Source organism: Helicoverpa zea, chromosome 5 (genome assembly GCF_022581195.2).
Source record: "Helicoverpa zea isolate HzStark_Cry1AcR chromosome 5, ilHelZeax1.1, whole genome shotgun sequence".
Classification (NCBI taxonomy): Eukaryota; Metazoa; Arthropoda; class Insecta; order Lepidoptera; family Noctuidae; genus Helicoverpa; species Helicoverpa zea.
The window spans coordinates 4,003,727-4,147,905 of NC_061456.1; the positions used below are offsets into that span (position 1 = coordinate 4,003,727).

The following is a 144,179-nucleotide window of genomic DNA, read 5'->3' on the forward strand; positions in this document are numbered from 1 at the left end:
AGGGCTCGAATAGATATTAAAGAAGCCTTTTCTATGTGTATGGAAATGTCTTTTTCACTTTTCTACACGACATACGACGCGTAGTTAAAACGAGTATGAAACGTAGGTCGTTGTAATTATTCACTTCTGTGTATTGACCACCAGTGCACTGGCATCAAGTAGCTGATTACGTTAGATAAAATATATTTACCTACTATAAAAGTTGTTATTTCACTCTCTCCGTACATAAATAATAAGTATGTAGCTAGATTATTACAGTACTACAGATATATTTTATTGTACTAAGTAATGGCAATCGGCCCACAACAGTGAATAATACGTGAAATTAAGTGGTAATCCATTAGGGATCGGTAATCCTATGAAACGCGATTATGTTCATGAATAAATTATTATGTATCTAAATACGATTTTCCTTATCTTGTGTAGGTAGCAGGTGTAGGTATTAAAACGCTGTGAAATGTCTTGGGCTTGTAATAAACGGATTTGATTCTGATTAATTGTCGACTATGAGCAATTAATAGAGAAATTATTAATATCTAATTGATTACATAAATACCGTCTGTAACTTTTCCATTTTCTAATAATATTATCTTCTAATGATGATCGGCATTTTCTCCATAATCCATGTACTTCTGAGTAATACTTTTTTGATATATGGTCAATTATCAGGCAGGTATAACAACCGCCATAGTTAATTTCGGTAGCCTTTGATCATTATAATGATTCAACTGTTGTTTCAATTTTATCTGGATCTAATAATAATTGTATTATGATATAATATTAATCATCGAAAGATTACCATCGATTGTTGTAAATTCATGTCAGATAGTAAAGAAAGATTACAATATTCTCATAAATTCCATTTGTATAGTCAACTGTTTTCGGTTTTTGTTTACAGCTAAGTATTGTTCGGAAAATATATTACTATATACTCCCAAGATATATGTGGAACAGGAAAAGCGATGCAGTTGCTTCATGAATATAAGTACATAAGTGTGAACAATCATAATAAACAAAAGCAATTAGCTCAACTATCAGCTCATTTATTTATTGTTTGATTCAGGTGTCATTATTGATATTAGATTAATCTGTGAGAGGGTAATCGCTTCTATCACAGAATGAAGACTGTAATTTATGTTTATTACAGTATCATGCTGAAATAACACTTTTGGTTTTGAGCCCATGTCATAAAGTTAAAAACGAGCTATATAAATAAGATAACAATTTTATTTTTACATTATAGATATTTAATAAAACGAGCGAAATAATTTTTAAGATCTATTTTAATTGCATAAAAAATAATGACTATAAAGTGCTTCAATAAAGCATAATATTGATAGATAAATATTACCTATTTCTGACATGATGATGCACTTATTCTAACACTAAGTTGTATTTTGTCACGCAATTCCTTGCCTCGAAATCTCCACAGCTTTCTAGTATTTGCGTTTCCTAGTACCCAAAATACCACAGAAATTGCGCAATGGTACATAGAGATTATATTACTAAATGTTAATGCATGACTTATCACAGCCTGTTTAAGTGTAATTTTGAAAAAAGCTATCTTACACATATCGAAAACCATCTGTTGAAAACAAAATGTGAAAATTAACGTAAGCATGACTACAACTATTTTAGTATTATTTTCAGGATTCATATTATTTTTAAGAACAGATCTAAGTGCTTTAATTAATAATACTGCGTTTGAAATCAGTATCGGCCACTTGACTAAAAATATATAAATTAAGAGATACGTAATGCTTGTGTCGTAGCCTGCGTAAAATAGTATATTTAGTAAGGAGGCAACGACAGCAGGTCCCAACCACGCACACAGAGAAACTTTCCAAATGTTGTCATTTTCCGTGGTAAACACTTTGACTAAGCCAAAGTATATCTGTCGACTGAACACAAACATCCAGGCGATGAGCACCAACTCCGAATAAATTATGATAAGAATTTCCACGAAGAGTAAGCGTTCAGAAATTAGACACATATGGAACGCATTAATGTCGCGAAAGAATCTCACGGACGTGTACAAAAATCTGGCCAGCATGAACTGTATGAGCTGTTGATTTTTGTAATTTCGTCTCCATTCTCCAAACAGCACTGCCGTCAATATGAGCAGGGTCAAAGCAGCTGCAGACAATGCTATGCCGATCGCGCACCATGTCAAAGTGAAAATAGTCCAGAACGACGTCTCATTCTTCGCAGAGTGTATTACACTTCCTTGTTCTAACTCTAAGAAACTCAACTTAAATAGAAAATTTGTACTGTTCAATTCATTAATTTCTTTTATTGGGCATGAGCTGTAATTGTCCATATTTAGGATTATTTAGTCACTTCAGCACATCACACTCCAATTTATCTGGCGATAAAACACTATCGCCTGTTTGCGGGTTTTGATAATTATGTTCATATTGCACGATTCACAAGTATTTTTAACTGCATTTTGGTACACTTTTTGTTTTTGTTAATTGCAAATTATCAAGTACTGATCAAGGTTTTTATCGAACAACTAAAATATTGTTTTTATAAACACTTAGCGATCAAACGCGTCCACTGTTTGACAATCATTTATGGATTATGTACAAGCTCTTACATGATAACACTTTTTTATCTACCATGGATTAGATTGGATATTTTTGTATCAAACAGAGTACTTATAGATACGTAATTAACATATCAATATGTGAACCTGAGGGATCATAATATTTACAAGTCAATTATCACGTGTCATTCACAGATGTTTCATAGAATTGCTGATCGACTGAACTTTTCAAGTACATGTTAGGGTTGACATGGACTAAAAAGGTCTGTTGAAATAAAAGGTTTTATTTTTGGGTAAATAAAAAGACATTATAAGAAACACAGAGGATATATTTTCAGATATAATGCCACGACAGGTCAAAAATAAAACTCACGTACGTGAGGAATAAGAAACGATAAATATATAAAACTCTATACAAATAGTTAACAAGGTGACAGTGTTTAACGATTAGTTTTTCAACTTATTGCAATCAAACTGAACTTTACACCTGAGGACAAAATTATACGACTTCGATGAATAAACACACTCTAGCTTTAGACTTATAACCGCATTGTTTACGAATACGGATTCCACAAATATCGTGAAACACTGCCTCTTTTATTTTGTCCTCAAGTGTAAACAGCTATCGAATTTCCCTTCAAAATACTTTTAGCTTGTTTGTGACAGATTGATTTAAGAAGCGTAAAGTGCCGAGCTTTGTTTGTTCGAATATATTCATTGAATTGTATTCAGAAGAGGATTCAGTTGCCTATTCGACTACAAGTAAGTGCATCTACTTATGAAATATTATTGCATTGTCTAATTTATACAGACAAGTAACGTCTATTACCAACATTTAAAATTTTAGAAATTCTACACAATAAAATTTACCCTACTTATAGCATTACTCGCTGCATCAATCAAATTTTAATTAAATAGCTATGATCGATATTTGTTTAAAGTAATTTATTACTACTACCTAAAACTGATTGAAATTACAAAAGTCATTATGTACTTAATATTACGAATTGAAACGCTGAAGAAAACAATAGTTGTGAAAATGCGAACAAGTTAAAACAGTCGTTTGGATAAAAGTTTACGATAGGTGCAAAAGCTTCCTTGGTACAAACGTTTTTTTTTACTTTTTGGAATTTATTATTTATTGTATACAAAGTTGTCAATGAAAAACCTTTCTCTCCTCGTTAGCTCTTACTTGCAATATGGTTAACGTGTCATAAATATTTCATTAGTTTAATTTCATGATGTTGCAAACAAAAATATTTAAAAAGTTATTCATAAACCACTTCAATAGATAGATTGTATCTAACAGACGATAATATTACACTAATTATTCATAAGGATAACTCTTTGTAGTTTGAAAACTATGTGTACTTATATAGAAGTCTTTATTAGGGATCACAGTTGGAAAACACTAGTTCGATACACAAATCGGGGAAATTACAGTCTAGATCTAACTAAACTACTAATCTATTATTTCATTAACAACTATTTTCACTTAACATTATTACTTATTAATATTAACAACAAAATAATTGATTAAAATATCAGTTTGAAACATTATCAGTTTAAACACTGAGATATTTAACAGAATAGGTATTCAACAATAATATTTAAAATTACTAGAATATGCGAAAGATTTAGGAAAAAAGGAAAAATAAAGCTTTAGAAAACATGAAGGACTACATTTTAACATTTATTAAAATTAAAGTATTGTACTGATTAAGGTAACACAACTTTGGTAAAATAATTATAACTAAACAATAAATATTTTTGCATTTTAGAATATCTTAAATAACAGCGAATTCGTACTTAACACCAAAAGAGGTGTTTACTAATAGACGCTAAATATTTTAAAGCTCATAAAAATCAGTGATACGTAAAAATCTTCTAATAGCATTAAACTGAAGCTCCGAAGGTAATATAGTTACTACTTATTTATTACTCTTAAGTTGTACCTAAGTAAGTACTTAACACGTGCTGAAATATTAGCGTGAATCAAAGTTACAGTCAAACTACCGAGGACCAGTTTCCAATAATATCGATCAATATTGTTATTTTTATTCAAATAACGTAGATATTGATATATTTTTGTGTAAATTCTTTTAAAAGAGGACGAGTATTGTGTTGTTCTGCAATATAAAGTGTTTACTAAAATATTATTTTTATTAAGAAACTGGCCCCGAAAGGAAGCTAATAGTAATAAGTCTAGAAGATCACAATGCGTACACGTAAATTATTTTATAGCTTCCTACAACAGTATTATCAGCAATTTTAACTTTATTTTTTAAATATTGACTTATTTCGTAATTTTTGTTATAAACCTAAAGTCTAATTTTCATTAAACTTAGTTCGTATTTTCATTAATTTTGTTAACACTTAAAAATGACCTAAAGTGTCCTTGATAATAATATTATTACTCTATTTGCGACTACTGAAATTATGTAACAAACTAATAGAAAAATAAGATCTTGTGATGAATCGCGAATTAAAAAGATAGGGACAGAAAAGGAAAACTATTATTTCCACTAAAACTTATTATAATAATGAATAAACAATCTACAAATTAAGACGAAACGAGACCAGCTCATAATGCAGAATTTTTAATAAATAAGTTAAAATTAATTAATTGATATTGTTTAAAACTAAGCATCCTTACTCGACCATGTGTTCTGTGAAAGGAAAAACAATTTATTTATATGGGTACATATGTAAGCACGTCTAAAATTCTATTGTTGATTGTAATATAACTTCTAACACGAAAACCTTCGAACAAATGGAAAGATCGATCAATATCGTATTTTAGATAAGGCATTAATGGAAATTACAAAGTTTACTCGAACTTTCTCTGCCTCATTATATCTTTGATGTTACGGAATGGAAGATACGCATTGTTGTTAGAATTGTTCTGCAGGAAGAACCGATAAAAAGGAATATGTTGAATCTTTATTTTATACCCATAACATGAAATTTTAGAATATTTTCTTTAATGTAAAACCTCCCATTTATTATTAGGAAGTTTGTTTCATACAATTTTATTTCATTCAGAAATTTTAGGCCATGGTCATAATATTTTGATAAAGTAAACGAAAAGGAGTAGACCTTATATTGAAACAAAGATAAAGGCGAAAGATAACAAAGTTACAAGTTACCTTGTTCCTCAACGGGCGTGTGCTCTTCGTCCGAAGAATCGAATCGACTCTCGATTAACGAGCTCTGTTTCTGCAGTGACTGGAACCAAAGATGCAATTATCGATACTAATAATGAATGTTCTATGTTTTTAAATTCGCGTCTTTTTTGCTTTGTGAATTATGCAAGACATTAAAAAATAATGATCGTCTATATGAAAGATGATACATCTGTTGCAGAGTCGTATTTTTATGCTGGTAAAAATTTTATTTAAAATATCTGAAATGTTCTTTAAATTGCAATTATTACGGTAAAGATGGAGAAAAAACATCAATAGCTAGTCTGTATGTTACTTAAATTACTTACATGTAACTTATACTTTGTAATAACAATGTTAGCCGTACCTTATTGGAGCGTCGCCTCGGCGGCGATATCTTGTTCCATAAAGCTTCAAGCTGATCGAAGTGCTGAGATTGCGCTATTGCCGCCTCTTCAGGTCCTAAGCTCACCTGCAGTTGACGTTTTATGTCAATTTTAAAATTTATCCAAGATATGAAAATGTTACTGACAGCAGAGATAGTTTGGATGTAGGTATTACCTGTGAACCTAAGTCTTTGTTCTTTGCTTCTTGTATTTTCGAGATCTCTTCCATGGATGCGGAAACAGAAAACCTAAGAAGTAAACACAAATAAATGTCAGTCAATTTTATCTTTCTTGAAGTTAATTATCCCGTTGTGTTAGCTTGCTTACCTTCTCTTTAAACGTTCATCGACTTGAGCCATCATGGCTGCCGAAGTAAGATGCCCATATTTCTTCTGCCACGTATAGGTATCCAAAGAAACTTCTTTCTTGAGTAATCTTCTCATCGGCCGCTTCGGAGCCAACGGACGCAACTCTGGACAAATAAATATCGCTTGTTGTGTTGTTTTTCTTATTCGCGTCTGATATTGAATTACTGTTTCCTTTTTCTATTAAGTAATGAATGTAGCTTGTATAGTGTAGGTAAGTTATTGAAAGGTCAAAAGGTTCCATTACAGTTATTAAACGTAAATCTTGTTGAAAGTTGTATGATGATGTCGTCTAAATAGAACAGTACATTAACTTTCTATAACTTAATGAGTTGAGTGAATGTATTGGACTTACTTGACTTACCATCAACATCTTTAGTAGGTGCAGCATATGTTGGTATCTTAACATACGTGGCTGGTGTATTGTGCAGGCAAATCATCGGAAGGCAACCTGGTGATAACCACATAGTGAGTCGGTATATAAAAATATCACATTGAAATAAATCCTCATATCTCTCTTTATCAGCCATTAACATACCTTCTCTCTTATCATAATAATTTATTAGTCTCGAATTCATTGATAAGTATTAATATAACATTGCTAGAACAAAGAGTGTCACCTCGATCCAGCAGATGAACAGCGATTCGTGCGCAATCGCTAGTGATCTGGAACCCGAGTAGCGGCACGTGCAACGCTAAGGACGTCAACGCTAGACCCCTTTTAGTTTCCCAGATAATAAGTGTTTTATCTTCCGCACCTGGTTTGTTGAAGAAAACAGATTTTGTAAAATACTGACTTCGCAATAATCAGATGGAATTTAGACTCGAATTAATTTGGACGAAGAGATAATGCTGGCGCTTAATACGATAAGTAGTCTGCGTAAACAAAATTTAATTATGTTGAGTTGATAAGCGATTCTATAAAAATTGAGGTCTGAATTCGATACTTTTTACTACATTGAAAAGATATCTATTGAAGGAAAACAGTTGTATAAAAGTTCCAAGTATCCAAAAAAAATAAATTGTAATTTTTATCTTCAAATATTTATACTTACTAGACACAGCGATAGTTCCATCTCCAGTGACTTTGACGCAGGTAACTTTTCCCAGATGTCCAGATAGCAAATGAAGGTCGGAGCCAGTATTGATGTCCCACACTATGAGATTACAGTCCCAAGACCCTGATACTATCTGAGTCTTATTTGTTATAGACACCGCTACGCAGGTGACTATGTCTGAGTGACCGACCAGTACCTGCAGGATAATATATTTTCCTTTTAAAATTCGTTTTACAATTTTCTAGTTCTTTCTTCAAAAGGTCATGTCAATATCGAGATTGTTGTTGTAAGTCCATAATGCGATTATGCTAAAACTTTAAAAGGAGTCTTGACCCTTGAGTTTTTTGTTGTTTTTTTCTGAAGGGTTGACTGATGGCTTACTTTAATAAAAAAAACACTCTTTGCTTGAAATTACATTACATTATACAAATATTATAACATCCTTTATTTAGTCAAGAGAGGACAATTTTAGCAAGGTTTACTATACCAGTGAAGTCGTGACAAATGACAAAAAACCTACACTTACCTGAGACAATTTCCCTCCATCTAACTTCCAGACCTTGAGCGACATATCCATAGAGCCGGTGACAACGTGTTGCGAGTCAGCTGTCAAAGCGAAACATGTGATCCTTTCTGCATGTGATACGTTGCGTTTTTCTTCCCCACTATCACCTCCGGCTAGTGTCCAAATACGAACTGAGTTATCACCGTCTGATAGTACCTGTATGTATTAATTAAGTTGATGAGAATTTAAAACAAATTCATGGGATCAGTTTTCTTTCAAAAAACATTTAATTACAAGACTGATACTGATGCTAGGTACGGGTTTAATGTATCCTGTGACTATATCAATGACTTCTAGTTTGGCCCAAATTCCAACAAGTCACGAGCACACTCCAAGTTTGTGAATCCTGAAATCTATTAGACTTTAGGCTAACATAGTGCACATCTAAGTTGGTAGAGTTGACGTTGTCGGAAACTTCTCTACTATCGTAAAGCTTTATCATTGCATGACTTATCAATTCTTTGTTTCTATTACAACGTAACTGTATTGATGATCAAGTGGGTGATAATGTTAAAGGTTTGCCTGATCTATTCAAGGTATACACACTGATTAAACAAAAAGGGATCCACCGGCTCTACTTATTGTATGATACAGCTAAAATAGGAACATCTTGTGACAAAGGTAATGAGCAGGACTGTGGACGGCTGTAGTGGAAGGAGACGACCAAAGAAACTATGGATAAATTGACTGAAAGTCGACATGGCAAGAACGCATGCTAACGTGAAATAACGGCAGACAGAACAGTATGGAAGGAGCAAACATGTTGCGGAGACCCCAATTAAAATTGATGAGGATGATGATGATTTATGTAGTTAGTACTCACAGCAAACTTCATATTAAGCGTGACGTCAAGGCTGGCAGTAGGCGCGGCAGTGGAGTGCAGCACGATCCCTGAGTCCACCAGCCACACGTGCACTGTACGCGCGCGGTCGCCCGACATCGCGCGACGACCGTCCGACATCATCAGTAGTGTTTGTAGGGCGGCTGAGTGACCCTGTTTGTGCGAATGTGAGCTTGTTTGTTTGATATAATTTGATACTAAATTAATAAATAAGAGACAGGAGTGAGACTTTACATGTGACATACGTCCTATGAGGGCATTATGTGCGTAAACAAAATTGTGGCATAAAGTAAGATATCTTAAAAGGTATACGTTAAACTTGTGATAAGAGATAGAATGTTTGTTAATAAGACAAGTTCCTTAATTATATGTTCTAAACAGATTTTAAAACTTTCACGCGAACGACCTCCATACGTACTCGAGGAACTTTGAAGTCTTGAATATGACGTCAAGGTACAGTAAGTGGTATTACTACCTACAGCTGTGGTACTGTACATAAAAATTAGGCAAATAGTGATCCACGTACCTTGTATGTTAACGAAGGTGAGTTATCAGCCAGTTGCCAGACCACAATAGTTCTGTCCTCAGATCCACTTAATACCAACAAATTGTTAGGAGAGAATGTAACACAAGTGACATGTCCTAGATGTCCGTTCAGCGTTGTTTGAAGACGATGGGTAGAGAGATGCCACACTCGTACTAAGCCGCGGGCACAACCGCTGGCGGCCAATTGGCCGTCACGGGAGATTTCTAGACAGCTGATTGGGATCAGTTCACTTTGTTCCGCCTGTTGGAAAAGTTTTAAGTTTTTAAGAGAGTATGAAAGTAATTATTTTGGAATCGAAGCAAATCGAATTTGAAATAGGTATGAACTTTAACTTTAATAAAAAATGAAAAAAAAATTGTTTAACGTAACTAACAGTGTGCTTACATTTACGGTGAGCCACAAACTAAGCGCAGCTTGTTTCTTGTGGCTCACAGTTTAAAAGTGAGAGTAAAATATTGATCAAAATAAATCAGGGTATGGATATTTCAAAGTTACCTGTAACATTGTGACATTCGTCATAGATTTTGTTTGGCGTCGCTTCGTCTGCTTAGTTGGTCGGAAATTGGTCAAGTTATCCTCTGTGTGGAATGAATAAATCGTAACTCTGTTGCCGCCTGAAAATAATGCAAGGTTAGCAAAGACATTTCGTTAAAATGTTACTACATTTGACAGGATCTACTACATCATTAATTAGAGGAACTTCTTTCTTACCTGCAGCTAACAAGAAATGATCTTTATCCGCCACAGCAAGGGCAGCCAGATCATGAGCTACTGCTAATGTTCTCAAAAGCGTTGCGCTGTGTAGACTATACAAGTAGATGCGTTGGTCAGCACATCCTACAGCCGCACGAGACGAGTCGTGAGCCACGCAGAAGCATTTCACCTAAAGGTGAACCAGAAAATATAATAAACCAATTATATTTCAATAATTTTTCAATGTACTATTTTACTTTAAGAGTCTGCGCATGTAGCTATGCGTTGGTCCGTTGTAGGCCTAATGGTTGACTGATAGTTTATTTGGGAGGTAATTGTGAATTCAATCAAACTTCTAGTAAAACCCTAGCTCACTAAACTATTCTTAACTTGAAATAGTCTGCACTTTAAGAACCTTTTTCAAGACAGCAGAACCTACTTTCCTGGAGAATTAATTAAAGAATCAATTAGTACCTGTCCGAGTCTAAGTTTTCGATTCAATTTCCTATTAATTGAAAGTTCGTTGATATCGAGAAGTGAGCATCGAAAATAATTTAACTTTGTCCTTTATTCATCTTATTGTTCAGACTAATATAAGACTGGTTCATAAATTATAGCAATTATTGTGTAAGTTACTGAACTAAATCATGTTTACCAATATTTAAGTACATGAAGAATTGGTTAGAATGATTCTTACGCATAATATTTATCAACATAATTCAAATATTACAGCAGTTGTTTTCTGATTAATGAAAGCGGTAACTATCTTGTCAGGAACATTAATTACAACAGTATTGTGTGGCTAGAGAATCAATGTTGTCATCACAGATATTGATAATCAATCACTTTGATAGGCTGCACGATACTGTTCAGTGAGCAAATAATTATAATAAATATTGGTCTTACAACTCTACAAAAGAAGTTAAATGTGAACGTAAAAGGCGTGCGTTGTTGCTGTTTAACGTTTTTGTAGTTCGACTATTTTGTGACATACATTAGACACTAGCTGGCTATTGAACTATTTCGCGCACTACCCGGGTAAAAGAGGTCTTCCTTAATAAATAGGCTATCAAATACAAAAACATTTTCTCTAATCGGACCTCTAGCTCCTGACACTCTCTAATAAACAAACAAACTCTTCAGCTTTGTTAAATTGGAATAAAAATATAACAAAAGTTTATATAGGTACGAAAAATAAAATGTTCCCGAACCCACAATATCGATGGTACCGTAATAGCATCGCTTAGCGTGGCGTATCCACCAAATGTAATAAGAAACGGGTCCAAGAGCACTTAAAAGAAATCGGTGGTAATCTATTTTCTCTAACGAATAAAGAGCTTAACCAATTTAGTGATCCCCAATTACGTAGGTTGAATGTGCTATATGTCAAGCTTGTATTGGACTGAATATTTTGGGGACAACAATTTGGTCACGGGTTTCGGTTTCGGAAGTTTGAATTTATCGGGAATTAGTCGTAGGAATCTCAAGTTGGTCGGGGTGGCTGTTGACAAGCAATGGAATGTTTTGTTCTTTGAAAGGGTTTATTGTATAAAGTTGCTGGACTGCTGGAAAGGTTTTTATTTCAGTGTCAATTTTATAATGGTACCTAGTAGTAATATAACTCAATATGTGCTCTATGTACTGTACATGTGAGTTTTTATTGACACTACATACACATTCCGAATAATGTATAAGTTATATGTATAAGTATCTTTTTACTTAAACAATAGTAGAAGCCAATGCCCTTAAATATAAATCTTGCCATAAATAGCGGCTTACGATGATAAATTTAAATTGTTTGCCGCAGAAAAAATACCTTCCTTTTATAATAACTACAAGTTAATTCCCTTAACAAAATGTTTTCTCATCGAGGCAACTTTTAAACTTTGTCTATTTAATTTTAACAAAATCCTCGTACCGTGGCGTGAGATTAACGTTGTTCCCAGATAATAGGAAGGTATTGCTGAACAAAGTTTTAAGATAAAGTTATGTTGGGACGCAACAGGGGTCCTCTTTGAATAAAGTTTTTCTTTCACTCCGGCCGTATAAAATGAAGTAGATAAAAGAAAAGTGATAGTGATTCTACTAAGAGGAAATTGAATTTATGGTATAAATCGGATTAATTTGCAGGGATTGCGCGAAGCAGAGAGCCTGGACTGACCTAGTCGCGAGGTTGTAATAATTGCTTCATCTTTTATCCTTCACTTCGCCATATTAGATTATGAACTGTACAAACGCCAGTCCTGTTGGCTGGGATGCTATTCTCTATTATAATACCTACGGGATCTACAGCGGATTGTACAACAAAAGCTTCCTTGTCTTTAACTTAAACAATGGGTCCGTTGTTTCCATTTAAAGTTAATTAGACTGGCATTTGTTTTATTTTTGTAAAATAGCTACAACTTTTTGTCGTGATTAATTTAATTACAATTTATTAAATGTTGCGATTCAAAAAAATAATGAATACGAGCCTACTCTACGCAAAGAATGTCTATTGTTTAAAAATAGAAGCACGGATATTATGAAAAATATTTTGGAGGACGAATCGAAAAATAACGAAGATAAAGTTTTCAATTCACATTTCGTACTTTCCTTGTAACGTGACACTGTAACAAAATTGTTACCTGTCACTTCCACCCTACTATACACTGAAACATTCTCTCAAAGCTTACCTTAGCCTTGTGTCTCTTCAGTACATGCAGATGTGTCCCCGTAATGAAAGTTCGGACATGCAGTTCATTTTCTCCTTGCAATGTTATAAGGAACACATTGTCGTCTGTCACTTCCATAGTATTTATTGGCACGCCAGCGTTCACGGTACTGAGTAAAGTGAAGTTGTCTACATTCCACGTGCAAACTGTCCCGTCTTGGGAACATGTGACAAGGATCTCGCCATCTTGGATTACTTTGACAGCTGTCACTGGGCCGCGGTGGTGGTCTAGTTTTGTTACCTAGGGTGAAATATGCTTTTTTATTTTTGACTTATTAATAATTATGCAAAACAAGAAAGAAAAAAATTAAAGAAATAGCAAAACCTCATAAGAGGCTTTTGTCTTAGAGAAAGTTATTAATTAGGTCCTCAAGAAGCAATTTGAAGACAAAATTATTTTACTTTTATTTTTTATTTCATAAAATTTTATTTCAATAATTTTGTTTTTCATAAAAGTAATACTTTGCCTTCAAAAATAGTTTCCAGTCTAGTGAGTAAAATATAGTGAAATTAAAATATATAAATGTGACATTAATAATATACTATTAAACATACCAGTGCCCCATCTACGAGTGATGTGACAATAACCGCCGAGTCCTCCCCCCCGCTGATCACTAACGACCGGTTCACGATGGCTGCCACGCACAGCACCGGCGCTATGTGTTCTCTGACAAACAATATGTTATTGTTACTGTAGGGATATTGGTAGCTAGATGTTGTTGCTATAGGAACGGGTAGTAACAAGAAGGTAGGCATAGTCTTATGAGACCTGTGAGCGTTTTGTTGCATAAAAGGCCAATAAGGCATAAGAATCTTCTGATATAAAATTATACCGTCAAATATAAGTCTCAACATCTGAAAATCTTGAAAGTACCTAATAATAACTTGTACAAAATCATCCTACTTTTCATTTAAGCAAACTAGACATTGCCGTTTAAGTTCCGTTCTATGGCGAAAGGTATTGACAGAGAGATGACAACCTCGATGACGACCTCGATGGCGCAATGGTCATCATGCCGGACCGCCGAACCTGAGGTCCCGGGTTCGATTCCCGGTTCGGCCGACATTTGTGTGATGAGCATGCTTGTTGGCCGTGGTCTGGGTGTTATGATATGTATTTATAAATATGTATATATGTAGCTATATGTAGTTTATCAGTTGTGTTAGCACCCATAACACAAGTTAATAAATAACTTACCATGGGGTTAACCGACCGTGTGTGAAAAAGGTGTCCCGACATTATTATTATTATATTATGACAATCATTAGGATTGATTTTTGCAAATATAGATAATACATAAGAAAAACTGAACTTTTACACAAGACTCAAATGACGCGTGTAACTTTATTGTGCAATATTTATAATGACTACAGCACCTTCAAATGGAACTTCTTATTTGATTCTTTGTTGTAAGGGATAATGGACTGGAATTAATGTCGTAAGTACAATAGAACACGACATCAATTAGGTAATTGATTACAATGAACCGAATTGATATTGTATTTTGTTAACGTTACACCCAAATACCTAGAAATTACTTGGGTCACTAGTTCTAGCTGTGTTGTTTGTTTGAAATCTTTTCCTTTACAAACCTAGACCAAACAAATGATATCATTTGTGATATGAACACGACAAAGAAGGGTTAATGTTCTAATCAAAAATCAAAATCAAAATCAAAAGTCATTTATTCAAACTTGGCTGCAAAACAGCACTTTTCGAACGTCAAAAAAAAAAATTACAAAAGACAGCCCCCAAAACGCCCACCCTTCACCACTTCCTATGTGTTTTTGCTGGGAAGAAGAAGTGGCGCAACAAACTCCCCAGCAACACATGTCTGTCTGTTCGGTTAGAAGAACCTTAAACATTGTTTGATATGTACATTTGTATACAATTTAATTTGTATATTACAAAAGAGGACAATACAGTAAAAATAATGTATACACCACATGCTAGCTAGCACTCACCCTACATACCTTAACTAACTCAAGCATTGAATATGTTTGATGAACAGAAAATTATAGCCTCCAAATATTTACACTTAATAGAATATCAGGGAGTGCCCACCTACATGTGCTATTCTTTTGTAAACTAGTAAATTAGACCGCTCAGCCAGAACATATGTAAAATAAAAAGAGTTTACAAATAAAAACAAAAAAACTAATAGATAGTCAGTAAGACGACCTGGCACCACAAGCAGCACCCGTTCACGAGCATAACGCGAGGATCAGCCATCGCCCCCCTCGCACATTTTTGAGGGAGGGAGGCAACCCGACCGCCGACGCTACCGCAAGCAGTGCCGTCTAAGGGAGCATGACGTACTCACTGCTACACAACTCAATATCAAGATTAAATTATCAGTTCCCGCTAAGTAGTATTATTTACTAAAATCCAAAACAGAAAATTAATACAAAGAATGTATCTTGTCAATAATGTAAAAACATTAAAAAATAATAATTAAATAATAAATCAAAATAAAATAAATGTCATTGAGTCAAGAGATTGAATGGGAGAAATTTAAATTATCTAAATAATATAGCTAATATAGCTGTCTTGCGTTCATCATGGCGACCAACTATTTTTATCATTCAAATAATCATTGATGGTGTAATATGCCTTTTTTATAAGAACAGCCTTAATTTGTTCTTTGAATTTATTAAACGGCAGTTCTTGTAAGGTCAAAGGAAGCTTATTATAAAAACGAATACCTAAACCCAGAAATGTGTCATGCACTTTATGAAGCCGGTGATAGGGTACACACAGTTTATGCTTATTTCTAGTATTAATGCTATGGACTTCACTTTTTTTGGTATATAAATGTAGGTTCTGTCTAATATACATAATGTTGGCAAAGATGAACTGTGATGCTACAGTGAGAATACCAATTTCTTTAAACAACTCTCTGAGGGAAGTTCTGGTACCTAATTTGTATATAGCACGAATAGCACGTTTTTGTATAATAAATATATTCTCTATATCAGCGGCTTTGCCCCACAACAAAATACCGTAGGACATGACGCAGTGAAAATAGCTGAAATACACTAATCGCGCAGTGTCGACGTCAGTGAACTGTCTAACTTTTCTGACGGCATAGGCAGCAGAACTAAGCCTTCCCGCGAGGCTAGAAATATGTGAACCCCACTGAAGTTTTGTATCAACTGTTATACCCAAAAACACGGTAGATGCAACGGTTTGAAGAACCTCGTTGTTTAGGATAACATTAGGACCTAGGTTTTTTACATTAGGCAAAGTGAACTTAATGCATTTTGTTTTTTTAGCATTTAGTACTAAATTGTTTGTTGTAAACCAGTGCGTAACTGTTAAGAGTGCACTGTTTACGTCGTCAAATTGCTCTCTATTTCTGTCAACTTTGAAGATAAGAGATGTGTCATCTGCAAATAATACAACATCGCAGATTTTTTTGAGGTGGTAAGGTAAATCATTAATGTACACTAAGAATAAGAATGGACCTAATATTGAGCCTTGTGGCACACCTAGCTGAACTGGAAGGCCCGATGATTTAGCACCATTTACATCTACACATTGCAATCTATGTTGGAGATAAGATTCTATTACGTTTAGAGCTCCGTTTTGGACTCCGTAACAGCGTAATTTGCGTAAAAGTGTATCGTGATGGACGCAATCAAAAGCTTTGGAAAGGTCACAGAAGGCCCCAATAGCATTTGGAGAATTTTCCCATGCATTATAAATGTGTTTTAAAAGGGCAACACCAGCATCTGAGGTTGAACGACCTTTTGTAAAGCCATATTGTTCTGTATGAAGGAGGCTATTTACATTGAAATATCGTAGCAGCTGCTTGAGTATCAACTTTTCAAAAATTTTACTAAACGCAGGTAAGATGGAAATAGGTCTGAAATTAGTAATGTCCGTCTTGTTTCCTGATTTAAATAGAGGTATGACTTTACTGTGTTTCATGAGGTCAGGAAAAACACCAGTGTCAATGCACTTGTTGAATGTAATCGCAAGGTAGGGAGCAATAACGTCAATTATATTACCTAACAGCTTGATCGAAATATCCCAAAAATCACCCGTATTTTTTAGTTTAAGAGTTTTAAAAACATTTAGTACATCAATTGGAGTAACGTGTTCAAAACTAAACAAAGAATTACATTGAGGCACACTAGCACGCATAAGCTGTTCAGCGTCTGTCGAGGATGAGTTTAAGGAGCGAGTCGTGGTTACAGGTATATCCGCAAAGAACTCATTAAAAGCTTTAGCTACATCAGCCGCATTACTAACAAGTTTGTCATCTAATTTAATTTCCAACTTATTTCTATTGTTCACTGACTTGCCAGTTTCATTATTTATGATTCTCCAGGTTGTTTTAATTTTATTTGAGGAGTTTTTAATTGATTCACTTAAAAACTTTGATTTTGCAAAGTTACAGACCTTTTTAAATAATAATAATCAATGTTACTCACATTTTTCCAAGATGATTTCTTCAAAATCTTTTACTTGTTTTTGTCTAAAGGCCTACTTATATAAGAAACAATAGGAAAGTACTATCTTTAATATGTATATAAATAATTCAGATAGGTACTACTTACAGTATTTTAGTCTTGACTGCCAATGTGTGGAGATCCCATACAATAACGCTGGTGTCTTCTGACCCAGTCAGAAGGTATTGCGATTCTCTTGTCACACACATGCATAGAATCCTTCCTGAATGACCTGATGACAAAAATAATACCTCTTGATAAAAAGACGAAAACATAGGATAGGATCAAAACAAACGAAGGTTCAAATAATTTCGCTTATTTCAGAAAAATACATAGCGAAAGTTTTTTGAGCGCAACTCGTACCCATAAAATAAGTTACGAAATTTTTCACACATTTGCTCTTGTTACTCCAATGGTTAGAACAGTCATCATGTACACAAGTGCGGTTCGTAAAGTTACACACTAATGCTTGTACATCCAAAAGCGCAAAGTAAGGGCTGTTTTGGGGCAAATCTGCAAATAAATTATGACGGCAACTCTCCGGGTTGGGTGTGGATATTTCCCAATATAGATTAGATCTATACTGTACGGTAACCATTTCCAATGTATAACCCGAAAGCTAGAGCCAGCAGGAAATGGTTGTTTATACTGCAGGGAACTTGATGATTTTGCATTTCGGTGAGTATGAGCAGTGAAATTGACAGGGCAATCGATGGGGTTGGATTTTGTTTTGATCAATTAATAGAACGGTGAAACTAAGGAGGAGGTTCTGCATTTTTTGAATATTGTTTTCTTTAAAAGACGGAATATTATCAATATGAAAGCATAAATAATCAAAATGATCTACACGTACACGTATCCAATTCTCATTATTATTATGTGTAAACCACCATTCCATCCGAACAAATATTTTATTTACTTTGGCTTTAAGTTTAAACCATTTATGTGAAATAATTACCGCATTAGCCATTTCAATTCACAACTTTTGCTAAACAAACCACAAAACCATTCATTAGAATCATTCGATTATAAATTCGGAAGTTCCGATTAATGCACAACAATTTCATCGATATGCAGGGATACACTCGGTTGGTCAAACAATGATATTATGTAAATAACTAGCAATCTCGATGATTGCAAATGTAACATGATGTTGATTTTGTTAGTCATGCGTGAAAGGTTGAACTGCGGATGACTGGGTAATTGAATGTTCACATTGATAGAATGATTAATAGCCTATTTGTTCAATGGTGTCCTTTCGTATCTCGAACAGCACACTAAATAGCCAGTCTTATCGGAAACCGACAGTGTTGGTACACTCGCATTTCATTTATAAGAGCGGAATAATATATAGTACATACCTACAGCCTTCTATATATAAAATGTATAAAAATATCCAGAGACGTTACTGAGGTCACGTTTTACAGAAATAGCTCTAAAAGTAGGCACCTTCAGGTAGATAACAATCACCCGCATCTATTAGGACTCCAAGCGGACCTTAACCTAGTTTGTCTTCAAAAAGCGATAAATATATCTCTCACAGTGTGAACGAACTTTCGCAAAATTTTCTGCGAAGAAAATGATTCTTATATCCATCATATATGAGGTAGAAATTGGTTTTGCAAGGAGGAAATCCAATATTTTAGATTGATCTTGGACATCGTCTGAGCGTGGAAATAGATGGAAGTAGATTATTGCAATAAAATTGGTGCGCTCCTACCTCGCGTGTTACTACTGGGGCGGGTTCTTGCAACTTTTAACACGAAGACTCTTAAATGTGTGGGATTTGAGTTGCATTACTTGGAAGACTTGAAATTAGGTCAATTTTATGACTTTGCATAATTACGTTTGTAGTTTTCTTTGGTAACTTCAATAAAAGTGGAGAATACTTCGACACAAACATGTTCTGATTTATTGAAACATCAATGTGTTTTTCGTATAATTGGGAAAAAAATATCTAGAATAGATACCGGCAATTATTCGCTCTCGAACCATTTGCAGCAAAATAACATTTAGCAGCAATAGCCTGAACGTAACATCGTTTTATGGTAAGTAAAATAGTATGTTTACAACATAACAAACGAATTTGTTAGTGTTCGAGTTAGCTCACGATGCCCAGGAGTAAGCGAAACGTATTGTGAAACATTACATTGTGCAAGTCCTCAATAGAGTTTGTTCCTTGTTTGTTCACAACAATCCTGAATTTTAATGTCGTCGTCCAAGTTTCCTACGAGAGTCCTGAAGTTTTTTTTTCGACTTACAAAATATTTAGAACAGGTAGGCACTGAGATTTAAATTACTTTTAAAAATAACTAATTAAAAGAGAACAATTTGGCAGCCTGTCAAAAGGTCAAGAAAGAATTTCTGGTAGTGATGGTACTGATGTTAGAACAGGGTAGGTTTTAATGTTGTATAGACAAACTCAGCATTTTCAAAAAGAAAAACAAAACAAATTAAAACGAGGAACACTTGATTTATTATTTGAGTTAATTTCAAGTTGAGCGCTGACCGGTTTAATTGCTCCAAAGTTTTTAATTAAACGCTATCACAAGTGGAACTGTGGAGTAAAGTATTGCTGTTTATCTTTAAGAGTGATGTGGTGTTTACTGCTGTCGTTTTATTTTGAAGACAATTCTCAGTCTTTCTCTGAATTTGGGCATTTTTACTCAACTGTGAATATGGTTAAAAGAAAGACTGCAGTCAAACTGTATGCAGGTTTTTCTTTGTCATTATAATTTTATCAGCATAAAAAAGTAAAATAAATATAAATACAATATATTAATCAAGTTTTTTATATATCGCATAGCTGGAAAGGAAATATGCCATTTGAAATGTATCATACTATTATATCTTACCTTTAAACGTATGCACTCTGGAATTAGACATGACATGCCACAGCTGAGGGTCTCCCGCTGAAGGTGCGAGCACTAGATGTTGTCCCGAAGGTGCCAGTTGCAGGAGTCGCGCTCCAGCACCAGGAGTTGATCCCCCTACTGAGAGCACGCGAACTGTTGATGCTATTGGTGGTTGTAACCTACGACGAAAAGTAGAGAGGTGATTTTTTTTGACTTAGAATATAAAAAAGGTCCTGACTATGAAATGCTTATGGTCTTACTACAAAAACTTAAACATGTGTCGAACACTTGTCTAAAAAAAGTGTGGCTGCAAAATGAACCTAATTCAACGTCATAATCTGTCATTTTTTTAAGCAAGTGTTAAACTGAGGTATAGAAGTTTTTTGGTACGATGGTTAAAGTCCAAAACCTTTATTGAATTATAGAGCTTTCACACTAGCAGATATTGTCGCGCGTATACGCTCGGTTTTGCTACGCCGTTGTCCGGTAGTAGGAGTCATCTTTCCAACAAGAGTTAGTTGTCAATTATTTGCTGTCGTATGAGAACGATAACCCCGCATTGTCACGAGGAAAAACTCCGAGGAAAATCAGCTAGTTTAGCGGAAAGCTCTCTTGAATTATTGTTTTTTTTTTACACAAAAACTCACTGTTCCAGAAAAGTTTTCACCAGAACACTTCGGCATCAAACAAGCAAGTTTTCCGACCATGTCGTGACATGTCATTCTATTTACATAAGCCACTCAAAAAGGGCATTTGATAACAGTAAAGTGCGAAATAGTGTTCCTTTTCAATAACAAGACATGAAATAAAGATAAACATACTGAAGTAACAATGCAAAGGGAAAGAAAAACACAATATTATATGAAAAGAAAGAAAACAAAGGCAATGTTTTTCTCTTAACCATCCCAATTATTTTCCCTGGATTTTTCATTAAGAATAATCGTCTACTCTTGTCCCCGGGAACATAAATTACGAAAAACTTAATGGGGAAGATAGGGAGCGCGATTATCAAGTTAATGAACAATAACTTCTGGGACATTCATGAGGATTTTACAACATTTTTAAAGGTATAAAACAATTTGTATTTAAAGTAACACGTGACGGAGAACTTAACAAATGAATTTTAACGTGTTTTCTTTCTATTAAATGCCACTTCAGCTAAGCCGTTACTGCTTACTTCAATGAGGAACTGAAAAACATATGTAGTATTTCAAGTTATGTTGCTGGAAATAAATTTACCAAAATAAAATAGTTCGCTAGTTTATCATTCTAGTAACTGTCCAAAGATCCGTAAAAACCTCTTTCGGAAGGTTGACATATACAGATTGAGCAGAAAGGTTTCTACGTGTGTACTTTTCTCGGACATTTTGGTGAAGGAATAACCATTTTTTGTATGGACAATGAAATAAATGTACCTGCGTTGGTATGTATCAAACAAAGCACTCTATCGTCATTTTATTTTATATTAGGTGAATATTAGTTTCTGCAATGTGCGACAGCTTTTTACATACCTAAATGAAAAGTCGCACATTTTCTATCTCCCTACTAAAACATACTTACAAAGTGAACCCAACGCTAACAGCTATAAAGCCAATTGTTTAGTTGTACGTTTTCGTGCGCTCAGGTGTTTCCTAGACTCCAATTCCAGTGAGTGGTAACTATGTAATTGCAGTACACTAGTATCACCCGTAACGACCAGTTTTCGAACACTATAAGCCAAATTGATCACTTCTAACGTTCGCTTCGTCTAATTAATGACTATTCTCGAATGTTCTGGAACACTGGATTTCCTCCAAGTACTGTTTGTAAATGATCGGAATTTATATCAGTTCTCGTATCTGTAATGTCTAAAGATCTGACATCGTGTGTACGAATGGAGCAATTAATATGGAAGTTTGGTTTACTTGAGCCGTAATGTAGGGAAACTTTGGCTTTATAGAGTTATCTGTATCGTAAATACTATTGCTTTGGTACTGTAGATATTGATTGGTTCTGTTCGAGGTTTGTTTATTGGGAACTTTGTGTAAGTGGGACATTGTTAGTATTAGTCATACATACGTTGAACTTATTTAAAAAGAGATACTGATTTCAGAACCCGAGTATTTTATGTAGAGGGGTTTTTGGGGTTACTTTATGTTGACCGTTACGTAGATTTTTTTCTAACAATTTCGTAAACATGGTGGTTTACACCCCAAAAACTTGTTTGTTGTTTGTAATAAATATTGTAACAAACCATTTACATCCGTTTTAGTATTTAACGACCAATAAAGGTTATTTATGATATTAGTTGGCGTTTTGATTGGATGATAAGTAAGCGTTTACATTTGTTCGACGGGGCACGCGATGTTCAAGGAATCGAACTTGTCTGATATTGTTCGGGAAGTTTCATGACAAAGTTTGTAATAGAACTAGTCAAGCGATGCACTAACTTCAGTTGGAAACTAGTAATTTTACTTTGTTCACTTATTCGATAACAAAAAATGAGAAGAAAATATAAAAATAAATGTAAAGTAATTGGATGTCCTTATCATCGTTGTGATGCAATATACATAATTGGTGCAATTTAAGTACAAGTAATTTTGCGTAAATAAATCTTCAGTCATTAAAATGAAAGAGAAATCTCGGCTGGACAGAAACCGGTCACAAATTACAAATAAATGTTGCCAAAATAAATATAAAAGTGCGTCATTTCGGATGGTATATTTTGTGTTCCAGAGGCATTTATAATGGATATTCCGAATCAAATGGGGTTTCCTCAATCTCCGGATTCAGAGATAGCTGACCCAAATCCAATTGCTTATCTTATCGGAGATCAATCCAATATAAAATTTGTTTGGTTTACTTTAAATTATTCATGATCTATTCGATTCGTACAATTGAACAATGATTTGATGGCTATGAGTTCTGAATAATATATTATGTGTAGTTCGAAAGGATGTTAAGAATTTCGGAATGAGCATGAAGATTATGAATAAACAGCTAATTTCGACTATGATTTGAAGGTAATAAGTGTTGTACATTATAGAAAACCTCGTTTACATATTCTAGCATCCTTAGAAACTACCTTACACTTTGCCGTAACCTCCCGTTCATATCATCATATTCATATATTATCACATCTGCTGCATCTGTCGAAATAATACCGCAAATACGGAGGGAGCATCTTCAATATACTAATTATATATGAACAATGTCTTACCATCCATTGAGGGGTACAAGTAGTGGCTTGTCGTAGCCGTCACACCACGCCATGGCGGCGGTCACTAGAGTAGCCAGCACCCCGCGACGCGCCACCGCTGGCCGGAGCCATGCTATTATCTAGGGTAAAATAGTTCTAAATAAATATATTGCAAAGGGGTATTTGGGCTTTATAGCAATGGATATGGGAATTGGATATAATGAAACTAGAACATTGTAAAACTTTCTGTGAATAAGTAGTACCTACCAATATTTTAGGGTGTTACTAAACCTATCTATTAATAGACCATTCCTCGGTTACAGCTAATTTTAAAACACAAGATGGTAGAATTGATTGGTATAGTCACCCCTTCTATCATAACTCAGTAAATTACAAATTCTTCATTTTACAAAATCCATTCCTGAACCAAATTCTAACTACCAATACTTTCAACATTTACTTCAAAGTTAGAGTCAATTACTTGACTAGTAAATCCAGGCACTATACTCGATTGTAAGTCAATGAAGGCTTCACTTGGGAAAGTTTAGCTCACTAGTTCAGCGGAGAATAAACCGCATCGACCAACTGCCTTCCGCACTTTACTATCTGCAGTTCACGTCAAATAACTTTACATACTACGAGTTTGTATAAAGTGTAAATTAACTAGGATTGAGCATTTATTTACATACCTACTATAGTTCGGCCATTCAGAGAATGCGTTCCTGACACGTCGCGATTGAACTGACGACGTAACTACATTCATTGATTATTGATATAATAATGTTGTTTTAATGCTCCTCAATTGTTAAAACGGTAAACAACCAGCAAAAATATTTTTATCGTAACTGCAACGCCATTGCAAAGTTACGTCGTCAGTTCAATCGCGACGTGTCAGGAACGCATTCTCTGAATGGCCGAACTATACTTATTCGAGAAGATTCGTTCTTGCTCACATAACAAAGTAAGGGTTATTTTTGCCATAATGACAAAAACACGATGTGTTTTGGTACATCATTAATGATTATGCTCCACCTAAAAGCAGGTGTTGTGTTCAAGACATAGATAAGATTGATCAGTTAGTCTAGTTTGAAAAAGTAAAAAACCTGAAGATAAAGAAATACTCCTTAGATAACAAAAAAGCCACGGAGCAACCCCATAACCATTCTTGAAAAACAAATGCTCCATTACGACCGGACCCCTAACCCTTAACTTAGAACATTTTTTATACTCACCCGCAATAAAGTGGGTACACTCGAAGCCTCATGTCTTTATAGCTATCTATTGAATTTGTGACTGTACGTAAACCAATTTCCAAAGTTACTGGGGAACAAAGGCTTATGGAAACTCGTTAAAGGGCTTTGTGGCCCTGCTGACATCGAGGGCACATTATTGATTGATACTTGATCCGCGATCAGATTCTATCTAACGTCCCTCCATATATTTCGGCGAGATGTTTTTTATAGCTTTTTTGAACGATTTGTATTACGTGATGAGGTTAAAATATTAGGTACTTTAGACGTAATGTATGTATTTTCAATTTGGGTGAGTGTAAAAATAATGAGTTTGAGAAAATTCGAATTCAAAAATATTTCACTTCTTTCATTTTCAACGCAAAGGTTTTTTGTCTTCAAAATTATACCTAGTATAAAGTTCATATATAAATCAAATTACCTGAGCACCCAACTGCATAGGATCCCTGGTGAGTATATCGCTGGACTTCCTTACGGCTCCGTAGACTAGCTCCACGTCACGGTCCAAGATGTAACATCGCACGTGCTCCAAGATGCAGCGGAGGTACGATATCGTTACTGTTTGTACCTGTACCACAAATATTATAGGTAGAAACAGATGAAAACGAAATGTAGTGGAGAAAATTATAAAACAACTAATAGAATTTCGCTATTCAAACATTTCAGTTTCCTGGGAAATTCAATTATATTGGCTGTTTAGAAATTTCTCCGCTCCGATTAGCTGTTCCTGTAAATATGAGCATTATTGCAAGTGACTTTCAAATTCTGTTGTAAAAAATATATGAAATAGCAAAACAAGAATTCCACTAACGATCTAAATACGTTTCTGAACCAAATATTAATCAGTTGATTTAATTGGAAGTTTCTTTCAAACTTAATAAAAATCTAATTAAATATCAACAAGAACATAAACCCAGGTACTAACACAAACAAGAAACACCGTGGTTGTTTCCCGATCGTTAAAACTTGGTCATTTAATAGGGGAATTAACATTTATTAGGTGTACAGTGTTACGTAAACTTTGGAGTTCACTCGCTTCCATTAAGTTGAAACTTTGAAAACTATCAGTTGCCTACCTTTAGTGGTAAGTAGTTCGTACTTTTGAAATATATTTAGAGGTATGTTGGACTAAGCGGTTTGTAATTGTTTGGTATCTAGTTCAATCAGTGGGATTGTAATGATATGAATAGTTTATGTAATGATTAGAATAAAGTATTTGAGGAGCCTTCATTGTTTTGGTCAAGTTATGTAAATACAATTTCCCGGCTCATTTATACAAAATTAATTATAATTAGTACAAAGGACTCGCGATACCAGATTTTGGCATAATTTTAACCAAAGTAACAATATTTTTACGCAATTAAGTAAAATTTTGACTTAATAAAGAAACAAAGCAAAAACGCGAAATCTAAAAGAGTTACTAAAGGAGAGGAAATTAAATATATAAAAAATAATTGTGTAGAAGAATTTTAAGGGCGTCGACAATTTTTTTGTCTAAGAATAGTAGATTTACGGCTGGGAATGGTAATAGAATTACGGTATAATGTTAAGGTACTTTGTCCATTAAAGGCGTGCCTAGCTTTAGGCGACATCAAAGGAGATACGAACCCTGGGCGATGTGAAAGAAAATGAAAAATATTTTCAAAATTGTTGCTTTTTATTCTTTTCAAAAGATTATTTTCGACCATCTTTGCTTTGGGTTTTTTGATAACCTGATAGTGTTTTATTGAAAACAGAATTTGGTTTTGATTTTACTGTTATAATTTCCTTATTTGTTTTAAGCTATCCTTCACTTCTATGGAATAGTCCTCATATACTCCTTTTGTTTATTACACGTCTAAACATTTTAATCATAATGCCCGTAGCCCAGTAACGGTTGCATGATTTTATTTAGTTAAATAGTCGACTTTTACAAGGTAATTTAATTTTAATCACGAGTACTGCTGATCACATAATATTTCTACTCATGATGATACTATTCAGATAATATGTGAAAAAAATAAGTGACTTACCGAAGCAAGTAAAAAGTCGAAGTTACAAACAGTGAGGTCCTTCAGCTTTGAGAAGTCTCCAGCCAACAGCAGATGGAGCCAGGACTCCTCAACGTGTCGCTGCGTGAACGCCGCAGCCGTCCTACTGGCGGAGTGGAAGGGGGTCGAGTCCAGGAGAGCATCGTCGTCATTGTCCACGCAACCTATGAGCACACGAACTGTGATGTGGTTTAGATGGGTACTTTTTTTTCTCTAAATATATCGGGTGTGTCGTTCATAATCACATTAAATGAAATGCGTTAATATACTGGTTAATATATGTCGATTAACACAAAGATAAAAGAAAAATACGTAAAAATAAAAAAATGATTTTTTCAAACAAAGTAAATGGAATAAAAATGTGCAAACATTAGAACACCATATAAAAGTCAGTCATTACAAACAACTGAAATTCTCCCTTGAAAACTGACAGCTGTCAACTGATCAAAACATACGATACTCCTAACTTTATCTCTGCTTTACACATGATGTTGTAAATTATAAAAAACGAAAAATGACTCCTGTGGTCAAACCACTGAATGGATTAGGTTATTTTTTTTACAATTCGCCATAGAATATCATAAAGTATATGCGATATGATTTAATGTGATTGTGAACGACACACCCGATATAAATTGGTATATTATCTAGGTATTATAATCTAAAACAATTCGCAGCACCCATCAATTTGAATGTAGCCTTAAACGTAAATAGGGATCATATTGGACTCAAAAATACTCATCTCATTCTATATTTAGGTTCGAGAACAAATTATGAAATTATGCATCATTGACCTATAAGTAAGTACAATGTGGGTACTAATAGGTTGAACATGCAGGTATTTTTAGTATCTCTTTACCGGTATGGAGTGTTATCGAGGTCAATGACCGTCACGCCACAGGTACATAAAAAGTCTGACGTAAAGTAATCCATCAACATAATACCCAGAGGCTTTGTGTTCAAAATCCATTACATTACCTACCTATGTTAAAGTTGGACATTTTCAAAGAAAACGTAAACAATATAGCGTTATACCGTTCTGGAAACAATTCACCGGGCTCGAATACACTTCGGATGGAAAGGTTTGGTTTCATCATCTCGGATATCTAAAGGAGTTTTCTTTGTGTGAAGGCGCAATACTAGATGTGCAGAATTCAATCAAAACGAATTGAAAGGGGTCCTACATCTGGTGTGTTTGTGACACGTTTTCTTTCAAAATGATATGTTGCACCTCATTTTTGTTGAAATTCCGATAGACTCTCAAACCTTGTTTATATTCACAATTTATGGGAGAGAAATATGAAATATTCGACGATCAAGAATTGGAATTTAATATGAAATTATTGGCGTATTAGCGAGCGTCGTTGACGGTGTCAACAAGATTATTAAAACGAGCTTACGTGGTTCATTTGCTTAGGCGCTGATCCCAAGGAATTTTGTACGCATTATTGGGGACGACATGCGATGGATATCCATGTCAGCAGGATTGATGAGACTTTGAGTATGTAATAAATTATTGTTTGTTACGGTTGTTATGAATTTTTATGAAACGATGAATGTAAAGCCAAGTGGTTGAATAATAATTAGGATAAACACTGTTTTGCAAGATATTTAGGTTCACGCACCTGTTCACCCACTGATTAAGTTCGACTTAGAACTTTCAAAGTTTCACATTGCACTACAGTGTGCTCTTGCATCTTGAGACAAGTCACTTCTCTACGTGAACTCGAAACTTTGGATTAAGAAGTAAGTTTCACGCGCTCAAAAACCATTTCGTTACGTACGTTAAGACTATAAATTTAATTTATTTAACAGTTTACCAGTTTTCTCTAATCTACCTTATGGTATCTGCCATATAATCGTACCAACCATTAATATGTACTTAACGGAACACAGATAGGCTATCATCCCATTCATAGATGTTTGACACAATATACCATTAAGTTTTAGCTACTTTTAGAGATAACGTCTCAATACGGGTAAGCTAACGTCCCAGTCATAGATGTTTGATACGATAAAATCAAGTTTCGGCAACTTTTAGAGGTAATGTTTTATTATTTAACTTCTAGTGATAAATATCTCCTTACTATCTAGTAACTCACCAGGTTCCTGAGCCTCAGAAGTGTCAGTATTTTCAGCATCGTGTAGGAAGTTGGCTAAGTGTAGCGCAGCCATAGACAAGGTACAAGTGCGCGTCTCTGAGTGCCGCTTGAGAGCGCCCTACTCGTTCGTGCTACTATATTGGTACTAGCTCCTTATTATCTAGTAACTCACCAGGTTCCTGAGCTTCAGAAGTATCAGTATCATCGGCATCGTGTAGGAAGTTGGCGAAGTGTAGCGCGGCGAGGTCAGAGTGAGCGTCTCTGAGCGCCGCCTGAGAGCTCCCGTAGGGGGCGCCGCGGCTCCTCGAGCTACTATTATTGGTACCATCTCCTAACTATCTAGTAACTCACCAGGTTCCTGAGCTTCAGAAGTATCAGTATCATCGGCATCGTGTAGGAAGTTGGCGAAGTGTAGCGCGGCGAGGTCAGAGTGAGCGTCTCTGAGCGCCGCCTGAGAGCTCCCGTAGGGGGCGCCGCGGCTCCTCGAGCTACTATTATTGGTACCATCTCCTAACTATCTAGTAACTCACCAGGTTCCTGAGCTTCAGAAGTATCAGTATCATCGGCATCGTGTAGGAAGTTGGCGAAGTGTAACGCAGCTAGGTCGGAGTGCGCGTCTCTGAGCGCCGCTTGAGAGCGCACGTAGCGGCGCCGAGCGCGCGAGCTGGCCGCCGCGGCTCGCCACCGCCAGGTACAACGCCCTGATACTACGTTCTCCGATATTAGGTTTTCTGGTAGGAGACAAAAATAATGATATTTTAGACGCAATAAAGAACTTCCAAAATAATTAAACAATCATTATAATATCACGGTAATTTTCTACCAATAAAGAAATAGACGTATTACAAGTGTAAACCATGTGATAAACACCATTGAATTTTACGTGCTTACACGTATAATTTCATTATATGGATACTTATGACTTCATGTCCTAGTACGTTGACTATAAAACATGCCTGAGAATATGTCATCAGATGAGAATATTCACAACTGTCCAAAATTCGTTAACACTACGCCAAGATTCCCACACAGAACAGTTTGCGGGCAACACAGTTGATTAATGTTCATAACCGACATAGTAATAAACAAAAGCGGTAAAGCTAGCAATGAGCAAACATAAAAACCGTATCGTATAGGATAATAAGCTGGCTTTATAACATTATCATATGGACATGAAAACGCAACAAACTCCAATGAAGACAATAAAGAGTAACAACCAATTTATATTTATGTATATCGAATCGACATTGTTCAGTAAGTCGACAGCTTTGTAGATAAAATATAACAATGAAACAGTTTTATTAAAGCGAGCAATATAGAACGCGCTGTTAAATAATATGAAGCAAAAAGTACGTGGATTGTAATTGAATTACATGACAATAAAATTGGATCAGGTGCCACAGAGAATATTGTTTGCTATCGAAACTCCATTTTCTATATTCGTTTTCGTTCTGGACACAAAAATGTGAATGTCCGAGGGAATGGCGTACAAGTCGATTGAAACGGTTTGATCAAATGCAGATTGCATCTGAATAGGAGAATTTTGCGGGATTTTCTATTGTGCATATTTGTCTTCATATTCTTTTAGAAAGTGATGGCAATTATTATCAGAAAAAATATTTTATGATAGTACAATTTATCGTGTTTTAGAACACGCAATATTTGAGTTTATTTTTAAAGTTATAAAATCCAATTTCACAAACACATTTCAAGAGTTTACAAATATTTATTCATGAAAATTTGTGCCACTACGAAAATTAAGCTCTTTAGATACTTTCACACTTAAATTTCAATATAAATTGTTATTTATTATGGGTATGAAAACAAAATTGGTTCAATCAGAAGATTAAATTTCACCAGGCTCGTGATATTGGAGCGATTAAATATTAATATTTTTGGCGAAACAATGAGGGCATTATCGATATTGCCCCAACACTAGTATCCGATTATTAAAGTTGTGGTTAGTGACATTTATGAACCTGTAATACGAAATAATGGTGAATAATTTAGAGAATAATTTGATATTATTTCGCTTGAATGCAAAATGATCTGTTTATTTCTTAAATTTTGAGCATGTTTGTGCTACATAGAATTTAAAAATATAGAGCTTGATATCATATTAACAGGCTTGAACATGTCGGATTCAAATGAATTGGAGATTAGTATTACATTTTTTTTTTGTGAATTCGATTGTTAGGTTTTTTGTTGTTTTTCTCAGAAAAAGGCTAAGAATAAGTTATAGTTTCGATGTGGAATTAGAAAGACATACTTATTCAGTCTTAATCTATCTACGTACCTACATAAACAAACAAATAAGTAAAAAAACTTACTCATCATATTCTTAGCTACACATATGGTAGAGAAGTTGAAGTTGGCTTCCTTCAGAGTGATGACGGCGTCACTGTTACTCGTCGGCATCAGCAGTTCCAAGAGTTCTAGCTCCGTTAGACCGAACTCTGAACATGTTATGTAACCTGGTGGTAAAGGGGTTCATTTAGTAAATGTCGGGATTTCGGTAAGATGATGTTTATTTGAAAAGCTGATTTAAAATGTTACAAAAATATGTCGTAAAGGCCTTCCCATTTAGCACGTCTCGATTTTTCGAGTGTTGCCAATCCAACCAATCGGGGTAGTAGGCATCCAAGTCGTCCCGAGTAATAAAATTATATTAGTCAGAGAAAAGAAAATATACCACAATACTATTGTATTAAATGCTTTCATAACTTTGGTTTTTATACTAAAAGTTAGTAAAGTGATTCAATGAAACTTCTTACAACACGAATGTAGTTTGTACTCACTTGCTAATTTACTAAACGCTTTAGAACCGAAGACGACTTCTAAATTATCGAAGGCACCATCAATATAGTCTCCGTAGCTATTATTCTCTGGAGTCTCGTCGATCGCGTCCAACAAATAGTAACAGTTCTGAACTTTGAACTTTTCTTTCTGCGCTGGCGTCAGCTGCAGTTGCTCCAAAGATACGGCACTAGTACACACGAGAAACACATTTCTTGGCAACGACATCGGCAGCCAAGATAATCCCGTCACTATATCACATTCCAACGGATTCACTCTATGAACATTATCGATAAATATTAACAAAATCTCATTTTCCATCTCCTCGCATTTCCTAAGCAGACTTTGGAACCAATTGTTAATATAAAGAGGATCGAAACTCGCGTCTTTCGGCAAGTATCCTTCGGGAATGTTTAAAATTATCGATATCTGTTGACACATCACTCGCAGCAGCTCCAAGTTATAGGCCGATCGCGGTGTCGAAGCGGAAAATCTTACTATCCTCAACACTGGCTTTGGAAATATTTCTTCGCACTTGAAGTAAAGATGTGTCAATAAGGTGCTTTTTCCTGAAGCATCAGGCCCATATATTAAGGCCGGTGGATGCCGTGTGCGGTTTTCATAATTTTCCTTAGCGTTATGTAAAATACTTTTGGCTGCTTCTTCAACTTGCTTAACGTTAACTTTATACAAACGATTATGTTCTATACATATCCTAAGATGAGTGATGTGTTCCAGAAAAACTTCCTGAAAGTTGAAATGGGAATCGATAAATTACTCGTGCGCGAAAAGTTGTCACTTTAGACATTTCACTTGGTTCAATATTTGAGACTTTAAAGTTGAAAGTCTATTATTACTAGGATTTATACGAACATTTACTCTAGGAGAAATTTCAAATTTTGACATAGAGGGGCTTTTGTTATTTGAGGAATGAATTGTATTACCTGTACAGTCTTTTTTCTTCCCTTCCCCTGATCGGGCTCGGTGCTAAGGCTCTCGTCGACGAGTGAACTGACCACTACTTGTACCATCTCCCTGAAGGGAGCTAGTTTCTCTTCGTTGTCAGACGCACCATCTGTTCTCGATGATTCTGCTGATAATGACCTATTGGGAAATAAGTTTATATTTAGGTGTTTTATTTTTTAAAGCTAATTCTTTGTAAACTTCGGTAGGTGTGCCCTATCATCATAAAGGTGCCTATGTAAACTGGGCAATATAATTAGATTCAAGGACTAGGTCATCTCTATCACCTTTACATCATAAAAGCTTTTGCACAGACTAAAGAACAAAATTGATGGTAATCAATTTATAATTTGAAAGCGCCGAACTTCATTATTTCATTAACTTTTGCATTCATGAGAAAGGTTGAAAGTTCGGAGACTCCAAGTATTTAATATTAGGCAGTATTTTATACTTAGCGACGATGCCGATGTATGAAAATTGCTCGAGTTTGATTAAAATGTTCGACGCTATCTACGCTTAATGAATTTTAAATTAATTTCATGATTGATTGCTCAAACTTTGAGAATTACTTCTTAATCGTTCATTGATAATTCCTCAAATATTATTATTGGAACCAGCATTGAATATCAATATAAAAGTAATAAAATACCTACAATATTTTCCTTTTATAGTGGCTTATAAAAGACGTATAAAAACTATTAATCTAGCGGGTATTTCTTAAGGAGATTGTTATTTTCCTTCCTTATAACATCTTTGACATAACTTGACTCGTAATATGAAGGTAGAAAATAGGATCGTATACCGACAATAGAAAAATATTTTTTTTTTCAGATTAACATTTTTTTACGACATACTGTCACAACGTCGAAGCGACTTTTCATGTATCAATAAAACTAAATCGTCTCTTCTCCACTAAAGATATATTTGATATTTTTTAACACATTATAAGGAAAATATATATCTTTTAGAACATGTACCTATTTAATTTGTGTGTTAAGTTAATAACAAATATTCAGCACCGTTTTATGACTACCTATTTCATAATTCATTATTTCGCCTATCTTCATATTATCTCAAGCTTACATTATAATATGATAAAAGAAACCCCACATAATAAATAGTTACTTACTCCAACGTAATAATATGTGTATCAGGTAAGGCGTCTTCCATTTTTCTTCTCAGTTCTTTTAACCTGCTATGCGCCAACACTGTTATCTTGGAGTCATCCGGCTCCAAGTCTGGCGTGTCTCTTATAACGGCTATCATCCCTTTTGGATGATTGCCACTTGATAGGAGATCTGAAAAGTGATACTTTTTAGCTTCTGAAACGTGGTTTTGATTACCTTACAGTCACTATAATGTAAACTGTCTCCCCTACATACCTATGGAGGAATATTGGATCAAGTGGGAGGCAAATTATCAACTATAGTGGTATCACTATACCTACTACAGACTTGTGTATGGATCAGATATTCCAAAATTGTATTCCATGAAATAATAAATAACAGATTTGAGGATACCAAAACTAAAAACAATGGAATAATAAAAACAAGATTAAACTTTATCACCATCCACAGCAACATTTACATTCCGCACAAAAAATACCAGCATTGTTTCAGAAAGAACTAATGCTGAACTAAAAGTTATATAAAACCAGGGGGTCTACTCTAATTCAACGAAAAACGAAGTTTCGTACGAAATTTCGCGAACTTCTTACCACGGTTCCATTTCGTTCCGAAATTTCGTACGAACGAAGATTGTTTGACGTTTATTGTCTATAAACCTACTCTAATTCGAAATGCTACGAACGAATATTTGATTTTGACAGACGAAACTTCGGAATTTTAACCTCAAATTCAACGAAACCAAAAGAGTTGTCGTTTGATTTTCGTATTAGTTTTCGTTTTGTGAATTTTGTATGAAAATTATTGGCAAAGGTTACAATAATGCTTTAAATCAAAGCAGATTTACGTGAAGATCGTGTAGACAGAAGAAGGAACCGGCAGTGCTTGCGCAATCAATTAAATATTAGCAAAATTCCCGACGTAGTGTTTGTAGGAAATCACACGACTCAGTCGGCAATTTTTCGAAGAGTTGAGCCAGGAATTCGTGCCTTTATTATCTCCAAACAACACATATTGTAATTGTTAGACCTTCTGGAGCATGAGGAACAATATTTTAATCGAAAATATTTTCATTCTCTTAACACCCAAGTTGTAAGTACCTATAAGAACTAAACATCAATGATTTAATTGAGGCATTGACTGTTGTTTATTATGATGCTGATCAATCCTTTATTATTTTGCAGATATGTGACAGTGATTGCTATACCCATAACAAATGTGAATGTGTCATTTGGTGGAGCAACACATGATGCTTATATTCGGAGAGAGTGTGATGTTAGAAGCCACTTGGAAGGTCTCCAGAATTAAACAGTTTATCTATTAGGTACGTTTGACTTTATTGCATTTTAAATATATTTATTCAAGTTGGGATAAAAGCGGTACCCCAAACTTTCCCATTTATATCATTATCATTAATTAAGTAGTAGTGTTATTCACATATTTTCATATTTATTTTAGGTGACTCTGGGTATGCTCTAAGGGAGCATATGATGACACCTATAGATAAAGCTCTTGAAGGCAGATACAACTTTGCAGAGCTTTGTTAGTGCACATTTTGGAAGGAATAGGTAGGACAAAGTTCTACTCGAGCACATCATAACATGTTCAACTAGAACTATATTAATTATCGATTTTAAGAATTTGACATGATATTATTACTTTTAATAAAAGAGAGTTTAATAAAAGAATAAAATATATGCTTAAAGTTTTATTTACTTTAACCCTGACATAACAAATTAATAACAAAGAAATACTAAACACAAATAACTAACAATACACTAACAAAATCTTAATTGCTATCCAGATATTCCTTTATTGTGTTATGTAGGGTTAGGACTGATGCCTGCCAATTCACGTCTTATGCCTGCAAGCTCTGCGGTTTTCACCGTCTCTATCTCTGTGCACGCTCCTCTTCTTATTGATACAATCTGCTTCTTACACGTGTGCTGGCAGATCGTCTCCTTGTACAGTGTTGAGAGGCTGCAAAACAACATTCCAATTCAAGTCAATAGCTCTGAACAACAGTGTAAACAAAATATGGCTAAGACACTTGAAAGGGTTAAGTAACAACAAAAAGTTCTCAACTTAACACTTGACCCCTTTAATACCATATGCAAATAAAATAAAAAAGATACAATCATTATTCAATAGTATAAAGTTAATCTGTATTCTTTATGAAGAGTATTTCTTATAAATACACTCAAAAAAATGTTATCTATATTGTGTACAATTTATTTACAATAGTAAAATACTTACAAGGTGTGAAAGTCAGGCATTCTTGTGTCAATGGTGGTGGTACATAGGCAGCTATTACAGGTGGACTCTCAGGTTATCGTTGTGGCTGGGATCAACTATTCAACCTCCCGCGAGCTAAATCTCTATGTTCGTCCAGGAAATTGAGAACGGTTTCGATTTGTTGAGGAGTTGCCGAACCCCGTATATGGAGCCATTTTAAACTGAAACTATAAATGATTAGTATTAGAAAAGGCAATGGTGTTAGAGCGAAACCAAATATTGCATTGGTATAATATGATATCTACTCACGAAGTTTTTAAATCCAAAACTTGTTGCGAACCAAAATACAGCAGACGTACGTAGAAGTCGGACTGTAGTAAAGTACGACATAATACTTCCTTAGGGAACTCGTACCTTGGTATAAAAGCACTTGGAAACATGATTTATTAAATACGACACTTGAGAAACACACTTCAGAAAACTTATCAAAGTATTCAAACAAAAAATCTTAAGTCGACATGTTATGATTAGATTGTATTATGCAGCTATTTTTGGTTGTCATACGTGATTACCCATTTTTGGCATGGAATAGTACTCTTCAAATTAGTTGGTTAGCAATGACTGTCAAAGGGCTTTTTATAGTGTCGAGTCGAAAGTAGTTGAAAATATATTTTTTGCCTGAAAGTTTAGATTGTTTGCATGAATCTTAGAAGAAATATGTAATGAATCACATTTATAATGTTACATGAATAAGTAAAGCTGAAAATTTTAATAATTTCAAGTTAAAGTAAAAACCGTAACTTAGTTTAGTCGACATCATAAAAGCCCCACACAATATTATAGATTCCATTCGTTCACGATAATTGTCTATGATTCCGAACTTCGTATGCGCATCCGAAAATGAAATAGAGTAGGGTCACTAACGAAACTTCGTTTGAATTTCGTTCGATATCGAAGTTTCGTTTCGTTGAATAAGAGTAGACCCCCTGCACCGAGTGAGGTACAATTCTTTACGGCCGTAATACCTAGTATTGGTAGCAAATAAAACACGACGGTATTTTGAACCGGGCTGCTGTTTCCGAGTAATTGGATCGGAGGATCGTACAATGGTTATGCTTTCGATTTTTTCTACTCAGATTTGATATGCCTCTAGTGTGCACGGACGGGTTTTTTTGTTTTCATTTTGCATGTTCCCTGATGAAGAGTGTTTTTGTGGGAAGCTGCGGTTATTCAATCAATGTGTTTTCTTTGGGCTCCGCAATTCTATTAACGGGAATATGTTCATAGGCAAGATTTTCAACACGAAATAATGAGTATCATGTTTGATCTCATTTAGAAGCAAAATCAAACAAACCACTTGGAATAAACAAAGGCATGGATCATGTTCAATAAAATATCCAATATCACTTATCCTAAACTTACTTAGAACTCCATAACAGACGTAATTAATTATTTTCTAATATTCAGCCATGGCAATTAATTTGCCCGAGCATTAATTGTTCGTCTTCATTGTTGACAAAGCTGTCTTGTTTTGTGTTGTTCACTTTTAATTAGTGTAATTGAAGTCTGTTTGATATAAGAGATCTTTCATTAATTAAAAATGTACTGAAAACTTACCTAAGGCTAATTCACATTGTAATTCGACGGGGCTACGGAGCAAGTCGGATACTTCTAGACCGTTTGCCGAAGCTTCAAGGGCTGTCGCATTAAATGCTTTTTGCACCTCGAAAAGACGACTTCTTTGTTCTTCGCGATCCATTAAATCACTGAACCTGTGAAACAGAAAAAGGTGTTATTTATTATACTTGTGAATATTATCTAACCCTTATAATCTACATAGTTTTCCCAAAATCCTTTCTTCACGTACATGTACACAAACGTAAAATATTGCCAAAAGTTTTGGTTAAAAGAAAATATTTTCTAAGTTTGTGACAAGACTCTAGGGAGTCCTTCCAGAGCTCGATACTTTTACAAAAACTTAGGATCGAATGTAATATAAACTTGTCTTTGTGCCAAATACATGTTGAGAGTTGAGAAACAATAGCGCCTGATATTATTATTGTTATGTAAATGTCACTCGCTTATTGTAACTTAGGAATATTTATGAAATACTTTGTATATAGTTATGCGTCAATGATTCAGCATATTTTGCCTTATCTACATATATCCCTCCTAAACTCTAAAGTCAGAGACATCACGAAAAATTATTTCGATTATAATATTATGATTTATTAACAACCTAGGTAAGTATATACCGACAACAAGCGGCTTCTTAATGCATATTTATTTTTATTTTAATTAATTCGCTGTGTATGTAAATGTATAGATACGCACCTTTGTTGTTACGTATAATACGCTTAATCTCGACTCAATATAAAAACAAAGAAAAATAAATGGAGGTGCTATTGTGGCCAAAATACTTCTTTTTACCACATTTATCCTCTATTCTTCTATTAAAGTAGCGGTTGTTCATAATGGTCCATTTCCTCGGCGTATATTGCTTCTTTATATCCGTATATTTTGTGTTCCCTCGTCGCCATAATAAAACATAACCTGTGGGACCTACTTGACGATGTAGCAATATTTATGTGGACAGTACCCACTGAGTCTGGCAATAAATTATATATTTTTACGATTCCACAGAGTAATGAGACCTCGTGCTTAGGAACCGCTCGTAAATTCTAACGACTTGAAAGATGAAATGCGATAAGGATGATTCAAACTTCCCTTAATTATTGAATGGGAGTCACCGAACAATTATACAGAACCATCCAAAGTTTTTGATTAAGGACTACTTATAATAGAAGTTTTGTTAAGGAGGTATAAATGCAATTTTACGAAATATCAGTTAACAATGCTTGGCTATTTCAAGTCTTCAAATATTACGTAATTTTGATTTTGTTGCTTATGCTTAGAAGAGACTCGACATTATAGAATAGTATTGAGTCGCAAATAACATAATCATCAGAAAGTAGTCGAGATGTTGCGATAAAATTAAAGAATTAAAAATGGTCTGATTTCAATAATGAGCAGTCAGTAGTTAAAAGGTTTTTTGATTAAGAGATTCACTTGAACAATTTACCGAATTAAAATTGAGTTTACATCTGATGTAATTGTATCGTTATATAAAAGCCAATGCCACTGTGTTAATTGGTTAGCTTAATTTATTTAACTTTCACATTATACAGTAGTAAATAACCATTCACTTATTACCACATCTCTTTCCTAGTTCACTCCAGTTATACTCAGCCAGAAAAACCTATTTTTATACTTAGCCTTATTCTTTCTAATAGTCTAATTGGGCAAATGAATTTGTTTGTTACGCCTGAATAACAAAGAATCCAAACTTACGAATGGCCCTTTTTGCCAGTTAGGTAAAACGGAACCAATTAAATCTTTCGTTTCATTGCACACATTGGCGCAGCTTGGCAAATAGCACAATAGAAACGATTACCTATAGTATTTTTAGTTCAACTAAAAATAACTTACCACTTATCTTCTCCCTCCAAGTGGTAGCTACCGTCTCCATTCAGCCGGTAGCAAGCTCGAACGAGTGCCGCCTGTGCCGAATCTGACTTGACCAGCTCCTCGAACGTAGCTTCTGGGATCTTGAATGGGAGTACCGGCTGGTATGATGATGCATCGCCACCGATGAGACACTAGGTAAAAGAAAATTAAAAAAAACGTTTAAATATTCGTATGCAGATACGAGTCATTTTATGAAAATGGAAATGTTTAGGTAGGTATTTAAAATTTTTGTTATGTATTTAAGTACACACCAGGACTTTATTTTTAATATTGGCAATACTTAAATAAATTACATTGGCCGCTCCATTTCTAATACGAACATTTCACGTTTTACAGGATTCTTTCGAAGGATATTAAAAATTTAAACCCATTTAACCATTTTATCAAGAAAAGTTAATAATAGCTTGAAGAACTTTTCTTTTTAAAACGATTTTTCACTTTTTATTTTAAGTTTTTAATTGTTCGCACGCTTAGTAATTTAAAAAGCATTCTGTGAAAGTTCTAAGTAAATGGAGCACTAAGTTCAAATTACCTATTCCAATTAAGAATAATTACTGGGGAGAAACATCAACTTTGTGTGGGTGGGTTTAATGATTGGTAGTGATTTTTAAAACGTCTATAAAAGAAAATACTTTGAATAATTATTGCCTGTACCTACGTTTGTGCGTGTATTGCATAACTATCGACTTTTACTTTTTTATGCTAGACTATAAAACTAAAATACAACTAGGTACTGTAGAGATATAGTACTGAAGTAGATTAGAAGTAGGTTTTATTAATTGTAATTGATACTGGCCGGACAATGATATAAATAGAAATAGAATAAGTTTTGATATTGAAGTGTGTCACTTCACAAACATATAGATAGACACGCAGAACAAAAAACAGATACAACTGCGTAATATGAACAATAATTTAGGGTTTCTAAATAAACAAAATGTAAATAAATTTAAATATAGGAAACGTTGTGATTGATTTATAGTTTTTCTAATGCATATTTTATAATTACATGTTACCTGGAACGAATTGTACGAGCATTGCCAGTGAAGGGATAAGAAGGTGAGCTACTCCATCTTCGTGAGAAGATGATGTCCACGGCAGAGCTACTTCATCTTCAGTACGAAGGAAGATGAAGATAACCAATGTGGTCAAGCGTGTGTTATTTTTATAAGTTTTTTAACATTGCTCTGTAAATCTGATCCCAAAATTATTATCTGATTTGGCTTAAAAAAATATTTGGATGGTGAATTGAGGTTGAGATCAACTTCGCAATAAGGGGCATAGCCTCGCGAAGAGTGTTTGCTTGACACAATGGTTTCTGCCGAAGATTTATGATCCCTATATTTGATTTATTTATTATTTAATATTCCAAAATTTTAAAAAATAATTTTGGATAAGATGTTTAATTATGTTACTATAGGTGAGAAACTTTGATAACGGTGACTTATCCCTTCATCTGACACGGTAGCGTCCGGCGAAGTTGTAAGTTGTCAATACAGAGTTTTTCTTCGCTTGAAAGGTAATCCCTTCAGGACGGGTGGTCACTTTGAATATCCTTTGCTATTAGAGGCACGTTTCGGGGCTTTTTGCGTGGTTTTGCTACGAAAAAGTTCACGATAACATGTGTTCTTGCAGTGCAATTTGGCACACTTAAGTAAATAACTTACATGTTATTGTAAACTATCCCGTTGTGAGGGACGTGTTTTTAATTTCCACGCATAGGTAATGGTCGGCTAGATTTAGGCAGGTAACATTTATATGATTGTCCGCCTAAAGCTGCGCTTTTGAGATAAAGTTTCAACTTTATCCTAAGGGCGTAGCTGATGTAGAGATATAGTACTGAAGTAGATTAGAAGTAGGTTTTATTAATTGTAATTGATACTGGCCGGACAATGATATAAATAGAAATAGAATAAGTTTTGATATTGAAGTGTGTCACTTCACCCCCGAGTCAGAAAATAAACGAAAAGTTAAAGTTCCTTTTAATGTTTTAATTGAATATCCTGAAGATCCCCGGTCCCTAGCGCGCCACGCGCTACAGTACCTACATATTTTTGACATAAAATACCACGATTTTGCCTTCACCTTACAAAATAACGAACAAACTGTTATTAATTCTTTTTCACAAAACCAAATACGAATATACTTTCGAGAAAATTAAAATTCCCTCCAATAAAACAAATGAAAAACAAAATTGATAATTTGCTGACGTAACCGACCACAGGTAATATAATATTGCAACAGAAATAATAATTTTTTGTACGCAAAGGAATTACGGCTTTCTGCCTGATGACAATATTTAATTTTCTCAAATCACTATCCAAATTGTCATCTATTAAAAAAAATATGGAACTAGTTCAAATTCAAGTATAGAAGTTTAGAACATGGAGAAAAATATTTTTTGTGTTCTTAATTAAAAAAAAAAATAAATAATATGAATGATACCTACAGCGACTTTTATATAAAAAAAAATACTACTTTGTCTATCTAATGGTCATAGTTAAGTTTGACGACGATTAAGAGATAAGAAATATTGTGAGCTTACCAGAAAATAACCGGCTTTCGATGTTTGGTTGCAGCATCGTATTTCTTCGAGGTAATGTTGAAGTAATGCTGGATTAGCTTCGTCCCCACCGTCAGTCCCATAGTGCATGTCCACGAACTCGATCTATGGAAATATCAAAAAGGTTTTACATGTAAAACAAACCTAAAGTTACAATATTTTATCAACTGAAACTGCCTTTTTTATTTGTTCAACGTTCTCGGGTGAGTGCTATAAATTTGTTTGAAATGGTACGGGCAAATCGTCGTTTATTTATATCCGATTCGTTTTCCATTTTCATACGTATGCAATTTCAGAGTAAAAATATTTTTATAAAAAAGTTTGAAATGCTTTGCAACTGGCCGTAATTGCGCCAGCTAAATAAAAATAAATGTAAAAAGCATTGGTTTGACTGTCAAAGATCAAATTAGTGTTAATTTCAAAGACTACAATATATATAGTCAAGATTTGAAAATGAAATCAAAATGAAATGGTAATTTTTGAATGTGCATGAATTTGTGTGACGGTTATTTGTATTGTATTATCAATAGCAGCATCAAGATTTTAATTTGAACGTGAGTGAGATCTTATTATGATTTGTTTGATTTTTAATTAGGTATGTAAAAGAAAAGATTTCTACAATTATTATTTAAGCTTTTACTAAATACGCCACCTAAACACTACCTCTTACACTAAGTCGCAATTTTCCGTCACTTAATACCACAAAGCCAAAATGGCAGTTAACAAACCTCTTTTGATGAAACAACTTAACACCCAACTACATTTAATCCACTCTTAAGTCTAGAATGTTCGCTGCACATTTCTAGAAAGCCTTTAAACCGAGGCGATGCGAAGTTTCTTTGGTACGAGTATTAACCGCATCCTACATAAGTTTACTTACTTACTGTACTTAACTTACTTTATTGAGCCGTTACGTGGCGTTTAAGTTTTATTGATTTAGTTTGATTGCGTTTTAGATACTTTTGCGGAGAATACTCTATTTTTTAATGTGGTTGTTATGTTTTCATGTGGTTCAATCAACAGGACTATTTTCTTGATGGGCTTGGATTTGAGATTGATCTCTCTTTGTGCAACATGCAGAAGTGAGAAAGTTTGGTCAGTCAGACCTTGAATGTAACTACTAAATGACCAAGCCACCTGTAGAGTATAAGCGAACAATACCATATCTTAGCAAATCTCAACACGAAAGGAGCATTTGTTGAAATGTCACATGGTGCATATTTACAGTGATGAATCTGAAATATTACTAGTTAGTAAAATTACCTAACACTAGTTAGTAATACTAGAATTGCCGTCATACCCCATCTCAATCTCTATATTCATACCCGAACCATTAACTACACCATGAAACTCCACATCCGTAAATCGGTAAACTAAATTATACGTCTGACTGCGATCTAGACTGTTTCAATAATGCGGGCTACATTCTCCTGCGCCAAAGTTTCAGATGCAGTCGAATACACTTTAATGGAGACCAGAGCTTCGTACTTACTAAGTATACTCTATTTGAGTTGGATGTAGTTAACGTACATTAAGAGAATATTCTCTACATTTTAAGGGAATTTGGTATTAAAATTATTATGTGATCCGGCTTTCTGGTTGTTAGGCTGGCTGCTGAATACTTATAATTTTATGATATCTTAGAACCAACATAAAATATACGGTTGATTGATACCTTTACTCCGGGGGAAATACACCGTGCTATTTAAATTAATGATAGTACCTAGATCGATTAAGATGCGATGAGGAATAAACTGTTCTTTAGACATTCTAACTTCCTTACCAAAATTATGAATGAGTGTAACCCTTTGTATGATGTACTTTCACACTAAATGGAAGTGGGGGAACAGACAGTAGGTGTAATATGAATTTTACGGTAAACAACAAAATTATAACTATGAACTTGATATCTTGATATATATCAGCTTGTATTTTAGAGGTTACTAATTTTGATAATTGGGTTTAAATTACTCCATGATTATATTGTTCTCAAATATTTGGGACAGAATAATTCAATAAGGTGAAGCATCGCGTACATTATTGTCTAATATTCGAATATCCATAACATGATTAAACATTAATCGATGGTCGGTAAACCTGACCAGAATGCGGGGCCGAGAAGGTTAATATGGGACCGCTAATTCTACCTGTTTAATTAATTCAGATCGCATAATCGAATAAAACCGCAATTAAGATGGTCGTGAAACGCACCTGGGCGGCCATTTTGGATTTTCTTTTTGCTTTTAAATAATGGCTGTGGCTTTATGCCATGTGCTGTACCTACTTGATATTCTACTATACCCTTCAGGTTTATAAAATTAATAGGTCAATCAATCAATCGTTTTTCAATCAATCGTTTATTATTTCACTTTGTACATAATTTTACAATATTACGCTTAATTCTAAAAAGTGCTGATGTAAGATTTGCCTGAACTAGGTAAAAACCTGTGTCTCAGGCGTAAAAGTGCTTATTATAATATATCTAGTAGCGAAATTAACATTTCACAATAAATTGCTATAGTAATTAAAAAGTAGGTTACTGTGACAAATAGTGTTATTATACATATTTATTCTAATGCTTACATACTAATTTATTTCAATTATAATATCTAGGTAATTTTGATTTACTACAGTCGGCAATTCTGCGGTCTGGTCAAAAACAAGCCTTGCAAATAATTTCAACATTATTTTTTACAGCTATAGTCATTTAAATTTACAGATCGTGTATAGTAATTTATTAAAATATAAAAGTTTCCTTAAAACGAATAAGTAATCAAACTATCTAAAAGTAAAACATAATAGTATGTACCGTGTAAAGATGATTAAGAGCTAAATATAATCTAGTATTTGGCGCTATCAGGCACCTCCATAATCTATAGAGTTGATATATCTATATTCTGCGGCTTTTCTAGCAGGGCAATCCAAATCTCCCGTCTTATGGTTGCAGGGTTTTTTATAGCGCTTGCAGGTTGCACAGTTTGGAGGGTTTTCCTTAGAGGAGCACTCTTGTGTCGCGTGTCCGTCTGCTCCACAGTGGCCACAAGTAGAGGTGATGGATTTGCAAGTCTTAGATGCATGACCATACTGCTGACACTTGAAGCACCGAGTCACAAGGGTGAAATCATGTACCGGGCATGACGTCCAGTTTATGTAAAGCCTGTTCTAGGTATTTAATACCTGTAGATTTTAAAATAAAATGAACTGTCCATGACCTCGCTTTGACTCTTTTGTGACATTGACATTCAGGACTCGGCAAAATGTGTAAAGATAATATGTATAAGAATATTTCTTATTCATTTTCGAAGATTGTATGAACAGATGGTTAGTACCAATCTACCTTTAATATTTCCACCGAAATATTGTACCGTGTGAAAGTTCGAGTGATATTGAATATTTTATGATAACAACCTTCGGGTCTTGGTTTACTTTTTATCTACTGTTTATCCACGTGTGAAAGGTTTTCACGGTGTTTTGTATTTTTAACTGAAGGGAGGTGCACTTAGGGGTTTTGTCGCCTGAGTGGAAAAAAGGTAAATCAAGAGAGGACAAGCATAAGGAAAACTCAGGAAGGTGTTAACACATTTTGCTGGTTTAAGAATGAATATTTAATGCTTTGTCTTATAAAAATAGATCAAGCTCGTGTTGTTAGAAAAAATCTGTTTAAGTTGGAACAAATTTAACATATTGATTTTAATGTAAAATAAAATACAGGTGTTTCATTTTGTAAGCATCGGTAATTTCAATTGGTACTGGCCTGCACACCCGATAAAGAATAGGATCAAATGTCCCCAGGGCCAGCGTGAGCTTTTTAACAGTGAAATAATTTGCCAAATCAGTTCTGTAGTTTCAGAGCCAATAAAAAATCTCATCTTCCCTCTTTAATATTAATTTAGACCTTATTTCAGGGCGGCTGCCAACCACCGATCATTATTTATTTATTTGTACCTTTCATAGCTTTTATCTAATAAGAGTCTCTGATGTAAATAATAGGTATACAAAGCAACAAAGACCGCGATCTTGTCAAAAGGTCTTACCGGTAATCCCAAATGAAATTATTATTTCTTTCATCTTTCTTTTATTTGACATTCATATTTTACGGGCTTCGGTTTACATTGTGAGTCGAATTACATGAACGTTTGTTTATAATGTTTATCTATCTTGACAAAATGTCTTGCTATATTAAGGTGTATAAAATAGTGATATTACTTAGCTACTGTTTCATCTACTTAAATATTTATTATGTTTATTACCAACTACAAGTCCATCCGAAAAAAGATGTTAGTCACGTAATAATAGAAATCAAAAATCGTTACGAATTAAATTTAAATTTAATGTCTAAGGAGACAAACTTTATGTTCAGTAAAACAGTTTGACAGTCAAAATGTTAAGCTAAAAGTTCCCAAATAACGACTTATTTTTGGGTACGCCTAGTTTGTGATTCATAATAAGCTTACCAAATGTTACATCTAAAATTATCCGACATTACACGAAGCTACCACATGGGCCGAGAGTTGCTAACTATAAGTTAATTTTCATTTTGGTCGCTAATATGCTTCACATTTCAGGTAGCTGGTCCAAAAGTTTGTTTGGACCGTGTTCGCACATTTTGTGGCGATGTAGTTTAATGGAAAGTTTGTGTAGGAAACTTTGTCAGTGGTAATGTGATATGTAGGAACGTTCGAGTAGCTGTGACCTGTCTGTGGGTTTGGAAAACTTTATTGAACAGGTGTTAGGGTTCACAGAAACGAGTGTTGTGTGAGAAGTTTGTGTCTCTGTACATTGTAAAAAATAAGGTGGGGTTTCTTTGATTTATCGTGAGGCATAATTTTATTAACAGGCGTCCAAAACTTCAAAAGTGTTATTTATTCAGTCTACTTTCACCAAGAAGTGTCTGTGGAATTCCGCAGATAGCAGTGGGTATCTTATACGGCAGATATTTTTTCTTAAATAGTGCGTATTATTAGCTACTTACCTCAATGTATCGATCGTCGTACGTGGACTGCAACTCTGGTCCGACCATCTCCAGGATTTGACGTCTCTCCTCGCGGAATTCTGGGAAAGAGGGTAATGTCTTCAATGTTATCTCATATAGGTATCTATATTAAGTTTGAATAGGTACTGTTTTAGCCAGCAAACTTCAATTTAAATTGTCATTCTCTAAGTCAGAAGTGATGATGATGATGTCCTCCTAGCCGATTATCGGCTACGGCGGCTGTTCTCATTTAAGGAGATTAGCCAACTGCGCGGGACATATTATAGTGCACGAGCATTTGCGCAGACACAAGTGCACTCCCTATTCCTTCACTCTCATAGCCCGATGGGACGGCAATCCGACACGACCGGAAAGAGATCAGGCGCAGGACCGACATTTACGTGCTCTCCGATGCACGGGTGTATCAATCACCAACTTCCAGGCTCCGGGCTGCTTTGTGAAAGTCTTCTAAAACCCACAAAGCAATTTCGGCCCGACTCGGGAATCGAACCTGAGACCTCGCGCTCAGCAGCCGCACATGCGACAGCTAGACCAACGAGGCAGTTAAAGTTAAAAAGTCAGAAGTAATATGGTACTAACAAAAATATTTTTAAGATTATTTTCAAGTATCCCATCCCCTCAAATAAACCCCGAAATAAAAATATATAAATATGAATGACATTTCACAGTAACGAGGCAGAGATGGGAGCCTCTTGTCTGCTTTGCGGATACTGGGTACTTCAGCCGAGCACCTACGGTACGCTGATACAATTTGGAGTATTCTCTAAAGAAGGATTTTCGCTGTACCAGGAAATACAAAAGATGAAAATATTCATGACTTGAACAGTTCTTGTGAATGAGTTGTAAGCCTCTTCAATGAGTGGAATACTGAGATTCTTCATTTATTTTATGAGAAGAAAATAAATATTTAAATAATCGGTAAAAAACTTTTAAGTTAAACGGTTTTATCTTGTGTGCACTGAAAAGTAGAAATTAAAAAAAAAAAAATAAACTTACCTATCTACCTACGTAGGTGGTCTCGGTCATATTAGAATAAAATAAAAACGGTAACTCTTTGTTTGTTATGCTGACCTAAGAGGCTGACATAATTTTTTGATTGCGAAATGAATCAACTTTAATCATTCTTTCGTAACTTATTTATCTAGGTTTACCACCTAAATTTTATTATTTTAAAATTATAATCCTTTTCAACAATGTTTTACAATGTAAACCAAACTTGTCGCAATGTTGCGCATTGTCCTTGTTTCGAATAGACACAATAACTCCCAAAGTTTTCTTGTTTAAGAGTCCATAATGCGGGTGAAACCAAAGGCAAACGCAGAAATGATGGCGGCTATGTAGCAGTTTAATGACTTTCAGTTACTTGTTAAGTAATATCTGATCCTTAGGTATTGCTTTATAAAATGAAATTCACGTTTCATTCTAACATAAAAGACTGGTCACTGAAAGATCGTAAGAATTGCTTGTGTGCATAAATAAATAACGGGGCGCGCTATAGATAATTAGATATATTGTATTAGGAACAATAATTTTTATATCTTTGATCTTAGAAATAATTAATAAAGTATGTAGATTGTAGGTGATATAATAGGCGGTCTTATCGCTAACTTATTTCAGCTATACTCCAGACCAGCCATACTCCAGATTTCCCAAAACAAAAAAACACGGCTTTATCACACACATTTTGAACTTACCATTGTAAACGGAGGCGACGTAGATCTTAACAGCACGTGGTCCGGGCCACTTGTCGCTGGTTTCCGTGAAGCCCTTCAGTGCGCTGAGCACCGACGGCTCGGGAGCGCTCATGGCGCCCCGCCCTTCACCTCACCCCGCGCCACTCGTCTCACACCACCACATTCTGGAGACAAAGAAATTTTGCAGTTTGGAGATTTTTTTGGGAATTCCGTGCATTTTTGTTTAAATTGTAAATATCGTGGCTTATGCGTATTTAAATCCTGCTACGATTAAAATTTTATTTTAACTTATAAACAAACTCCTATTTATACATATTTACAAAAAAAAAAATCATCCACATCGCTGTCAGCGGGGATCGTGCCCAAAAGGCTGGCTACATTTCCTTATGACTATGTTTGAGTCAACATGTAGATATAATGCACATATGGAACGTTTACCGAAAGTATTCGATACACGTACAAAAGAAAAGTTTTTTCATTTCCAAAAAATAAAAATCCTTCTGCTCGAGTTTCAGTAACGTGTCCCTTCAGATCGTAAATCATGAATGTCGAAAACAAGCCTAGCCTACGAAAACTTATTTTTATCAAACAAACAACAAATGACTGCTATTTGTAGATGTTTGTCTTGTTACGAATGTTTGAGATGTTTCTGATCAAAAGCAGCCCGTGATAATACTGAACTGTCCAATAACTGACAATTACTGTTAAACTTTCGATAACGACTTTGTTATTTTGTAATGGCCATTCCCAATACTCTATCTATTGCTTGTTTTGCTTACTAGAGATAGGAATTTGACGGCCGTTAGTAATATGTTTACCTTATCTCCACCTACATTCTGACTTTTGGTTTCAAGTATTTCCAGAAAATTCTCAAAGTCAAAATTGGAATTTGCAATTACAGCTTACTGCACTAAAATGTGTTGCATGCTTTGTAACGAACCTGGATTCTCGATCCTTTATTACTTTATTTTACGTGAGAAAGCTTTACGCTTGACTTGGTCCATATAATGTGATTTAATCCAAAGACCCAGCTGCTTCGACAGCAAAATTCGATGTCGCCTGAATAATAGTGAATAATCTTAGGTCATGTGACTTGGAGTGGAAAATAAAAAATCTTATCTTATGTTATCACCTTTGCTTTGTTTACTGCAAGACATACTTGCATTGTTTCTAAATAAAACGGAGTCTGTGAATTACAATTAAGGTACAGCTAAATGAATAAAATAGGTACTTTCAGCGTGCTACTAATTCTTTTTAAGAGCATTTCCAAAGAGCTCTGTTTTGTAGCTACCACTTTAAAGTAATTTAATTTGGCGCAGAAAATGCGACTGAAACAATACCAGTTGTTTTAGTTTGAACAACTAAACTTGAAAAAACTGTAAATGTAAACAATGCATAGAAAAAGAATGAAGTTTATTATTTTCCTACACTTATTTTTAAGCTACCCTTTTTGGAATATATAGCAGTAATTTTAGATTCCTTAGCACCTCTAGCATGAGGGTCCATTATTAAAGTTCATATAATAGAGGGACGGGTCTGGACTCAGATTGAGCGGAACACAAAAGGGCTCTAATCAAAAGCTGCTCGCTTGAAAACCTTTTTATAGCCTTCCTTTAAAAGGTAGGACGGAGATTTTAAATTGAAAGTATGTGTAGCTTAATATCAATCGGTAGGTAAAATAGTTTTACAACGAGTCACTTGAGATTAGAAACTAGCAAATTCATGGTAATATGGTAATTTTATTTTTAGAAAAGTGGTGTGAAATTATTTTTGAGATAGACGATCATTGATTGTCAAAGTGTTTTGTTTTGGCGGACTCTATAGGTTATGGCACAGTATAGCGGCACCGCAACAGTACGGCTCCACAGCAGCATTTAAGTTGTCATTCAATTTAGAGCATTAAATCGTGTATATTATAATATATTTCGTAATGTCAATATGAAAAAGCCAACGGCGAGCAGTCAGCGCGCTTACCGCTACCACACAACTCGACTCGCCGCCCGCGTGCTGCAAGCGAGCGGACCTCATGCGTACAGCGCGCCGACGGCGTGCTAATTACGCGCCGACTCCGAGCCGGCAGCGAAACAACGTCATTGCGTCGTGTTCAATCATAACTGTCTTAAAATAATATTGAGTTTGCGGTGACAGCAAGCTTACACCTCGCGGCCGGCGCGCCGACGGCGAACGGACAGCGCGTGGTTAGGCGACGCCGTGCTGTTGCGGTGCTGCTATAATGTGCCATGTCCTTATAACTGTTATAACCAGACAAACTATAACACTTGTACTTTATTGTCGTGTCAGACGAAAGATCTCCACTGCTGAACAAAGGCCTCCCCCAACGCTCACCACTTTGCTCGATCTTCAGCAACCCGCATCCAATACTTTATTGAACTCACCTCGATATCTTATCAATGAAAATGTCATAGCCAAGCGAGTCTCATCCTTCAAACATCCAACCAAATTAACCCTCTCAACTTCACGACATTCAAAATTGCATTTATGAGCTCATCCAGATCAAAAACAGATACGAAACATCGCAGTCGTATCCAGTAAATAGATTACGTGTCATCAATGGCAGCTCATTCAGTGATACGCGAGCCCAATTAGCAGAATGTGTCGAACTCAAGAGTGCAAATGTCATTAGCTTGAATTCCAGATCCAAGTGGGAATGTCGTTAGGGAGAATTACTGATGTTTCATTTCTGTATTCAATCTACCTATGGGCTATAGACATTATATGTGTGTTTTGAATTGAAACATATGTATGTAGGTATGTCTTGTTGCGTTTATTTGGCGATAAAAGTGAAAAGTCTATACCTATGTACCCACGTATAAATACCTATACTAACAACTTTTCAGTAGATACTAAACTGTCCGAACAGTTTTTCACAGAAAATAAAGCTACTGTTACTCTACTTTTTACTATTTTTTTATGTTTGTTTTGATTTAAAAGAAAATTATTATTACCTATCTTGTAATAACTCCAATACCCTTACAATACAATTAAGTGCATTTCTACCACAAAACTATCTAACACAGCCCAATTCAATTCGGACAATACGGCAACACTAATTCAGTGCTCCAATATTACACACACATTGTATTTCCCCAACACAAACTGATTTGCATTTTGTTAAATAATGAATGTACATAGATACCCCGTCAGCCGCCGAGATTATGCTGAATTTAGCGCTGTAATTGCTATTTGCACAATGTATTTTGTTGACATCGAGAACTGACATAGTATTGAATTTGTGGGAGTTATTGGTATATGTGTGGTTGATAAGTTTTCTATGGTTATATCTGAATTTCTGTTTGAAAGGATAAAATATGATTCTCTTGACTGAACATAGAATTTGTTAAATTGAGGTGAATGGAATATTTGTTGCGACAGCTTATTTAGAAGCCATGATATATTTCATCATAATGAAAAGTATCACTTAAATCGACTGTCTGAAAGATCTACATATGTAAGTGAGACGGTCTGTCCGTCAAATCGATGCAAAGATACAAATACTTAAATTTGTAATAAACCTTTACAATTTATTTCAACTTTTATGAAACTAAAAGCTTAAAAGCGGCTTAATGAAGTACCAACTCCATCAGAATTAAATTGTTTGGAATCCAATTTAAATTTGTTCTTTTGCGACTGTAGTAAATTGGATGTGTAAATTATCATTTTTGTAATTACTATTTAATGCACTAATTATTGCTTGTTTAACCATTGAACTGTATCTCGATTTATTATTGCACCTATTTATGATATTACAAAAGTTGTGTAACTGAAATTTTGCCTCGAGGGCTCTCATGGTGCACATGAAGTTTTTTTTGTCTGTCACAAGTTTCAATACTTCTTAGCTAACGTCTTAAAAATTATTTGATATATCTTGTGATATTTTCCACGCTTGAAAACCTAGATAGAAGATATACACGCTCTATTTGATTTAAACTACGTAACGTTCGAATCATATTTCTAGCAGTAATACGATATTCTTGTTCGCATACTTTGACTTCGTTCAAGACACAAAGATGGAAACTCAAATAATATTGTGTTCCAGATCGTATGGAGAGTTTTATTTCTTTGTACTGAACAAAGAGACACATAAGATCATTAAAACAGATTTGCTTCGTAGAATTCCTTTATAAGCTTAATATGTACAAAAACAATTATTTTGGAAACATTAAAATTGGAAACGGCCCCAAAAATGGTCCCGAGGATTTTCGAAAAACCTTCAGACCAAACGATTTTACCGTGAAATAAATCAAATCAGATCAATTTCTGAAGTATCTGACTCTATATGCGAAAAAATATGTCTGGTCATATTTTCTTGAGGCTGAAAATAGATAAAGGCTTTTTTATCCAGGTGCGGGAAGTAAATTCCACTTCTAGTTCACTATAAGGTTTGGAAAAATTTCTGGAATCGGTCCAGCAGCAACATAGATTATCACCTACTTTGCACACTTAAAAATATTAGCGTAGATAGCAAATACTTTTCCGCATTTTTGTTCATCTGGCACAGGAAAAATGCAAGTTGGATTTTATGAAACTTACATGTAACCACAAATATTTTTCTTACGATTTCAGCTTCAGCTAAAATTCTTCCAATATTATTTACAAAGCTATAGACGCGAAAGTAGGAATTTATGTTTATAATTATGCATGTCACCTTTTCCAACTAATAGTGTGGGTTTTTGATGAACCCTTGCAGTAATCAGCTTACGTATTGTTTATGAAATTAGCATGCAGGCTACTTTTTAACTATGTACGGAATGTGTATGTAGCCTCGAAACGAGATCGAAAATGAAATCGCGGGCAGAAACTAGTTATAGACGAACCTATACATTTTCTCCTTTATTTTGCATTAAAAATGCGTCTGTTTCGTTCTGTTTATTAATTTACTGTAGTTCACGAAGAAAATAATGCCTCATTTCAATTGAACTAATATTCAATAAGAACAAACTCTTGGGTTAAAAGTGTCAGACGTTTCGTATTCATAGTAATAATTGATACTTACGTAGTTTATTTTGTATTCAATTATTTATTATGCTATTTTACAATGCCATTTTATAATTAAAGAGCTTTCAAATTGAATAATTTACATCGTTTTCTTTAAATTATGTAAATTGTGCCAAATAACTTATACCTACTTAGATTTGATAGCAGAAAGTTCAAAGAAAATAATATTGTACGCGAAGATGTGCTGTGTGGAATAAAGAACATGTCAATCGAAAAATAAGCGAAACAAAATCTACATAGCGAGACACTTTACCTTGTAAAACAAGTGAGGTTTACTATAGTTCGGCCATTCAGAGAATGCGTTCCTGACACGTCGCGATTGAACTGACGACGTAACTACATTCATTGATTATTGATATAATAATGTTGTTTTAATGCTCCTCAATTGTTAAAACGGTAAACAACCAGCAAAAATATTTTTATCGTAACTGCAACGCCATTGCAAAGTTACGTCGTCAGTTCAATCGCGACGTGTCAGGAACGCATTCTCTGAATGGCCGAACTATAGGCATTCTAACAACTAGTAACTCTAGCATAATTACCTTACTCACAGTTAATTTTCTCAGCACGACTAATGTATGTACTTACGCATTCTTAGGCCGTATTACCGCTAACTGTGTCTTTACTTAATGCTGAGTACACAGAAACCTGTTGGAACTTATTACGCTTAAGTACATGCTTCATAATTATTTACTGTATAATATATGAGGAGTGACTGAGTATTTACTGCTGGAAACTTCTTGTAAGCACTGTATTTATAAGCAAACAAATATTGTTGACTTTAAAGTCAAGTCATTAGACCGAAGTCGGTATGATTCTGTGCAACAAATGTTTTCTTGCGTCGTCATTGAATGTAATGTATGAACTGTTTTTCCAATAAGCTGTCACTTTTCTGAGATAACATCCAGAAAACTCAAATATATATATTTTTCTTTATTTAATACTTTAGTTATGACTCCATCTGGTCACAAAAGCATCGATCATCATACGCGTGTAACGACACCCAATTTCCTCTTTTATATTAATAATCCCGCAATGTTTGTCTTTCATTGGAAGATCAAGATCTTAGTACCCATAAAATATGGCGATTCGGTATAATCCAGAGTGGATACTATGAATAGAATTGAATATAATGCGTATCATCCGGAGTGAATTATTCATTGGAAGAATAAACTCTTGTATTCGTATTCATAGCCTTTTATGTAACTCTAAAATGGGAGTGGAATGATATTTAGTCACAGAGAATGAAGGAATGGAGTATTGGTATTTTCTTGAGATTTGAAACTTCTTACGTAACGTTAAACTTGAACCATTGTTTTTTAAATAAAATTAAAAATCTGATATCATATCTATAATAATAAACTACGAACCTATCGAAAGCGGCGTTTTGTTTAAAATGAAATATGCAATAAATTAAAACCTATGATAATTTTTATATTCTGCGTCCGAGTGTTACGAATGCTCTTTCTTAGGTTTAGATCCCTTTATAAGAACCTTATGACCATCTTCAATGCGATTTTCATAACAGATAAGCCTTCCATTTATTCCTGCTCCTTGCCATTCATGAGATGAGATGGAACATAACAACGTGTCGGTATTTATGTCGTCATTATATTCCTTTATCCAAGTGCGGTGAAGACGAATGGAGTTATCTTTTATTTCCTTTCATATTGTACTGGTGCTTGCTTCTAGTAAACATGGCCATTATTCTCGGCGAATGCTTATTTCCTGGCTATAGAATACCCCTTCCTTGATATATGGGTACCTGACTGGAGGGTGCTAATAAAAGTGTGGATATAATGCGGATCACACACTGCCGCGGTTTGACGCATCCGTAACCACGCATGTTGAAAGTAGTAAGTAAGGGGACTGCTTTGTGTTAAAAATAGCTAAGGTAAAATAAATAGGATCAATAGTGATCTTTTTTCGTTTTTCCTTGCTATATTCACCTAATTTGTAATTTAAGTCCTTGCAAGCCTTATGGTAGGATTAAATAAATATAAGATAGTTGTAAAATCTCCATGAACCCATATTAACAAAAATAAATTAATTTGAATTAGAAAAAAAAAATACACAGCATATGTTGTATTAAGTGTACAGGTAAAAAAAATAGATCTTGAAAACTAGTTTTTCATAAAATTCAGAAAGTACAATTGATATTCGAAACAGGCCATACCAACATATATATCTTACCAACACAAGTTTATCCATATATCTCAAAAGGGTGTTCCAAAGCCAAACAAGACATATTTTATCAACGTTTCCATTCGCCACGGGCCGACACAGAGGAAATTGTATTTGAAAGTCTGTTTCATAACAACTGGTACACTATTGTGGGACGGAAGATAGCCTCAGGCTAACTATTACTCTGTTAATACAGCTTTACGAGTGTATTATTTTGTTTTCTACTTTTATTGTTGGCTTTGTCTTTGAATAAGACTTTTCTGTATGCAAAATAAGACCTTTTAGAATAGTAATCATACATAGTACAATAGTAATCATAATGTAACACATAGCTCATCATTATGGGATTTAATAGCTTATCTGTTAAATATTATCTATACCTACAGAATACAGCGATAGTCGTTTTCCACTTAAAAGGAGAGGATGGTGAATTCTATTTTCTCAGACCTCTACCTTACCATAATGTTATAACTTATAGCTGCTATCAAAATATTTCTCTTCGACCCCACGCTACACGCCTTCCCAACCCTTTTTCTGTTTACCCAAGAAGCTTTATTTTATTCAGCCAGCGTTATTTCTATGATTGCTTAGCTGGCTATGAAATATTCACGTATCTTTTATAGTATTAATATTTTCAGTTTGCAACGAAAACAGCATTTTATATTGTGGCACGTGTCGCTGCTGAATGTTTAAAATATCAGCGAGCAATTTCATATGGAGTGCGATGTTGACTGCGCAATTTTATCTATTGCAACGAGTCTCAATTAATATTTTTTTACACATACTACCAGTTGGGGACCACTGATCTATTGAAATGTATTTGTCCTAGTCTTCAGAGAGTATATATATATGTATTCTGTAGGCCAAATATGACTCATAAGAAGCATTTTTCTAATCCACAGTATTATAAAAGGATAGGATAAAAGGTCACATTTTTAATGATAAATTGAATGCTTCTTTACCTATGTTACCCATACAAACTGTTTAACATTCTAGTAGTTCACAAAATAGTTCTTCAAACTATATTATTTATCGAAAGCCTCCTGTTAATTAAAGGTTGACCATAGGTGTATGTATAGTTAGAGCCTCCAGTTGGAATGTAATTAGAAACCTATAGTGGGGTGGTTGAATTGTTTCACGATTCCCACTTACTAAAGACTTGAGATTAAGTACCTACAATACGTTCACCGATTGTTCGAAAAGGGACGATTTTACAGGATTACTAGAAGCTATTGTAAAACTATGAAATCCTTGTAGATAAGGTGTATTTTAGATAGAATTTAGATAGAATATAGTTTGTGTTCCTTCTTAATAATTATTTGAAGCCTGTTTAATAATATCTAACATACCTAATGTTTTGTGTCTCATTCGGTAGGTACTAGACAACTAAATCTTCTTCAATCAAACCAGCTAGCAATGAGCATTACCAATAATATTCCAGAACTTTCCACGTAATCGTTAGACGAAGACAGACTTGAAACCATCTTCATACGATCCAAAATCAATTACAGTTCCCCTTTTGAGGCCAAACCCAAAACAAGGAGCGACTTGCGAACGCACCTGTGGCTTTGCACATATCGATCTCAATATTGTGTTAGTGAGCAGTTCTCACGCTATTTACGAACTAACTTTGTTTAGCTACATTTTGGGAGCAATCTTGTTAGAGGTCCTTGTTAGAGAAATGGAAAAGTGATGTAAAAGTGAAATAGGTTTTCAAGGCTGGGGTGTTGATCGGTAGGCCTTATTTGGGGGAGTAAGATGCTGTGTCAAAAATATTGAGAAAGATTTTGGGGTCTCAAAAACTGTTCGTCGAAATTAATATTCGCATTTTTTTGGTAGTTTTGTTTAAGTAACTTGTTGCCTATCTTCGGAATAAGAATTACGTGACTTCTACCTAATAGCAATGTAAGTGCGTCTTTAAAATATCATTTAAGGGAATTGTGTAAAGCTTACTCAGTTTTCAAATGGCTGTAAATGTCTTGTAATTTATTTTAATGGGTAATGTTTTAAGGCCACCAATGTGTCGGTTCATGATATTTGGGCTGTTAGCACCTTGTCAACTCCTCGAAATGGGCCATTAACAGTTGTTTATGAAGCAATTGATGTACTGTATTGCTCCTTTTTCTTTGTAACTTCTGCAGTAACTGGATTTGGGATATCATTAGGTATTCTAGCCAAGGAAAATATCACTTTTAAAATTACTCTAGTTGTATTATATACTGGTGCATAATCAACACAGCATATTGATATGCAACTATTTGTTTCATACCATTGACCGAACCCGCATGTCTGCATTTCAATGTGGATAACAATGTTATATCTAGCAAATATATAGTGTCGAGGATAGACCGGTCTTTTTACACACACTACTAAATGCTTTACGAGGACCTGCACAAAAAAGGCTTTGCAGGTCAGGATTTAGTGTCCCACGTAATTTTCTTCATAATAATTAAAACGTGCGCTACCAACAGCTACAATTTACCCCTTTAAAGACCAACCTACGTAAGTTCATACCTCACGTCCGTTTAGATTCGAGCTAACAAAGCTAATTCGTGGCTCTGTCGTTAAACCCTCCCCCGGGTACGCCTGCACTTACAACGAGACCGCAATGTGCCTAATTACTGCGGTAATATACGTTTTAGTAGAAATTTCTGCGGATTAGTAGCACTACATACTACATTGTGTCTTATCTATCTTTTCTGTTATCTGTTTGGATGGCTGCGTTTTGTTGTAATGTGAGGTTATGAAGTGGTTCTAATGGGGTTTTAATTTTTTGGGTTGCTATTTTCCTGTTTACGGTTAAAGTACGTCCTACGTGAGGGATCTGGAGGTGAACGCGAAGCGGCGTAATATAACGCGAAAAGTACATACAGTCGCTGCACATTCGCGTTCGCGTTGATTTGTATACGCATGGCATTTCCTTTCGGATAACAGCAATACATAAACAGTAAATAAAGCTTGGGTAGAGGTGCAATACAGTACATTTGTTTTGAGAGATGAAGAAAAAGCAATTTAAAATACCCCATTACAAAAATAACCAATTATCAAACAATGTATAGAAGTATTCATGTTTCATAAGTAACTCGTAATTGTTAGATTCATTGCTGTAACAGAACAACTATATTCCAATACAATGCGCCATCGCTTCACAAACAAGCCGGTTCCATAGACAAGCGCAGCCTGTTGCACATCTGGCGACATGGCAATTTATGGTTGCAATTACGCAGATTGAAATAGCCACACTGTCGTGCCTACTCTGTGGTCGTATCATCCCCAAACCTCAATGTGTGAATGCATTTGTTTCTACGATTATAGAGCTGTTGACTTAAAAAAAGAACGAATTTTAGATATAACAATGGCCAAGGTAACTTTATTATTTTTCCAACGTTATATACGTATTATTGTTGTCAACGCGTGAATAAAGTGTGAATTCTTACGAAAAACTGCTTCTGCCGAAGGTTTTGGTGTTTACCTAAAAACAAATAAAATATCCATTTAAATAAACTACATTTAGTATAAAAAAAATGCTACGATTTTTATTTTTTAATAGCTGTATCAATTGTCGCCACGATACCTAAATTAAAATGATGATGGAAAACTTAAAACTTAGAACCATATAATAATACTTATCTATGATGGAATATGGAGCCATATAACATCTATAACTCGGTGTAAAACACAGACAATATAGACTCTCAGTAGGTGACAAAAGATAAAATGTACCAGGCTATCAGAAACAGTCAGGATGAGTTAGCCGTTCCTATGAATTGTAACGCACAAGTGTCGCGCGCGTGGCTGTTGCCTTCAAATGGCTTAACAAGCGACGTGCAACCTGCTAATACTACAAGTATACATTTTGTTGGGTATTATTTTCTATGTATTTGGAACGAAATAATGCCCAAATTATTTATTTGTAAACACGATAGTGTACAAAGTGTAAATCTGAAATTAAACATCAGGTTAGTTTGAGCTTGAAGTTTTCATAAAAACACGTTGACGAATCCACTTGGTTGATGGTTTGAAAACACAAAAAATCACAGTTAACCTTTTGACAGTTTATATTGATTTAGCAGTTTTGATATTTATTTATTAATTAGCTGTGATACACAAATTAAACAATGGATATACTACTTAACATAAAATAACATTAACCAGTTGCTCACCGACAAAAACCGTACATACAACATACACACCAAATTACGGTAGACGGTGTCAAAAACCTTAATCTGCGGCTTCTCTCGCATTTCAGCGATCATGGTGACTAGATTTAATTAAATTTTGTACACATTCATGACGTCAGCATGCGACATGACGTCATTTAAGCAACAAAACCTTTTTCAGTATCGCGGCTAATCCCGTGAAATTCTGTACTGTAATATATAGTAGGTACATGAACTTTGAAGGATTACGTATATTTGGATGTGGTTTGTCTGTACCTACAGTGGTAGATAAAGACAAAATAAAGATTGAGACAATGTTAAAGTTATCATTCTTTTTTAATTATCCACCTGAACATTTCTATGTACTCTGTACAATACAATCAAATACACATTCTAGGTATTGTTCATATTTTTGTACCTAACATATAGCGTTTAATTCTATTAGATGTTCTTTATAAAACAAATTCCAATTTCCCAGACCATTCTACCATAATTGAAACTTCCATGAACTACCACTCCTGAAATTGGAAGTCCTATATCAAACATTGTTACTAAAAGCCTTCTATTTACTGTGTATCTATTTCACCCTTCAGATGTCATTGACCCCGATTAACTCAATTGATTCGACTTATTAACTCCATTCATCGATCTCAGTGGCGTGCACTTGGAGAGGCCTATGTCCAGCAGTGGACTGCGATAGGCTGATGATGATGATGATGATGATGAACTCCATTCAACGTGTAGGTATCGAATTTAATGTATGTAACAATATATGTAACAAGACATATTTTTTGCTGAAAAAATAACTGAAATATTTACAGGGCGTTTAAAGTTAGGTAAATCTAACACGATACCTGTGAAATAGCCTTTTACGACTCTCTAGGGAAGAGACTTTGTTCCATTCAGCCTGAAACCTCAACCTCTTGGGTGCATTTGTACTAAAAACAAACTATTAGAATTGCCTCCAAAAGTTTCCCATTTAGCCAGGACCCTAGTCCCTAGAGCGAAATAAATTTACGTCACCCATAAACTATCAAGGAGTTTGCTAAAACATTTCCCGAGCATAAAGTACTAGCGAACCAACCTAAAATCGCGATAAAAGCCTGGCTTTTATTTATCTTTTTTTGCAAACACGAAAAATAATTCTTTCTGCACGTTATTGCCGGATCGCGTGCTCAAAGGTACTGAGTCATGGTCGTAATAACCGTGCCGTAGGAGCCGTGACGGTTGCGAACCGGCGTTGTACCGGCGGAGTTTAATCACAGTCCTGCCCTAAATACGGGGTATTAAAATGCTAGCTATGAATGTATCGCGGGCTTTATAATAACACCAAACAATAGACTCATGCTCATATAAATCCTTGTGTTATTTTAAAATGTTCGTAAGGCGCGGTTTACACGGAATGGAACGTAGACGTACCGTTGACATGACGTGAACTTTAAGTGACGTGATCTATTTTATTTTATTCAATGGGATTGTGGACGTTTACGAGAATAGAATCTTGATGGAATTCTTAAAGAACCACGCAAATAGAAAACTCCTTAATCTAAATTCGATTGCGTAGAAGGGTTGTTTTGACTTTTACACTATATTTAATTAACTCTTCTATCTTAAGATAGAACTGTTATGTCTTCCGACAGCAACTACATCATGGATAACGATGCGTAATGAAGGCCCTTTACTATTCACATTTCAACTGATATGATTATGATAACAACTCCATAGAAGACATCCTCCTTCAATTATGCCAACTTGGGACGCGTCCGGATCAAATTATGTCGGACAGTATCAATGTCTTATCTTCACGTCCATATCTTGTCCGACCCAACTGACTTATGTCTTAGACTAGTTATATCCTTAATATTAATGGAGTTAGTTATGTTAAATAGCAGAAATGTAACACCCTTTGGTGTAGAAATACCCATCCAGTAACAGTATGAAGTCTTCAAGTTCAATGCTAGGTATCTAAACTTTAGCTCTATGACACATAAATCGATTATTTTTGCGACCTGTGTTTTAAATAAATATGTTTATGTAAGAAATATGTAGGATAAAATTTTCTATATTCTCGTCTGGATTTTTTTAAGGTTTTTTATTTATTTTTGCCGGATTAATCGGGACCTTTTTAAGTCGGGTCGAATATATCGGTGCAAAATAACTGTAGGGGCAAACTAACAAGCCAAGGTTTTCTATTAAGTAATATCATTCTGTATGTAGTATGGCTCATACAATAATAGTATTGTTTTTCTTTAATTAATGAAACCACCGAGTATTTGCTGGTCACCTAGTCCTGTCACAATGTTATTATTATTTAAGACATCGTATTGCGTGGCTGGCTTCATTAAATATCGTCACGTTTGTTGTTCTTTCAGCTTATTAATGTCTGTCTACATTCTGTGTACCTATATTGGCTTCGGGTAGGTCAAAATAATTAACAAAAAAGGATTAGGTATGTAATAAAAAAATACGTCTTAATAAAATGAAAGACGTACTTAATCTGCATCTCAAACAAGGTACGTGGTGCTAGAAAAAAAAACGCTTTCTCACGATTGGATTTTCCACACCATTTTCTTTCGCGCAACACATTCACCGCGGCAAAATACCAGTCCTAGATACGGTACTTGCAAAGTGTCGAAAATCGGCTTTCATACAAGCGCTGTAAAATTGACAATATTTTTGAGCAAATTCGAGAAAATATATACCTACCTAAAAACGAAAAGCTGAACCACGCATATACTTTTGATGAAATGGTTGATTGAGCAAACGCGTTAAGATTTTGACGGCCAATGAGCTGAGATGATGATTTGAATCGAAGGAGGATGTGACATAAATACCTATATATATATATATATAATATGTAACTCTCCACATTTGCATGATTATGGAAATTCAAATCGACGTATCATATAGGTATTTATTTCTTCGCTTCTGGGCAGAAATGTAGGTATACCTACCTACTTACCTGTAGAATCCACCAATAAAAAAATACTTTGTGAAATCATTGTTACTGGTTAGAACTGCTAAAGACAGGTAAGTATCAATATTTATAGTCATAGTTAATTCATAGTTCATCATAGTTAATTCAAAAGTAACTTATGCAACTACTAGCTGCTCCACGTGGTTTCACTCACGTCCTGGGAGTGACTATTTTAGCTCTGGAGCACCTGTGTGCAAAATTTCATTTAAATTGCTACAGATAGAGTAGATCTACTTTTGCATTTATAAGACTGTAAACTTAAATATGACTATCGCTGCACGTCTGCCCTACAAAACAGCAAAAGCGATTTGGAGCTCCTTAAAATACCTCTTCCGTTATTATCAATTTCAAAGAAGTATTTAAAGCGGAAGATCTCAAAATCCACCATGTAATACGTACGATGGAATCCGGCACGCCAAGCTAAAGCCTAGAGAGATAATGAGATAGAAACTTTTTGACGCGTAACCTTCTTTCATGAATTAATATTAAAGTCTGTGCAATGGATAAGACTACTGTTTTATATAATATTGTGTTGTTTACAAATTGTAGGAAATAAATCGTTTGTAAATAAGCGTGTTAAAAAGAGAGCTATATCTTTTTTTTTTTTTTAGCGACGTAAAATCATCAAATGACCCCGCTGTGGGTTAGCAGCGGTGAGGGATTGTCAGACTCTTACTGACTAAAATCGTCGTGTTCCGTCATAGACCTTTTATGTATCAGGGCCGCGGTATCTCTTTCGAACAACCCGCAGCAAGAGAGCTATATCTAAGATCACTTTTTGGTTTAGTCTGTCCATCTGTTTTCAAATATTATGTTTAGATAGGTACTACGTTCTTCATAAGTTTATTTATTTGTAAGGCTCTCCCGATTACAACAAAAATCGTATACGGATAGATTGGGTCCTTTAGACTTTTATTAGTTTTTTTTTGATGCAATAAATACTAGGTTCTTCTATCAAAGTTATTACGGCTTATTGATGAAATAACATTAGCACAGACTTCCTAAGAATTGTGCCGGCAGCTGGCTCAACAAGAAACAAAAGCTAAAAAAGACATCTAACAAGCAATCAAGCCTTTATCAGCTACACATCGCGGTAAAAGGGAAATTAGGAATTATTAATGCGACCCCCTAATTCGTGGGCGGGGCGAGATCGCGTGACGCCATAGACGATTTACCGTGAAATATAACTGTTAATGGACCGGATTTACTGTTTTGTAACTTAATGGACGGTTACAGCTGGATTTATGAAGCGTTAGTTACCTAGAACATGTTAGGATTCGTATCTGAATAGCCTGTATTTCTTTGTGTGTAAATTATTACTTAATTAAAAACGACATTGAACGGCTAATTACAGAAAAACGAATGTTGAAGTTGTCATCAAGGTAACAGTAGGTATGGATCAAAATAGAATGGCTGTCAATGTATTATACTGACTTAAGATTAATTCATGCTTTCAAATCCATATTCAAGACTGACCACAACATTATACAGTCTAAACGTTAGTGGGAACCTAAATAAACATTAGACTATCGGATACAACACACCACTATTAGCTTTACCACCTTCACGCATACGCAATTTGCCCAAACGACCTACCAAAGTCATGTACTCGTATTCGTTACAATACGTTACAGCCTTTTTATCGTCCCACTGGTGGGCACAGGGCTCCTCTCATATGGAGAAGGATTGAGCGTTAATCACCACGCTTGCTCATTGGGGGTTGGTGATTTCAGACTTAATAGAACAGGTAAGATGTTCTCTTTCACCTTTTTATCGGCCATTAGTGTCCAATATGTACAAGTATTAAATATACATACACGTATTCGCAGTAAAAAAATACTTTAGAGTTCGCATACACGAGGCCATTAAAGCCATCCCCTGGTACCTGTTGCCGCATAAATATCGATCCACCGTCTATAGTTCGGCCATTCAGAGAATGCGTTCCTGACACGTCGCGATTGAACTGACGACGTAATAACATTCATTGATTATTGATATAATAATGTTGTTTTAATGCTCCTCAATTGTTAAAACGGTAAACAACCAGCAAAAATATTTTTATCGTAACTGCAACGCCATTGCAAAGTTACGTCGTCAGTTCAATCGCGACGTGTCAGGAACGCGTTCTCTGAATGGCCGAACTATAGTCGCAAACCGACGTTTTTAATAACGTGACCAAATATTGCAATATTTGTCAAAGGATTTTTTGGAAAGGAAAATATCCTACAGGTATGATATCACGAGCTTTCCACGAAGGCCTAGGCCGATATTTTCATTATCTTTGACACATCCACCTCTATATTTTTTCCTCTACCTGAATCATGTAATAATAGAAACCGTACGTAGGCCTACACAATCTCTGTAGGTAAAACTTCCCTGTGTTCAGATTATGAAGCTCCCATCCCAATTACACTAACGAATCTAATCTAAACATTATGAACTTTCAACAGCCATATAGCTATAGGTTTGCAATCATTTGACCAATGAGGAAGTCAAACAGAGCAGAGTAATTGAATAAATATTAATTGATGTTTGCGAGAGCCTCGCCGCCGCCTCGCCTCGCACTTAACGCATCGAAGAATTGTTATTAAAAATAGAATAAAATCGATTCCGTCATAAAGAAATGTAAGCAATTTAAACGCAAAAAAAATGAATAAATCCACCTTGAAAGTTATGTCTGGTACTCCGTATCTTGGTCTGTACGTGACACTGTCGGCTAAAATGCTAATGTTTGTTGTCTCTGAATAACCATTTGGAAAACATAAACGTAGGTTTTATAAGATGTGCTTATAACTTTAAATACACAGTAAACATAAAAATGTACCCTATACTGTAATACCACATCAAACATGACAAAGCTATCCCAAAAATCCCAAACACCAATCTATTTCAGTCAAACAACAACGAACAGAATTGGGACTTTCACACAGGAATTTAATTAGGCCAATGTGGCAACTTCTTACCTGTACAAGGAAACGTAAACACCCCGATAACATGATATTACAGGGTTCTTACGTAATTCGGGGGGTTGTTTACAAAAGTGCGTGTGTTGCGTACGACGGTCCCTAGGCACACCTGTTGCCGACCATTAATATCGATCCACTCCGATCCCTGTGACTGCCATCTCAACGCGTCCCTTTTTGCAAAAGTTTCCGAGGATCAAGTTTTGATTTTTTTGCTCTTTTATGATTATTCGTACTTTGTGGTGGTTAATGAATTGAGAAATATTGTTTTTAATACTTGAGGCTTTTGTTTTGATGTTGTTTTTAGTTTTTGAGCAATTAATTTAATCATTAACTTGATCATCGAACTATACACATTTACAAGGTTTTTAAAATAATATAACAAAAAAGCATAACAAAAGTATGAAAAACATATATACATTTTTTGTAGATATCATTAAATAGGTTGTCTACGTCTGATAATTATGTTTTGTCTGATATTAAAATTCACGTGATTTGAAAAGCTTTTAGTCATATTAAAATCGAAGCATTAACCTGAAAACAAAGTTTACGTTATTGATACGGAGTATTGATGTTTTTTAATATAAGTAGTTTCTTTTCTTGTTTTGTTATAATATTTTACATTGCGTGAGGGCTTTGATTTAAAAGTGTCAGAGCTCTCGTGCACAGACATTTTTAAGTCGACCGATAGTTTGTTTGAGCTCATAAATCAGTATGAAAAAAATGTAAGTACGTACATCCGAAAGATCAGGTATTTAGGCGGTACCAGACTCATTGAAAACTTTGATTGGCACCAGGTTTTTTTTTTATACCAACTATCTTGTCAGCTGTCGGCCTATTGTTATTTTACGCAGTGTTACCCGCTCTTAATAATAATTAGGTACTAGAACACCTGAGCTATATAAATACACGATTTATCCTTGCCTCATAAATCTAAAGGTTGTCTATAAAAGGTAGATAAACCACCCAATGTGGAAACCAACCTTAGTGGCTTTATTTTCCAATGACATTTTATTTGAAATAGGTATGAAGAAATATTGTATTCGAATCCAATTAGAGTATTTATTACATTTACCAAGAAGTAGTGACTATTTTAATATTTATTTCGATATAAGTGTACAATTTCATAATACGTTTAAATTAATAAATTTAGACGACATTTACATTTGTATTTGCATTTGTTTTGAGTGTATTTTTGGCTTCGTGAATCAATAATGTTACCCAAATTAGTTCCAAGAACTATACTACGTAGATAACATACATATCATACGTTTTCCTCAAAGGTGAAACGAAAATAAGCAATATAAACCTCTACTGACCTATATTTTGCCATTTAGGTTTCAAGTCCCATGAGGTAGGGTCAACGACATTTATTTTTTGCAAGGTAAGCCAAAGAAACAAAATAATTGTATTGATTGTATTGTTTCGCTCGCGTTCCGAGGGAACTGGTTCCTATGAATTGACAATACCTATGATAAAAATAAACATAGGTATATATATTAATTAATAATTATATTAATAAGATTCCGGAAAATAGAGTAGGCAGGTACCTACTTCCTTTTGGGAAGTCAAGTAGTCGGTTAAACCGAGTCTAGGTTTTTTTTATAACTTCTAGATTTTAGACTAGCAGTTAGTAGCTTAAGAAAAACTAGAATTTTAGTAGTTTATGATTTTATCATATTTTCAGTCCTCATCATATTAATAAGTAGTTATTGTCTCATTTAGGTAACCGTATTTCAAACAATTCCTGGTCTACCGTAATAGCTTCAACTTGTTTTAATTAACGTAATTTAATGCAATGATTAGTTACCATTATATTATAATAACTATCCAAGTTCTGCTTTTACAAATTAAAGTACGGAACTCGATTTATCTAATCGCGGTTTTCGCTAAATTACGCAGAATTCGCTTTTAGTTCAGTAAATTGGAACAGTTTTAGTGAAATTATTATAACGATACATTCAGCTGTAATTACGTCTTTGCTTTGTAGTGGATATTTATGTGTGTGTGGTATTTATGTACGTGTTGTATGTACGTGTGCATATTTTGAGGAAATAATTTGGTCCTTTTAGTTTTCTATTATTCGCGGTTTTATCATATACTAGCTTCCACTCGCGGCTTCGCCCGCATGGTATGTTGATACAAAGTTGCCTATGTGTTCAATCCAGGTGTTTAATCCAGGTTTTCACCTATCTACATAACAAATTTCAACCAAATCAGTCCAGCCGTTTTTGCGTGAAAGAATAACAAACATATATCATTTATATTAGTCAATAGTTTAAAAAATCTGATCCAACAGACAAACTGTTGTATACAGTTTTGTTGGACATTTTGTACCTTTTAGAATATTTAATGTACCTTGTAATCTCTATAAATAAAAATGAATTGTTGTTCGTTAGTCTGATTAAAACTCGAGAACGGCTGGGCCCATTGAGCTGATTTTGGTTTTAAAATGCTTGTAGAGGTCCAGGGAAGGTTTGAACGATACGAAGTCCGCGGGATCAACTAGTAAGCAAATAAAATAAATAATGATCCATACATTCTCGCAAACTTACACATTTATAATATTAGTAGGAAGTAGGATGTATAGCCTGTTACTCGGGAATAGTGTAGTTATCTAACAGTGAAAGAATTTTCAAACGGTTCAGTCGTTTAAATGTTTCATCTTATTATAGTTCGGCCATTCAGAGAATGCGTTCCTGACACGTCGCGATTGAACTGACGACGTAACTTTGCAATGGCGTTGCAGTTACGATAAAAATATTTTTGCTGGTTGTTTACCGTTTTAACAATTGAGGAGCATTAAAACAACATTATTATATCAATAATCAATGAATGTAGTTACGTCGTCAGTTCAATCGCGACGTGTCAGGAACGCATTCTCTGAATGGCCGAACTATAGCACCTATAGACTCTGCCAAACCCTACAGGATAGTTTACGAAAATGAAACAACGGGTTACATTTTTTAATTCATTTTATTCAATTAGCAAACAGAGTTTTATACTAATGTGGCCCAAAGGACGAGCTTATTCACGCTACAGGTTGTCCCTTGGGAAACCTTTTGCGAAATACTTTATGAGACTTTCAATGAATGGGGTTGTTGTTTTCGGGAATTCTCAATAACTACTAACGTTGGGTGTATTTTGTTGCCTCATAAAACAGTTTAAAATAGCACAGTGTGACTTCTAACCAACAAGGTAGATTTTTTTAAATACCTCTATAAAACTGATTTAAAAAAATCTTCACACATGTTTACATAGAAAACACGATAGCATAAAGGTACTTTCCGAAACTCAACCAGTCAAAAAAGCAGGCGGATTAAAGATACCTCATGAATTTCACGAACTTTACGGGGACATAAAATAAACCGAAGCCATAAAAGTTTCCCCTGCCGTGAACATAAATTACTTCGCTTAAAACCTGTGAAAACATCGAGAGAACCATGGGAACACCATGATGTGGGGCCAGTAAAATTTTATTCGGAAACTTTCCGGAACTGATGGTTCTATTGGTCTTTTTAGTATTTTGTTTGGCTATCAACAACAATCAAATATACTTTTCAATCCTTATTTAATAAATAAAAGAAAGGTTAAAGTTTATATATATCACTTAAAAAAAAATATGCTTTTGTATGTTTATTAGTACATACAAAGACCTCGAAACCGATCTGAAAAATTCTTTCACGGTTGGGAAGCTACACCGGTGACGTTGGCTGTATTTTATCCGAGTACGGTAAGAAGTCCCCTCGGGAAGTCGGTGAAACGGTATAAAAAATAAAATGATACTTGGTAGACCATTAAGCGCTTATCAATTATGTAACAAACCATTAAAATGATACGTACAGAATAATATTCTATTTCTGTTCTCCTAATACGTACTGAAATATCATATTCATCGAAGGATCAGCGTGTCTATTTGTAACACAAGTCTGTATCTAAACATGGCTACCACATATTGTTTAGTGTATGATTACGTCGGCAGATGTGGTATTAATGTTTATCTTCTCTAAGTATTATAAATTGTTTGTTTATAACAAAGACGCTGTGTGGATAAATTATGGAGTAATCCATAATATAAATGTGATAAATAAAACGTTTACGTAATCTGCGAAGTCATGATTAGACAAGTGTAATGTTTTCAATTCGATGGATTGATAAATCGGTACCTGAACTACACTCAGACCAATCACATCATCAACTTTCGAAGATAGGTAGCGAAACTGTGAGTTTAAATTATATAGGTACCTGCATAATATCTTGCATAATTAAGTGTACACTTTATAGCATATTAAAGCTTAAAATATCTTGCAGACAAATAATTCAATCAACCCCTAACTTATTTGAACCACAACCATTTTCAGCTGCAAAATAATACAATAGAAATAATTCTATCATTCCAAATAGCGTTCCCATTTCTTTCGCAGTTACAAAGCCATTAATCAAGCACAATCGTTAGAACATTATCACGTAGGGGCCCATAAATTAATCAGTATTCATACATTTTCTAGTGCGTCGTTATTCCAGTTCATTTCTCGCGGAGGGCACTATAAATTACCGGCGACGAGTGTGTCCACTGAAAATCCCATTACAATACCGAATATCGCATAAGCTATTCTGATATTCATGAACTAAAAGTTGTATACAAAATGGCGAACAATATGCGAATGTTCAGAATTGCAGATTGTATTGAATAAATGATTGTTTGATCTGAAACAGTTATGGACGTAATAAATGTGAAAAGTCAAATGAATTTTTTTTGGATTGACGATATATTGAAGTAACTAAATAATATATTACAAGTTTCAACTAATTTAAGTATGATTTTTCTAAAGCAAAATAGAATCTTGCCATTTCAGTTTTGCATTCTACATAACTAAGAAATTGCCTTTTATGTTTTCGCTCAAAGTTATCAAACAACTTATTGGATTTCGTGTGATTTGCAGCTTTATTTGAAAAATCTTAAGCGACGGTACGCACGTTTAACTTTTTCAATTCTCCATTAGTCTTTAATTCTGAAATGTTTAAAGTCTGAAGGTTAAACTAATACTGAGCAATTTATTTTTTTTGCTTAGAGAAAAAGTATTTTAATTTAATGAACGCGACGAAAAATATAAAAAAAAACAATAACACATTTAAAAATAGAATCATTACGATTTGAATCGTTCGGAACAAAATAAAATAAAGAAGAATTATCGTCTACGTCACAAATACTTGGTGTATTTTTCCTCGTATTTCAAAAAACTCATTTAGAACCGAATTAAATCAAAATATAAATCTGTTTCAATATTGACAGCAACGCTACTTGTATTGCCGTCATTAATCTTACTGTGCAATTTATTTAAAGCCTGTCTTTTTAATTTTCTCTTAGTGTAATAAATGAGAAAGTCCACGTTTTTCTGCCAGCAAAACGATTTATCATGAAGTTTGCTGCGAGATAAGGAGAGTCGAATTATTTTCTTTTTGCATAATTACGCTTGCTGGAAATTGTTTTACTTCAGAGATAAACAAAAATATGTTTTTATTTGGCATAGTCACAATCAACAGAGTTACAGTACCCATAAAGGCCAAAATGAAATAAAATGATTGGACTTTCACTTTGAAGGATCAGGGATGACTGTTCTGCTAACTGTTGAATGTCCTAAATAAAGAAAGAATCTGAAGGGCAAAATCCAGGTAGATAAGTTACACAGCTTGCAACAAAGTAACGTACACTTTATGGAAAAAAATACGGACCACGTCACGAACTAATCAAGTATCACAGGATTTTTACAATGATTTATTTAAGAGGGAGCATCAGCTTGATATTTATTGCGTAGGGGCGAAGACAGCTGACGCCCCATAAATATAAGGGACGCTCACCGGCTTTAAGGACAACGTTAATTATTTCATTATTAAATAGCAGTAGTTTTTTGTTGGTATTTTGTTGCGTAAGTGTTATTTTGTGTTTCGGATAAGGGCTTCTGAACAGGTTGAAACATTTCAAAATATAGGCAAAGAATATTAATGCATTCATTGTATTTGACACTACAAAATATTTATTCATTTAAAATTATATAGTAGACCAATTATAAAGCCGGGCGCACCGCCGCCGCACCCCGGAGGGGGGCTCGCCTACAGATTCGGTCAGCGACGGACGTATCGTGCGCTCACACAAATTATTATATTTTATATGTTTGTAAATCGATCTGTATTAAAGTAATTATTTATCTAAATCGAGTCGTTCATCATTGAAATCCTTAACACAAATGTCAAAAATACAATTTTACAGGAAGTAGGAGTTATTTGCAAAATAATAACCGCTATGTATTGATATAGTCACTCTTGTTAAGTAGCTACCTATTTGGATTTTGTGACATTAATATGATTACATATCTCTTTACTTACATGAATTGCATGTTGATGAAAATAATTGGTTGTAATTGAAGATAAAACTTATACTGCATAATTATATTATTTGTGTCTGTTGTGACGGTGAAAGCTGTGCCGCTAAAACACAGGTTATGATATGGGTATTTATGATCACATATAATATGAAATTATTTTATATACCTAGTTTAGAAAAATAAGAACTACCACATAGTTTGATTATCAGTCAGTCAATTACAAATAGGTAGGTATCAAAAACTTATGAACAATTTGTGACAGGCATATTTAAATAATTCGAAACAAAACCCTACCGCCCATTCGGTAAAATATCTATAGGAAAACTATAACAAAATTACACCGTGCAGAATTCAATGCATTGTCGCAAACGATTATGTAATTGGTTGATTCTATTTTTTACATTTCAATGCAAAACAAGGAACAATTCGAGCTTCAAAATCGACAGTCGTGTCCATTTGAATAAAATATACATGATATTGTGATGATGGAAATAAATATTTTACTTTCATATTATAACGATTAAATAGTTTTATTACAGACCACTTTAAAATATGTACTTATTATTTAAAATAACTTATCAAGTTACGTAATTGACCAATGAAATCATTTTCATAACTTGAAACAGATATTCTCTTAAGTATCCCGTAATATAAGAACCACAAACAAATTCGATTTATTTTCCGACGTTAAAATAATTTATTTATTTATTTATTTATTTATTTAATCTTACCTAAAAACTATCATTACAGATCTATGATCCAATGCGACAGAATGGCCTTACAAACGAAATCCTAAATGTACACCTTATAAAAATAGTTTTCAGACTTAATTCTTAATCTAAGTAACTTAATATATATAATGCAACTTTAGCGAATTCACTCAAGTCACACCACAATACATCAACCCTCTCATGAATATGATTGACCACACGTATGGCTCTAGTGAGGGGAGTTCTTGCCATTAGGTTGGTCCTGGCAGCAGGCACAGCGAGCAGGGGTGGGCGTCGCCGCCTCCACACGTACCGGTCGGGCACGCATAGCTGCAGGTGCCGCAGCACCCCCGGGTTATGCGCCATGCCACGTAACAGCTTCACCACATACGCTACGAGTGAAAACTCCCGTCGCACCCTTAAAGTGTTATACCCTACCATACCCAAAACGAATAGTGTAGGGTACATCAATGGAAACAATGGATATACTCCATACAGCTTGTAGTACAAGTGTCTGGTAAATTTATTTTGGATGCGTTCCAACATACCGCTATATTTTGCCTCATGAGGAGCCCAGATAAATGCACTATGTTCGAGGTGACTTCTGACTAATGCGTCATATAATACCTTAAGTGCCGTTAGGTTGGTGAACCCCTGCGACTGCCTGAGTACGAAACCCAGGTTTCTGTATGCCTTCTTACATATCTTATTGATATGCTCACGGAAGGTTAGTTCCTGAGAGAAGACTACCCCTAAGTCTCGTACCTGAGACACCCGTTGCATCGGCACATCCTCAACCTTGTATTGATAACTCAAAGGAGTCCGCGAGCGAGTGAACGACATCACCAAACATTTAGCAACATTAAAATGCAGTTTGTTGTCATTGCTCCATTCGACCACTCTGTTGATATCATCCTGCAGTCGTTCACAATCCGCGTGATCCCGAACCTCGAGCAGCAATTTCAGGTCATCCGCGAACAATAAACAAGATCCATGTCTGACAACTTCTGGCAAGTCGTTTATCATTATAATAAACTCTAGAGGCCCTACATTGCTGCCCTGGCTCACGCCCGATCTCGTGTAATACGGTTGAGATACACAGCCATTGTAGTCGACGTATTGCTGACGATCTTTCATATAGCTGGCGAAGAACTTTAGTAGAGGTAGTGTACATCCAACCTTCGCGAGCTTTCTTAACAAGATGTCATTATCCACCGTATCGAACGCCTTTTTAAAATCAAAGTACGCAGCATCCACCTGTATCCCCGAGTCCACTGCCGGCACCACCTGTATCATAAAGTTAATAAGGTTTGTAGCAGTGCTGCGTCCTGGCCTGAATCCATGTTGCGCATCCGACAGACGCGCACGCATTTGTTCCTGAACGGAGCGCTGAATAGCCGACTCTAGTACTTTAGCAGGTGTGGCGAGTACAGCGACCGGTCTATAATTACAGGTATCTGAAGTTGGTTTTCCTTTAGGAACTGGAACAACGCGCGTGATCTTCCACCTATGAGGGAACGTTGCTTGTTCTAAACATGCATTGAAAATGTGATGTAATGGCTCCGCCAGAACTCTCCCACAGTCTCGAAACAGGAACGCTGGTATACCGTCCGGGCCAGACGAACATTTTGGCTTGAGACTCCTAAGCGCCTGCTGGACTTCTGCGAGACTGAGTGTCTCAATGTGTACCCGTGCACTGGTTGCGCCGGCCTCCGCCAGCGCAGCGCACGCGTCTAATTTGGGTGGTTCCTTGCTGTACACAGACTCAAAAAATTCTGCAAACTGCCTTGCACACTCATCATCTGACAGATGTTGACCTTCTTTTATGATACTCTGCTTACTAAGTGTTTTCCTTTTAGATCTAATGTACTGCCAAAATAATTTCGGATCCTTTACAAACTGACACTGAATTTTATTTTTATGTTCTATATGCGCGATTTCTATTAACTTTTTTATACGAGTTCTACATTCCGCAAATTTATAATAATCACTATCCAACTTCGTTTTTTTGAATTTTTTGTGAAGTCTGGCTTTAGTTTGTATATTTGTTATTATATCACTTGTGTACCATACTGGGTAAACGTACCGCAAATTTCTACTACAAAGCTTTTTACGGGGTACGCATTCATTAATAGTACAATTAATATTATCATAAAAGAAGTTCAACATTTCTTCTAAATCATGCATTCCATACATCATGCTCCAGTCAATGGAAAGAATCCTAGAATATAACAATTGAAAATCAGCTTTATTCCAATTCCACTGTGGTCTACTATGGTGAGTACTAGAATCGCGGGTGACGGCGGGTGTCGGTGGGGCTGCGGCGGGGCGCACGCTTACCGCTAGTGGCGGGTGGTACGCGTCTACCGGCACCAGCGTCTCATCCGCCGCCGCCACTGTCACCCCCCCGCTAATGCCTGCACTCAGGACCAAATCCAACTGACGGCCTAAATGGTTATGTACTGTGTTACTTTGAGTGAATTCGCAATATGACAAAAAGCATTCGTAATAATTACTAATATTAGCAGGACAAGAATACAAATTAAAATCGCCAATTACAATAACTTCTCTATACTTATCGCACAATTTTTCTATTATTCTAAATAATAACATGTAATCATTTTCTGAGCTACCTGGCGGAATATAGATAACACAACACACAAATAAAAAACGTTTATTTAAGTGTACCGTTGCACAAACCAGTTCGAAGACACAAGTGTCTATTGACGCGTCCAAGATAGGAAGTTGTCGCAGCTCGAACCGGTGTGTGGCCACTAGAAGCGCGCCGCCTTGCTTTCGACCATCCGCTCGATCACATCGTAATATATTATATCCTGGTGGAATAATTTCCGCGTCTTGTATAGATTCACTGCAGCCAGATTCAGTAATTGCGAATAAGTCCGAGGCGGAGGCCATTAGATTATTTCTAAAGTAATCCAGCTTAGTGCGTAGACCCCTTACATTTTGGTAATATATTTCAATTACATTATTACTTATAGAACTGGCTATTTGATTGTTTCCGAAACCAAATCCATTCATTAAATTCAGCGTTTAGTGGCCATACTTCCGCATTATTCAACAAGGTATAGTGTTTTTCGGATACGCCTATAGTAAAAGATGAGTAATCTCGTGCTGTTCTATGCTTGATCTTCTCAATTTTCATAGGCGCGTCAGGCCCACACAGACTTTTTATGTAATCAGTCATAGCTTCTTGTGTGGTTTCCGGATGTAAGCGCCATACATGCAGATATTTCATTCTTTCCATAGCCACAATCCCTTTAATTTCCGTATTTCTTCCAATAGTCACACTTTTAGACAAACGATTAGGTTTTTTATATTGTACAGTAGTCCAGCCAGTTTCTTCTTCCTGCTCCGACTGTTTAACAGAGTCTGGAGGGCCAGTATAACTCGCCTGTGTTTCAAGTACCGTAGTAGCAGATTTCGTGGCCCCACGCTTGTTTGCATTATGGATTTCGGCTGTTAGATGGTTATCGTTATTTTTTTTAGGTTTTTTGGTTTTATTTTGACCAACGGCTTCAGCAAATTTTAATGTAGAATGAGAGCTAGTGGACGCCTCTTTCGGTGGTGGTACGATGGTGGATGATGTTTGAGATTGGATATTGCGAGCCAATTGAAGGTTGATTTTTTCTTCTATTACCGTCATTATTTTAACTAATTTGTCCAGATCATTTTTTGTTTGCATATATTGATCTTGCATGAGCGTAATCGCGTTGGCCTGAGAGTCCAAGCGGGCCATAACCTCCAATCGAAACTGCCTAAGTTCATCCAGCAACAGGGAATCTATGTCCCTTGAAATTGTCGGCGAGAATTGGACCCGGCTACCTCGCTGAGTGTTCACATTATCAGGTGTCGTGGTTGTGTGTAGTCTGGTGGCATCCCCTCTAACTGGTGTATTTACATTTCCGCGCTTTGGGTTTAAGCAAACACACTCCGGACATACCCATTTCTTTTTATATGCTAGGGTAAATGTTTTAAAAGCATCCAGGTTAATTTTGAGACAGTTCAAATCATACCCCTTCATGCATTTTTCATTTGAGCATTCCATAAAAAAGTTATCTGTTATAGTTGAACTGCAAGCGCCGCACTTTTTCTCCATTATGTATTTTTGAATTATCAATCAAAAATATGTGGATATGTGAGTGTAACGCCAAGCGTTGCACGGTGAGGTGACACAGCGCGACGCAGGATGCGATCCTTTCCAACTAGCGGACACCGAGCGCCACCGTGTACAGTGGGCGGAGCTACTGCGCTGTCGGACACAGAGCGACACAGATCGCGACTCTTTCCAACTAATTAACACAGTGTTCTTCTTTATGATCGTTAGGGTATTTTTAAAACTTGCAATCGAAAGATGGTTATAACTTGAGAACCACTTGTTATTATTAAGTTCTGTTTTCACTACTACACAATACACTTGTAGTGGAATGTCACAGTATATTTCACTTATGGGATTATTCCGGTTTTGCACGTTACCCGAATTAAAAACACAGAGGTCGTTTCGACACAACTCGCTCACTTCGACACTTCTTATATAATTTATATAAATTAATTTAATATCTCTTGCAGTACCGCATTAACAGATACGGCACGAACGGAAATTAATTTCGTTGATAAGTCTCATTGTGTGCACTCGAGTGTAACTCTTTAGCCAAATTGCTTGATAATGCAATGTATGTATGTGTCATGATATTTTCAGTTTTAAGCTCGAAAATTAATAATTAAATTGCAAACCTCTTTGTTAAGAGCAATTCACAGAACCTGGCAATTTGTTTGTATTTGATAAGCTTGGATTTTTAATTGATTGCGTATATAATAAAATTACCTTTGACATTATTATTGAAGATATTATAATAATTAATTAACAACCAGCCGTTTTTCCGCGGTTTCAACCACATCCCGTGGGAATTACTCCGTCCGTATCGGGCTAAAATAAAGCTTATGCTACTGGGGAAAAGTGGAAAAAGAGTGTGCTTTCTCACAGTGAAAGATCTTTTTCAAAGCGGTTTGGTGGTTTCAGAGCCTTTAGGGTACAAACAAACAAAAACGTTTTCTCTATATTATATTATACTAGCTGGTGCCCGCGACTTCGTCTGCGCAGGTTTAGTATTTCGAACAATATGTTTACAAATTGCAGCCTATGTGTTATTCTGATGTATATGCTATATTATTGTAAAGTTTCATTAAAATCCATTCAGTAGTTTTTGCGTGAAAGAGTAACAAACATCCATACATCCATACATACAAACTTTCGCGTTTATAATATTAGTAGGATTAGTATTGATAGTAGAGATTTCATACAACTTATTCAGAATCTATTGAAGCTAAAATACACTGAACTAACTTAAATTCTAAATAAACAAGATATTGTTTTACACTCAAAGAAGCTAAGTATTTAACAATAAAAGAATACAAACTTGGTAAACTAAATTATAAAGAAACATTTCGGCGTTGCCAGACGCACAGCAGAATTTCGTAAGTGGATTACTGAGAGCCCTATTTAAGTGCAAACTTCTTAGATTCTGTTCGTTCATCGAATTCATTATAAATCTGCTGCGTACATTGTTGAGAACAAAAGAAACAGTATCCCTAAGTATAATAAAATTTACAAAACTATGCTAAATGAAATTGAAAGCTCTTTTGAAAAAAAAGTATAATCAATACTAGCTTCAATACTGATTTTTAGAGTTCAGTGCCTAAAATGTAAAATGGGACCCCGTTACATAGTCCGTCCACCTTTCACCAGCTCGTATCTAATGACTCATGAGAGTAAGAGAGTTGGAATTTTCACAGATGATGGATTACTGTTGCCGCTATAACCATATATGACTAATGAAACTAGAATAAAATCAATATTTAAAGGATACAATATTTAAAGGATACATAAAAATACCTCATAATAAACGTGATATTTTGGTCGATTTATAGGAAATAGGACAAAACTCTTCGTGAGCGAATCCGACTGTCATTTGTTTATTTATTTAAGTGTGTTAAAATTTCACTTCAAATTTTTCAGCAACCAAGATATTTGGCGGATGTATCTAACATTGATATGAATTCCCTTATCAAAGGTTTCGGTGCGTTAATTCACGCATTAGGAGATAATCCACATGACCTAATTCTGAAATAATTACACCGCAAGCGATCGTGACGGGGAACACATGTGGTATATATCAGTAGCTACTGGTTGTAGGCTGTTTGCACATCAACAGTAGATCGGCAGTCGATTATGTTGACACTAATATGCGATGCATAACTAGCTTGTTCGTGGCTTTGCAATTTTAGTGACGTTTTCGTTAGCCTAAAGCTAAAAATTTGATAAATAACATTATGATGTTTTCTATCTCGAAAACATTTCATGGCTACAGTGGTTATGTTTTCTTTCAGTCTTTTAGGATATTACCGTAGAGTACTTGAAGAAGATATTTTATGCTGTACGTATGTATTTTTATTTAAAAACATTTTTACAATAACAATTAAAACTATAACAATATTTACAAACTTAAATTATTACCTACAAAACTAAACTTATAATCTTTTAAGTAATGTTCATGGACCATTGAACACTGTCTAAGAAAAACAGTAGGTTAATGAAAATAACGTCATTCGTTCAGTGCGTAGAAAAAAAAAATATTATGAAAAGGTACACACCTTATAAACTTTTGCCTAGCATAAAGCATAATGTGTTCGTGTTTAAAAAACATGCGTCACCCAAGTATGACAATACAACTGACTGCACCCATAAAAATGACTGATGTTCCAATTTCCAAAATAACAACTACCAGAGTAGAACTACATAAAGCTGGTATATTTCGCTGGCTTTCTGCAGTTGCATACAAACGGATATTCGCTAGTAAACGGAGATTAGCTGATCACTGCGAACGTTTCGGTGTAACGGAACGTAGTCTGCTTTTGTTAGCTCTCGGTGGAATAACGTTCCATTTTAAGGTACGCTGATATTTTTGGTGCAGTGTGGTTGATAGTCCGTTTGGGTTTCTAATTTATGGAAGCTAGTGTATTGACTTATTTTTTGAATTTGTATTCATTATATCGTATGAAATTGTACAAAAAAAAATAATAATATTGGACTTGACACAAGCATGTTCAAACAAATATACACTCTTGTAGCTTTACAATATGTATGTGGGTATTTGTGTTACTATAAGACGCTAAATTAATGATACTTATAGATTTTGATGATACTTAGTAGTAATAAAACTTATATCAGTATAACACTTGGGTCTCTTTATCCATATAAGTACGGAAAGTAGTTCTTTTTTGGACACCTGCGAGTGGAAGCTAGTAGATAATACACATAAAGGAACTATTACTTTCGTAAAAGATCCACTGTAGAAAATACAAAGCACACAGTTACTATCTAAATCGCCTGTATGTACATCGCCTAAGACGTTCACATCATGTGTTGTTTATATAAGAACATGTTCTATTGTAATGCCGAGATAATAACAAAACTATTGTATACTATCTGATGATTAGTTACATATTATAGTTCGGCCATTCAGAGAATGCGTTCCTGACACGTCGCGATTGAACTGACGACGTAATAACATTCATTGATTATTGATATAATAATGTTGTTTTAATGCTCCTCAATTGTTAAAACGGTAAACAACCAGCAAAAATATTTTTATCGTAACTGCAACGCCATTGCAAAGTTACGTCGTCAGTTCAATCGCGACGTGTCAGGAACGCATTCTCTGAATGGCCGAACTATAATACTGTGAAGGCCGGGTTCAGGTACCTATCTATGTACCTACGTATTTTCTTCAGGTAACTTTGATAGAATATAACGGAATTGAATGGATGTTCTTTAATGAAATATAATGTTATACAAAATTGAGTAGGCTGCAAATCTTATGTCAAAAATATGTAAGACAGCCTTCAAAAGTTTTGCCTCTCACCTTTGCTAAAACATGATTTTTCTGATATGATTTTTCTGTTAAGACATTCACCACATAAGGAATTGATCAGTACTTCAAACCTTTCTACTTCCTCTTGCAACATCTAGACACACGGCAGTGTGTCCGCCAAGTTCGAGCAAAACAAAGCGACACACCGGCCGTGGGTTATATTACACGAACCATTTCGGGCCAAATTCGACCCCCCTATAACTCAAAATCTATTTTATTTACGCATATCAAATTTCTAGTATCTGTTGAGACCCCCTCACTTAACTAAAATACAAAATTTCATTAATATCCCTATTGTAGGTCTTGAGATATTGACGTCAGAAAATCGCTATTTTTACTATACACTCACTGACTGACTGACTCACTCATCAAAAACCTAGACCACTTCCAATGGTCGTATTGACTTGAAATTTGGCATGGAGGTAGGTCTTTATGTCAAGGTAAAGGGAAAAATCTGAAAATGGCCAAGTGTGAGTCAGTTTCAAAATAATTCAGATTATTCCCCTAAGGAACTATAATATTTTTTTTTATAAAACGAACTAAATTTATCTATATTTATATAATACATCTTCGAATGGTCGTACCGATCTGAAATTCGTTACAAAGGTTTGTATTTAGTCAAAGTAAAGTAAAAATCTGAAAACGGCCAAGTGTGAGTCACTTTCGAAAATAACGAATGTGTAACTTTGATCCACGAACATAATATACAGGAATGAATTTTATCCAGTGCGCAAACTTTGTCAACTTATAGTTAAATAAGTTTTATAGATACGTATATTTTTATTTTTTAGTGTTTTAGTACAAAAAAGAAAAGTTATTGATATCGAAAGATGTTTATTTTGTAACCGATAGTACGGTCACAGTCGTCATAGTATGCACGGCGGCAACGCGAAACCGGCTTACTGACGGAGCTCCGCTCGGCGCGCTTAAGAATAGTTGGTATCCATATTTTGCTGATTTTAGGGCGGATAAAAGAATGAAAAAATGTTTTTTACTGATGATGCAGATATGTTCTGTTAACGATTCTGGACCACCAGTTTTTTTTTGCGCACTGCTTAAAATTCATTCCTGTATGATAACATGTCATGTCAGTCAGTTGGTAAATCTAGTCCATTTAGTTAATCTAGTTCATTTCTTTGTAAGAAGCATAGCGCATATTCAAAAATCTGAAAGATAGTATAAATGAGACATTTCCTTAACTAACTTAGGTAATCATAAGAAAAAAATAAAATAAATCCTTACAAAAATAAATGAAATCCCACCCAAAACAAAAATGTGAAAGGCTGCCAAGTTCGATAATATGGGAATGCTTCGCCTATAAAAGAAGTGAGATCTGAATAAGTACCAAGTTCCATACACATACCTCAGTTATAAATAGTTACTTTTTAATGATGTTATTTGGCAAGTTTTAATAGAAAATTATATACTTGATTCTTTGCGTTTAGTAGGTTTATAACAAGGTGTGTGAAAACTTGCCAAGTAACATAATTAAAAAGTAACTATTTTTAACTGAGGTATGTGTATGGAACTTGGTACTTATTCAGATCTCACTTCTTTTATAGACGAAGCATTCCCATATTATCGAACTTGGCAGCCTTTCACATTTTTGTTTTGGGTGGGATACAATGTTACTGTAATTGAGTATTTCATTTACTGTTAATAAATAACAAACATCTAATTATAACTCACTTGATTTCATTACTGAAGTAGAAAACCTACTCTAGAGTCCTTAAAATAAGACTCAATTTTCCTCAGATCAACATTCTGGATTTGCGTTTAAAATGTAACACATTGTAGGTATTAGTGGTCCGTTGAACGCATTTAACAATAACAATAACAATTATAGCATTTGCTTTAGCCTAAGGGAATACTGTGGACCTCTATTATTGTTAATTAAACACTGTATCAATTCCCAAACATAACTGGAATTGCATTAAATTGTTTGAATCATTCGGATACGCCAACAGCAGCTGATTCAATTTAGTTTGGTATGCTATGTCTATTAAGATCTTTTATTAATATTTGTGGTGTGGTTAACCGCGGACTCTCGATTAATTGCTTTGTTGTATATCGATATATTGTAATCGATATGTGCTCGCTACTCGATTCGATGTTGTTTTACAGATTTATGTTGAATTTCGTTTATTTAGGCATCTTTACGCACTGGCGCAGTTTGATACTGTCGACAATTATCAGTACCGGTTTATGTGAACGTTTTTTTCCTTCCAATTATGTAGCAAAAAAAATTGGTCACTTAATCGATACCTATTTTATGCGATATTTTACAAACTTATCAGTTGTTTACGGATATTATCATGGAGGTGCGATTAATAGATGCATATAGAAACAAAAGGTGCACACAGTTCTAGGCTGGGGAGATAAGATAAATTGAGCAAACTTTCTTGTGTACCAAGTTAAATACTTAAGCAAAGATCTCACTGTTGATATTGCTTGTTTGTAGTATTAGTGCTAGGTGTTGGGTAGATGGTAGATACCTATGTGTATATTGTATGATATGTATTGTTTAGCAATTGTTTCCCTTCTAGTATTGTATGTTTTTAATGTCTCTGTTTCCTTGGGTCTGTAGGTATATTTTTTACCCCCATGTTATTTATCTATATGACCCTTTATTTCTTCTATTTTTTTATTTTTGTGTCTTCTTTTGCAAGGGCTGATAGTTATATGAAGAAAATTCTACAGGTGATGTATCTCTGTTTGAATACATGAATGCTATCTCCAAGTACCTATCACTCCATCTTCAGAAATTTACCAATTCTCCCATTCAGATAAGATCCTGTCAAACATTTCCTATCAAAGGCTTTCTAAACTTGAAGAGTATTGACAATGTTCAGTACATTATAATACCTACCTTCTATGTCATTGAGGAGTTGACACCATGTCATTTACGTCACCAGGCACCCTCGTCAACGGTATCAGGTCATGTTCAATGTGTAAGCGACCGTGACGGCGCGTCATCATAATTTATATATAGATGGGTCCTCGTATGTTAAGTGGGCAATGATTAGATTGTCAGCCATGTATTTTAGCTGCATAATTGCTTTACAAGATACATAGAATTCATGTTTAGGTATGTCTTTATTTGGGGAATCTAATAACTGACGACCACTGTCTAGGAAATATTTTTTGGTTATGTTTAATCGTTTACTTAGGAGCCTTACGCCTACGCCGAACGCCCTTTTAGACTGTAAATATACAGACTTACAAAGCACATATAGGCTCTTTATTACCTGTACTGTTTACCTACAATTCATAACACCTGCCACAGAAAAAAACATAAATCAGTAGCAACTCCATAACACACAGATTAAAGAAAAAAAAAAACAATTTTAATGCCGCTCAGCCAGCAATGAATCATAACCAGACGAAATCAACTCACAGTCTATAAAAAATAGAAATAGAACGCATACGTTTACGTTACATCTGGCTTATGATGATCATTGTTTTGCGTTTAAAACATTAACACATTTAAATTTGTAAATAGCGACTTGGAATGCTTGGTCCATGATGTAATCAGTTTTATGCCGTATGGGATTAGTGTGCAGAGTCTTGTATGTATGGCTACTTATGTCCATAGAGCAGTTAGTCCATAGTCAGTGGCGTAGCGTGGAGGGGCAGGGGGGGCAAATTCCCCGGGCGGCAGCTTTTAGGGGGCGGCAAAATTTAACCAATTAAAAAACAAATTGTTCGCAACTAGTATCTGCGCCGCTACATAAAACTGTCTAACAATAACAAAACATTAAACAAGAAAGTTGAAACTTTTTAAACTTAAAATTAATTATTGTTAAAATTTGGTACTTAAAACAAACGTGACACTACATTTTACGTAATTTTGGTTTTGAGTCTTAAATAAAAAATAATTAAAATTTCGCGCTCGCTTCGCTCGCATATTCAGAAACAGTATGCACTTATTTTTGCATCTGTCAACAAACAAAAAGTTAAGTACGTTTGGGCTAAATTTTACGTAATTTTTGTTTTAAGTCCGATAAAAATTTCGCGCTCGCTTCGCTCGCCTATTCAAAAACGATATGCCCTTATTTTTGCATCTGTCAACAAACAAAAAGTTAAGTACGTTTGGGCTAAATTTTAGGTAATATTTGGTTTAAGTCCGATAAAAATTTCGCGCTCGCTTCGCTCGCGCATTTGGAAACTACATAGGCAAGTTTTTCTTTATTTGCACTTGCTTACCTACACAACTGCCGACATGCGTTTAGCAGAGTGCTAATTAGGTAAACCAATGAGGTGGTCCCTCATGACTAAAAGGTTAAGAACCACTGGTTTAGATAAACTTGTATGCTATAGGTAAGCAATACCTACCTAGATACAAGCCAAATTTCACGCTTAGGTATAGTTCCATGGAAACTAGTTTAAGTCCGTAAATTAAATTAATTTGTTAAACAGTTTAAAGTAGCCCCGATTTTAAATTATTTCAATTTCATATATACTTGTAGGTACCTATTTCGCTAGCCTGCGTACCTAAAAGAATTTTAAAACCTTCAAGAAATCAAGTAACAAAGATATAAAATAGTCTACTTGCCCTTCTGCCGGGGCTGCGGGATGTTCGAAAGATTACCGCGGCTCTGGAACATAAAAGGCCTTCGACGGAACACGACGGTTTTTAGTCAGTAAGAGTCTGACACTCCCTCACCGCTGCTAACCCACAGCGGGAATGGTCATTTGATGATTTTTAACGTCGATACAAAAAAAAACCCTTTTTTGAAGTCGGTAAAAAAAGACAAACGGCCAGTAACACTTGTTAAAAAAAAATATACGGGAAGGGGCGGCAAAATCGACAACTGCCCCGGGCGGCAGATGCCCACGCTACGCCACTGTCCATAGTTAGTAGATTTCAAGGAATTTTCAATAGTCGCGTAGATCCCGCACACAAAATGTTCAGTAAACATTAGGTTGATGTAGGTACATGGCGCGTTGATTATAATTCGTTGAACAAAAGAAGACGATGTTGCGAGTCTGTTAATGGCAATTATGAATTTTCCTTTCGTTACAGATCCATGCAATTAGGTTTACCTACCAGTTCACAACTAAGTATCTACAGAGTTTTCATAAGTATGCTTCGTGGAGCTAACAAAATATGCCTGAAATTAAACAGGAAATTGCACACAACAAAGGAATCAAAACTAACAACTTTAGAAACGAAATACTATTACAGTTGTTTCTAATGCTGTAGCCACAAGACGATAATTGCTGTGTATTATTAACAAGTCGAAAGTGTCATATCTCGTATTTCCAAGTTAGCGAAACTGACTTTGGAAATGGGACATAAAGTTGGCCTCGCTTAAAAGTTTTCTCCGAGCGGTTTTATAAATTGACGTATCTCCGGTATGTGAAGTGAAATTAGTTTTTAAATTGCTTCCATGTTGTTTTTAACCAGTTTTAAATAGTTATCAGTTCAACTGAATAATTTGTATATTTTTATTTACAACTGTTAACTTATTTGAGAAGGGAAATCAAATTATGCTTCTCGCTGTTGGTGCAGTGAGGAGTGTCTCATATTTTTACTGACTGACAAAGTGGAATAGCCTTTTGGAGTATTCTGTGTGCAAGGGCCGCGGTAAGCCTTCCAAACCAAACGTTTTATACCAAACATTAAATATATTTTGTTTAAAACTATAGGTACTTAGGCATGACATATTGAATCATACTATCAAACAGAAGTTAATTTAAATAAAGACTATACAAGATCAAAATCTGGCCTTCGATCACCGTTCAAAGAACATTGACTCAACATCACACAGTGATTCACATTTTTTGTTGGGTAGTGTAAAAAATGCTATCAATCATATGTCGCTCAGCTGACGTGAGTGTACATTATCATCGATTAGCACACGACGCCCCCAAACCTGGTATTTATTTAACTAGTTAACCGTGACTGATAGGCGTACGTAAAAAATGTTCAGAGAACATATTTTTTTTTGTGGTAATTTCAGCTACTCTTGCGTATAGGTAAGAATATAGAAATCTAGACAGGACCATTTTATACTCCGAGCAATTATTACTATTTACCGGATTGCTCCATGTAGGTAAGACAATTTTTCAATTTTTATATACTCATCATCCTCCGAGCCTTTTCCCATTCATTTTGGGGTCGGCTTCCAGTCTAACCGGTTTCAGCTGAGTACCAGTGCTTTACAAGAAGCGACTGCCTATCTGACCTCCTCAACCCAGTTACCCGGGCAACCCGATATCCCTTGGTTAGACTAGTGTCAGACTTACTGGCTTCTGACTACCCGTAACAACTGACAAGGATGTTCAATGACAGCCGGGACCTACAGTTTAACGTGCCATCCGAAACAGCCAATGGTGTCTAAGATTATACTTAGAAAGTACATACAAACTTAGAAAAGTTGCATTGATACTTGTCTGACCTGGGATCGAACCCGCGCCCTCATACTTGAGAGGTTGGTCCTTTACCCACTAGGCCACCACGACTTTCAATTTTTATATCGAGTGTGTCGTTCATAATCACATTAAATTAAATGAGTTAATATACTGGTTAATATATGTCCATTAACACAAAGAAAAAAGAAAAATACGTAAAAATAAAAAAATGAATTTTTCAAACAAAGTAAATAGAATAAAAATGTGAGAAAATTGGAACACCATATAAAAGTCAGTCATTACAAACAACTGAAATTCTCCCATGAAAACTGAAAACTGTCAATTGGTCAAAACATTCGATACTCCTAACTTTAATTCTGCTTTTTTCATGATGTTGTAAATTATAAAAACGAAAATTGACTCCTGTGGTTAAACCACTCAATGGATTAGGTTATTTTTTTACAATTCGCCATAGAATATCATAAAGTATATGCGCTAGGATTTAATGTGATTGTGAACGACACACCCTATATACTACGAAATAATATTTGTAGGATATTTTTTTTTCAACTTTATTTACTTTAAAATAATTGCAAAATAAATACATAAACTATGACATTATCGTACATTACTCTCACTCATGTAAAATGTAAATGTTTATCTCCTCTTTATATCTAATTGAATCCCCAAAGAGCGTTGTGTAAATTCTATAGCATGTCAGAATCACGAGTTATGGCAAAATGGTGGGTGTAACGAGGTGTACCAATTAAATATCGATGTTAGCCATCTACAATTATTTATTATATCATGTGCAATATTGTGCTGGGCGTAAATGAATTATCATGTTGCATTAAAGGTACGTTTTTAAATGTAAATACTTAATTGAACTTTTCGTTGAATAGTGCTTCTTCGAAGTTAACCATTTCATACCCCGCAAATGCGCATATTTTGATTTTGTTAAGTCCATGATTTAAGTCATTAGCGTCGACATCGGAAATGCAAGTTCAGTATTTCACAACATGACATTTAACACATTTTGACTGTTTTTTACCTATTCATTTACCTGATATTTATAGGTAACCAAAACCGCAATATTGCTATATCAAAAAATGTTTCGGTAGGTACTTTTAATAAACACACATGACAACACTGTCAATGCGGGCAAAAAAATGGGGTCCCCAAAACAAAAACGCTATTATACACTTTTATACCTAAAGCCGAAACTGGCGAATACGTATTTTATTTTCGGCTGTCGGTTTGTTTATCAACCTCGGCCTTTGTAATTCAAAGCCGGTAGTTAGCCGCAAGAGACGGGATCTTGTTTATATTATACACAAATAGACGTATGCTTTTAAATATACCCGTAGAAACAGATTTTTGGGCGGCCTTGATATGCTGAAAAATGAGCTTTCAATTACTGCGGTATCGTGAGTGGTTTCATTGAGATTGTAAAGAAGCTCTTTTCTATATTTACGTACAATGTACATAGTTGTACCTACGTGTGTATATACATAGTTTCTATGAATTACATGTAGGAGTGCGTGCTCTACACCGGCCTTTTTATAGAGCAGATCTAGATATTATTACGTCCGTGCAAAAACAAAGCCGGCTCAGTGATTAATATTAAATGATAAATTATGTGCAGAGCATGAACCAGACGGCTCTTCCGTATTTAAAAAAATAATACGATCAAAAAATTGCTTTGAATTAAATCATGATTATAATAATGTTTTTAAGTCCGGTTATGCATTTACACATCAAAGAAAATTTGTGAGTTATGTCTTTAATATGTTGGTATTCCACTCTTCCTGTTTAATTTTTAGATAAAATATAAACGTATTAATTGTCTAGACGAGGTCACTGGTCGTTGGTATTGCAGAGTAAAATAAATCTTTGGGAACATTCATGAACTGGCTGAGGAAATAAACGTAATTGCAGGAAGTAAGTATTCACTGTTCTTAACTCCGTCATTGATGCTTCGTAAACTATTTAGTGTTATCTCATCTTGCAATAATCTCAAGGATCTTCTAGTTACATCTAACTAGATGTAAATGATCAGTTTTGAGACTTGGTAACTAGAATTTTTACTAGTTATATTCGATTGTTTGACGCATCGTTGACGATTTTGTTAAATATTAAGTCTGTTATCATAGCTCCTAAGGTCCATCACACACGCATCGGATCTTAAGCATATCGTATTCAGAGCTTGAAAGGAAAGTACCTAATACAAGCACGTTCATTTTTTAAAATTCTGAATAAGTAATACAGTCGCTTTATCAACATCGGCTTTTTAATTTAAATTGTAGTAATTGCGAGGTTGAGATGAGAGAAGATTTCCCTCATAAAGGTATTTAGATTACCTAAAACAACATAACATAACAGATAGAACAATTGAATACCTGATTTCAAATATCCACAGTACTAAACACAATATAGGACACTAGATACGCAAATATTTGTTGTGACAATAATAACGTTTGTGTCACAAACAGGATTCATTTCAAATGCGGCTTTCATTAGTTTCTATTGTATTTGTGGGTATGTAATATTGTGTTAAAATTTTAGATTCATTGTTGTACCTAATGTTTAGTTTAATGGAGGAAAAATAAAATAATAGTACATTGCATTGCATTATCATGTCATCTGTACATCAGCTGGCTAGCCTGTTCTTAACTTCATGGTTAAATTGGTGGTAAAATTGGTTGTCAGGCTTCCTAGTTCCTGACTATCTTTTTCAACTGCCAAAGCTATTCAAATAATAGCAGATATACAAGTTTGGCGTGCCTTCTGAACGCTGAGAAACACCTTACACATGATCACTCGGAAAGACCCTAGCAAGCGTTGACCCCTGCAGTTGTTACTAAGCACGCATTCTAGAAGGCAAGAAAAACACGCAAATAATTGAAATAAAAAGGAAAAAGTATAGCAAAATCTACAGCCACTTTTCCTACCAAACCCTTTTCACAAAAGACTCACACACAAAACATCGATTCTACCTAGAAGAGAGGCAGGTGATGTCTAACAAAGATAAATTACAAGTAAATATTGTTTCATCCTTATGTAGGTGACGTGTGTCTTGTGACGGTATAGGAGGACTGCACACGAAGGTTTTTTTTATGATAAGGATAGTGTAAAGTAGTGTGTAAATAAGAGTTTTGCTGAATTTTTTAAGAATAGTGCTGAAAAGATTTGAGTGTAAATATAGGATTTCAGTGTAGGTATTCAATATATTATGGCGTCCGAATAGTCCGAGAGTAATAGAAGAGGCGATTATCATCGATTCGAAATTATGATAGTGAATTAACCTACTTATCTCATTTAAATGAATGTTTGTAGGATGCTCACTAATTAATGCAGTGCGTAAATTAATCCATGTTAATGAAGTAGGTACGTATATTTAGGTACATTAATGAATAAACATTTGGGTGACAAAACAGTTGTTACGAATTGTTTTTGGGTTCCGTTAATCCCTGTTTCCATTTTGTAAAAAAAAAACCTACCACCTACAGAGGCTATTATTGAGATGTTACGCAAAAGCCTGGAATATATTACCATGAAGATTTAATTCAAATTATTTCTACCATGACAATGTACTGCAAAATACGAGTACCTAAATAGTCAATTTTACTCCACAAGCTTCATTTGCGCGGCATTAGATAGCAACCTTGTCCCAGAGTTATATCTTGACACCAGCCTTTTTTTATAAAGAAGAAAATGTAAAAAAGTAAGGCTGAACTTTAAAACACTAAAGGCACGGATTTAACTCAACAAACCAGCTCCCTCCGTGTGTTCTCCCCCTAAGATACTCATGCTCAGCTGAGTGGAGCGACAAAGGCGTCTGCCGACTAAACAAGCGTTAGTAACTCGATTGAACACAACCAAAAAGGCGTAAGGCGTTTACTGTATTAACTTTGCTATGCTTTAGAATGTTCTATTTCGAAAATAGCAAACGATTTTCGAAAGATCGGTGTAAGAGTGATGCCACACGATACATTACGTCGTCTACGATGTTTAGCATTATTGTGACGAGTGTGAGGAGCTAGCTTTAGCATTATTTTATACCAATTTAGGCTGATATTGCGATAAATAATATGCAGCGACAAGCGATGAGTAAAAGCATGTGCCTTTTAGGTGTGATATGACAGTATCAACTGCACACAACTTTTAATCCACTGCATAGTAATTGAAAGACTGACATATCCTGCGATAGATTTGTTGGCACAACTAAGCTAAGGGATTCCCGTGAGATGACGGAGTTATCGTATTAAAGCACTCAGTGCGTTGAAATTAACCGTTGAAAGTTGCACGGTGTAACATCGCAACGATCCGCGAATACTCGTGTGGTAACGCTCTTAGGCACATTGGGGCTCAAAGCTTGAAATTGAAAACACGCATTCGTTCAACTAAAAGAGGTTGAGATCGGTAAAGGTTTTGCTGATAGACAGCCTGTCTATCTAGTGCGTTTACGAATTGATAGAGGTCTACATTTTAGTATTCATGTGAATCTAAAGACATTGCAATAAACTTTTTTATTTTGGTGGTTAACAGTTGCACAGTTCGACCAACCATCCGTAAAGCATCTCTGGTTAACTACCCATTTTATGGGCGTAAGTGTTAACGATGGTACATTTACTATAAACATATACCTACAACATTTCTTCTGAATCGAATCTATGGTCGAAGATTATGTTCTACTTATAATACAGTAGATACATTATAAAAGGTATATTTATAAACCCATTACCATAATTTGCAGTTCAAAATATGTTGAGCACGCCTTTCTGGTGTCTCTAATAATTAGCAGAAATCTGATCCTGTTTGGCGCAGGCGATGAACTTAAATATACTTCAAATGTTTATTTACGGTTAGGTCAATGTACCTACTTACTGCGAAATTGTTTCTTATGGTCAGGTGAGAAACATTCCTTATTCTGACAGAAATCTTTTATTATATTAGATAAAATATTTTAGAAAAATTATTTCATTTTGTGGTGTTTAATTGATTTTTTGTAACGTTAATGATTAATATCACTTTAGTTCTTTGCAAAGGCATCCGGAGGAATGCGTTGTTTGCAACTGTACTACATATTATTGCCAGCACTGAATCTCGAAATATGGTTCAAGTTTATGCAGATTGATGTTATAAGTATATCAGATTATGTACCTAGCGATTGCCGCGAAAAGCCGTCTTATGTACCTAGGTCCTAATGCGTTATTGCAATAATTTGCATTCCACTCTCAATATTCTTCCTAAAAATACCTTGATCAAATCATGAATTTGTGCTGGAACTAACCTGAGAACAAAAGAAACAAGAATATTAATATCCATTTTATTTCCCATCAACTGTAGTAGATATTTCTAAAGAGATAAATATGTCAATATAAGCACGTACGTAACATAAATAAAAAAATATCTATAGCAAATACTTTCTGTTTATTTGGAAAAAAGTCGCAAATCTTCTGAAATATGTCTCGATAAATAAAATAAAGTGACTCGTCTACTAGCGGGGAGTACTCGTAAACTAGTAAGACGTTATTCACAGACGAGTTAACTTTCAATGTAGTGATAACTAACACAACATTAAACACGATTTATTTTTACAAAACACATATTTCGCAGTAAAATAATAACATTATTATTGATTACAATACAATTATTTCAAACCATAAAATCTATAAGAAAACGAAGGAATGCATAAGACTTATAGGCATCGTTCACACCAAACGTATTGTCCGCCGCTGACTGTGAGCGCGCGTTACGCAGTTTATTGCTTTTCCATATATATTGAAATTGTCGTTCACACCGAACCGACTATACGCTGTTACGTCGTCTGTTGTAGCTGACTCTCAGTAGCCGATTATTTTACTACGCGACTATGCACGGCGGACGCGGATTGGCTACGCGGACGCAGTTGCCGAATAGCGCCGCTCCGCCGCGTACGCACCGCCGCTCCGCCGCGTCCGCACCGCCGCGCAGTGATGCCAGATTGGGGGGATTCCCCCCAAATTTGGGGGTATTTTCTGCCCACGGGGGATTTTTTGGGGGGAACAATCCTTTGGGGGGATCAGCGGGAAACTACACAAGAAACTGTAAGAATTTTCACTGTACATGAAATATTTTTATTGAGCCTAAGTTACTATGGACGTCTGACATTGTTCTTTTCGCAATTGTTTAAACGTGATTGATTTGATTATGATAAATAAGTGTTGATTACAGTACAAGTTGTTTTCCTCTTACCTTAAAGTAATTGTCAATCTTTCTTCTGGCTGAATAGCACGTCGATAATTAGTGTCCCTTTTATATAAACTTATACGTATTAAAGATAGTAACTCATCGAATGTTTTTACTGTCATACGAAAATATTTCTTGAACTTATTTGGATAAAGTCTATATTCGAAATATAAAGTATGAAATTGACCAAGAAAACATCTCTTCAAATTTAAGGGATGTACCCACAATCTCTTCTTTTTATTATTTTCGTCTTCCTCTAGAGCTTCGCAAATGGCAACTATCTGAATGCGCATCATTTCATTGAAATATCAGTAAACGTCCGATTTTTTTTTAAAATACACTAGTTTTATCGTATGGGAACCACGAGTGATCTCAGAGATCGTTTATAATATACTACGAGCAACTTCAAATACTGAGCTCTTTTATGTGTAGAATAGTCGGCCGCTCAGCGTACGCATCTAGTGTGAACCTACACGAGCGTATTCTTTTGTTCACACATGTAGCGCATCGTACGCTATAGCCTATTGTCGGCTTGGTGAGTACGCGTACTGCAGATTGAGTCGACGTTCACACTGAGGCCGACTGTGAGTATACTCACAGTCAGCGGCGGACAATACGTTTGGTGTGAACAATCCCATAACAATGCATTTTTACTGTAATATGCAATGGTTTCTGTAGTTATGTTGATAAATAATATCTAAAATTAGCGGCTAGAAATAGCAAGTCATTTCACCGATGTATTTATTTAAATACAATAATACCTATATGCACTGTATTATCAGCTAGATTCAAAACAAAATCTTCATTTTCAATGTCTGAATTTAGACTTGAATGCTAGCAATTCAATAATTACCATTGACTTGGCCATGAGCTCTTCAAGTAATACTAGGAATTGATCATAGAAGAAAAAGGTTGTATTATAGAAGGAGTTTTTTAACCGGAGATTGCAGTTGCCTTGACATAAGTCCGGATATTACTACGAAGGAAAATGATGAAACCCTACTTTAGAAAGGAGGATGTCCGTCACACGTAGTTTTTATATGACCAATGTCGTTTTTTTATGTGACCAAGTTCGTCTTAATTTTATAGAAGTTTCTATAAGAACCACTAAACTAGAAAACATTTAAAAATACAAGGTATAAGTAAACCATTTTTTTATAAACTAAAGAATGTAGAAATTAAATCATCTGTGATAGAACTTAGTAGTGTTAAATGGACTGTGAATTACCTTGGAAAATATTTTCGTTTTACACAAAATAAAGTTCTATTTTGACTTTGATAAATTCCGAGTGTAAAGCTGTTCTATCAATAAATTAGCCATGTGAAAAAAATATAAACTGCCTGCTGAGCAGTCCTTACATTGTCATCAGACTCGTTCAATTAGGTATGTAATTATGATGTATATCTTTCCCGACATTACCAGATATGCACATTGCACATAATACCAGCAAATTACATTTACATGGGGTAAACATTTTTTTAAAATTTGAAGAGAAAAGCATAAGAGGAAGAATTTCATTGCCAGATCGCACCCTATAATGTTGATGAATAACTAACACAAACAACACAAACTTACCTACATTTAGTATGTGGTAATTACGTGCTACTCAAAGTAGCTATTTATTTACTTTTCCAGGATCCGTTAATCTACTTACGTTATATTTATGTTTAGATATTTTCTGCCTCTAGTGAGAGGATTCCGCGAACAATTAAAGACTATTACGGTGAATTACGAGAATTACAGAGAGGAACGTTCTCATATAACGAGAGCATTTTCCCAAAACAAGACCCAGTGGTTAGTTTTTCCACTGAAAGGAGAGTTTTGAATGTTGGTGTACATTGTGTCTGAAGCGAGCTTATGTAGAATGAGCTGTTCCCCACGGTTCTACCCGCGTATAGCTACTGAATTGATATACAATATACTAGATTGTTAATTACTATTTCCTTATAGGACAGGTCTTAAGTACATAGGTATAATAGTTTTAACTGATCCTTAAGCCTTTTAAACTACTAACTCTCTGTGTACTGTGGTGCCACTTTCCTAAGGAATTCATTTACTAAACTTGAACCGATACAAAAAAGGGACCGTAAATCCGAACGTTAATTTTGCCTAAAACCTTTTATAAAGATAGAACTTTGTCAAAGCAATCTCAGTAGTCCAGTTCACGGTTTTCAATATAATCAATCAAGCGAAAAAAACGGCCCGTGAAGGTTTGTTGAAGAACTCGCCGATGGAAAACCACTCACAAATTAATTGGAGCCGCTAATTACTTGAAGTTTTTGGTTCAAACCGGTTTGACCTAGTAAGGAATTTGCAGCGGGGACTGGGAAATTAATTTCTTTGTTAACTAGGAGAGAAATAGACTGGATGTTATATAACTGACTGAATAATAGACTAGAATATGTATACTGGATACCTAGCCTTATAAATACTATCAAATAATGCTATTATAATAACTATTTTTGGTTATTTTTGTGAACAGCAGGTACTAGCAATGTGTGACGTTGACGTTGACGTTGTCACTAATGGGTTAATATCTATAATATAAACCAAATAGAATATATAAATCCATAGAGATCTACTAGATAGTTTCTTTGTTCTAAATTTTTTTAGGGTTAACAGTTTATTAATAAACATTTTTATAATAAAACTTAACTAGGTCGCACACGTCGACGGGTTAATTTGCTCGTAAAATTTATACTTTTACATAAATTTATAATATCTGACGTTAATTTCCCTAGTAATTTTTCAACGGCGCTTTTATTATTTTCAACAGCTCGTTTTATAGATAATATTAACGTTTTTTTAAAACAGATTTTATTAAAAACTAGAGCTTGCTCTCGATTTCTGCCGCATGGTCTTAGAATATTGGCAATACGCGTTCCCAATAGAAGGACTATGCAAAGAAAATATGTGATAAATAGCAAACATAACAAAAATAAATAAAAAAAACTTTAGCAAAATCAAACAATAAAATTCCAACACATCGCCTTATAGGTGTTGCCTATCTTAAATGCATGCAATTTTCCAAAAACCTATAATCCTTCTAAACATAAAATCCATCTCGAACAATGGTTTACCTAAAATACCTCCAGCAACGTAATTAAAACAGGAACGATTAGATTATATCAAAGGGGCGGCTTCTTAAGACTATTACACAGAAACAATTTTAGCGGATTCCTTCCAAAACAACGGCTCTTGAGCCGCTTTGAGGAGAACAACAATTTTGATAAGCGTTATTCCGGCGTTTATTTACTCTTTAGATAGATTGGTTTTTGTTTTAGTGAGAATAAAATGGAGTAGAACTTGTCTTTTTGTAATTTTTATACCGCATTTATAACGTAATCCTAAACAACCACATTCTAACTATATACCTAGTAAATACTAAAGAAAAAGTATCTGTCAGTCGCGTTGTCTTATCCAAAATCATCATCATTATTATCATCAGCTTTTTTATAGTTCCATTGTTGGGCCTCCTCTCATACAGAGGATTGAACGTTTAATTAAGCTTGCTGAATACAGGTAGGTTGGAATTAAATTTCAATTTTATTCCAGGTGTGGAAAAAATCTCAGACCTCGGAAAACAGTCAGTTCTGCAATATATCAAGAAAAGGATACCTTTACTTACCGCCTATAAAATGTAAGAATTCTTTCAGATAAAATGTAATAGAGAACAGGATGAAATGCTCCTGAGGGTCATATTTTAAAGCAGAATTAACGGTAATGTGCCGAGTAGGGAATGGGTCTTTAAAACTAAGTGGCTCTTTGTTCCCAAAAAGAAAACGTTTTCTTGAAACGAACACGGTTAATGACTTTGATTAATTGTTTAAATACAATGCGAGATGAAGGAGTAGTTTTTAGTAAATTATGACCGAGAGACTGAGAAATAGGGAGTAACTGTTAAGGCCTTTTTATCCTCCCACTGCTGGGCACAGGCCTCCTCTCACACGGAGAAGGATTGAGCTGTTGAGCATTAATCACCTACGCTTGCTCAATGCGGGTTTGTGATTTCAGACTTTATAGTCCAGAATACTAATAATAATGGTGTATAGGGAGTAAATACAACAAAAATAGATACAAGCTTGAAATCATGTACGTTTTGGGCATCCAATTTCCTTGGGTAAATTCTTATCAAATCTTGAGTAAACAGGAACATCATTGAATACTAAATTCAACCCATGTTTTTTCATCAGAGCCAAAAAATCCTCCTTTTACAATTCCGTTTAGAATCAAAACCATACAAAAATAGGCACTTATTTATATTTTGAATAAGAATTATTTTCCTTCCATATGCGAGGCTAGGACACTTTCAGCTTTTTTTTTCATTTGGAATTATTGTCATTTATTCTGGCATGAAACTTTTATGATTAAAACTAGGTTAAAATGAGCATAATGTGTATTTAGTTCAATCTTATCCCATTACTTCGCAGAGGATATTGTGATATTAGTATCGGACATACATCGTGCTGATAAAAACATTTGTGTGATTTTAAGTATGTTTACCTAATTCATTTCAAATCAAATCATTTCATTTCAAATCAAATCAAATCATTTTTCAAAGTTCACATTAAAATACAACATTATTTCTTAGAATCTAGACATATGTGCTAACATTATAATTGCTTGAACTAGGTTAAACCTGTGTCTCAAGCGAAATAATTATTCGTTAGTCTCAAAATGCAGGCTTAAGTTAATATTTATTTGTATTATGTTCTATCTTGCTGGCTTTTTAAAATGTGGTTAGTAGCACAAGTAACATCAAGTTATAAAAATATTTTCACCTGCGAGAGAAACTTTAATTGAATCCTCTCTGCTTTTAGCTGCATAGTTTATGTTACATCCATATTTTTAACGCTTTTTCATGATATTAAAAAGAAAAACAGAAAAAGAATTTGAAGAATATTTTTTTATAGGTAAGTACATTATTTACTTTGCAATGTATAAATATTATACCTGTTGCCACAGAATATGAATGAGGTTAATGTTTGTTCCCACAATCGAAGTGAGCGGCTATTTAATTAACTTTGTTTACTTAGGTTTCACAGTGAACATGAAATCATTAATTTTAATTCCGAATTTCATTATGTTTCGTGCGATAGCCAGATTACATTCCCGATAGTGACTGTTAACGTTGTTATACTATGTTACGATAAGCATAAAATTATCGTAATATAGCGTAACTGCCTCGTTGGTCTAGCTGTCGCAAGTGCGGCTGCTAAGCACGAGGTCTCGGGTTCGATTCCCGAGTCGGGCCGAAATTGCCTTGTGGGTTTTAGAAGACTTTCACAAAGCAGCCCGGTGCCTGGAAGCTGGAGATTGATACACCCGTGCATCGGAGAGCACGTAAATGTCGGTCCTGCGCCTGATCTCTCGCCGGTCGTGTCGGATTGCCGCCCCATCGGGCTATGAGAGTTAAGGAATAGTGAGTGCACCTGTGTCTGCGCAAATACTCGTGCACTATAATATGTCCTGCGTAGTTGGCTAATCTCCTTACATGAGAACAGCCGCCGTAGCCGATAATCGGCTAGGAGGACATCATCATCATCATTATCATCATAGCGCTCTATTGTACAAACGTACAGTCCGGATAATCAAGATTGTTTTATAGTTTACAAATATATGATCTTATACTAGATTCAATTATAAATAAACCATTTGTTTATTTAGGCATTTACGGACACAGAAATACAAATAAAATAGTACAAAGGTATTGTTTATTTCTACTGAAATGTCTTCCAGCAGACCCGCAGTATGAGAGTTAGAGTACAGAGATGTAAACAGACTGTGTAGGAAAACTTAAAATGAAAGTGGGTATACCATTTTTTATTTAAGGCCTCGGAAATAAATTAAACCGTGGTAATAAGCTATGAATATGTATATTAAATAGATAGGTTATACTTCTATTCATCATCATCAGTCTTTCTATCATCCACACATGGGCACAGGCCTTCTCTCACATACTGCTCCAAAATCGAAAACAAACGAAAGTCTAGATCTGACGAGGCAAAAATAGTGGACAGCACTACCGGCATGCCAGTGTTGCCATTAATAATGTATCCAGCATTCGACTGTGCCTGCCTCTTATATATTTATACGCGACCTTATTTCGTGTATTTTCTGAAGATTCACGCTGAAATAGGTATGTCTACCGTCTAGTGTTAATTCCTAGTTTCATTTAATATTTAACTGAAACTCATATATATCTGTACGTAATATGGAGCACCGCTTATTTTATTTTGTCTTTTTAAAATTCTGACTTTCTAAAATACGTGCTAATATGAATTTGATAACAGAATCATCTGCAATTTCGTTTCAGCAAAGCAATTTCGTATTTCACATAAACCTAACCAGACATGACATAAATCCAAAAAAAAACTCAGATTCATTTAAAGCCAAGTTAGAATGTTAGAAAATAATTGGATGTAGGTAACTGAGGTCGGTCGCAGTTGAAGTTGCCACTTATATCTCCACTATGGCTGACCGAATAACTTAACTTGCAACTGGGTTACGGGAGAAAATATGTCTATCCCGCTGTGTAAGTTCTGCGAATGGACTAAATAAATCTGTTTAGATGCACTATTAGGAGGGCTGGGTAGGAGTTTCAAAATTACATAACGTCGAGAATAGTGCAAAACCGCGGTTCTCGAAGGGTGCGTCCACATCTGGCGAATGCGCCGCGAATGCGCAGCACGCGAGCCGATCGCGAGCTGTCCGCGAGCTGCGCGCGTGCAGTCACTGCAATAGTTCGGTGCGCCTCTTTAGCGCAACTCACGCAAGGCTCGTATAGAGCGCGCGAGCGGCGCGCGATCTGCGCGCAATCAGTTCTCGCCCTTACAGTTCCGTATATTGGCTCAGTACTATCGAAGATGGCAGATGTCGCGCGCCGCCTGCGCGCCGCTCGCGTGCGGCGCTTAGGTAGCGCGCGAGTTGCGCGCGGGCGGCGCAGAAGCGGCGCACGAACAAAAATGCACGCGCGCAGCTCGCGGACAGCTCGCGATCGGCTCGCGTGCTGCGCATTCGCGGCGCATTCGCCAGATGTGGACGCACCCTTACAGGTAGGAAACCGCGTATCTGGTGATAAGTTTACAGGAGAAGGTTACTTTATTGTAACTTTCAGAGTCCTTTCGTGAAAGAAACTTTCAACATATTTTTACATTTATAACATAGCGCAGTAGAGTAAAGTAGTGTATGTTACTTTTAGTCTATGATATAAAGGTGTAAGTTTAAAACATGTTTCTCTCTTTTTACGTAAAGAACTCTTTAGCACTGCAGATTAGCGCTAAGATGATAATTTGGTAATCATGCGTCTTCAATTTCCTTAACCTCCCAAAAGGTAGGTACTTAAGAAGAATTTTCGTAGGAAAGTGTCAGTACAACAACAACCTCTGCATTAATTGATTTTACATACACAAAAGCTTGTCACCAAAAAATATTATTTCCAATGTTCAATGTTTTTATTTAATTTACCATTCCAAACCAACCAAAATTTATTTCATTACCTCCGAATACCTACATTTCAGTTTGCCAATTCGGCTCGACAATTTTAACCGCAGTTCCAGCACCCCTGCTAAACTCAATTATCTAACTCCAGGTATCTCCAACTACTCAAACATTCACATGCAAATTTCTGACTTTAGTTTTGTGATCTACACCCATTGAAAGCAAGAACTCTGTGAAGTTCACCTGATGAACTCTGAACCTTTGATAAGACTGAATAGGTTTTACTTGTGTGTGTGTGCGCGTGTGTGTTTAGTTTGGTAAAATGGAATAAATTATGTTCGAATTTTGAATTTGAACATTATACAGCCAGCCAGCACATCTGCTGCGTTTCATTTCATTATGCCATAAACAAGTCCCGATATCAACATTATTATCACATATTTAAATCCAATTAGTATTTTTACCCATTAAATACTATGTACATACTAGCTTCCGCCAGCGGCTTCGCCCGCGTGGTGTGTCGATAAAAAGTAGCCTATGTGTTAATCCGGGGTTTCACCTATCTACATACCAAATTTCAATCAAATCGGTCCAGCCGTTTTTGCGTGATTGAATAACAAACATACATCCATACATTCTCACAAACTTTCACATTTATAATATATGTAGGATGTAGGATGTAGGATGTAGGATGTAGGATGTAGGATTAATTAAAAACTACTTTCAACGTAGCTTTGACACTGGCAGATTCGCCGCAGATTCTGTCGCGCATAACAAAACGTTGGTTACGTTTAAAATTGTTGGTAGCCGTAACCTAGTTGTCAATAATATACTTAATTGTTTGCGGAATATCCGGTAGTGTGAAAGCACTATAAAAGTGTAGTCAGTATTGCCATACTATACTTCTTCATATTGAAGGAATCATAAAGGTAGGTACTTCAGTTTCATGACGTACCACATGATCCATATAAAACGGTTTGGTGTGTAAAAATGTCAACAAAATGTGGCGTTTCCGTGCGTCATCGACTCATTGTTCCCTTCCAGCTCGTTGGGTAAATAAGCTGTTTGTACGCTATCCACGTAAGTGATGACGAACACGGAATTCCTATATCACAACTTCGTTCATATGGAGTCTGTGTGAAAGCAGCCTTAGGTCAAAAATATTATTACGAAGAACAGAGATTCTTATTAAGTGAAGTAATATTTAATCCTCTAACAATCCTTAATAGTATTAGGTTTGATCTGAGTGCATGAAATGTCATCCCAAGTAGCATTTTGTTCCATTTAAGAGTACACATTTAGTTCCAAGGTGAACTTAAAGCATTACTACAGTTCATTCGTGATGTATTAGCTGCATTACTGTAATTAATTACACCTATGCCTGTCTAAGGGACTTACAGGAGTGTAGAGTAATACTTTTATACGGTTATGGGTGTTATAATACTCTAACAACTATCCTTTAGTCAGCTTTCTGACTAAGAGCATTATAGGAGGGTAGAGATACGGCAACCGCTGTTTAACGGCCTACTTGTTCGATGTTATACAGCTGGCATTTTAATAGAACACTTCTGGTCATTTATAAAGCCAAAGGCTTTTATCTTTACTTGTCTTAGACTGTTATACAGCCAGTAGCTGTATTAGGACTTGTTTGTGATACTTAAAATAACCTTTTTTTTACTACCTGTACAGAAGTGTTTAAATGATTCACTTGTGGACTGTAGGCTGTTAGAAGGCTATATAACAGTTCACATAGCCGTATTTCATTTCCACCATTTTGTTCTACGTAACCTTAAATATTTACCAAATAAACCTACAAGATTAATGCAGATTTATCACAAAATACGCAGATAGAGCGAATGAGTTTTGGTTTCATGTTAAAATTATTAACCGTAGTATAATTATAATGCCAATAAAATATCAAAAACTGAAAATGTAAATTTTCCTCTCAGCCAGTTTTAAATGTTTCAAAATGAATAAAGCCTTTTTACAGAGGCGCGTGAAAATTTTAGTTGTCAATATGTATACATTTCACGATAAAGTTGCATTCCCATGGCATTAACATGATATAGTATATAAAACAGGTACTACAGCGTGTTATATTATAATAATAATCCGCCGGAGTTAGTTTGCCCCGAATCCGTGCACTCCGTACAATTGACAAACTAATATATTAAAATATGGAAATAATTTAGGACACAAGTGAATTTAAGGTAGCTTACTGGAGTATTTTTGTCCGATTTTAACTGTGAAGGCTGTGTATTTAGCCACTTATTACTCTTTATTACACTCATGTACGTTGTATGGTTCACACTGCGTTCCATATAGTGCCGTAAGTCAGCCTTAAGTCCGATGTTACTACTTAAACTGCTATTATAATGCTATTATACTTCTAATGTACAGCCATAGTGAACTTAAGGCTGTCTAATTTGTGCCCAAACTGGTTCAATAAAAGCATTATAGCAAGCTATACAGCTCATATACAACTGACATACACAGCTTGCAGAGTACATGTGAACGACTAGACATCTTATATAGAACCCCGAATGCTACTTGGGATGTAGGTAGTTCCCCCAGAATGCGTTTCAAGCGACAAATAAAATGACCAGTTAAAATTAGGAACATCAATCATCATCAACAACATTAAGACAAAATCATTGAGGACAAAATCAGATTTGCCACTAAATAAAAATGATAATGTATTAGTTACAAATCTGTTTGATAATAAAAATAAACAAACGTTAAGCGGATTTAACTATCACAGACTGAGAATTAAATAAACTAAAGTCATATTACATTACTAAAAAAAGTTGTAGCTTTTCATGAAAATGAATCATATTTCATAAGAGATTTATTGGGAATCGTAAAACGACACCCACTATGTTCCGAATACTATGCACCTATATCTATAGAGAGCGTATATTTGTTATTGCAAAGAGTATTAATAAATACAGCCTTGGCCAAAAGTATTGAGCACCCATGACATCTTTCAGTTTTATGCGGAGTATCAAATAGAAATAAAACAAAACTTTTTTTTTATTTTTAATTTACTATTTATTAATTGAAAATTAATATTTTGTGGGTCCACCCTTTGCCTTAATTACAGCAGAAATTCTTTTTGGTAAACAGCTAACAAGATTTTTTCAGTCTTCAGCAGTAATCGCGTTCCATTCTAGGCGCAGGTAGCGTTTCAATTCTTCTCTGTTGTTAATTGTGTGGTGCCTAACTCGACGCTTTAATAAACCCCATAAATGTTCTATGGGGTTCAGATCTGGCGACTAGGCAGGCCAGTCAAGAAGCTCTATGCTATTTTCCCGAAACCAAGTGCAGTGCGGGCAGATTTGTGGCAAGGCGCGTTATCCTGCTGGAATTTGTCACTATCCATGTTCGTGTCACCGAAAAGTTTCGTGAATGAAGGCAGCAACGCAGTTTCTAGCACATTTATGTACTTAGAAGAGTCCATGCGGCCCTCACACAGGAACAATTCGCCAACTCCAGAATCGGTCATGCAACCCCAGTCCATTATACTGCCGCCGCCGTGTTTTACGGTTGTACGGTACACTCTGGCTTAAATTCTTCGCCCACCCGGCGACTCACCAAGGGTACACCAGGTGTACCAAAAATCTGCAATAAAGAGAAAAATATTGAGTTCCGGAAATAAAAAGAACTTCCTCTATGCGTTTAGAATTTAAACCATTTTATATTATTTTGTGAGGGCATTAAATTGACTTACTCACCTCAAAGTTTCATTCGTCTGACCACACAACATTTGACCAATCTTCAGCGGTGAAAGTTCGGTGTTGTAAGGCCCATTTGTACCGAGCTTTTTTGTTGCTCTCGGAGAGCCATGGCTTCTTCCTAACTTTACAGCCTTTCAGACCAGCTTCCTGAAGCCTTCTACGAGTAGTTCGAGCAGAAATTGTTTCCTTCATTTGCTCTGAAAACTCAGCAGCGAGCTCTGAAGATGTTTTTTTCCTATTTCTTAATGACTCTCTCAGTAACTGACGATCCTGACGGCCTATAGTGATGCGTTTGCGCCCGGTTCTCGGTCTATTTTGATGTGATCCGGTATCAGAGAATCGCTGAATAGCATAATGCACGGATCGGCGCGAACATTTGACAGTTTTGGAAATCTCTACTTGTGATTTCCCTTGCTCGTGCAGAAGCTGTATCTGCACTCGTTATTCTAAAGAAAGTTCGTTTCATTTTGGCATATCGCAACAATAACACTTAAAACTTTGAAATAAAATACCAAAGGCGCACTAGATCACTGGATGTTGTCACAACGAGCGATGGTAGCGAACTAGAAAATAAATTCAAAAATTGTAAAAGACACATTTTTTTGCACCCAGGTGTTTTATTGCCAGCTGCGGCATAAGTCATTGTTTTAAAATCTTTGAAGATAACCGATAAAAGAATACTTCAACGATAGATTCGAGTTTCTCCCATAATTACCGCGATCTAGCGAAATTTGTAAGGTGCTCAATACTTTTGGCCAAGGCTGTACCTCGTTGGTTCACGGCGATGCACTAAATCGTGCATGTTGGTTCAGAAATAGAAACTGATAAAAATGTGATGGAACACAGAGCTTAAATGTACGGCTGAAAAACGTTTTAGTATTGTGCACGGAATAAAATAGTTAACAATTTAGTATAACACTTTTAAAAACGCTTTCGATATTTACTTACTTAAGTGGCTTATTGAGTTTTAAATACACACGTTTTTAGAAATTTAATTTATTTAGTAGTCAACTTTATAATGAACTTTATTATAAATATTATTCCAGTTTTGAATTAATATTACATATTTCAAAGATTCTAATCGTATTGAGCGATGTTCATTTGTTTACCCGTCAAGCAAGTTTCGTTCAATGGTTTGCTTTTAATTAAATAAATGTATTTACGTTTTCAATTTTACTTTATATTTCACTTAGTATCATCAAAAACAAATGTAAATATAAAAATAATTTATTTCAATAAATGTATCTTCTTCTTGTAAATGTTCTTCTTCGCACTGCAAACTTCGCAAAGCACTGGTACTCAGCTGAATCCGGTTAGACTGGCACCCCAACATAGTTGGGAAAAGGCTCGGAAGATGATGATGATGATTTCAATAAATGTATCGAACTGCGTCAGGACTATGTTTATGTTTTTGTTGTGTATGGGATATACCTACCAAATCTTTATCGGGTCGTAAATGAATTCGGGAAAACCATGTTTGCTTTCAAATCTTAATTTTAAACGTAAGATATTTTATGGTACTCTCAATTTAACTCAATCTTACCGAAACGCAGTAAATCATTGATGCACTCTCAAAACAATTGCACTTAATTTATTCGTTACGAAGTATGTACAGCCATACTCATAAAACACGACATGGCTGGAAATCATCACTCACCAATTTTAGAAGAAGTATTCGTTACAGGAAAGAGGTATAATGTCTCGACAATAGAAATCTACCTAAATCTAGTATCTACAGTGCCTATACTCACACAAGATTTTCCCATATTAACTCGAAATTTATGCTCATTATGTAAGTTTAAGTATTTCAATTACAGCCTTTTAATTCTATTTTATAGCAGCAGCTTTGTAAAATTCCTTTCTTTAAATAAAATCACGCAATTTAAAAGTTACAGCTCAGATTTATAGCGAGCAAACTTTGGGTCACGTTCACGCCGTGTTTCAACTCGCAAATTTGTTACAAAAACATTTTACAAGAAAATGCTACATCTTCGCTTTGTATTTGCGATCTACCAACATTTGTTTAGGATCAACCAATCTTGACTCCCGGCCTCGAAACGACGGGTCAATGAAAAAATGTTGGAACGATAGAAATGTAATCCAGACTCTCTCAAAGATATTTTTTTTATTATTTGTATAGAGGAATCTGATATGGATATTTCGGAGCAATATTGAAGGTAATCTCGGCGGTGTTATAAAAATATGAGAGTTTTTGTTATAAGGTAGGTACCTAGCAGCTATTCAATGGATAAATAGTTTTACAAATAATATTTTTTCAATACTTTTTCCTCATAGGTTTAATGAAGAGCATATAGGTACTTCATTCATAGATCCAACACAACAACTGAGGTAGATCTCGAGGTTTAAAGTAGTCTTCAAATAAGATAGAATCTCAAAATTGTACATAGAGTAGTATATAAAATTATGTATCTAAATAAAGCTACATTGTAAAGCGCTATGATGCTCCAATTTAAGCCGGCGTTCCTCATTACCTAATCAGATTGTTGTTGTTTGAATTTCCGATTGAACGGATTCAAAATATTTGCGCACCCTTGTAATTTGTAGAATTTTTCGAATTTTAACCCGAATCGTTCCGTACGAACAAATACGCAACTCGAAATGTTTCCGAACGTTGTTTTCATCAAAACGAATAACTTTTGCGAAACAAAAATGTCTATTTGATGGTAGGTCCCGTATTTGAGTTTTTTGTTATTTCATGAAAGTATTTTTTTCGTGAAAAGTAGTGCGGTGAATAAAAATAAACTTTGAAATTGGAAAATAGGTATATGACAATATATTCTAGTACCTTTATATTTATTTCCTTGCAGTACCATAGAGATATCAGGTTGTAACTGAAAATGGAACGAGACTATAGAATCAAAATCGCGGAATAGTAGGTACTTACCTACTTCTATATAATACATAATACCTACTTCATAATGCTAACTTTGACTATTGAAGTACTATTAAGTACTTTAAAGTACTCGTGCAAATTTCCATTCGAGATATTCCTAGAACTGTTATATAATTGGTAAAATGTATTCATTTTGTATGTGTTTAATTATCTTTTCTGCACGTGAAAGCAAAGTGTGTCATTTTCCATATAATTATTATGAAGTGACTTATGTAATATCTAGGTACTCAATATAATGAGAAATCATTTATAGAAATATTTCTCAATTTGTTAGTTCGCTTGGCTGCGGTTGAAGATTCGTAACAATATGCAAAAATGATCTCTTTCGTTCCCAAGAAAAATGGACTTTATTCCTTAGCAGTTAGTTATAATTTCCTTTTCCAGTTGAAATTAAATAATAGATGATCAGAAATCAGTGAACCGCGGAATTATTAATATTCTAAAAGCCTTCGAAACTGAAAAGGGCCTTCCGTAACAAGTATTAGAAATGAGAAATTTTCCTTACCTACGCTAAAATATTAGAACAAAAAGCGTTTCAGAGTTTAATTAGGAAATGGAGTTCCATAGAAGCGTAATAATGAAGTTTACATCATTATAAAATAAGTTCAGACAGGTTAATAATTCAAATTAATAATAATAAAGTCAATTTGAAGAATATTTACAAAACGTAATTGCTTTTAAACTTAAATAAATTAAAAATGCTGCTAGTTTTTTTTCTAATATATCACGCTTTTATTAGGTCATCCTATATATAACTATGTAGGTAATGGATTCATAGGTAAATAATATACCTAAGCATCTTCCAAGGATTTTATTTTCCTAAAAATTGCCAGCTGTATGTGTTTCTGGTGACAATACGGCGTATTTTTCTAATGTTTTTAAACTGTTGTTATTTTAACAGTTTTCAGTAAAGAAAGAAACAAAATAGTGTGTTCTTTGTTCTTATGCTCTACCTAAAATGTTAATATCGACGCGGCAAAAGTAAAGTGATTACAATTCGTTCCATTTCACGCATTGGTTAGACATTAGTTTTCAGTATAATTGTTTTGACAGTAATTAACATTAGTTTTAGCACTTCGCACTTCATTAAACAATCATTATCAAGCATTAATGTAGTTATGCACTATTATTTCAACGTGCCAAATAATGTTAGTGCATAGAGATATAAATAGCTAGATATTGTTATGTTGTTACTGACGATTTATATATTTGAAGAAGGTGGCGGGTAGTGGATGGATACAGGCTACCCATGACCAAGAGGTTGTCGGTCATTAAGGGAGGCTTACTTTCAGCTGTGAATGGCAACTGGCTGATATGATGATGATGATGTGACATGGTTCAAGCGACTGTTTTGTACAATGTTGTTAATATATTTGGATTGTTCCTAAAAGCAAGAATTGATTTTAAAGAAAGGCTATTTTGAATTACGTAATAGACGATTTATTTTTCATACAAATCTCCGACGCGGTGTTACTCGTATAAGGCAGCATCTTTACTTTTCCTCTAATCTAATTAAAATGAATTCCACACAACATATCCAAAATCTCGATCTTTCTTATCATTACTACAAACAAAAAAGTGTCTATTTAATCTTTTCAATTCTACAGGATATTATTCCGTTGTTATACAAAACCAGATCTTTTCACAATATTTTCGTGGAAGCATTGTTAGATTGATCTCATGCTGATTCATCGCTCCTCACAAAAGAATTCGAGTGTTTGCAAAGGGCCGGCTTTGAATGATGGCTGAAACTACGTAAATGAATTACGCAGCCCGATGAGATGGATCCAAAATATTTTGTGAGTGTGTTCCACTCGATCTAGGGTAATGTTTTATTCCCCGATTGGTAAGGAGAGTTATGTTTTCCGCACGTGTGTTGTATTTTTTGGATGTGGTTCTATGTCTTGTTGAAGAGAAGTTGCTTATTTAAAGGGATTGTTAAATGTTTCTATGTTGTGCATAATTTATATAACTTGGAAGTATTGTACTACATTTTAGCAGTGGTCTATAATGGATTGTTTTTAACATTTTGATTACTACCATTATTTTTGAACTTATTAACCTGAGCAAGCATATGGTTTAGCACTTAAACCAGCTTCACTTCACGTTAACCAGCAAATGAAAAGTTACATTTATTTACTGAAATAATACAATGCAATGTCCTTTGAATACAAATACTGATGATACTCTACGTTACACAACCGGTTAGAATGCATCGGAACATTCTCGTAGTTACTGATAAACGCGAAGCCCGAGTTATCCGTGATAATAATAAATAACGCGTTTTGGCGCTCTACCAGTCGCCACGCCGAATAAATACAGACTCGTTACATACATCCCTGTAATAAACTTGTTATTTCCTACATCTTGAGGGAGTTGTATTGTCTTTCCATAGATTCAATTGCACTTGTATATTTTTCAACTCTACTCCAGAAAATCACTAATTTCGCAAATTTTTTAAGCTTTATGATTTTTCTAAAAGTGTATCTTGGCGTCACAAGCTGACTATAAAAGAGCATCGTAATGAACCTTGGACTTAAAAGAAACCAATCAGCTTTGAGCATACATGGTAATTACGCTTATTCCTTTCTCTGTATATAAGACCTGAGGCCTGCGTCTTACAGTACAACAAAAAGGCTGATGATGATGATCAAACCTACGCAATATTTCCCCCAGGATTAAAACAATCTCTAGTTTTTACTATCATTGAAAGTGTTGCCATAATAAACTGACCTAGTTCGTACTATGTGAATCATCTTCCATTTATATCAGTATAAAACAAATGAAGTTTTACTATTCCATTGAGTACAAGTGTATGGCAATATAAACCAGTACCCATCTATTGGCAGTGGATTGAATTAGAGTACGTCGTTAATTGTTATTGAGTATGTCTTAGTTGGCTATATGTTGGGATTATGCGCATACGATAAAATTACGTATTAAATTAGAATTTTGGAAATAATTAAGAACTAAGTAAATGTTTTTATAAATGTCAAAACGCCAAAATACTGTCATAATTTAATTCTATAAGAATTATCCAGATCGGTACAGTAGATTCGGAGCCTATTCGAAGCAAAGAAACAAGCGAACAATCACATCTTTGCTCTTTATTTACCTACTAGTACTTGTAGACAAATATTTACAAATAAAAATCTTCCTCTACCTAACAGTTTTATTTATAACTTCTTAATGGTTGTGAAATGAAATATGAATAAAAAGTTTTCTGAAAACAAATAAAAATACAATTTGGAAATTGGTAATTAATCACGGCCTCATAAATTCTATAAGAGTTCTTCGTTCATAAGCTTTCTTTCATAACTAAATCCGGGTTCCGTTTTCAAATGACCTATGAATATAATATTCAATGTTATAGATATTTGCCATGTCATATAGCAGATAATTTACAAAAGTCCAAAGACAAATTAGCAAGAGTATGAAATACAGCAAACGAAGAGATTAACATTTCATGTAGTATTCTTTCATTACGAAAATATGCCTTTACTTATTTGTCATAGCAATTAGTAGCCTTTAATTCTAGCCCTGCCGCAGCTAGTTAATTTAGAAACATCTTCAATGTCTAATCTTATTACTGGACTTTAAATCTGTTCTTATCAAATATCAATGTTCTAATCATTCGTGATTAAATACAACAACAGGTAAAATGCAAAATGTTCCTTCTGATTCTATCTGTCTAACGACGCGCAAGATGCGGCGTGCGCGTGAGCAACTGGTCTTAATGACGTCATCAGCGTAGTTTACTTTTCCTCGTTCAGATTAAGATGATGATAACGTTGGGAACATTTCCAATTATGGCATCTGTCATAACATTCAGTAAAAAATATATGGTATCCATTGATCAAGAACCGAGATTTTTTCCGCGTTTACCAATCAATACTAAAATTACTATCCGCGTTTATCAATCAATACTAAAATTACTATATCCAACTGTGATACAAGGAAGGCTATTTTTTCTTTATCAATCGTTAGTAGAGTGGCTTATCAAATTCACCGAAACGTTACGCGTATAACATAAGGCAGGAAAAAAACGTATCTATCTGAAATTTCTGAAAATATCCAGATACACTTTTTCCTGAAAATACAAGCTCAAAATTTCTCGGATTTCCCAGAGTTTCTAATTACGATTTACTATCATAGTGACGTAATTCATAGTTTCTAACTATGCAAATAATATATACGAGCACGTGTGAACATTATCACTGTGTACAAATACCCACACTTTCCAAATAACAGACTAATAAAATTTATCTATTCACGCGACGGATATTACCGTTGCCAAATGTATCATACTGTATAACACACATATCAGAAAGGTCATTAAACTATTTGCGTTCGTCATGTATGCATTGCGGGATTTTTAATATATCAGTCAGTTTCTTAAAACCGTATGACGGGCTCTTATAGGAAAATCAAATACATATTAGTAGAAACCGGGAAGAATGACAACTTGTCAAATGAATAAATATTATATTCAATAAATAAATTTAGATATAAAAGAAAGTCGTGTTAGTTACACATTTTATAACTCAAGAATGACTGAACCTTTTAATCTGAAATTTAGAGGGGAGATAGCTTAGACCCGGGAGAAGGATAAAGGATAGTTTTTGTCATTATCCACTATTTATATTGTCAAACCGCGGTCAGAACCTAGTATTAAATAAAAAAAGAAAAGTAATAAGATAAAAATCATAATGAATTACATTAAAAATTAATAATATTAATTCTAAAAACACTCTTGTTCAAGGTAGATTGGCGAATTCAGACTTTTATGAGTCTTTATAACCACTGTGCTACCGGTGCTACCACATACCTACTTAGATTCATACATAGTAAATATGGTTATATCTGTACAAAACAGAGAACGTATGTTTTTGCTGAATAACAACCGTACACAAACCCACACGCCCACATCCCTTTTTTCCTTCACTCAACCCATTTTCGCACCCTTCTTAATTAAATTTAACCTGGTTATTGTATTCGTTTATTTTTATGGCGTTCCGTTGCTGGCTTGTACGCGTAATTGCACGGGAATTCTATTATACAGCACAGGTTGGGTTTTCGCAAACAGTAAGCATACACATATGGTGCACAAAAAATCTTTAACACAAAAAAACAAAATTGCTGAACGCAAGTACAACAGTTTTATACTATGCACTTTTGTGACCGCCTGGACATAATCAGCCTTACTTATAAAAGTGAATTAAGTAATAAGTAATACTTAAGGGCTGTTTAGTAAAATTCTTACCTATAAACGTTGCTTAAGCATGAGTTAACTAACATTTAATCACTACTTAAGACTTTAAGTAGTGATTAGTTAAAATGTTGCTTAGAGGGTGATTAGAGATTTTTATAAGTAAGGGGGAATATACTTAAACATGGGTTAGTTTGCAACATCAATGTCATGTACATGTACATATTATACGAAGAGATTAGAGATCTATTTGCAAGGGCCTAATATACACTTCGTGACATAAAATACGAATCCCGGAAAACATGCCAGATCATTCTGATATGCAATATAGTTTGGTATTTCTATAATTAAATTTAATTACGTCAAGTCAATGGAATATGAACTACTGGTTTATTAGGTCTATCATAAATGAATCTAATTGAGTAATATTAAACTACGATTCCAATAAGAGCTATATTAGGCTGCTTCCCCAAAATTAATAAGCCCCTGATCTATGTATGTAGATTAAAATCAATTTTAGGAAGTTTATTAGCATATATAATTTTATTAGAATATAATTATTAAGTATAAGTAATTAAAACTTTATATAATTTTCTATAAACTGCAACAATCAGTCGGTTTGTGTTATTCTGTTTAAGCCTGTTGTGAACAAAATTGGATAAAGGGTCAAAATACAGGCATAATTGACCCATAAATAAAGTTTTTTTCACTGAAAACTAAACGAGTTTGTTGAATATTTCAATAGACCAAAGGTTCCAGTGAACACGATAAACAATTTTAATTTTCATACACTACGAATATTTAATCAATTTCTATATTAGTTCATAATATAAGGGTGCGAGCGATCCTATCGGTCTTATTGAGAGCAATACCCATCCCGGGGTATGATTGAATTTTTTTCTATCGGAGAAACCCAATTACCCTTCTACCCGATTGAAATCCAAGACCGCCAATGTGTGAAGCTCAGCTCCTAATATTACGTAACTCAGGTAATGGTTATTTTTCAGTACATTTATTTTTTTGGTGGAGTTATAATGGAAAGTAATTTTTGGGATTAAACTGCTTGGAAAGCTAAAAAAAGAAGTTTTTTTTTTGAACGGTAATCATCCATTGTTAACAAAATAGTCTTCATATGGTTTTCGAAGTTGATTCTCAATGTACCATGGTACGACCGTATTCTACTGTTAGAACTTAGAATAATATTCGTTTGACAAGTTTCTAACCATTTTTTAAATGTTGTCTTTGAAAAGGTTTTTTTCTGATCAAGGATCAAGTACCTTCTACCAGTATGTATGTACACTCAAAGGCTTTTGCGTATTTTCAAATAACCGCACTAGTTTCAGTTACATAGATAGTCCTTTGGAAATCCTAAAATCGTGGTACACCTGTAATTTGACCAGCACTTTTACCCTTTGAATCGGAACACAGGAATGTTGCTTGGTTGTTTGAAATTGTATAGCGTTCCTGTGAAAGCTTTGACGAATAAAATTTTGCGAATATTTTGTAGAACATGGTTTTTATATCTACGTGCAGACTGATGTTGTGAAGGGGTATTGGGTTGCCCGGGTAAATGGGTTGAGGAGGTCAGATAGGTAGTCGCTCCTTGTAAAGCACTGGTACTTAGCTGAATCCGGTTAGACTGGCAACCGACCCCAACATGGTAAAAGGTTCAGGAGAGATGCGGACTGGTGTCTTTCAAGTTAGTGCTACGCAAAATTTCTGACGATCGATTTTTTCTTACTACGCGGCGCAGCGTAGCATCCGTAGCAGCCACCTGTAGAAAAATGGTGCTACGCATTGACCTTATGAAATATGCCTACTTCGTAGAATGTAAAAATTTTTACTGAAGTACTTAATGTATGTATGTACTATGAAAGTTGGAATGAGTCGTCACATGGATTCAGTAGCTTCACAGTAGTTGTGACGGCAGTGTGCTTAAATCATTACATATTCTGATTTAGTAAACACTTTTTTAAAATACTAATGAATAGGTGAAATGTTACTATTTTATGTTATGTAGTTTTTAATAATTAATTGAAAAAAAAATAAAGATCATTTCGAAACAATTCCATGATTCATAATAAATCAATATTACAAGAAGTATTTGAACACGATGCTCTCAGACACAATGACGTTACATTATCAATATTGGCACAAATACATTGGATGATTGATGACAAACATATCACCAATGTACTGAGGGTAGCCGAATGTTATATAACCGGAACTATTCTTTATATAATATACAATGTATAGGTGTCTATACTTAGGCATGTTATTCTCCTCTGCGGCTCCATGCGGGCTTATTTCAGGATAGTACAAATCATGTGTCTTTGTAAATTTCACTTCAACAGAATACTCCTTCGAAGTTTTGAAGTCCTGCGTAAAGAATCATAAGAGGTTGGAATTAAACATAATTAGATATATGATAAATGTGAGTAGAATACCAATGCAATCATTTTGAATGCAATATGATAAAAAAATACGCATGTAGGTACGAGTAACTCTATTTCCAAATAGATTAGCTTATTTAATGTTTACTTTGCAAATCCCCCTTGAGCAAACAAGAAGTGATTAACGCTCATTTCTTCTTATAGTTACCTATGTGAAGAGATATTGATGAGTGTAATCAATTAGATTATTTACATAGAAAATAACTCCAACTTAGTCATATTATGTTTAAAAGTACAAAGTTCTCTAACAAAACAAATAATTACGTACTAGAATGTTGTAGTGGTATTATCTTATCTCACCTTATCTTCTAAACATAATAATGGATTACATTTCATTTTACAATGACTAACAATAAAATTATATTTACCTATTTATAGATACTTAGTTAGAGACATAGAAATCTTTATGTGGTAGTAAATTACTATGTAGTAGGCAACAATTAATTAGCATCAATATGTTATTCAGGTAAAATGTAAGTACATAGATACCTAGATAAGTATGTAAGAGCCCACCTAAGAAAAAATAAAGTAACATAAAAGGTACATAATAACTACTATAATAAAGCACTAAAAATAAAAGTTTGTAAGAAAAACTATTTTGTCTAAATTACCATACTTATAATAACGACGTTTACCATCATATCAAGTAGAGACGTTTATCATAGTTGTCGAAAAAAATTCTAACGAAACTCTTATTCAAATTAAGCCTACATTAAAACACAACATAAAAAATGTCTTCCATTATTCTGTAAAAAAGCGCTTACCTTAATTCAACAAAGCTCAATTATAAAACCGCCGCTTAGTCCGACAGCGATCACAGAAAAATTAAAATTCACTACGTGATGGAACTGAATCACAGACACTTGGAACACACGGAGGGGAAACGAAAGAGTTTTAATTCATGCACAGAGGTTTGAATTTTAATTCACGAATTGCGGATTATCGTTTGCGCGCTAGTGCGGGATTTTTTGTCGCGGGAGTGCGGGCGGCGCTCGCGACGGCTGCGTGCAGACTGCGGTGCGGGCGGAAGGCGCGGCTCGGCCAGACTCCCGGCTCCCAAGTCCCGAGTCCCGGGTCTGCCCGCCCTCCGGACTCCGCCGCGGATACGATACCTCTTACTCCGCTAATTTCCTGCCTTCCATTTCGTACATTCAGATTTTATGGCGCCTTGTAAAATTTAAATATGAATTGGAATAGATTGCGCTGATTGTTCCGCCGATTGTATTGTTGATTGAGATACTGAATTATAATGTTGGCTTGCTGATTGTGGGGGAACAATCTTTATGATTTTGTGAAGAATACTTAGGTGCTGCTTTATTACAATGTAAGTAGGTGACTAAGTATTACGCTCATTGTAGATTCTCTTTTGTATTTCAACATACGTATAGAAAGAGAGCGTGCCACATCTGTGCCGTAATAAACAAACGACTGCGCTACCAGCACTAAAACATTAAGAGGCACTGAAAACACACAGGAACACCCAGTAGGGAGAAAAACGATAGCCAGCGGGAGCACACAACTATAAAGTTAGGCCTAGTTTCAGTAATGGACTGTGGTAGCCTACGCTCTGTTGTTGAATAAAATATTTCATCGACTTTGACCGCACATACAAAAACGTTACTATTGAAAAGAGAGGCTTTTGAGTAAATAAAACGTGTTAATGGAACGCCTATTGAAGCTGGGCAGGGCTTAGGTTATGAAAAGGCTACTTCGCTTCGCATTGTTGACCTTAGTTTCAAAGGACCACATATTTCTAATGGGTGGTCCTTAGGGCTAGACCAGCGGTTCCCGAATTCTTTTGGCTTCGGAACCCTTTTCGTTTCACCATTTTTCGGCGGAACCTTAGCTTAAGTAAGTAAGAAGTAAACTAAAAACGTAAATACACTTAGGTACGGCTCGTGGCGTGTGGTAGCGCACCAAATGGTTATATGGTTAGAGACATATTCATTATACTCAGGCGTAGCATGGCTACCTATCTGCCACAAGGGCCAGAAAACAATTTAGCCGCCCTTGACTTTGTGTATTATGTGAATAGTTTTCAGTTTGAAGACTGACAAAGTAAACGCAAAAAGAAATAGATTGGGTTTGTACAGGTGCGAGGCGAGCGAGCGCGATTTTTATTAACTAAAAGAAGAAGTTCCAAGCACCCGCTAGCATTGAAAGACATTCAGTGGTAGCCGGTATCGCGAGCGAAGCGAGCGCGAATTTTTTTTAGTTTAAGTACCTACACAAAATAAACAAAACCACTGTAAATTAATAAGGTCTCAAAAATACAATCCACAAAAAAAGCAAATGCAAATGAATAAGCAACTAGCGAAGAAAGCGCTATTGCTTTTTCTGAACCAGAGGAATAATAAATAAACATCAACGGAAAACTCGACGCAAGAACGCGAAATTTTTTCGGTGTTCGATACTTGAGAAATGAAACGAACCTAAAAGTATCACACGTAACATGGAGTCGCGAGCGAAGCGAGCGCGAAATTTTCGGATTCGCGGAGGTGCAAAAATTGGAAATAATGTCACACTTTGATTCATGGTAAAAATAGCCACTGGAAATACTCGTATGCCGTTTCATTTCACGTCCTGTCAAATGTATGAAAACGTATAATCCTGGCGATGAAATAAGCCTCGCTACCTACTTTTGCCGATTGCCGAAGACCTGGAGGTATTAAGTTAATCTACAATTTGTAAAAAACGGAATTTAATTATCTGCTGCCGTGGCCTTCCCCCGCTACTTGTCGCGAAAGTACGAGACACTCCCGAGTGGTACCAACCTACATGGTGCCAAAATGGAATTTTGGAATGCAATATTTAAAACAATTTAATTAAAAAGAATAATAATATAATATTGTCAAAAGTGAAACGATTTACCATATGGAAATCTTGAATTTTCCACGGAACCCCTGAGGGCCTGTCACGGAACCTCAGGGTTCCGCGGAACCCCATTTGGGAACGGCTGGGCTAGACCATTATTCTCTCTTCTTTTGACTGTTGTCACAGGAAAGCAGAATTGAGTACCTCTCTGCTTAAAATTACCTTTCAGCTTGAAATAACGGTCCTAGGCATAATATTCAAAAACTGTAACATTAGAAAAAAACTGAAGAATTGAGATTATAACATCATTTATAACGACTTTATAAGACTTGATAATAACCTCACCTTCGACCTAAGAAGATCCTTCATGAAAATATCATTACCGAATACTTTAAAACGACTGAAACATTAACGAGAGCCATCCATCTTAACTTATTACACCTTTAAACGCTTTATGTTGCCGTAATTATTTCTATGAAAACTTTTTCTATTATAAAACTCATTTGTAAGACGCCGTCTTTTATGTACAGTTTAACTTTTTTTCTAAAGACTTGTGACGTCATTGGTGACGAAGTTTTTTTGCGGAAAAGCTTTATCACTTGACTGGTTGTGTTAAGCCTTTACTTGAAACTGTTAAATCAGGAAGATTGATTAGGTAATACGGCGTGATTGGTTGGAGTCATTAATTTTAGAAGGATTTTGAAATCATGCTGTCGAATACGTATCATATTTTTATTGGAATTGTATTTTCCAAATTTGTAGAAAGAAATGTAAATCTTATATTTTTAGAATGAATGTTCTGAGAGTAACAAAAATACATGAGTGCTTTCCAAGAAAGGTTACAAGATCTTGCTGTACGCTACAAGATTGCAACTCTCACCATTCTTTGAGAGCCACAATTACTCCTTAAAACTCAGCATACTTTGAGGACGCTTCAACACAACACCCTTCGCAAAGAGTCAAAACGGCTCCACGTTCGAATAAAAAACGTCAAGGGTTGAGCCCCAATCGGAAGTCCTTAGATTTCAAAAGCAATCACTTTGTCACGAATCTTAAAAAGGCATTTTGACCCACAAAACGACGTTGGTCTGAAAATACAATGTCACAAGAGAAATTTTCGCAACGAAAATGGTTCTTCGACTATATAGTTGACCAATATAACTGGACACATAAGAAGTATCAATTTTGTTAATAATTACTTTGAAATATTAGCCGATGAAGGTCAGGATCAGCTGGCCGTTAATTCCTACTCCCTTTAGGATAATAAAAGTGCTATTGAGGATAAAAAGTTTGACTTTCTCTCCAACGCCTCCTGAATTATTTATTCAGTAAAACTCTTAAGTTTATTGGTTAAGGAAAGAATAAATACTTGAATATTTAAATTCGTGCGGTTTGGAATATTTTGCTTATGAAAATATAACGATTCCCATTACAAGGTCTGTCAACATGAATAGGTGCTCTGTATTTCTACTGTTTCTTGAAGTAAACCAGTTAACTAACGCAGACCGAATCAGTAAATATCTTGGTGTGTAATAATAACCAGTTTAACCGAAGCTGTCGGAGAGTCAGTTGTTGAATAATTACTTCGCCCAAAATGCAATTGACTGTACCTAGGTCCGTGTAATCTCAGACAAACAGGCTGAATCTTAAACTAGCTTTATCCAGTTATCTACGCTATGCTATATTACATTTAATTTAGATTCTTGAGGAGAAAAAACAATTTATTCAAATTATTCAAGTTCTTTATGCGGCTTTCCTGATGACAAAGCTGAAAAAACTGAATTAAGAAGTCTGGTCTGTTCTCGACAGAAAAGAATAGATAGCTCCTTATTTGTATTCAACGACGAGAAAAATAATTGAATTTTTACTTTAGAAAAAGCTTATAATATGCAGTCTTGTAGAGTCACTCAAAATAATACACGTATAGCCCTAAATTGTATATATACTTATAAGATTAAAATTTTATAATTAAAGCAAGCGCAGTTTAAAATTTCAGGTATCAATATTTGATCCATCTACCAGGTACAGCTACAGTTAAACTCTCCAACTTCTTTAACCTGTATCCTGTAGGGTCCATATTGTTACTAGACTGTAAAACGTAGCACATGTATAACATACGGAATGCTAATAAAGTAAATATTAAGTATGTACCTATTGATTCGTACAAAAGCTAATCATTATTAAGAACTCGTTTCCACGCCTCCAACCAGAATTGGCTTGCTTTGCATTCATTCGATTCGATCTAAAAAGCATTTAGTATTCCGATATTAGCATCCCAAAAGACTTGATGAAAAAACTTCTACCAAAGATATACCTACACACATATAACGCGACGACTGCAAACGTGACAGTTGAAGATTAATGTGTTCACTGCAAATGGCATCGTCAATTTAATGTGCATATTCGGTTGTAAAAAGTTGGGAAATAATTTTAAGAAATATAAAATACATACATAATAACTATAAAATGTAGATTGCAAAAGTAGTTGTCAATTATGTAGGTGACCTAGGTGCATGTATACGAGGCACATATTTCCTGCGATCATTTTTGCGCCTATGCGGTAATAAAACTCGGTATTAATAGGTATATTTTTGTTAATCATTTTGAATAACATCATAAAGCAAAACATCGCATCACATTTAAAGTACCCGATCCTTATCCCTAAACTACCATCAACACCAAGCTTAGATGCAAATGTGCAAACTTGTAATCCTACCACACGATCTTCCCAAAAGGATCACGTGAGGGTTCTATTTAAAGTCGTCTCGCTACACACAGCAGAGTGTGACTAAACAAAGTTATCGAGCACTTTCCCAGTGCGACGTTCGTTAAGATTAACAAGGGCTCCTGTTTCGTAACGAATCAAATCCAATCAGTGTTTTGCCTCCACAGAGCCTCTATTTCGAGATGTGTCAATTCATAAATATGCGGGTAAATAGGTGACAGGAATTCGAGGGCAATTCGGGGAAATGTTGCGCGGAATTGAGCTTTGATTACACAGTCACTTTATTTTGTTAATATCAATTCTGAGAATAGGTTCGAGAGTTCTTATTATGTGTAGATTGATAAATAAGTCTAGAGATAGTTTTATTTAGCATTTAACTTTTACCTATGTGTAAGACAAAAAATTGCAGAGGCATTATTTTTTAACAGCCTAACAAGCACAACAGTCATGTGTATTTGCTTAGACGGCAGAACAGCCAAAGATATAAAACCCTTAACAAAATAAAAACAAAAGCATAAACCAGCAATTAATTTAGCAGAACACGACCTACATAAAGGAAACAATCACAGCAAGGGGAAATCCTTTTGTCCCTACTAAATCTTTTACGGGCAAGATACATGAGAATGTATTTTTGTAAATTCCTTCATACAGAGAAACAACTAAGGTCGGGGTACACGATGTAATTTGCATGTTATTATGAAACAAGTAGGGAGCATTTCAATTTTGTCGGCTCATAAGGCTCAGAAATCGACTGAACTGGTGCCTTCATTAAAGTTTGGGCTGACTTTCTGGGTGACAGGGCCACATCTTATACGGTTGTTTGGTGATATTTTTCGCGTTTTTTTTTTGGTAGATTTCTTTCTAGTGTGTAATGTAATGCTAATTATTTGTTGCAGATGCTGTTGGTACGGATGGAGACAAGGCAAGACTTCATGATGATTTGGTGTTAAACGAAACTGTATTCAATTATTTCGATGCTATAGTTCGGCCATTCAGAGAATGCGTTCCTGACACGTCGCGATTGAACTGACGACGTAACTACATTCATTGATTATTGATATAATAATGTTGTTTTAATGCTCCTCAATTGTTAAAACGGTAAACAACCAGCAAAAATATTTTTATCGTAACTGCAACGCCATTGCAAAGTTACGTCGTCAGTTCAATCGCGACGTGTCAGGAACGCATTCTCTGAATGGCCGAACTATAATCAGGTTCATGCAAATGGTAACTTATAAGCAGTGATGATGTGTTAACATTTTGACGGCTTGTATTTTTAACAATTACGTAAGCAGTAGTTACGTAGATTGCCCAAATAAACTCCATATTACAGAAGCTTCGACAGTTATAATCTAATATTGTGTTACTATGATGCAAGCGGCTGCACTGTACTTAACAAGTTACCTATAGTGTGCATGTTACGTTTGCACAACTAAGTGAGTTGTGACATTACACCAGAGAGCATCGGCAGGTGAACGATCGAATAAGGACTGATAAAGCAGATAGTTTCAAAAGCTAAAACCATCGAAGCGGTAGCAAAAATAATAAATGGATTACCGGAAATTTTCAATTAATCAATAACAGCGACTAAAATAATACACCAAAGTTAGTTATAAATGTAGGTACCTATAGGTATCCAAAAACATAATTCTTGTTAAATTGAACCCGTCCAAACGATGCCAATTAGCGACCACCCGTCCGAAACTTTCACCCTTAACGTTCACGTTAATGATATTGACATTTATCGTCACCTAAATTCGTCTCTGGCGGCGAGTGGTCTAGTTAATTCTCTTTCTTGTCGGGAACTTCGCACTTTTACAAGCATTGTTATTCTTGTCTTGCAAGTGCCGAGGCTCGGCGAAATTGACTTGCGGCTTCTGTATTACTCCGTGTGAATTTTTAGACCCGAAATCACGAGACCGTTGTGGGTAGGGACCGTCATCTGGCCTTTTAGATGTCTTATTTTAGAGAAAAACTTGTGTTTGGAAAATGTTGATCGAGCACTATGTGGCTTAGAAAGAAATTCTTTTGCATAAAAGGTCTAAAAGATTTCCAGATTTTTTTGTAAGCGGATATGAATAGATTTCTTTAAAAGTAAGCAAAGATTCCGTTTTTGGTGCCTTTTAGCCTTCGTCAACAAGTTTAATTTTTCAGAGTGAAATAATTTCATATCAAACCTATATTTACCTTTCTTGTAAAATTTCTCCAACTCCAAATACTTTTTACAGCACTTACACGATATGAATCCACGAAATCACTAAAGCGTGACTTGTTCTTACATTTTAAGTCTCCGTAGCATGAAATTTAAACCCATCGTTCGAGCTATTACTGGGGTGGCCACACTTATCTTGACATCTTGGAGACTCGTGTAACAAACGCCCAGATGAAGTAGATACTTACGTGTAACGTAGAAAATCTCGTAAAAGGAACTTTTATTTGGAAAAAGAAACGAGATGAAAGTCCAAGACTTGTTTCATTATCATACTTTGTACAAGTTATGAATTAATTTTACGTTAGGTACATAAGTTTGAGGGCATTTTTGTGTATATGCATGGTAATTTTTGTTTGAACTGTTAATAAGGTCGGGTTGGCATCTTAAAAAGATTTAAATATTGTCATGGAAAAAGTGATCACAAAAAGAGGCATTTAAATTGCAAAAAACATGAACATATTTTTATATGAAAAAGTCTCTTGATTACTTTTTCACACAATGAATTCTTTTTTATTTTGTTCATTATACATATGTAGTGCACCACAGAAAACTAAAAATAAAACTCAAACAGATGTATGGGCTTCACTTTTTCTTTTATTGTATCCATTTCCCTCCATCTTAACGTAGATCTACAATAATCTATTTACATTACACTTACGTCTTTTGTTTAAGTAAATCGCAGTCAGCATACCGTCAAGCTAACCACTGTTCCTTTGTGACTGAAATGGCCTGAAAGCCTTTGTAACGGTTTCCGTGAACTGGCCGACCCGGCGACAAGCTCAACTCACGCGTGATACTTACTCCGGGCTCTCTTTGAAAAAATACACGCAACATTTAATGATAGGCAGTATGAATAAGAGGAACTTTGGGAACTTTCAAAACAATTGAAGGAAACATATGTATGGAAATTCATGTCAAAAACGCAAAGAAATTAATAAAACTACTGGCTTTCTTGCAGATTTAAAGTGGTCCCAGGTTTGATACTTTAAGAGAATTTTAACGTTTTCGATCTCAAATTCGAGCAGTTTGAAAATTTAATATTTTTATGTGCCTTTTGCCTAAAGAATAAAAGCTGAACTTTTATTACCTGAAAATCAATTACTAACTATTAAAAACAAGGTTCATACATCTTAATAATTTTTCTGCGTCAAATTATATTACAACATGAAATTACCTTCTAAATTGGGTTTACGAAACAAATCTAGACAAATTGAAGTAACATCTATTTAAAGCTAACAAAACGTCTATTAACAATGAGACAGTGTCAGTAAATGACAATTTCTTTTTGCGTCTGTAAATAAATTGCGCTGCGTCGTCGCTTAATATTAGATTAAGCTTCAGCTTATGTTTTCTGAAAATCTTCTACAAGAACATTTATGAAAATAAAAAACTTCGTTCAGAAAAAAAATGGCTGATTTATTACTTTATGTCAAGCTTTATATATTATATTTTTTAATCATATCAAAGATTTCTTTATTAAGTTTCTGAACGAATTGAAAAGTGTCTAAACTATACGAAAGTATATCCGTAATTTTGCCTACATATTTTTAAATGCAGCTCTACTCAAAGACATACTAAATAACTACTTAGTAAATCAATACTAATGCCTACAACCGCCTGTACCTACATACATGATCTTAGTGTTCAATAATCACTTCAACTACACATAATCTCCGTATAATACCCATAGAAACCATACATAGTCGCTTACCTACTATGTATGCAAAACGTCGCATAAAGCATTTGGTCACCCGTCAATGGATATTGAATTGTGGTCAATGGCAATGTTCTGAAGGCACGTAGCTTACATCTACATATATGTATATACAAGTATGTACGTACTGTATATAAAGCAGGACTGTTGTAATCTGATTTGCGTTAGGTTTATTATCATAATGCAACAAGCCATCAACTGGACAGCTGGTTAGTATTCATAGCAATTGCATAATCAAATATCCTATGGTATCCTGTGGTTTGTTTACTACATACCTATGGAGGTAATTACTATTTCATTGGCCTAGCCTTTTCCCAACTATGTTAGGATCGGCTTCCATTCTAATCGGATGCTGAGTACCAGTGTTTTACGGGAAGCGACTGCCTATCTGATCGCCTCAACGCAGTTACCCGGATAACTCGTTAAGAAAGTAAGACTGTCAGATTTTCTGGCGTCTGACTACCCGTAACGACTGCCAATGATGTTTTAAGTAATGTACTTACTGAGTATTTAAAATAAAAAAATAGGTCGCTTTAATGTATCGATATTGCCATAACGATAATGTATCGTTGTATGTAGCAATTAAAATTGAAATTATCTGTCCACGCCATGAAACGTTACACGTGTAGATAAAAAGCTTTGATATTACCTAATAGCCGATCAATTACATAGTTCGAAGCATACCATAACTGTGTTTTATAAAATAGTATACATGTTTGGTAACACAAGCTTATGTTCGTATGTATCGAATGCTGCCCATCCTGTGTGCAATGGTCACCAATCAATCTTTGTTCGTAGTGTCTCTCTGATATTTGTGTTTAATAATAGCCGTGCTCTCGCTGTGGCCGCATATTGGGGTGACAAACTGTCGTTTTACTGTAAGACATGTCATCGACACGAAAGAAGAAGAAGAATAGGTATCCGATCTCTGTTATGATCATCCTTTAGTTCGCTCTATGCGATACAAGAATACATAGTTTTTTTCCTCTTATCGAGAGAGCGGCAGGTCTTCTTCTTCTTAATCTTTTAACAAGCCCTAGTGCCAGAGATTTCTCAAATCCGCTTGACGATATCTGATGTGGTTTTTGTATATTTATTTCAATAGTAACAACAATTGCTACTGAGTAGCATTCAGGAAAAGCCGGGTTTAAGTGCCCTCCTAAGCTCGGGGTGCAATACCGCCAACTTTCGGACTTTGAGCTGCTTTGTGAAAGTTTCCCAAATCCCACAAAGCAATTTTGACCTGACCCAGGGATCGAACTTGTGACACCGCGCACGGTAGTCGCATTTGCGATATTCAAATTATGCTGTGGGATTGTGATAAGTTTTCCTTTGTCATCTCTAAATTAGTTACACTGTTAAACTGATGAAATATTTTGTTGATTCATTTCACAATAATACTCTTCTGAACTCTTCTGAGAACTGTATAATAACTACAAAATAAATAAACAGTTCAAATGTTCATCACTAGATTCTCAGAAAAGTATACGAATGTGGATAGCATTAAATATTCAAGTTGTAAAAACGAAAAAATCCGGAACGTATGCGGTTAATTCCACTACAGCTGTAAAAATGAAAATGTGGAAACCGGATTACTAGCGATCCGCTCCGACTATTCCGATATTGCAACGTAATCAAATATTTATACAGATATTCTAGAAAGATCTATGTATCTCCAAGCACTGGATATCGCTGAGATTTTATCAACGATTTGTGTGTTATATTTTTGAATGTCGTAACTTGATATGTAGTTAGATTTTTTTATTCAGTTTCGACTTAAAAAACAATTACGAGTAGGTAAGGAGTAATTAAATATGGTCTGACCGTTTCTTGGTGCAGTTGAGAGTATTATCAGCCAGTACAAAAAAAAACAATATTTTCCCTTGAAAATTAACAGCTGTCAACTGCATAAAAAATCCGGTGGTACCACATTACAAGCTTAGAATAGAATCAAAACAGTACACAGATCAAAACGGGGTCACAGCAGGGCCACATGGAAGCCATTTTTTTAAATAATCGTTTTCTGCACAAACAAAAGCTGGGTCGATACGACGCACCCTGAACTTTTGACATAAACGATGGATGGCCAAACAAAATGATGATGGAATGTCCCTGAGGTAACGCCTCACTCCCACTTTGATACATCAGGCTAGTAGGTAATGTATGTATATTTGATTATTCGAAGTCTCTGGGGTAATAATTGGTTGGGTTTTTTGATTTTTGTTATTTGTTCTACATATTACTATTTGTCTTTAAGTTAAAGGTTACAAATATGGAACTATGTATTAAATAAATAAAACAAAAAAGTACGGAATAAAATGTATTTTTTCATATCTTTCAGAGGATTCACAAGGTAAATTCCATTCATGATATTTAATAGCTCAATCAAATACATTTTAAAAATATTAGTAGTAAATACTTTATTTTTGTAAAGTAGTGACTTTATCACTTGCATAGATGAATTAATGAACTGACTTTTGCCCTAAAACTGTACACTTATCAAGTCTTTACACGCACAAATTCAAAAATATCTGTCAAAAAACCCTTTAGACAAATGAAGATCCAGGTACCTTTCAATACATCATCTTGTATGCCATTTCAGGGCGTAACGACCCGTCCAGCATTGTTGGTCCTTTGGTCCGAATTTCCCCGAGGCCTCGTAACTAGAAGGTGTGACGTAATAAGCGAAGCGCGGCTTTTAGAATTCATTGCTCTGTTCTGATGTATTGTGTTGATATTCTGTGCCTTTGTTTTGGTGATGATAATGGAAGGTATTTTTTTAAGGATTAAGCTTTACATTTTGATGACATATTTATAAAATGAATATATTTTTAGTATCATTTTCAAAAATATTTCATTACTTACTAAGGAAATCAAAAATGTCATCAAACTTATTGTCATTTTCAATTAGTATGGGTTTCCCATCGACTAAAATTCAACACGACTTAAGATTCTGCTCTACTTCAAATACCTGTTACATTTGGAACTTCATATAATGTTAGGTATACCAGTAAATCTAACCTAATCTTACACAAATATTAGTAACACAACTTCTAGTCCATCAAGATTAGTTAACAAACAATCAAGCATTAACTCAATCAAACCTTTACCGTACCGACACCTCGGTAAGACCAGCCCACGCAAGGCGTCACGTCACATATCCACAATATTTCAGCCGTCATCCCGGGTCCGTTTTCTACTTCACTTGAGTAATTACCCAACTTTGGACCCCCTACAACCGAAGTACGCAACTGTATGATTAATTGGACCTGGATTTTGTTTCAGCTTTGATGAAACTCCGACCTACGGGTTAGCGAACCGAAGTTTCGAAAGATTAATTTTCGTGTACATATTTGCCAAGTCTCTTCCGTTCGCTTGAAAGCTGTAGCGTACAGAATAAGTTAAGACTGTTAAGTGAATTTATTTGGTGACATATATTTCATTAATGTGATAACATATTTGAATATTTTGGTTTGCGCATATAAATTTGGGATAAGAGCAGAGGGATGACTCTTGCTGTAGTAGGTAAGTAAGGTAGTATCTTTGTTAATATATTATCTTTGTTAGTATCTTTGTTTGTTTGGTCACGTCTTGTACACCACTGTAGGTGCTACAAGCAATTATATTAGGAACTTCTAATCTAAATCCAATTATTATCGCCCTGCATTCAACATGTCCTACCTAACCTGCAGCCTTTAATGACCATAAGTCCTATAGGCCGGTCGTATTCAACCGCGCTTTACGAACAATAGGGTACCTTCACAATAGATGATCGATCAATTTAATAACATTATATAACGAATAACCGTAATGTCCTGTGCGAAGGACCAAGCATGAGTGACGATTGGTTATAAATGACCACACGGCTTACCATGGGCAATAAGGTTCGATGACTGGTGGTGGTCCGATTTGGTGACTGGGTTGATTCATGACAGTATTTTCAGTATGGTTGGTAGAATGCAATTATTCATTGCCTTTAGAAGAAGGTAGTTGACGAGATAGAAGCTGTTCTAAGAGTGACACTGATGAGTGTCGATAATTTTGAAAAAATATGTGCGGAAACATAACTCTTCTTGGCGACTGGGTCAAAATAGTCTGTATCTTTCTACTGAATTATGACAAGCCATCTCATTCCATTAGTGTGAATATTATAGATGATACAGTTGCGTTCTGATTCCCACAAAGTAACATCACCTATGTAGAAATAGAAAATATAGCACAGTTTTCGTACATAAAGTTTGTACTCGCTTGACTGATGTTTTCAGCAATTTATAAGCCAAAGCTGCAGCTTACGATAAAGCGGGTGTGGCACACTGACTGTAACTAATGTTAGCAGCTGAGAACGCGAGTTTATATACTAAAGCACTTTGGTAGAATCTACAAAATACACTTCCTTTATATTTGCTAGACAAAGACCCTTGAGGAAATTCAGGCAATTGTTAAGCCAATCTATAAAATAATCCTTGAAATCGTGTGTTACAAAACGCTGTGTATGGAGAAAAATAGACAGTAATCAATAATAGCGTTAAGATACTTCTTTTATCACCAGTTATAAACGAGAAATAATTCAATATATTATTAATTAGTAATTAAGAAAGCAAACATAAAGTGAAACCGAGAATTAACCCCTTGTATGCCGGTGGCGCGGATCCACGATCTTTACAAAAACAATTCATTTTCATAGAATAATTCCTATTTAAAAAGTTGCTCTACTTACCTAAGCAAAACAATTGTTATACAAACCGAGCTACTAATGTTAGATCTTGCATTGTATACACAAAACTTTTCAAAATACACGATAAGGTAAACCCTGTTTTACTTTCCTTGTTGTATTTGCCCTGGAAAACAATCCTTCTCCATTGAAAGTTGCCAGCCATGGTAAAATTAATGGTTCCGTAATGGCATTGCTCGTCATTTCGCTCGCAATCTTATTGTTCAGGCTTTGTTATTCGATTTCGTGAGCTCAGCGATGGGGTAATGGAATGTAATCAAGGGGGAGAATTAGGGCGTTTAATTAGACATAATATAATCTGTGTTTAGTAGCTATGGTGGGGGACGTAAATATTAATAGATTTTATTTAGTGAATTATAAAATGTCAGTAATTTTTTTTGTTATGTTTAGTAAGGTAAGTATTTGAAAATAGAGGCTAGGAGAATTAAGCCTTTACTTATCCAAGTGAATCTATGTTCCCTTAATTGCATATTAAATTTCAGAGATGCGTCAACTTTAAAAATAAAGTCCTGCAGGAAATTGGCAGCCTGTTTAAAAAAAAACGCGTATAAAAATCTGGAAACCAACCTAACTTCATATTGAGTGTTCATGTTGAGTGTAAACCTACTCTTTTATAACAAAATAAGAAAGCTGACGAACCAAAACCCTTCGTCACTTTATGTAGTTCACAGCCAAAGTAAAAGCCGAAAAAGAAAATATTTTCACATTCTTAAATCTGCGAGTCACGTAACGGGTTTTCGACCACAAGCGCTTTGTGACCCTATCGCTGGGCAAGACAAAAGTGACCCTTTTACCCCGAAACCACGACTTCACTTTCATAATAGACACACATTTGCCTTCCAAATGGATATCGTTTTGTTTTTTGTATGTACTATGATTTATCTTTTTTGTTTCTAAGGGATTTTGAAAGATTATAGATTTTTCAAATATATTTTTTGTGTTTGTAAGACTAATGGTATTTGAGTTAAATCAAAATAATTTTATATTCTTCAGAGACTCGACTTAACTATCAAAATTGTTAATTATTTATATAGTATACACGATAGTTAACACATAACAAAATATTTCTTCCTGGACATTCTTCCATCGATTGATCTAAAAAAACTATGAACATGTAATGCTACGTTCAGACGCGCGCCGCGCAGCCCGGCGGGCTGCCTGGCGGGCAGCGCGGCGTGCAGCCCGTCGCGGGCAGGCGAACATTCAAGCTGTTCACACGCGCGCCGTCGTGTCAGTCAGTGCAAGAATGGCGAGCAGCGAGGATCTCGGTGTTGTTGCTGTCATAGCCTTTGGCTTAACTTATTTTTATTGGAAAAAGAATCAAAATGATGAACGACGTTAACAATTCCGCCATGTTGTAATCTCCGATCGTAGCGACTTTCTTAGAACGTTTAATCGTCACGAAAGCGCAGGAGAGACTGACTGCCCGCGCGCGTGTAAACAGTCGCCGGGCGCCCGCACATTCATCCTTTGAACTTTGCCAAAAAACCGACACTCGCCCGGTTCGCGGCATTCACGGGCACGGCCGCGCTCACGGGCTCGGGCGTACCGTTTACACGCTCGTGAACGTGACTGTGCCCGTTGAATGTCGATTTGAACGCGCGCGTGTGAACGTACCATAATAATTATTTAAATTGCCGAATATACCAAAGGAAAAAAATATTTTATGAAGATACGTCTCGTTCACACCAATTTAATTCAACACACACGAATTCTTGCTTCAATTTGTCAAGAAAAAGATGAAACAAAAAATGCTATCGGAAAATTGAGCCTCATCGGCGTTGCAAAGTATCTACATATAGACAATCTCTTTGTGTCATTCAGTAGATAAAAAATATTTTTATATAGGTACCGACAATCGCAAAGTGGTTAACAAAAAATATGTTGACCACCTTATCAAAACTTCAGTATTGTGAGAGATCAACTAAATGTATACTATAAACGAAATCTATAAATACAATAGTATAAAGCTGAAGAATTAATTGACCTCTAAATTTCAGAACCACTGAGCCGATTAGCAAAACTATTTCAGTTTTAGATAGTCAAAGTGTAGAAGGGAATGCTATAAGCTACTTTTTATCTGCTAGCACAGAGTTTTTTCCACGGAACGAGGGTCAAACGACCAGCGGATGAATGCACACCATGTTCTACAAATCTGAAATGTCAAAAGCATATCCTTCTATCTCCCCCAATAATGAAGAGCAAGTCTAGGAAAATCTCTCCTAACAAAAAGTATTGAACACCATTTCTAAGTTATCGTTTCCTAGTAAAGTAAAACCCGATCACGAGGAGATTAGGCTCTAATCTCCATGTTTTTTCGATCAGGCATGTGAACGATAAATTTCCTATTTACGCGCCGACAAACAACCATTGCAGCGAGATTTATAGCACTACGAACATGTTACATATATGTTTTGTGTACGAGACAACGTGTATAGATTTGTTGGGAAAAAATATATTTGTTTACATATGGGGTTATTTATTGATATCAATCCTGTAATACAGTATATTGTTCTGATAATGAGCTTTAATTCCTGTACACTTGCAGATACCTAGTGTGCAAAAGGATAGACGCTCTGCAACTGCTTTTATGTACTGATTACAACAGTTCCTTGATAATCTGGATAACAGTTTATGTAGTTAATTCATGAAAGTTCATTACAATCGTGGTCGAACCCCTGGCATTCTTTCATATTACGGATTCCAAAACAGCAAAGTCCCGAATAATCCCTTACCACCACCAGTATAAACAGATAACACATCTACTTCAAAACATTTCTTTCTTCGCACAAAAAAAAAAACAACTAAAACTGCAATATATCGAACTAGTTGCATTAGGTGATCTTCACACTGCCCCGCATCACGCTGCATCTTGCGTGTCGACGCACCTACGCGCGTTCCTGCGGGAGTGCAGATCTGCATCATCGTGCGGGTTTTTCACGCAATCACGCGCGTAGGTGCGTTTTGTAAATTCACGCACAGCGAGTTCCATTTTCAAATATACACGTCACGCCCATTCAAAATCACGCGCGGCATTGCGGGATTCAGTGTGCCATACCTTGCGTCTCGCCCCGCACCTACGCGCGGGGGTGCGTGTTTCTCCGCATGTATGTGCGTGATCCGCATGAACGCGCGTGGATGCATTTTCAGTGTGTTGGACTATGCGTGTTTTCCATACAAACGGAGATATTTCCATACAACGGAAAAAAAACGCATCCACGCACTACGCTGCATCATGCGGGGCAGTGTGATAATCGCCTTACCCTTCAACGCGTCATGTATGCCGTGCAGTAACTCATTTCCTTCAGTTGACTTTTACAGCGCGCCATAATAAATGCCTGACACGGTTTTTTATTTTAATTTCCACTCGGAAACGCTGTTCCCTAGTTTATTGGAAGACCTTATGCAGTTTATGGGACTCGTTCGAAAGTTCTAGAATGTTAGCGTTAGTAGTTTGTGTTGTATGGGTTTTGATGTCAGTTCGTTATAAAAGTACGGGTTTGAGAATTGGGTATGTAACAACAGCGTTTTATGTCTGAATTTGGTATTTAAGTATGCGCCAATACTATTAAGTAAATTATTGAATTACAACAAACCAGGCTAATAACAATATGGATAATTAATTGGTCCAACGCCTCGTCGAATTAAATCTTAGGAACTGAAAAAGTTTGAGTTGAAAGGCTTGCCTTTGGTTTGAAACAGCCTTCAGAACTGTGAACACATTTTTGCGACTGCCTCATTCTGAAAATAGAATTCATGTAAAATTTCAAAAATAATGTAATAAATTCCCCTCAATTAATATTCATAACCATAACAATTTAATTTTACAGCCAAACCGCAGTAACTGCTTATATTACTTACGAATAAATAGCTCTCATTAAAAATACACAAAAAAGGGACTGTAAAAAATATTCGTGTAACAAAAACGGGGCAAAATTACGTTCCTGGTATCTCGTGACGCATCAAAATGTTATATCTTTTTTTACGGTGGACAATTTAATTTCCGTTTTACAGATACCCCACAATCCTACTGTGTATAAATTCGATTTTACATACAAAATCCGTTTTGTTATCCTTTGGGATAGTGGGTGGAAACGGTATCAATTTTTATTTTTAGGCGGACGTTATTCACTTACATAGACCCTTTGACCACGATATAGATCTAAAAATAGGAAATGACTTTTATTTGAAAAACTTTCAAGTTTGGACTCATATTACAACTCGGCAATAAATGTTTCGTTAAAACCTTAAGAACGCCAAAATCCTGTTTGCAAATAATGGAACTAATTACATAAAGATCTCATCTGGCGTGTAGCTCTCTCTATAAGTTTCTAATAATTCCCCTGACCTTTTGAACGAGCTAGCTATTGAAACCGGTGAGGCGTGAAAGAATTGTAGGTATACCTTCTTACAGTATATCATAGACATGTATGGTATTATGTACGTATTGAGGTATCCGTTAATCAGTGCAAAATTTAAAGTTATTATGCCCGTTTTCATCAACTATCTCTTAACGTTTCCCTAACTAAGTTAAACTTAGAATAAGGGTTCTCTCAATACTTAAAGGTTATAATCTATACTTATAATAAATCTGTAGAGAGGTCAATTCTGTACATTGAATATATTTCCAAAATAACTATTAGGGGGTGATTAGTGATCGATACTGATGCCAAAAATGCAATCAGTAAAATTTTTGTCTGTCTGTCTGTCTGTCTGTCTGTCTGTCTGTCTGTCTGTCTGTCTGTATGTTCGTTATGGAAACAAAAACTTCTGGACGGATTTTAATGAAACTTGGCACAAATATTCTTCATACTCCTGGGCAGGTTATAGGATACTTTCCAACACGCTACGATCAATAGGAGCAGAGCAGTGAAGGTAAATGTTGGGAAAACGGGAGAAGTTACTCCATTTTTTAAGCTTCCGTCGCGTGTGCAGCCTTAATGGTTACAGCTACACAGAAACCATGTACGACGGAAATATTTTTCATAAAATTATGTAAAAAATATCCCATGGCAGCATATGTCTATCTTTTATGGTTGACTCACAATAACACGTAAAACTCTCGGTAGCTTAGCAGTTCGGAGCTTTCTGATTATATTTGTCTACTATTTCGTTTATAACACTCTCACTCACACTAATTAAACATAGTTAACAGTATTATCTATTAATTAAAAAAAGAATGATTTAAATCGGTAAAGAAACACCAAAGTTATACATGAAAAACGGTAATAAGCCACCGCGCGTGAATACTGAATCACGCACGCTATAAGGATCATTTTTGTGCAACGGTCGCCGCGCTCGACGCGACTCGCGGCGCGGTGGCTGCGCGAGCTTCATACAATATTTGGCTGTTGGTGCGATTGATGCGAATAGACGTTCAGAGCGTTCAACCTTATTGCGCGACTTTTAGGTTTTAAATAATTTATTTTTAACTTTCTTTTGTTGTTATTTTATAAAATAGGTTGGTATCTATTAGTTATTTTTGTGTTTAAATATTCGTTCAAATTACAAATTATTAATAGTTTACATTTTATTACTTAAAGAAGCAGTAAGTACGCATTGATTTAGATAATTGGAGGGGCTGGTGTTTATTATTTCTTCCTCTCTTTGCACAAAGTCCGACTCTAACGCGGACGAAGTCGCTGGCAGAAGCTAGTAATAATAATAATATGCCCCGCAGGGCATCTGAGGCGGATGACGGGGAGTAGCGACCCCGCGGGGCTATAAATGCCCCGCAGGGCATCTGAGGTGGATGACGGGGAGTAGCGACCCCGCGGGGCTATATATCCGAGTGCTCCAGGGAGAGTACACTGTCCCCCATCTTCGGCCTGCCGGTGTGAAGCATGACGGGGGATAGGTCTCCCGCCTCTTGGCTTGCCTTCATCGGCCGGTCAGAGTGGAGTCGCTAGAGCAGGGTTAGCAGCCCACTCGGAGGGTAGGTGCCTCGTGGTAAGTGGCGAGTGGGCCGGTGATGCTGGACCCACAGGGAGCGCGTGATCTGCGTTTAAAGTCCGCTGAGGTATCCTCACCCTTCAGCCGCTCATGTACCTGTTGCCCCCTTGTTGCGATTTAGCAACTGATTCCCGGGGGCCCAGTAAGCGAGTTGGCGATTTTCCACCTGCCATTTTTACGTGTATTTATTACATTGTTATCGGCAGGTGCCATAGTTCCCATAGTTTCCCCATTCCTAGTCCACTAGCATCCCATCCCAATAGCCCTAGTAGTTTTATTTCATATTTACCAATAGTTTAGCACAGAACCGGGCATTGTCCTTAGGTACGTTTCTATAGTGTATACAGGGATAATCGTCGGTTTTGTGTCGCCATTTCATTAAAGTTGTCTCAAAAGGGCTTCAGCGTGTTGGCTTCGGCCCCACGTTTGCCTTCCAAAAATCCGGGACTCTGTAGTCCCGTGGTCGGGTAGAGACATGCAAGGTAAATAAGAATATAATAATATAATCTTTATTTCAGACCAATGTCCATACATAACGACATACAGAAACCAGTTTACAAAATTTGAGCACGTATAAATGCTTTCAGGACGTTTGAGTCTTGCTTTTCCGCAATAACTTATTATAAGGGACCCTTAAACTTTGGTGAAAACGAAATTAGTATTAAGTGTTCCCTAAATGCTCTTAGGGGTTTTTGGAAATTTAGGTATTTGTTGGTGAAAATTTAGATTAGAGTATCAAAATGTTTGAATAATTTATTACCTATTGCGCAATTTTGACAGCAAACTATTCGTGCAAAACTATTTTACATGTGTCAAAATCAAAAACCTGTATATGTGTGAGTGCTAACAAACTCCAACGTCATCAAAATACAAAACAATAGCGAAACAGTTCCACAACAGTTCCACAAACTATCAGCTTGCAGTTGTTACTCGCAGTTATGGCAGATTTTAACAATTTCACTGTGAGTTTAACGGACAGAGAATATAAAAAGCTGTAGCGTAACGGAAAGTATAAAAAATACTATTGGCTATTATGGAGGACCAATTAAATGTTTAAGTTCTAAGGCTTAAATTGAAATGGATAAGAATTAAAAAATAAGATGTACAATCTTTGCGTACCTAATAGCAAATTGTTCACCGCTATCCAACTATCACGTACATTTTTCAAATCCTAAACAAACTTTAGACTTGCAACCTGAGTTCCTCAAACAGCATAACTGTCTACATAAAAGTCATACTGAAAGCTTCTAGAAAAGTTAATCAAATGTAACACGATAGTCCCACGGACGCATTCAACGACACTACCTACATACAAACCAACAAAGTAAATACTACATAGGATCACAGAATGAAGACGTGCAGTTGTGAAGGTACTGTAGGACCGGGAGATTCTATCTTACTCAAATTATTGTACTTAAAAAAAAAACTGGATTTGAATATTTCGATGTTTATTGTACGTGAGGCGAAGTGACAATTTCAATATAAAAACCTAATGCTATTCTTTTTACATAGAACACATTTAAATACGGGAAATTATAAGTGTAGCCACAAAATTATTTATTGGACACCATGATTAAACTTCTAATTTTATAACTAAGCAACGGGGAAATGACATAGCCTCTAATAAACTAATTCGTCTTTTTTACAACGCCAACTAAATATTCTATAGAAAGCTTCAAGTAAAGATCATCAATTATTGTGACTTGTCCTTCTTATTTATACATTGTCATCTAATTTATTAACTCGGCCTCATTTTTAGTATATTGCCGTTTATAACCTTCAATTAAAAAACATTGTATTAAAAATTGAAGTTAGTAACGAAAACGAATCGCTGCAAAACCGACGCCACGTAGTCTTTTTTTTTTGCCCTACCCCTAGAGTGCAATTTAAAGCCGCGTAAGCGCGGAGGGGCGAAGCGAGGCTCGCATGGGACCGCCGGAGCCCCGCAGCGCCGGAGCCGTGACAGAAGCGATGCTTGCTGCATGTTGCTTGCTTACATTTTAAACGTACTGAGTTAAAAAATTGAAGCTAATTAATATTTTTTATGATGTCATTTAATAGTATTTTAGAAGTTTACTGTTACAATGCATGCTACAAAATAACCATCATGCTGAGTAGTATTTAGAGTGGTTTACTTAGAAAATAACTAGTGGCTAAGATAGTATTATTCAGATGCTCGTAAGTTGTGGCTGACTTAGTAATTTAGAAGGCAACATATATTTTTTGGGGCGAATAATGATATTAAAAAGAAGCCTGTTTAATTAGCACCCTTTAAATACCGGCGCTACCGGTGCTGTCAGTTCTGAGTGTCGTGCATCGACCACACGCGTGTGTGAGTTACATTATTACGTCGCTTCACAACTGTTCACAAGAGTAGATATTTAAACTGTAGTAGTAGTTCTAATGCACACTGAGATGGTGCCAAGACGGTTTTCTCGAGAAATTCCCGCAGTAAAACGTCCCGGGTTAGTTTACAGCTATTTGCTCTGTTTTAAAGTGGAACGAGTATGTTTGTCCGTTTGTCCTGGATGATATTTTGACAGTTGACATTTTCTGAATTGATCGTCTGATATTACAAATGGATGTTAGATGTGAGCCAAGAGTTTTAGATGATATGAATTTATTGTTCTCAGGAATATGCATTTCTGCTGAAAAAGAGCGCGTGGTTACGATTCCTACAAGTTTTTTTTCATAAAAAAGTATCTCATTTGTTTAAGCCCTAATAGGGGAGTACCCTGTAATCATATCTTGTGCCTTAAAATGTACCTTTATTCATCATTCTGTGTGCATCTGTATGGGTCAAACATTCCACTACTTTTTATCGATCTTTTATTCAAAATTAGCCTACTTAAGTTCCTAACAAGGCACATCAAAGAACTTTGTACTTCTCAACTCCTTAACATACATATAGCTCTATATAACATGTCCTAATAAGAGCCTCAAAGGACCTCTAAATGACCCTTGCCCTGTGGTCACTTCCTAGAGAGGACTCATTAGTTCGCGCCACGTACACCCCTATCTTATTCTCAACAGAAATACTCAACATTCATGTAGGAATATTTGTTGGAAAATTGCTCTAAGTAGTTTCCACAATGAACAAAAATGTCTAACTTTTTTAGGGTCGGTTTGTCAGCCCGTTAAATTAAAAGGTAGGTAATATTGAGCAATTTGTATTTCTTTAAATATTTAGTTCTTTCTTGAAAACGTGCAACTAGATAATAGGTTTAAACAAAGTCCGAAAAAAATATATAACACTTTATAGAGTAAATAAGGGGTGTTTATAGGGTAAGTACATAAGGGAGTATATAAGAACAGTATATAAGGGAGTATATGAGGACAGTACATAAAGGAGTATATGAGAACAGTACATAAGGGAGCATTTGGGGTAAGTACATAAAGAAGTGTAGGGGGTTGGTATATAAGGGAGTAAATGAGAACAGTACATAAAGGATTATATGAGGACAGTACATAAGGGAGTATATGAGGACAGTACATAAGGGAGTATATGAGGACAGTACATAAGGGAGTATATGGGGTAAGTACATAAGGGAGTATATGGGGTAAGTACATAAGGGAGTATATGAGGACAGTACATAAGGGAGTATATGAGGACAGTACATAAGGGAGTATATGAGGACAGTACATAAGGAAGTATATGGGGTAAGTACATAAGGGAGTATATGAGGACAGTACATAAGGGAGTATATGAGGACAGTACATAAGGGAGTATATGAGGACAGTACATAAGGGAGTATATGGGGTAAGTACATAAGGGAGTGTATGAGGACAGTACATAAGGGAGTATATGAGGACAGTACATAAGGGAGTATATGACGACAGTATATAAGGGAGTATATGACGACAGTACATAAGGGAGTATATGAGGACAGTACATAAGGGAGTATATGAGGACAGTACATAAGGGAGTATATGAGGACAGTACATAAGGGAGTATATGAGGACAGTACATAAGGGAGTATATGAGGACAGTACATAAGGGAGTATATGACGACAGTACATAAGGGAGTATATGACGACAGTATATAAGGGAGTTAATGACGTAAGTACATAAGGCAGCATATGGGGTTGGTACATGTTAGTAATATATGGCAATTTTTAGTGTAATGTTTAAGTTGGCAATAATGAAAAGGATAAATATGACACTGATAAGGCTAATTCTGGATGCCAATATGGTGGATGTTAATAATACAGCACACGACAAGTTACTTATGTTGATGATTTATGAACATTCCACATTCTATTCGTCGTTGTCACACGAAATGGACAATTATTCGTGACTAGTCGTCATAGTAAACAATTTTTGCCAAGACCTACGCAATGGTACTATGATCAACACTGTTGGACAGGGTACCACAAAGTCCATCGTCCTTTATCTTTAATCACTTCTCAATAAAATTGTACTCTTATACGGATTTTCTCAAAGCACTTGAAACCCAAGTGAGAAGAAAAACACAGCTCTACTTTCTTCAGTAAAGATTACATTGTAAAATTTTATTTATGCAAATAAAAAGGGTTTTGAAAGTTCAACAAATACCCTCATCCCTTGTTATTTGTTATGAGAACGCGACCACTCGTCGAAACCACTCCGTCTACTTCGTAGCTTTATAAGTATCATTAAATCTATAAGTTCTCTCAAATGTTTTTCTAATCCTCTTATGTTTGAATTCAAAGGCTGTGAAATTATGTTACAGAGTAAGATTTGAAAGCCGTGTTAAAAAGTCGTGGTGGCCTAGTGGGTAAAGGACCAATCTCTCAAGTATGAGGGCGCGGGTTCGATCCCAGGTCAGGCAAGTACCAATGCAACTTTTCTAAGTCTGTATGTACTTTCTAAGTATATCTTAGACACCATTGGCTGTGTTTCGGATGGCACGTTAAACTGTAGGTCCCGGCTGTCATTGAACATCCTTGGCAGTCGTTACGGGTAGTCAGATGCCAGTAAGTCTGACACCAGTCTAACCAAGGGGTATCGGGTTGCCCGGGTAACTGGGTTGAGGAGGTCAGATAGGCAGTCGCTTCTTGTAAAGCACTGGTACTCAGCTGAATCCGGTTAGACTGGAAGCCGACCCCAACATGATTGGGAAAAAGGCTCGGAGGATGAGTAAGAATTGAAAGCATTTTATTTACTTTACATTTTACATGTTTTATATTAATTGCATTTCATATCTCGTAGGATTAAGAATAAACAGCCTTTCTTAGAATTTGATTTAACTTAACATTTATGATATTTATGCTAACGTATGTATGAGATTTTTCTAATAAAAGGATTCGATATAAAAACAGACTCGTAGAAAACGCTTACGGCATTTAGTCACGCCGTTGTACTTGATTGTGAAAAAAGTATGATATGAAAACCTGTTTTTTAATGATGTTTCAAATTGCTTAATTACTTGTGTGTTTGTCAAAAAATCCACAATGTATGTACAGAAAATCAATGGGTCCATGTACCTATGTAATCCTGCATTGTACTAAATCAGGTTATTCACACCAGACAGTACAAGCGATATGCCTCATCAATTTCTTCATAGCTCATCGCGTCCACTTTGACTTAGCGATTAACGGCACAAAGGCACTGCCCACCATTATTGCCGGCCAATAGTTTAGCACATACGTGGGTACGGGTCACAATGCCGTGATGATTAAAACCAGAAGCCTATTAACTGGGATAATGATCTTTGTTGTGTGGGGTATTAATTAAATCATGAAATAAAACGGTGCAAATAAATATGGGTTTGTTTTTTAATTAACAGCATTGTGATGGACAAAATTCAGACCTGTTGCTAGTTTTAATTGCAATGTGTGTCCCCTGAAATAATATGAATAGACAGTGTTCAAATTAATCATATTTGATTATTTTGTCGCTCGTTAAAAACCGAGCGGAAAATTCGCTATTTGAAAAGAGCTCTTATTTATATATGTTTCATTTAAAACGAGTTCGCATAGATTAAAAGTAAATAAATAAGGAGCGATCTCACGTCTGATACAGCGAACTTATTTAACCGCATTGAAGTTTATCAGGAACCTAATGTTTGCTTACCTTCATTGAGATGCACTCAATGACCATAAAAAGGTTAGCTGTTTAATTAAACTGATCTTTATTTGAAGAGCAAATAAGTCTATATTTGCTTGTGTTTATATTTCATTAAACATTGCAATGTTTTCTCAGTAGTATAAAATATTAACTTCTAAAAAAAGTGTTAGAACGTCTGATAGCAAAAAATCACAAAAGTATCAAATAATCGTTATATTTAGTAAATAAATGACAATAAGTACATTCAGGTCACGTTTGTAATTTAAGTGTGATCACTTTATTTTGTCATGGAGCCATCTGAAACAATATATTAGTTTATGTTTTTATTTATGACGAGGATCAAGTGCATATACAAAGCGGCTTCGTCAATCACTTTGTTCCAAAAAGTATTTATTTTTAGATTTTCAGCAATATCACATGATTGAGTGTTCTCTATTTATTATCTAACTTGACTTTTCTGAAATTGGATTCTGAAATAGAATTCAAAATTCATAAATTACTATTACTGTTTTTTTATGCAAAACTCTTTCAGAATTTAATTTGCAAAACGATTTGTTAGTTCAAATAATTTTAGTATTTACTTTTTACATTTGGTTTAGACTTGATTTTTCGAAGACTGAGTAGTGAATCAATAATGTAGATACCTACTTGCATTTACAAAATAAATATTTGAAGGTTAAACTTCACTTGAAGTTAATTGAAATACTGAATTGAAAAAAAAACTAATATTATTATTTTTAAGTTTAATTGATTTATGTGCACTACGAGCAGCATGCAAGCAAACTATAAATTATAGCGTAGTTTTAGTTTGCAAAAACAATTTCTCTCCCAGTAGGGTTAGTGGTCAAAAACTTCGTAAAATAAATTAAATATGTTAATTACTCTGAACACAAAAGTATAACTTAAATATTTTTGGGAAATTATAAGTCTAGCTACTAAATTATTTATTGGACACATGATTAAACTTCTAATTTTATAACTAAGCAACGGGGAGATGACATAGCCTCTAATAAACTAATTCGTCTTTTTTACAACGCCAACTACTAGAAAGCTTCAATAAAAGATTTTCGGCCTCATTTTTCCAAAAACGAGCCAAGAAAAACGAGATCAACGTTTTTCTTGGCTCGTTTTTTTTTTGGTGGTAGAATTTAATTTGGATTAATTTTATTTAGCATATTGCCATTTATAACCTTCAATTAAAAAACATTGTATTAAAAATTGAAGTTAGTGACGAAAACGAATCGCTGCAAAACCGACTCAACGTAATCTTTTCTGCCCTACCCCTAGAGTGCAATTGAAAACCGCGTAGGCACGGAGGGGCGAGGCGGCCTGCGAGCTGAGGCGGAGGTAGATTCAGCGCTCGCCGCCGCGGTGGTGAGCGTGAAAACCATCTGCGACGATAGGCTCGCATGGGACCGTCGGAGCCCTGCAGCGCCGGAGCCGTGACAGAAGCCATGCTTGCTGCATGTTGCATGCTTACTTCCATGCTGGGTCAATTAATATGGGATGTGTTATATTTTAAACAAAAAACTCAGTACGAGTTAAAAAATTAGAAGCTAAATAAATTATTTTATGATGTCATTTAATAGTATTCAAGAAGTTTACTATTAGAATGCATGCTACAAATTTAGATGCAAAAAAATAACCATCATGCTGAGTTGTATTTAGAGTGGAAGATAGCAAGTGGCTAAGATAGTATTATTAAGATGCTCGACGCTTTATTAATTGTGGCTGACTTAGTAATTTAGAAGGCAACATACATTTTTGGGGGCGAATAATGATATTAAAAAGAAGCCTGTTTAATTAGCACCCAATATTTTTGGACAAAATATCTACGAGAATCGCATTCAAAGTGAGATAATTACATTACTCGTAGCCAAAAAGTTTATGTAGTAGAAAGTTTTCTATTACGACTTCGTAGGTCTTACTGAATGGCAACTAGCCAAGTACTGAAATGGGTCTAGGAACTGGTGAAATAAAGTATGTACCTATATATGCCTTGTACTAAAGTTGGTAGTTATTCTGTGTATCTAACTGTTATTTCTTTTTTGTTAAATGATTGGTGAGCTTGATTCCATAGATTCCTGCAAAGTTCATTGAACTTAAATCTATAAATATAATATAGGTCTTACAGATTAAATGCCAGATGTATTTCAAGACATACGTAGTTAGGGGAGACTGGATTTGAGATACAGACACCAACTAAGTGCTGAAAATCAAAATCCGATAGAATTAAAACTTAGTACTTAATCTGTTAAATTATTTAGGTATATTCCAGAGGAACAAAAATATTTGAGAATTCTTCTCTTTTCAACAAGACCATTTTTCTACGTCACTGAAACTGGAACTAAAAGTAATCCAACACGCGGTTTAAGCGTAGTGTTACCGCTTAAAAGCGCTCGTCGAGCACAAAAGGTCTCATGATTACTGGCCTTCGATAGTTGTGCACATAAGTGCACTAAGCTGCAGAGTAGTGTTGTTCGTGCTAATGTAAAATCTCGGGATTGACATGTAAATGCGGGAGGGAAGTAAATAAGCTGTGTAGAAATGGTCTGCTAAACAAAATTCTACAGGTGCATAAATGGTTATTGTGGTGTTATAAAGGTAGTAAATCTGTTTTATATGTTTTTATATCTCCAGAAATATAACGC

The 144,179-nt window shown here is 35.2% G+C and overlaps 1 protein-coding gene and 2 long non-coding RNA genes across 5 annotated transcripts; 1 reads left to right on the top strand and 2 right to left on the bottom strand.

The window, feature by feature from the left end:
* Nucleotides 1–2,859: 2,859 nt before the first annotated feature.
* LOC124630240 (protein qui-1) lies at nt 2,860–116,358 on the bottom strand. 3 transcript variants are annotated; one of them, XR_006984403.1, is made up of 32 exons: nt 116,095–116,358; nt 48,647–48,810; nt 46,932–47,011; nt 41,942–42,064; nt 39,358–39,527; nt 37,486–37,640; nt 33,639–33,807; nt 32,491–32,650; nt 31,549–32,293; nt 31,081–31,224; nt 29,281–29,481; nt 26,631–26,827; nt 25,040–25,186; nt 23,390–23,508; nt 20,191–20,369; nt 17,444–17,567; nt 13,433–13,544; nt 12,840–13,118; nt 10,186–10,357; nt 9,970–10,088; nt 9,454–9,714; nt 8,910–9,080; nt 8,048–8,242; nt 7,519–7,717; nt 7,084–7,221; nt 6,819–6,914; nt 6,426–6,570; nt 6,274–6,346; nt 6,080–6,184; nt 5,698–5,776; nt 4,981–5,217; nt 2,860–4,935 (listed from the first exon to the last, which is right to left on the bottom strand). XR_006984403.1 is itself a non-coding variant. In XM_047164019.1 (31 exons), the coding sequence occupies exons 2-31, from the start codon at nt 48,756–48,758 to the stop codon at nt 5,201–5,203; spliced, it is 4,977 nt and encodes a 1,658-aa protein (XP_047019975.1). In that variant the 5' UTR covers nt 48,759–48,810; nt 116,095–116,358; the 3' UTR covers nt 2,860–5,200. The 3 variants fall into 3 exon arrangements, 2 of the variants coding, with proteins under 2 accessions (XP_047019975.1, XP_047019974.1); XM_047164019.1 differs by having other exon boundaries at nt 2,860–5,217; nt 6,828–6,914; XM_047164018.1 differs by having other exon boundaries at nt 2,860–5,217.
* On the top strand, nt 34,487–35,338 carry LOC124630241. The gene is made up of 3 exons (XR_006984404.1): nt 34,487–34,725; nt 34,818–34,957; nt 35,092–35,338. It is a non-coding gene; the product is annotated as an uncharacterized LOC124630241 (long non-coding RNA).
* LOC124630242 lies at nt 35,327–36,840 on the bottom strand. The gene is made up of 3 exons (XR_006984405.1): nt 36,178–36,840; nt 35,890–36,089; nt 35,327–35,613 (listed from the first exon to the last, which is right to left on the bottom strand). It is a non-coding gene; the product is annotated as an uncharacterized LOC124630242 (long non-coding RNA).
* Nucleotides 116,359–144,179: the final 27,821 nt, after the last annotated feature.

Excerpts from the sequence above, each read along its gene's own strand:
- LOC124630240 (XM_047164018.1), bottom strand. The coding sequence starts at position 48,758 with ATGAGCGCTCCCGAGCCGTCGGTGCTCAGCGCACTGAAGGGCTTCACG. Across the intron at positions 23,509-25,039 it reads CTATGCAGTTGGGTGCTCAG|ATAATAGCATGGCTCCGGCC; the intron begins GTAATTTGATTT and ends ATTTTACCCTAG. Across the intron at positions 8,243-8,909 it reads CGCTTAATATGAAGTTTGCT|GTACTATCAGACGGTGATAA; the intron begins GTGAGTACTAAC and ends TAATACATACAG.